Source organism: Jaculus jaculus, chromosome 9, assembly GCF_020740685.1.
Source record: "Jaculus jaculus isolate mJacJac1 chromosome 9, mJacJac1.mat.Y.cur, whole genome shotgun sequence".
NCBI classification, from domain to species: Eukaryota; Metazoa; Chordata; class Mammalia; order Rodentia; family Dipodidae; genus Jaculus; species Jaculus jaculus.
Genome location: NC_059110.1, coordinates 97,325,158 through 97,447,053, shown reverse-complemented (window position 1 = coordinate 97,447,053; position 121,896 = coordinate 97,325,158). Strand labels below are relative to the sequence as shown.

At 42.9% G+C, this 121,896-nt stretch overlaps 3 protein-coding genes across 5 annotated transcripts; 1 reads left to right on the top strand and 2 right to left on the bottom strand.

Annotated features, from left to right (window-relative positions):
* Positions 1 to 16,523: 16,523 nt before the first annotated feature.
* Tubd1 (tubulin delta 1) lies at positions 16,524 to 37,766 on the bottom strand. Of its 3 annotated transcripts, none has more exons than XM_045158956.1 (9): positions 37,706 to 37,766; positions 36,416 to 36,635; positions 32,753 to 32,900; positions 29,992 to 30,208; positions 27,352 to 27,583; positions 24,799 to 24,963; positions 20,141 to 20,281; positions 18,234 to 18,417; positions 16,524 to 16,711 (listed from the first exon to the last, which is right to left on the bottom strand). In XM_045158956.1, the coding sequence occupies exons 2-9, from the start codon at positions 36,585 to 36,587 to the stop codon at positions 16,609 to 16,611; spliced, it is 1,362 nt and encodes a 453-aa protein (XP_045014891.1). In that variant the 5' UTR covers positions 36,588 to 36,635; positions 37,706 to 37,766; the 3' UTR covers positions 16,524 to 16,608. The 3 variants fall into 3 exon arrangements, with proteins under 3 accessions (XP_045014891.1, XP_045014892.1, XP_045014893.1); XM_045158957.1 differs by having other exon boundaries at positions 37,667 to 37,732; XM_045158958.1 differs by lacking the exon at positions 37,706 to 37,766 and adding an exon at positions 37,671 to 37,696.
* A 406-nt stretch (positions 37,767 to 38,172) lies between these two features.
* On the top strand, positions 38,173 to 83,945 carry Rps6kb1 (ribosomal protein S6 kinase B1). The gene is made up of 15 exons (XM_045158025.1): positions 38,173 to 38,364; positions 50,149 to 50,198; positions 54,969 to 55,089; positions 56,667 to 56,735; positions 62,926 to 63,073; positions 65,273 to 65,330; positions 66,715 to 66,815; positions 71,751 to 71,841; positions 71,998 to 72,088; positions 72,581 to 72,688; positions 73,360 to 73,422; positions 73,597 to 73,674; positions 77,419 to 77,526; positions 80,389 to 80,501; positions 83,048 to 83,945. Exons 1-15 carry the CDS (start codon positions 38,224 to 38,226, stop codon positions 83,283 to 83,285), a joined length of 1,578 nt encoding a protein of 525 aa, XP_045013960.1. The 5' UTR covers positions 38,173 to 38,223; the 3' UTR covers positions 83,286 to 83,945.
* A 3,806-nt stretch (positions 83,946 to 87,751) lies between these two features.
* Positions 87,752 to 107,334, bottom strand: Rnft1 (ring finger protein, transmembrane 1). Its single transcript, XM_045158027.1, has 9 exons — positions 107,225 to 107,334; positions 104,344 to 104,793; positions 104,070 to 104,146; positions 101,102 to 101,202; positions 96,682 to 96,835; positions 94,214 to 94,372; positions 92,917 to 92,982; positions 89,596 to 89,697; positions 87,752 to 88,709 (listed from the first exon to the last, which is right to left on the bottom strand). The coding sequence occupies exons 2-9, from the start codon at positions 104,747 to 104,749 to the stop codon at positions 88,575 to 88,577; spliced, it is 1,200 nt and encodes a 399-aa protein (XP_045013962.1). The 5' UTR covers positions 104,750 to 104,793; positions 107,225 to 107,334; the 3' UTR covers positions 87,752 to 88,574.
* Positions 107,335 to 121,896: the final 14,562 nt, after the last annotated feature.

Genomic DNA, 121,896 nt, shown 5'->3' with positions numbered 1-121,896 from the left:
AAAGTCCAAGTTAATAACCATACTTAGTGGCACATGCCTATAATCCCAGCACTAGTGAATTTGAGGCAGGAGAGACTTGAGTGAGAGGCCGACCTGGGCTACAAAAGTAAAACTGTCTCAAAACGCAGAAATTACTGAATTAGTGATTTGATTAATAACCCCAAAGTTTATTTTTTTTTGTTTGCTCTTTTGAGGTAGGGTCTGACTCTAGCCCAGACTGACCTAGAACTCCCTCTGTAGTCCCAAAGTGGCCTCAAACTCATGGCAGTTTAATCACTGGATTAAAGGCATCACGCCCAGGCTCTCAACACCTAAGCAAATTAAGCCCACAGTAATTCTGCTCAAGACTGTACAAAGCACTGATGCACAGAATTTATTAAACTTATTTTCATGATAAAGAATGTTAGGTGCCAGGCATGCTAGCACACACCTTTAATCCCAGCATTCAGAGGCAGAGGGAGGAGGATCGCTGCAAATTTGAGGCTACCCTGAGACTACGTACTGAATTTCAGGTCAGCCTGGGCTAGAGCAAAACCCTGTCTCAGAGAAACCAATAATAATAATAAAGCTGGCCATGGTGGTGCACACCTTTAATCCCAGCACTTGGGAGACAGGTAGGAGGATGACTGTGAATTCAAGGCTACCCTAAGACTACATAGTGAATTCCAGGTCAGCCTGAGCTAGAGACCCTACCTTAAAAAAATAAAAGGAAAGAAAGAAAGAAATATTAGAGAGAGAAAATGGATGTTAGGGCCTCCAGCCATTTAAAATGAACTCTGGACACATTCTTCACCATGTGCATCTGACTTTATGTGGATACTGAGAATTTGAACTCAGTCCTTAGGCTTTTCAGACAAATGTCTTAACCATTGAGCCATCTCTCCAGCCTTTAATAGCAATATTTTTTACTTCTTTAGTTTCTTTTTGAGGTAGGGTCTCACTCTAGCCCAGGCTGACCGGGAATTTACCATGTAGTCTCAGGGTGGCCTCGAATTCATGGTGATCCTCCTACCTCTGTCTCCCAAGTGCTAGAATTAAAGGCCTTCACCGCTACACCCAACTTAATAGCACTTTTTTCTTTTTCATTTTTTCAAGATAGGGTCAGTGGCCTCGAACTCAAGGCAGTCTTCTGCCTCCCAAGTGCTGGGATTAAAGGCATGTGCCACCAGAACCGGTTCCAGTAGCAGTTTCTAAAAGCTACATTCTATCTCAACAGTGATCAAATTTCTCTGCCATTCACACAATATGACCAATGAGATGCTACACCACACCATTACAGATGACGATTGCTATTCCTTTATTCTCTAACCAGAAAAAAGCACACATTGTACTTTTTTAATTTAATTTTTTTTATTGACAACTTTCATAATTGTAGACAATAACTCATGTTAATTCCCTCCCCCCACTTTCCCCTTTGAAACTCCAATCTCTATCATATCCCCTCTCCCTCTCAATCAATCTCTTTTATTTTGATGTCATCATCTTTTCCTCTTATTATTTTTTATTGACAACTTCCATAATTGTAAACAATATCCCATAGTAATTCCCTTCCTCCCCCCACTTTCTCCTTTGAAACTCCATCATATCCCCTCTGCCTCTCAGTCAGTCTCTCTTTTATTTTAATGTCATGATCTTTTCCTCCTATTATGATGGTCTTGAATAGGTAGTATCAGGCACTGTGAAGTCATGGATATTTGGGCCATTTTATGTCTGGAGGAGCGTGTTGTAAGAAGTCCTACCCTTCCTTTGGCTCTTATATTCTTTCTGCCACCTCTTCCACAATGGACCCTGAGCTTTGGAAGATGTGATAGAGATATTGCAGTGCTGAGCACTCCTCTGTCACCACTTCTCAGCACCTTGGTGCCTTCTGAGTCATCCCAAGGTCACTGCCAATTGAAAAGAGAAGGTTCTCTAACCAAAAGTGAAAGTAGCATTAATATTTGGGTATGAACATTAAGAGAAGTACTTACTGGTCATTTTGTTGAGCATAATATATACATTTAGCCAGACAGCAGCAAATGTTACACCCCTAGGGCTCATGACTAACCCTGTTGTAGGTTTTCAGTATCAGAGATGTATTCCCTCCCATGGAGCAGACCTCCAGTCCAATTAGAAAGTACTTGGTTTCCCCCATAACAGACATGCTGCTATTGCACCAGTTGGCTCATTTGGCTGGCTGGCCAAATATAGGGCTTGCAGTGTCCACTGTTGAGTATCTCCACTGGTGATTTCTCTCCCATTGAACTACATGCAGCGTGGCTTTTTTCAGCTTTCTGTCAGCTGGTCTACATGGAGGAGGTTGTCAGCTCAGTTCCAGCAGGATTTCTCAGTGGCCTTGCAGCCCAAGTATGTGGAGTCCTCAGCAATAGGGTCTTACCATCTATTCCTGGTGGGAAACCAGTGGCCTCGGCAATGGCCTGAAATGTTTGGGGGGCATCAGGGACCTCCCTGGCCAACATTGTACTTTAAACTCTCCAAGCAACTGAAGAGCCATTTGTTTTTTGGCTTTTTGAGGTAGGGTCTCACTTTAGCCCAGGCTGACCTGGAATTCACTCTGTAGTCTCAGGGTGGCCTTGAACTCAGGGCAATCCTCCTACCTCAGCCTCCCGAGTGCTGGGATTAAAGGCTTGCGCCACCACACCTGACCTGTTTCTGTGTTTTTAATTTGAGAGAAAGGGTCCAGGGCCTCTTGCCACTGCCAACTCCAGACACATAGGCTCCCTTGTGCATCTGGCTTACGTGGGTTCTGGGCAATCCAACTTAGGTCCTTTGGCTTTACAGACAAGCGCCTTAACCACTAGGCCATCTCTCCAGCCCCAAAGAGTCATTTGTGCCTGCTTTACTGGGACTTGGGTTCTTGTCTCTCTAGAGCAGGGCCAAGAAAGAGTTCACCTGAGGTAATGTGTTTGCCTTGGAGATGAGACACTGGCCAGCAGCAAATAACATGCATGTATTTGCATATTTAGCTAAATACTCATACAGGATGTTATAGAAACCTGTTACACCGTGGCTTACTCAGTTCTCATAGCTAGTGCTGGCTAGGCAGGTGCCAAGTCTTTGTACTCTTTGACCCAAAGAGTTGAGAGTACTAAATGAAAAGGTAGGGAAATTATATTTGATGCCCTCTTGCCCTCCACCCAAACATCCTGGACTAATGAGATCTGAGATTCTGATTCTGTAGTCAGGAGACTGCCCCAAGTTGTGGCCCAAAGAGTGAGTCAGTTGCAAGTGCCTGGCTGGCAGACTATGGGAACACAAATGATACGCAGCTTTTGAGGGCTTGGCAAATGTGTGGCTTTTGAAACATTGGAAATCCGCTCCTCTTGAGTTGAGCTGTTGTCACATGTACACGTTGCTCAGCTCCTGGTTTCTTTGTGCCTGACGTACAGAACCCGGGAGTGTGGAGGGAGGATCTCAGTTGCTCCGGGAAGGAAGAGGATTTTACAGCACAGTGTTTGCCTGGAAATCCCCTGCCCGGTATTGAGTCCAGGTGTTCATCCATTCAACCTGCTTGTTAAACATTTCCACTTGACTGAAAGGACACACAGGAGGTATTTGGACACACTCCAGCACTATTTCTACAACTTTATCTTTACTTGTGTTGGAAAATACGTGGCAGGATTTATTTTAAATTTTATTTATTTATTAGCGAGAGAAAAAGAGGCAGAGATATAGAGAGAGTGGGTGCGCCAGGACCTCCAGCCACTGCAAACAAACTCCAGATGCATGTGCCACCTTGTGCATCTGTCTTCCATGTATACTGGGAAGTCAAACCTGGGTCCTTAGGCTTCCCAGGCAAGTACCTTAACCGCTAAGCCATCTTTCTAGCCCCAGAACTCTTACAGCTTTGACTTACTGTGAGTATCAGGGACATGAAGTTTTATCCCCTCGAACTACCTATGGAAGCTAACAAGCACAGCTTCCCTTTTGGTTCCGCACCTCTGGTGGCCAGCATCTTGTTCATTCAAGGAAGCCTCTGGAGCCATTCTTCCCTGACCTCATCCTAAATGTGGGATGTCCCCTTGTTGCCACCTGTCTCCCAATGGAGACAGAGCATAGACATTTTCTTCCTTCAAGCCACTTTAGGCTGACCCAGCAGGACAGCATTGTTTAACTGTGTTCCAGGCTATTTTGGATGAGGGTGTTGGGGATTTGAGAAAGGGAACAGTCCTACCTTTCCCCAGAAGTGGGGAACTATAGGACCATTGATGCCTTCTTGGGGTACTCAACATGCCCTGTTGGGAAAAAAGAATGGCTCAGGTTTGCTCCTCTTGGCAATAGTGCTGAAGCCAGGCTCACCATGTCCCCACGGAACCCATGTTTTGCTCAACTCCACCACCCTTCATTAGTTTAAAAAGTCACAGGTCAAGAAGTAGAAGGCCTTTCTGAGCTGGAGACAAGCTCTGGGCCTCCTGTGGGCCAAGCAAGTGCTCCAGGCCTGAGCTCCACCCTGGCCCTGCCTTTCAGTGCTCCTTTGTGAAGGCTGCTAAGCCTCCCAGCATTCAGGCACCCCTGCCTCACCTCACCCTGTTTGCCACCATCTTGAGGCTCTTCAGACAGCCTTTGTTCCATTCTACCCATTGCACCAACCTCTTCCCGCTCCCATGTTGCCCATGGCATTTTCTTTTTACATCAGCACACTTTACACTACCAATTGTGATTAGCTCACAAGCACCTCTGATCTGCCCTGTACCAGGAAGCACAGTGAACTGCTGTAACTTCGATAATGATTGCTTGCTTTGTACCAGGCACAGTTGTCAGTGCTGTTCCATGTGTATGGTCCTTAATCATCTAATCCTTATTGCAACCCAGGGAGGACATTAAGAATGGGAGGTTCAGCAATTAGTCTTGGGGTGGGGAGGGCAGGGACAAGGAAATAGGCTGGTCTAGGCCTTAGCATTGTAGCTATTAATCAATCTGCTATGTAGAAATCAGTGCAAAAGTTCAAGTTTCAGCACATTTGTTTCATCTTGTATTACAGAGTAGCTAACGGAGAAAGCAGAAACTCAAGGCCACATACTCAAAAGTTGGGCAGCCTTTGTGCTTTCCTATATCAAGGGGAGGGAAATCCAATTCCCTGCCTCGCTGTCCTATGTGAGCAGTTCCCATAAGGGTGCATTGCATGCCCAGAGCATGGTATTTACAAGGCTGATGGCATTTGCTAGGTGAATACTACACTGGTCCTCATTAAGAGATGGGGTTCAGAGGTAGGCAGGAGATGCCCACTAAGGAGAAGCCAGGATTGTGGGCACGGTTGGAGGAAGAAACGTGAGGACAACCTGCTAAGACAGCAATGACAGCAACAGGACTAGAAAAGGAGGAGGAAGTTTGAGGCTGTGCTCCCTGCTTTAAACACAAACCAGAGGAAAGATACCAGCAGAGCAGATACCTGTAGTGGGGTCTGTCTCATCAGGTTTCTAACTCCTAGTACTCAAAAAAAAAAAAAAAAGTCAGGCGTGGTAGCACTCACTTTCAATCCCAGTACTCGGGAGGCAGAGGTAGGATCACCATGAATTTGAGGCCACCCTGAGCCTACATAGTGAATTCCAAGTCAGGTGGGGCTAGAGTGAGACCCTACCTAAAAAAAAAAAAAAAAAAAACCTTCCATAAGACACGACACACCGCACTGGCTTCCAAAACTAACTTCTGTCAGCAAACCATGCGGTACTTAAGAGAAGATTCTAGAGTAATACATCCTCCTGTCCTTTCCCATGAACAATCATGTAAGCCTCAACTTGTATAGCATTACTGCAGAGATGGCACTGTGACTAAACCTTGGAGTCACAGGAAACTTTAAAAATTCCTGTCCCCAGTTGTATCCTGCTGGCTTAGCCAGCGCCTCCCTCCCCCCCCCACCCCCACCCCATGGACTGGGAGGATAGTAATTCCTGGATAGATGGCCTGTCTATATAAGGAGAAAAGTTGGGCACTGTGAGTTCCTGCGTTTCTCCTCGAGTCGGCCATTGGACCCGTGCTAGTCTCGACAGCGTGGCCACCTAGAGCCCAAATGGCAAAAGTGTTTCCAGCCGCCTGTGCAGCATCAAAAGGCAGAGCATGCGCTCCAGGCGCCTTTCCACGTGGCCGCTTTGCTGCTGGGCTTGTTTACATGTTTCAGTAAGTGACTTACTGCTTGTTGAAGTTGGCTGTGTAGGCACTCCCAATAAATGACATACGACCACAATTACACCACTCTGCAAGAGTGCCAGAGTTCAACGGGAGAGGTTTGACTTGTGCAATACTGTGGTGAGGAGAGGTGAAAAACGTGAGGATTCTGGTCATGGGTGGTTACCAAGTTTTCTCTTTATTCTTTTAAAGTTTGTTCTTAGCAATTTATTTGAGAAAGAAGCACAGAATATGGGCTTGCCAGGACCTCCTGCCACTGAAAACTCCAGATAACATGTGCCATTTGTGCATCTGGCTTTTCATGTGTACTGGGGAGTCAAACTGGAGATGGTAGACTTTGCAAGCAAGCACCTTAAACTGCTGAGTAGTCTCCACAACCATCTACCAAGAGTCAAGGTGGAATACTTGCCTAGAATGCATGAAACCCTGGGTTCCATGCCAGGTACCACATAAACCAGGCACAGTAGTACACACCTGTAAACCTAACGCTCGGGGAGGCGGAGGTAGAAGGATGAGTTCAAGGCTAGGCAGCTAATTGGGCCTAGTTGGTGAGCTCCAGGCCAATGTGAAACCATGCCTCAAAGGAAGTAGACAGTATTCCTGAGAATGACACCCAAGGTCCTCTCTCCTGTGCACACGCACATGTGCACATACGCATGTACACACACACAAAAGAAACCTATATGATAACTGGACACGGGGATACTCACCTGTAATACAAACATTGGAAGCTACAGACAGGAGGGTCAGCTGTTCAAGGTCATTCTCAGATACTTAGAAAGTTTAAGGCAACCTGGACTACATAAGAGTATGTCTCAAAAAAGGGGGTCTTCCAGCCAAGATGGCGACCACCTAACTGTGACGTACATCCCCGGGAAAGAAAGGCAGATGCAGATCCTAAGGAGAGAACCACCCCATCTTACCTCAAAAGGGCCCCAGCTGAAACTAAGAACAACTGGAGAACCGGGTACCAGCCCAAGGGTGAAAGAGATTGACACAGAGAACAATCAACTTCTACCATATCAGATATCCAGAGGCCCCCAACACCTCATCACTAAAGCAGACCCAAAATGAACCCAACATGGCTCGGAAATTTTGTGGAAGAGGGGGTGGAAAGAATGTCAGAGCCACTCTTTGGGTCATGATACGCAGAGACACTTTACCCATAACTGTGGGCTAACTCCACAATGCATGACCCATATACCTCAACAAGGAGGAGCCAGGAGGAGGGGGTAGGACCTGGATGAGCCTAACAATGGTACCAACTTGACTATATTCACTGAGTACAAAACTAATTAATAAAAAATTAATTTTAAAAAGAGGGGGCTGGAGAGATAGCAGTTACGCACTTACCTGTGAAGCCTAAGGACCCTGGTTCGAGGCTCAATTCCCCAGGACCCACCTAAGCCAGATGCACAAGGTGGCGCATGCATCTGGAGTTCATTTGCAGTGGCTGGAAACCCTGGCACGCCTATTCTCTCTCTGCCTCTTTCTCTGTCACTCTCAAATAAATTTTTAAAAACTTGGAGTATAAAGAAATCCCTAGTAAATATCACACAAACACACAAACAAAGCCTAGGAGAAATCTAAAAGAAAAAGCCTAGAAGTCTAAAAGAAAAGGCTTGGTGTCACACACCTTTGGTCCCAGCAATAAGGAGGCTGAGGTAGGTGGTGGATTGCCATGAGTTCAAGGCCAGCCAGGGGCCACAGAGTGAATTCCAGGTCAGCCTGGGCCACAGCGAAACCCTACCTCAAAAGAGATAAAATACGTCTATAAATTAGGAAAACTTGTGAAAGAAACTTGTACTTCTTTCTGCAGAGACCGGGTGTGAACCACCACACCCAGCAGCTTTAGACATTTGTGTTCATCTGTTCAAGTGGAGTTAGAAGCCTGGCATATGCTTGGCAACAAAGAATATGCCAAGTGGTGAACTTCTTGTGGACTGGCCAGCAGGCTGAGCTCAGTGCCTTTCCCTGCAGGTGCTCAGTGGATGTTTGTTGAAGTCACCTCACATCCTGCCTCTCACATACTGATCTCATGAGGAAGCCTAAACAAAGGCCTTTCTTTTGTTTCTCTTTTTTAAAAAAAGGGAAACTCGCCGGGCGTGGTGGCTCACGCCTTTAATCCCAGCACTCAGGAGGCAGAGGTAGGAGGATCACCGTGAGTTCAAGGCCACCCTGAGACTACAGAGTTAATTCCAGGACAGCCTGGACCAGAGTAAGACCCTACCTCGAAAAACCAAAAAAAAAGAAAAAACAATGTGGGACCCCCAAAACACTAGGCCATTGCCAAGGCCCTTGGTTTCCCACCAGGAATCGATGGTAAGACCCTATCGCTGAAGACTCCATATATTTGGGCTGTAAGGCCACTGAGAAATCCTGCTGGAACTGAGCTGAAAACCTCCTCCATGTAGACCAGCTGACAGAAAGCTGGAAGAAGCCATTCTACATGTAGTTCAATGGGAGAAAGAGATACCACCAGTGAAGATACTCAACAGTGGACATTGCAAGCCTTATAATTGGCCAGCCAATGGGTGCAATAGTGGCATGTCTGTCATGGGAGGGAATACATCCCTGATACTGAAAACTTAAAACAGGAGTAGTCATGAGCCCTAGGGTGTAACATCTGCTGATATCTGGATTAGTGTATATACTATGCTTATCAAACTGCCCAGTTAGCACTTCTCTTAATATTTATATCCTTATATTAATACTCTCACTTTGGGTACAGAATCATCTCTTTTCAGATGGCAGTGACCTTGGGATGACTCAGAAGGTATCATAGTGCTGGAAAGAAGTGACTGGAGTACTGAGTAACATCTCGATCACACCTTCCAAGGCTCAGGGTCTAATGCAGGAGAAGTGGTGGAAAGGATGTAAGAGCCAAAGGAAGGGTAGGACTCCTTATGACATGCTCCTCCAGACATAAAATGGCCTGGATATCCATGACCTCACAGTGCCTGACACTACCTACACAAGACCATCATAGGAGGAGGAAAAGATCATGACATCAAAACAAAAGAGAGACTGATTGAGAGGGGGAGGGGATATGATGGAGAATAGAATTTCAAAGGGGAAAGTGGGGGAGAGGGAGGGTATTACCATGGGATATTTTTTATAATAATGGAAAATGTTAATAAAAATTGAGAGAAAAAAAACGTGGGAGGACCCACACCCGGAATGTGTCCTCTGTCCTCCCCATATACTGTGGCATGCACATACCCGTACACACAAACACACGCACAAATTATGATCTAATTATTTTTCAAGTAGACTTGGGTTAACAAAAAGCAGCCAGTGGGTGTGCCTTTCAGCAGCCAAACAGACCACTTTTTGCATTCCTTAGTAATAAGATATAGTCCAATAGTTGACATCATAGCAACCGTTGATAAGAAAAACAGCAAAAAGGTAATCATTTCCATATGGAAAAGGAAGAAAGCACTCAAGCTGAGAACTGTCATTTTTCCATGTGAAGAGTCACTAGTAGGAGATTTGGCAGAAAGGGCAAATGTTCCTAATCTTTCCCTGTCTTTCACTTGTTGATACATTGCTTGGGATGTATTTTTATTGAAATATACCATTCCCCATCTCCCCCAGGCTTATTTGCCAATATTGATCTGGGTGAAACCAACATGTGTGTGTTGTTTTCATCTAATACTACAGTCCTACCTCGGTGATGACTTCTCCATTTAGTGGCATCACTGGGCGAGTGAAAAGCGCACTGCAGAGCACGTGCCTGTCTTCCACGGGCCTCAACACCTCAAAGTCATGTGAAAGCAACAGTTGAATCAAGGTAGCTTCTGTTCTCACATTCTATAAGCCCAAAGCAAAATCTGGTCTAATTTTCTCACATCCAGAAAGTTAAGAGAAGCAAACAGAGCTGGAGAGATGGCTTAGCAATTAAGGTGGTTGCCTGTGAAGCCAAAGGACCCAGGTTCAGTTTCCCAGAATCTACATAAGACAGAGATGCACAAGGTGGCACCTGTGTCTGAAGTTTGTTCGCAGTGGCTGGAGGCCCTGGCATATCCATTCTGTCTCTCTCTCTCTCTCTCTCCCTCCTATCTACCTGCCTTTTCCCCTCTTCCTTTCTCTTTCAAATAAAAATAAATTAAAAAAAATTTTAAACTGGGCATGGTGGCACATGCCTTTAATCCCAGGCAGAGGTAGGAGGATCGCTGAAAGCACAAGGCCAGCCTCAAGACTACATAGTGAATTCCAGGTCAGCCTGGGCTAGAACCAGACCCTACCTTGAAAAACAAAAAACAACAACAAAAATAAATAAATAAAGAGAAGCAAACAAATTACCTTTTTTAAAAAAATATTTCTATTTATTTATTTGAGAGCTACAGAGAGAGAAAGAGGCAGATATAGAGAGAGAATGGGCGCGCCAGAGCCTCCAGCCACTGCAAACAAACTCCAGATGCATGTGCCCCCTTGTGCATCTAGCTAACATGGGTCCTGGGGAATTGAGCCTCGAACCGGGGTCCTTAGGCTTCACAGGCAAGTGCTTAACCACTAAGCCATCTCTCCAGCCCCAAATTACCTTTTTTTTTTTTTTTTTGGTTTTTCGAGGTAGGGTCTCACTCTAGCCCAGGCTGACCTGGAATTCACTATGGAGTCTCAGGGTGGCCTTGAACTCACAGCGATCCTCCTACCTTTGCCTCCCAAGTGCTGGGATTAAAGGCGTGCGCCACCACGCCCGGCTATCCAAATTACCTTTTTTTGTTGTTGTCTTTTGATTTTGAGGAAAGGTCTCACTCTAGCCTTTATTTATTTATTTATTTTGAGGTAGGGTCTCTAACCCAGGCTGATCTGGAATTCACCATGTAGTGTCAAGGTGGCCTCCAACTCAAGGCAATCCTCCTACCTCTGCCTCCTGAGTCCTGGGATTAAAGGCATGTGCCACCACATTCAGCAAAAAATAATTTTTAAAAAAGAAATATGGGAGTTGGAGGCCACCCTGAGACTATATAGTAAATTCCAGGTCAGCCTGAGCTAGAGTAAGACCCTACCTTGTAAAACCAAAAATATAAATAATGTTTTTGCCGGGCACAGTGGTGTGCATGTCTTTAATCCCAGCACTCACTCGACGCAAAGGTAGAGTATTGCTGAAAGTTCAAGGCCACCCTGAGACTACCTACATAGTGAAGTCCAGATCAGTCTGGGCTAGAGTGAGACCCTACCTCGGAACCCCCCCCACCAAATATATATGTATGTGTGTGTGTGTGTGTATACACACACACACACACACATACACATGCACATACACATACATATACATATACATGAGTGTGCCAGGGCCTCCAGCCTCTGTAAATGAACTCCAGACGCATGCACCCATTGTGCATCTGGCTTTACATGAGCATTGGAGAATTGAACCTGGGTTGTTTAGGCTATGTAGACAAATGCCTTCACCACTAAGCCCTTAACTTTTTTGTTATTTTTTTCGAGGTAGGGTTTTACTCTAGTCCAGGCTGACCTGGAATTCACTATGTAGTCTCAGGGTGACCTCAAACTCATGGTGATCCTCTGCCTTCCAAGTGCTGAGATCAAAGGCATAGGCCACCATGCCCAGCAACTTTTTTTTTTCAGATAGGGTTTCACTATGTTGCCCAGGCTAGTCTTGAACTCCTAACTCAGGGGATCCTCCTGCTTCTCGCTTTGTTTACACATTTACTTATTTTAAATATTTTATTTATTTGCAAGCAGAGATAGTGAGAGACAATAAGAATAGGCACACCAGGGCCTCTAGCCACTGCAAACAAACTCCAGATGCATGTGCCACTTTGTGCAGCTGGCTTTACATGGGTACTGGGGAATCAAACTTGGGTCCTTAGGCTTTGCAGGCAAGCACCTAACCTTTGAGCCATCTTTCCAGTCCTATATATTTATTTGTTGAGACTGGGTCTCAAACATATTATGAAGCTGGGGATAATCTTTAACTCCTCATCCTCTTCCTTACACTACTCAGGTGTTATGATTACATGCATGTGCCATGTCACCAGGCCTGGCATATGACACTTATTTTAATAATTTTAAAAATTATTTTTATTTATTTATTTGAGAAACAGGCAGATAGAGAGGCACGAGAGAGAGAACGAGCACCAGGGCCTCTACCTGCTGCAAATGAACTCCGGGCACCTTGTTAAACACAAGGCCCTGAGGAATTGAACCCGGGTTATTTGGCTTTGTAGGCAAGTACCTTAACTGCTAAGCCATCTCTAGCTCTGACACTTACTTTATTTTTTATCTTTTTTTTCCCCCCAAGGTAGGGTCCCATTCTAGCTCAGGCTGACCTGGAATTCATTATTTACTCTCAGGGTGGCCTCAAACTCATGGTGATCCTACTACCTCTGCCTCCCAGGTGCTGGGTTTAAAGGTGTGCGCCACCATGCCTGGCTGACACTTATTTTAATTAGCTACTGAGGGTAGATTATCTTGCTTTTATAGACTACTCAGAATAAATACATTTGACAACATCTCCCTCTTGTGGTCAAAGCATTCACTTCCAAAGTGAATATATTTGAAGTACAAAACCTTTTTTTTTTTTTTTTGGTTTTTCAAGGTAGAGTCTCACTCTAGCCCAGGCTGTCCTGGAATTCACTATGTAGTCTCAGGGTGGCCTTGAACTCAGGGCGATCCTCCTACCTCTGCTGCCTCAGTGCTGGGAGTAAAGGCATGCACCACCACGCCCAACTCCAAAATTATAGTTCTTAGAGCCAGGCACGGTGGCTCATGCATGCAATGTCAGCACTTGAGAAACTGAAGCAAGAGGTTCACTATAAATTTCAGGCCAGACTGGATTACAGAGTGAGACTCCACCAAAAAAAAAGAAACTATTTTTAATTTTTTTTTTAATTTTATTTATTTGAGAGCGACAGACACAGAGAGAAAGACAGATAGAGAGAGAGAGAGAGAATGGGCGCACCAGGGCTTCCAGCCACTGCAAACGAACTCCAGACGCATGCGCCCCCTTGTACATCTGGCTAACGTGGGACCTGGGGAACCGAGCCTCGAACCAGGGTCCTTAGGCTTCACAGGCAAGCGCTTAACCACTAAGTCATCTCTCCAGCCCCTATTTTTAATTTTTAAACGTTTATTTGAGAAAGAGAGAGAATGGGCACGCCAGGGCCTTCACCTACTGCAAACAAACTCCAGACACATGTACCACCTTGTGTATCTGGCTTACATGGGTCCTGGAGAAATGAACCTGAGTCATTTTGCTTTGCAGGCAAGTGCCTTAACTGTTAAGCCATCTCTCTCCAGCCCAATTTTTTTTAAAATTTTTATTTATTTATTTATTTGAGGCAGAAGGGGGGGGGAGAACGGGTGCACCAGGGCCTCCAGCCACTGCAAACAAACTCCAGATGCATGCGCCACCATGTACATCAGGCTTATGTGGGACCTGGAGAATCGAACCAGGGTCCTTAGGCTTCGCAGGCATGTGCCTTAACTGCTAAGCCATCTCTCCAGCCCCCAAGTGTTGTTTTATTTTTAATAAGCTGGGACCAGAGAAATGGCTCAGTGGTTAAAGGCGCTTGCTTGCAAAACCTGATAGTCTGGGTTCAATTCCCAGGTAAAGCACAAAGTGGCACATGTATCTGGAGTTCATTTGCAGTAGCAGGAGGCCCTTGGGCCCACCCATACTCACTCACTCTCTCTTTCTATTTCTCAAATAAATATGAAGATGTGAAAACAAAAACTGAATTTAAAATTTTTTATTTGTTATTTATGGGAGAGAGTGAGAGAGACAGAGGCAGAGAGAGAGAGAGAGAGAGAAAAAGAGAATGGGCAAACTCCAGACACCTTGTGCTGCATCTGGTTTTAAGTGGGTATTAGGGAATCAAACCTGGGTCCTGAGATTTTACAGGCAAGAGCCTTAACTGCTAAACCATCTCTGCAGTCCCAATTAAATAAACATTTTTATTATACATCATGCTTTTGGGTTTTTTTTTTATTTTGTTTTGTTTTTTGAGGTAGGGTCTCACTCTAGCCCAGGCTGACCTGGAATTCACTATGGAGTCTCAGGGTGGCCTCGAACTCATGGTGATCCTCCCACCTCTGCCTCCTGAGTGCTGGGATTAAAGGTGTGTACCACCATGTCCAGCTTGTTTTGTTTTTTTGAAGTAGGGTCTCATTCTAGCTAAGGCTGACCTGGTATTCACTATGTAGTCTCAGGGTGGAGTCAAACTCATAGCAATCCTACCTCTGCTTCCCGAGTCTGCCTCCAGAGTGCTGGAATTAAAGGCATGTGCCACCATGCCTGGCTTGTTTGGTTTTTTCTTTTTAATTTTTATTTTAGTTTATTTTTGTTTATTTGAGAGCGACAGAGAAAGAGGCAGAGAGAGAGAGAGAGAGAGAGAGAGAGAGAGAGAGAGAGAGAGAGAGAGAGGGAGAGAATGGGCATGTCAGGGCCTCCAGCCACTGCAAACGAACTCCAGACACGTGCACCCCTTTGTGCATCTGGCTAACGTGGGTCCTGGGGAATTGAGCCTGGAATCGGAATTCTTAGGCTTCACAGGCAAGCGCTTAACCACTAAGCCATCTCTCCAGCCCTTGTTTTGTTTTTAAACTAAATCTCTAAACACACCAAATGTCCCATTCCAAAATAATGCCCAACATTCTGCATACAAAATGTCTTGATTGTATTTCTCCTTCACTACAGACACAGAGGTCGTGGCCTGCTTCCCACTCCTCTCTGGGGCTGCCTCCATGCCCCCTTTCCACCTCTAGGAGGAAAACTGCATAGCGAAGACATCAGCCCACACAGAGTTTACAGTCAGTCTTTCTTTTAATTTTTTGCAAGAAGAGAGAGAATGAGAGCACGCCAGGGCCTCTAAATACAATTGAACTTCAGGTGCATGTGGATCTGGGGAACCAAACCCAGGTCTTTAGACACTGCAGGCAAGCACCTCAACCTCTGGGTTAGGTGCTCCAGCAACCCCCCCACACCCAGCTTCTGTAGGAAGTGCTCTTAATCATTGAGCCATCTCTTGAACCAAGTTTTCTTCATATCTGTTGGCATAGTATATAGAACTGAATTGGCATTCCACTTTATTAACAGGTTGAACTTTAGAGAAAGTATTTTTATTTATTTAAATATTGTTATTTATTAACAAGAAAGAGAGAGCACCAGGGCTGTGAATGAATTCTAGAAGCATGCACCCCTCTGCGCATCTGATTTTATGTGGGTCCTGGGGAACCAGACCCAGGATGGGAGGCTTTGAAAGCAAGTGCTTTTAACTTGGTCTTTTTCCCTGAGGTAGGATTTTGCTCTAGTCCTGGAACTCACTATGTAGTCTCAGGGTAGCCTTGAACTCAAGTCAATCCTCCTACCTCTGCTTCCACGTGCTGGGATTAAAGGCATGCACCACCACGCCCAGATCCCTAGTCTTATTTTTTTCCTGAGACAGGGTTTCATGTAGCCCAGGTTGGATTTCAATTCTCTGTATATGATCTTCTGGTCCTCTTGCCTGTACATCCTGAGAGCTTGGATTCCAGGTATGGGCCACTGTGTTTGTCTTTGTCTTTTTTTATTTTTAAAAAGTATTTATTTATTTGAGAGAGAGAGGCAGATAGAGAGACAGAATGGGAGCACCAGGGCCTCTAACCACTGCAAACTATAGACACATGTGCCACCTTGTGCATCTGGCTTACATGAGTACTGGGGAATCAAATCTGGGTCCTCAGGCTTCGCAGGCAAGCACCTTAACTGCTAAGCCATCTGGCCAGCCCTGTCTTGGTTTTGAGGCAGAGTCTCATCATGTAGTCCAGGCTTGCCTTGCAGTTGTAATCCTCCTGCCTCAGCCTCCCAAATGCTGGGACTATAGACATTCACCACCAAAGCTGGCTCAATATATATATGTGTGTGTGTGTATGTATGTGTTTATGTGTGTGTGTGTGTGTGTGTGTGTGTGTGTGTGTGTGTGTATATATTTTTTTTATTTTATTTTATTTTTTTTTTTCGAGGTAGGGTCTCACTCTTAAGAGCCCAAGCTGACCTGGAATTCACTATGGAGTCTCAGGGTGGCCTTGAACTCACACCAGGACCTGGGGTGGTGGCACACGCCTTTAATCCCAGCACTCGGGAGGCAGAGGTAGGAGGATTGCTGTGAGTTTGAGGCCACCCTGAGACTACATAGTGAATTCCAGGTCAGCCTGGGCTAGAGTGAAACCCTACCTTGAAAACCAAAAAAAAAAGAAAGAAAGAAAGAGGGCTAGAAAAATGGCTTAGGGGTTAAGGCACATGCATGCAAAGCCTGAGGATCCAGGTTCGATTCTCCAGATCCCATGTAAGCCAGAGGCACATGGTGGCGCATGTGTTTGGAGTTCTTTTGCAGTGGCTAGTGGCCCTGGCATGCCCATTCTCTCTCCCTCCCTCCCCCTCTTTCTGTCTCTAATAAATAAATAAATAAAAATAAATCTTAAAAAGAAAGAAAATATTTTAGTCCAAAAATGTAAGTTACTTTCCCCCTTTGTTCAGGATCAGAGGCTACTGTAACTGGCAACAACTTGCTCTAACAATGTGAAACTGTCCAAAAAGTCTTCTTCCTCAATGCCAAACTTCGTGTACTGATGAATGTAGGCTCTAGAGAAAAAAAAAAACACAGAATATGGAAAATTAAAAACTTCATGCAATAAATAGAGCTTCTGCTCAGGAACATTCAGCGATCAGACTGTCGGAAGTCTTCTGTTTAGTTATTCACTCTAAGGACAGTGGGGTGTTACTTTAGTGTTGGGCTCCTTGTGTCCCAGAGAGTGGCAGTAAGAGGCACCCAGGAAAAAAGCAAGATTGGACTGGGTTGTCCCCTGGGACATGCTCAGTATCCCACAGGCGATAGATAACTGGGTTCACCATAAACTCTGATGGCTGCCTGGGAAGTTTCATCTAAGGCTTGAGATTAGAAAAATATCCACCCGATGCTAGGGAGGTAGTGAAGCCACATGCTTCTCCGACGTTTAGTTTGTGGTGACGCTAGGGTGGTCCTCTGGGCCCCTCCCCTGCCCAGAAAGTTCTAATGCAGGAGAATAAATCCAGCCCCAAAGAACAGTATCAAAGACACACGTGAATTAAGTTGACATAATAAGAGCTTCTTCCTCTTTCCCCCCACCCAACCCCCCCCCACCACCATTTTCCAAAGTAGGGTGGCTGACCTGGAATTCACTGTGTAGTCTCAAGGTGGCCTAGAACTCTGGGCAATTCTCCTCTCTAACTCCCAAGTGCTGGGGTGAAAGGCGTGTACCACCATGTCTGGTGGCTGCTTCCTCTTTCTCTGGGGCCAAGTCTCAGTCTAGACTGGGCTAACCTGGAATTCACTGTGTAGCCCTGGCTGCTTCCTCTTAAGGAGGAGAACAGAAAGAACCAGAGGAGGACTTAAGTTCTAGGAGAGGATGAGTCCACGTCATGAGTACCCTGTGCGGGATGAGGAGGCCCAGAAATCCTAACTTGCTCAGTCATTTGAAGAACTTTGTTCACTGACTTTGACAGTAAATATACTGTCTACTGGAAGAGAGGCTGAGAAGCCTGTGAAAATGTTCCTCCGTGTGAGCAACACTTCCAGCTCCAAAGACCTCCTTTTTGAAAACTATCTTATTGTCCCTACCTTATCACAATTTTCTACTTTAATATCATTTGGCTTAGAAACTACTCATTTAGAACTGGGCGTGGTGGCGCACGCCTTTAATCCCAGCACTTGGGAAGCAGAGGTAGGAGGATCACTGTGAGTTCCAAGGCCACCCTGAGACTACAGAGTGAATTCCAGGTCAGTCTGGGCTAGAGGGAGACCCTCCCTGGAAAAACCAAAAACACAAACTACACATCTAGTAAGCAATATCTAAATAGTAATAATATTGTAGGCCAACTATTGAGCATCTACTAGACAAGCAACATACTGGGGATTTTACACGTGTCTCTCATTGATTGACTCCTTGCCTCACAGGTTCGCAGGTAAGGCTCACTCTATAGATGGAAACCTGAACCCTTACAGCCACCTGCCCAAGGTCTCCTACCTACAAAGCGGCAGCCGCGCTTCCGCCGCAGCCCACCTCGCACTCTCCCGCGCGATTACCTGGCTAAGGTTAGGAAGGTTTGTAGACTTATTTTGACTTACTTTGAAGCAAACATATTCCATGCTTTGCCCACAATCATGTCAAGTGGCTTTACCAAGAACTGGCTATTGCTAACCAATGCTGCAGACTTCTCATATTTGTTAAAGGCTCGCTGGGTTTTCCACATGCTGAAAGCATGAGCCGGCTCCATCCAGGAAGTGTAGAGAGCAGGATCTTTAAACCCTTCTACAATAAAAACAATGCAAATATGATCAATGTACTTCATATACACATATGAAATGTCATGGTGGAACCCATTATTTTGTACAAGTAATATATGCTAAGGACAGGTATGGTGGTAAACTACCATAATTCCAGTACTCGAGAGGTAGAGGCAGGAAGATCAGGAGTTTAAGGCCAGCTGTGGCTATATAGTGAGGTTTATAAAAATATTTTATTTTTATCTATTTATTTGAGAGGAGGAAAGAGGCAGAGTGAGAGAGGGGGCGGGGAATGGGAGCACCAGGGCCTCCAGCCACTGCAAACAAACGCCAGACGCATGTGCCACCATGTGCATCTGGCTTATGTGTGTCCTGGGGAATTGAACCAAGGTCCTGTGGCTTTGCAGGGAAGTGCATTGACCACTAAGCCATCTATCCAGCCCTACAGAGTGAGTTTGAGGTCAGCCTGCACTCAAGCAAAATGGCGCATGCATATGGAGTGCCTTGACTATGGCAGGAGGCCCTGGTGTGCCCATGCACTCTCTTTCTCTCCCAGAGTGAATGAATAAACCGATGGCAACTGGGGAAGTGGAGCTTTGCTCGAGGAGGTATGTTGCTGAGGACAGGTTTTGGGGTGTTGTAGCCCAGCTCCCCTTGTCACAGCTAACCCATTCTTGCTGCTTCCTGCCAGCTTTGTTGCAAGACTTGATGTCCAGCCTGTGCTCGGCCATGCTTTTCCCTTCGAGACTGTAGGCCTTTCCTTCTGCCAGCTGCTGCTGCTTAGGTGTTTTGTCCAGGAACGAGAGAAGATAACTGCAACAATCAGCCTCCCGGATGCTGGGATCACAGGCCCACACCACTCTGCCCATAATATCATAGTTATTACTCATCTTTTTCTAAGAATACAAGAATTTCTCTCTCTCTCTCTCTTTTTTTTTTTCATTTATCGAGGTAGGGTCTCACTCTAGTGCAGGCTGACCTGGAATTCACAATGTAGTTTCAGGGTGCCTTCAAACTCACAGCGATCCTCCTACCTCTGCCTCCCAAGTGCTGGGATTAAAGGCGTATGCCAACACACCTTACTAGAATCTTTTTTTTTTTTTTTTTTTTTTTTTGGTTTTTCAAGGTAGGGTCTTACTCTGGCCTGGGCTGACCTGGAATTCACTATGTAGTCTCAGGGTGGCCTCAACTCTTGGTGGTCCTCCTACTTCTGCCTCCTAAGTATTAGGATTAAAGGCATGCACCACCATGCCCACAAGAAACATTTTTCAAAAAAAATTTTTGCTTATTTGTATTCATTTATTTGAGAGCATCAGAGAGAGAGAAAGGTGCAGAGAGAGACAGACAGAGAGAGAGAGAGAGAATGGGTGTACCAGGTCTTCCAGCCACTGCAAATGAACTCCAGGCGCGTGCGCCCCCTTGTGCATCCAGCTAACGTGGATCCTGGGGAATTGAGCCTCGAACGGGGGTCCTTAGGCTTCACAGGTAAGCGCTTAACTGCTAAGCCATCTCTCCAGCCCACAAGAAACATTTTTTTTTTTTGAGGTAGGGTCTCACTCTGGTCCAGGGTGACCTGGAATTAACTCTGTCATCTCAGGGTGGCCTTGAACTCATGGCAATCCTCCTACCTCTGCCTCCCGAGTGCTGGGATTAAAGGCGTGCGCCACCATGCCCAGCTTCAAGCATGATTTTAAGCCCTTATATGATCCACAGTACATACTTTAGTTGCCACCTTGACTTCTGCTTACCCGAATCTGCACTTTGCACATCTTTCCCACGAAGGACGAGCAGGTTAGCGATAGAAGTGTTAAAGTGAAGCTCCTTGTTGGCAGATATGCTGCCCAGGGGTGGAAGTCCTGACCGAGGGGGCCGCACCTTCCAGTCCATGCCTGCCGCAGGAAGAACAAGAGGTTTTATGAATGGCGAAAACCTGGCTCAGGCTGGCTGTGGAGTACTGAGGCTAAAGGCATGAGACAGCTTTGGTCTCATGTAACTCAGGCTGGTTGTGAACTGATCTTTCTGACTCCACCTCTCAACTGGGCACAGTACAGGTGGGAACCATTTCTCACCTCTTTTTTTTCAAAGGTTTCCTTAAAGCTTTTTGTTTTTGTTTTTGTGAGGTGGGGTCTCACTCTAGCCTACGCTGACCTGGAATTCACTACATAGTGTCAGTGTGGCCTCAAACTCAAGGCAACCCTCCTACCTCTGCCTCTGGAATGCTGGGATTAAAGGCATGTGGTACCATAGCCAGCCTCTATTTTTATTTTTATTTTTGTTTTTTCAAGATAGGATCTCATTCTAGTCCAGGCTGACCTGGAATTCACTACATAGTCTCAGGGTGGCCTTGAACTCACAGCAATCCTCCTACCTCTGCCTCTCCAGTGCTGGGATTAAAGGCATGCACCACCACACCCGATTTAGCTTTTCTTTTTAAAAATATTTAATTCCTTTATTTGAGAGAGACATAGAGAATGGGCATATTAGGGCCTTTAGACATTGCAAACCAACTCCAGAAGCATGTGGCACTGTGTGCATCTGGCTTACATGGGTACTGGGGAATCGAACCATGGGTCCTTAGGCTTTGCAGGCAAGCGCCTTAATTGCTAAGCCATCTCTCATATATATGAGAAAAACTTTTTAAATAATGGTTGGGGGCCATATGGAAAACACTGGGTACCCCCTGTCGTGCTCATTCTCATGCACACATGTGTGGAGGTGAACACCGGGTACCCCCTGTGGTGCTTATCCCAATGTTTCTTTGATATAGAAATTCTCCCTCAACCCAGACTGCCATTTTCCATCAGCCAGCCCCAGTGATTCTTCCAGTCTCTGCCCCCCTCATGACTGGGGTTACAAACATGCATGGCTACACACAGATTTTTACATGGGTGCTGGAGAATCACACTTGGGTGGTCTTTGGCCCTGTCAGGCCCTCATGCTTAAACAGAAAGGCTCTCACAGCTTAGTCATCTCCCCTAGCCCAAGGCACTGTAAGTCCTGCTTTGTTCTCTCTGAGATCACTCATGTATGTCCCTGTTGCTAGGATATGTGGGAACACATACAATGCTAATGGTGATAGAAATAGTGCCAATCTTTACACAGAGCAGTCTGATAACATATGAAGTCATAAAACTAGATCCTTCAACCAAGTTTGTGCCATAAATGTTTACCCTTATGCATATTCATATATTAAAAAATGGAGGACTGGAGAGATGGCATAAAAATTAAGACACTTGGCTATAATGCTTAAGAACCCAGGTTCGATTCCCCAGTACCCATGTGATGCCAGATGCACAAGGTGGTACATGAGTCTGGAGTTCATTTGCAGTGGCTCAAGGTCCTGGTGCATCCATTCTTTCTCTATCTGCCTCTTTCTCTCTCCCTCACTCTTAAAATAAATATAAAATATTAAAAAAAATTAAAATTCTGGGTGGGATGGCACATGCTTATTAAGCCTAGTATGTAGAAGGCTGAGGTAGGAGAACTGTTTGAATTTGAGGCCAGCCTGAGATGGCATAGTGAATTCCAGTTCAGCCTCGGCTAGAGTGAGACCCTACCTGGAAAAACAAAACAAAAGGGCCTGGAGAGATGGCTTAGTGGTTAAGGTACGTGACTATGAAGCCTAAGGTCTCAATTTTGATTCTCCAGGTTCCATGTAAGCCAGATGCACATGGTGGAGCATGCATATGGAGTTCCTTTGTAGTGGCTGGAGGCCCTGGCGTGTGCCCATTTTTTTTTTTTCTCTCTCTCTTTTTGCCTATTTCTGTATCTCTCTCAAATAAATAAATAAATAAAATATTTTAAAAATAGTTGATACCCTAAAGCCCCACATGAAAAATGGCTAGGCAAACTGGCTTACTGAGCTAAGAGATCACGATTAAGACAGCTCACACTGTCCTAAGGAACATTGTGTTCCATGAGATATTAAACAAGTATTGCTAGAAAAACAAGTACCAGGGCCAAAAAAAACCTGGAAAGTGCCACTTTAAGGTGTGAACTTTCCACTGCTGCTAAACCTAACCTCTGCACTATCATCCAAAATCCTTAAATCAACCAGGTGTGGTGGTGCACGCCTTTAATCCCAGCACTTGGGAGGCAGAGGAAGGAGGATCACCATGAGTTCCAGGCCATCCTAAGACTACACAGTGAATTGTAGGTCAGCCTGGAATAAAGCGAAACTCTACCTGAAAAAAAAAACAAACAAAAAAAAACAGTGAAGACAAACTGGGTGTGCTGGTATACACCTTTAATCCCAGCAGTCAGGAGGGAGAGGTAATAGAATCCCTGTGAGTTCAAGGCCAGCCTGAGACTACATAGTCTCATACCAGGGGGAGGGGGAGTTAAGACAGTATCAGTAAAAATTTTGGTTACTGGCTGAGCAACCAGTAAAGTTGAAACTTCCATGCTCTCATTTTGGAGGTCCTAGAAGCAAGCCAGGCTTCCCAACCCCCCGCCCCACGTTTATTTATTTGAGAACGACAGGGAGAGAAAGAGGCAGTTAGATAAGAGAGTGGGCATGCCAGGGCCTCCAGCCACTGCAAATGAACCTCTAGATGTGTGCGCCCCCTTGTGCATGTGGCTTATGTGGGTCCTGGAGAATCAAGCATCGAACCTGGGTCCTTAGGCTTCACAGGCAAGCACTTAACCACTAAGCCATCTCTGCAGCCCAAGCCATGCATTTCTAAAAGCAGAAGAGGGCTGGAGAGATGTCTCAGCAGTTAGAGAAGGGGTAACAATAGCATAGGGGACTGAAGTTCTACCTGTTATAAATTTATACCAGGCAAGGAAGTACTTCACTGTGTGTGTGTGTGTGTGTGGTGTACAGTGCATGAGATATGTGGTATATGCACATGTGTGCAGAGGCCAGAGGACAACACAGGGTATCCTTTCCTTACTGCTCATCTGTGTACTTCCTTGAGATGGAGTCTTGAGCCATATGCTGGCACCCATGTCTGTCCCCAAGCCCCAACAATTCTCAAGTCTTTGACTCTCCCACTCCATGGATCGGGGTTACAGATATGAGTGACCATGTCCAGCTTTTTTTTTTTTTTCACAGTAGGCTCTCACTCTAGCTCAGGCTGACCTGGAATTCACTATGATGTCTCAGGGTGGCCTCAAACTCATGGTGATCCTCCTACCTCTGCCTCCCAAGTGCCAGAATTAAAGGTGTGCGCCACCACTCCTGGCCATGTCCAGCTTTTTACATGGCTTCTGGGGAGACACAATGGGCAGTCTCTGGTCTAAGAAACTCTCTTGCTTAAGGAGCAAGTGAGCCATCTCCCCAGCTCTTATTTTTAAATGCTCATTTATTTGCACACATGTGTGTGTGTGTGTGCGTGCACGCGCACGCACCAGAGTCCTTGCCATTGCCAACAATGACAGGTGTTTATGCCACTTTATGTGTCTAGCTGTACATGAAGGTTGGGGAATTGTATCTGAGCCATCACCCAGCCTTTACTTTAATTTTTTTTTTTAAGTGAGAGAGACATTGACAGTGAGATAGTAAGAGCAAGAGAGAGAGAGAATTGGTGTACCAGGGCCTCTAACCACTACAACTGAACTCTAGATGTATGTATCACCTTGTGTGTCTGGCTTACATGGGATCTGGGGAGTCAAACATGGATCCTTAGGCTTCACAGGCAAGTGCCTTAACTGCTAAGCCATCTCTCCAGTCCCTGTTTTGTTGTTTTGAGGTGGGGCTTCACTCAAGTCCAGGCTGACCTGGATCTCACTCTGTAGTCCAGGCTGGCCTCAAATTCACAACAATCAGGCTTGCCTGTGAAGCCTAAGGACCCTTGTTCAAGGCTCGATTCCCCAGGACCCACGTTAGCCAGATGCATAAGAGGGTACACGCGTTTGGAATTTGTTTGCAGTGGCTGGAGGCCCTGGCATGCCCATTCTCTCTCTCTCTCTATCTGCCTCTTTCTCTGTCACTTTCAAATAAATAAAAATAAACAACAACAAACAAAAATTCACAACATTCTTCCTAACTCTGCCTCCCAAGTGCTGAGATTAAAGGCATGTACCACCATGCCTGGCTCTTAAATGAATTTTCTTTTTCTTTTTCTTTTTCTTTTTGTTTATTTTTATTTATTTATTTGACAGTGACATGTTTAATCCCAGCTCTTGAGAGGCACAGGGAGGAGGATGGCAGTGAGTTCAAGGCCACCCTGAGACTATATAGTGAATTCCAAGTCAGCCTGGGCTACAGTAACATCCTACCTGGAAAAAACAAAAAACAAACAAACAAAAAGGCCCTCTCGAGTGTCCCAGGGAGCTTCTGCAGGCTGCTCTTGGCCAGAAAAAAGAGCTTCATTTCAACTGGTCCAGGTCAATTCACAGTCAGAGCTTCAGGGCAGGCATTTCTCCCTGTCTGTGGCTTGCCTATTTTTAAAATTCCTGTTACCTTCTTCCATTTTGGCATTAGAAATAAGCATCTGTCTCAAATGCTTGAGGAGGCCCGCCCAAGTAAACGTGCTGTATGCCAGTGAATTCTCAGACATCTGAGGAATGTTACGAACACCCAGCATTTTGAATTCAGGATGAGGGACTAAATGCTCCATTAAGTCTCCTGTAAAGAAAAAGAAAAAAGGATGTGAACTAAAGTTACTACCTACTAGTGCCAATGGCTTAGACACAGTCACAATTTGATGGATGTCTAGGTCACTTGCATTTTCTCCTCAGCCAGAATGGCCTAAACATTAGCATCATAAATCTTCAGGGTCTGGGAAGATGGTGGGTAAAGATGTGTGCTTGTAAAGCCTACCAGCCTGGGTTCAGTTCTCTAACACCTAATAAAGCTGGATGCAAAGTAGTGCATTCATGTGTTCCCACACACATGAATAAACCAAATCATAATAAATTTTCAGAGACATAGACTGCATCTTTGCTTTATTTAGTCAGGAGTAGAAAAACAGCTGGATGTGGCGGCAAATGTCTTTAATCCTAGCACTAGGGAGGCAGAGGTAGGAGGATTGCCGTGAGTTCAAGGTCACCCTGAGACTATGTAGTGAATTCCAGGTCAGCCTGAGCTAGTGAGACCCTACCTCAAAAAACAAACAAACAAACAAACAACTAGAAAAATAAACTTTGCCAAAAGGAAATAATAGTTCAGAGATGAAGCTGGGTGAGGTGGTGCACACCTTTAATCCCAGTACTTGGGGGGCAGAAGTAGGAGGATGGCAGACAGATCAAGGCCCCTCTGCAACTATATAGTGAATTCCAGGTCAGTCTGAGCTATACAGTAAGACCCTACCTCAAAAAATGAAAAAAAAAAAAAAAGGCTGGAGAGATGGCTTAGCAGTTAAGTGCTTGCCGATGAAGCCTAAGGACCCCGGTTCGAGGCTCAATTCCTCAGGACCCACATTAGCCAGGTGCACAAGGGGTGCACGCATCTAGAGTTCCTTTGCAGTGGCTAGAAGCCTTGGCGTGCTCTCTCTCTCTCTCTGTGCCTTTTTCTCTGTCTGTTGCTCTCAAATAAATAAATAAAAGTAAACAAAAATAAATTAAAAAAAAAACAAAAAAAGGAAAAGAAAAAGGAAAAAGTTCAGAGCTGAGTCATTGGAAATATGAAGGAATGTTTAGCTAAACCCAGAAAAACAAAGAAAGCATGGCTGCACACACCTTTAACCCCAGTAAGTACTTGGGAGGCAGAGGTTGTAGGACTGCCATGAGTTTGAGGCCACCCTGAGACTACATAGTGAATTCCAGGTCAGCCTGGGCTAGAGTGAGACTCTACCTTGAAAAACAAAAACAAACAAACAATCATAAAAAGCAAGAAAGAAAGAAGGAAAGGAAGGGAAAAATGAAGAAAATTCTGGTAGCTGAGCATGGTGGTACACACCACCTGTAATCCTAGCACTCAAGAGACTGAGGTAGGAGGATTGCTACAAGTTGGAGGCCCCCTTGTCTCAAAGGCAGAGAGAAAGAGAGAGAGAGAGAGAGAGAGAGAGAGAGAGAGAGAGAGAAAGGAAGGAAGGAAGGAAAAAAGAAAGAAAGAAAAAAAAAGCAAGCAGGTAAGCAGGCTAGGGAAATGGATCAGTGGTTAAAAGCACTTGCTTGTAAAACCTGTTGGCCCTCGTTCAATTCCCCTCTACCCAAATAAAGCCAGACGCAAACGGTGGCACATGCGGGCTGCAGAGATGGCTCAGCGGTTAAGGCGCTTGCCTGAAAAGCCAAAGGACCCAGGTCCGACTCTCCAGGACTCATGTTAGCCAGATGCACAAGGGGGTACAAGCATCTGTAGTTTGTTTACAGTGGCTGGAGGCCCTGGCACACCCATTCCCTCTCTCTCTCTTGCTACCTGCCTAGTTCTGTATTTCTCTCTCTCTCTCTCAAATAAATAAATAAAAATAAAAGGTTTTTTTGTTTGTTTGTTTGTTTTTGTTTTTTCGAGGTAGAGTCTCACTCTGGCCCAGACTGACCTGGAATTCACTATGTAGTCTCAGGGTAGCCTTGAACTCACAGCGATCCTCCTACCTCTGCCTCCCGAGTGCTGAGATTAAAGGCGTGCACCACCACACCCGGTTTAAAAATAAAAGTATTTTTAAAAAAAAGTGGCACATGCACTGGGCATCGTGGCACACACCTTTAATCCCAGCACTCAGGAGGCAGAGGTAAAAAAGGATTACTGTGAGTTCCAGGCCAGCCTAAGACTACACAGTGAATTCCAAATTAGCCTGGGCTAGAGTGAGACCCTACCTAAAAAAAAAAAAAAAAAAGTGACTAAGAGAAAGGAAGAAAGAGACCCCCAAAATAATGCAGTAGTCAGCAGACAGTATCTACTATTACTTGAGAAACTTCTCAAGACTTTGTAAGGATTCATAGATGAAGGCAGTAGGTTTGAAGGAAGGATTCTGAGTACACACTGAATGTATCTTTAGGCAGAGAGAAAGACGGTAAAGAAAACTTTGAGAATGTCAGAAGAGTTTTCTACCAAGAACACACAAGGGACAAATACCTAGTGGATTTCTTCTGTAGCGAAAAGAGCCTTCCCCAGCGTAAGTAGGCTGGAAGACACTTCCCAGCTGATGGGCCAGCACCTGGTTCATGTCGCTAAAGGAGATGTGCTTGATATTCATCAATTTTGCACAGATCTTATGGACAGCATCGTTCTCGTGGACAAGGAGGGCATCTGAAGACCGGTACAAGTGAGAAAGAGTCAAAATGGAGTTGTAGTTCTGAACGATAACCTGGAGAGGAAAAGGCCAGAAATAAGAAAGGCAGAAGAACAGGAAAGTGGGGGGGAGGGCAGGTATTACCATGAGATATTTTTTATAATCGTGGAAAATGTTAATAAAAGTTGAAAAAAAAATAATTAAAAAAAAGAAAGACAGAAGATATGAGTGGTCAGTGGGCTGGGAAGACGGCTCGCTGATTAAAGGCACTTGCTTACAAAGCCTGCCATCACAGGTTCGAGTCCCAGCATCCATGTAGAGCTGGACACAAGGTAGTGCATGTGTCTAGAGTTTGTTTGCAGTGGCAAGAAACTCTGGCATGCTTCCTTCCACATTAACTAGCTAATTGAATTTTTAAAAATGTTGAGTATGGTGAAGCATGCCTTTAATCCCAGCATTTGGGATTTAATTAATTATGTAGTCTCAGGGTGGCCTTGAACTCATGGTGATCCTTCTACCTCTGCCTCCCAAGTGCTGGAATTAAAGGTGTGCATCACCATGCCTGGCTCAATAATTTTTTGAGGTAGGGCCTAGCCCAGGCTGACTGGGAATTCACTGGGTAGTCTCAGTGATCCTACCTCTGCCTCCCAAGTGCTGGGATTAAAGGTGTGGACCACCATGCCTGGCTTCAATAATTTGTTTTAAATTAAAAATAGGAGTGGGGGCTGGAGAGATGGCTTAGCGGTTAAGCGCTTGCCTGTGAAGCCTAAGGACCCTGGTTCGAGGCTCGGTTCCCCAGGTCCCACGTTAGCCAGATGCACAAGGGGGCGCACGCGTCTGGAGTTCGTTTGCAGAGGCTGGAAGCCCTGGCGCACCCATTCTCTCTCTCTCTCTCTCTCTCTCTCTCTCTCTCTCTCTCTCTCTCTCTCTCCCTCTGTCTTTCTCTCTGTGTCTGTCACTCTTAAATAAATAAATAAAAAATTTAAAAAAAAATAGGAGTGGTGCCGGGTGTGGTGGTGCACACCTTTAATCCCAGCACTTGGGAGGCAGAGGTAGGAGGATTGCCATGAGTTCAAGGCCACCCTGAGATGACAGAGTTAATTCCAGGTCAGCCTGGACCAGAGTGAGACCCTACTTCGAAAAAAAACCAAAAAAAAAAAAAAAAAATAGGAGTGGAGAGCTAGGTGTGGTGCCATATGCCTTTTATTCCAGCACTTGGGAGGCAGAGGTAGAAGAATCATTGTGAGTTACAGGCTAGCCTGAGACTACATAGTGAATTCCAGGTCAGCCTGGGCTAGAGAGACCCTACCTTGAAAACCCAAACCAAAACAAAAATGGGCCAGGTGTGGTTGTATATACCTCGAATCCCAGCACTCAGGAGGCAAAAGGAGGAAGATTGTCTAAACTGCAGGCCACCCTGAGATTACATAGTGAATTACCTGTCAGCATGGGTTAGAATGAGACCCTCTCTTGGAAAAAAGAAAAAATAAGCACGGTATGGTGGCACATACCTTTAATCCTAGCACTCGGGAGGATCGCCCTGAGTTCGAGGCCATCCTTAGACTACATAGTGAATTCCAGGTCAGCCTGGGCTAGAGTGAGACCCTACCTCGAAAAAAACCAAACAACAAAAAAGAAAAAAAAAAGTAGGACACTGAGCCAGGAGTGGTGGCTGATGCCTTTAATTCAAGTTCTGGGGAGGCTGAAGTAGGAGGATTGCCACGAGTTTAAGGTCATATAAGGCTACAGAGTGAGTTCCTGGTCAGCCTGAATTAGAGTGAGACCCTTTCTCAAAATAAACAAGGGTTGAGAGATGGCTTAATGGAGAAGGTATTTGCCTGCGAGCCCAGGACCCAGATTTGATTCTCCAGGTCCCATGTAAGGCAGATGTATATGGTGGTGCATGTGTCTGGAGTTCATTTGCTTTGGCTAGAGGCCTTGAGGTGCCCATTATCACTCACTTTCCATCTCTCTCCCCCTCTCTCTGTCTCTAATAAGTAAATAAAATAAAATTGTCTTTAAAAAATAATCACAGCATTTGGGAGGCAGAGGTAGGAGAATCACCATGAGTTCAAGGCCACCCTGAGACTACATAGTGAATTCCAGGTCAGCCTGAGCCAGAGTGAGACACTACCTTGAAAAACCAAAACCAAAACAACAACAACAAAAAAAAACCATGAATTCTGTATGTATCATACTATCAAATCAGTCGTGAAGCTATAACAAAACTTACAAAGAAGCCAAGCGTGGAGGCGCATACCTTTAATCCCAGCACTTGGGAGGCAGAAGTAGTAGGATCACTGTGAATTTAAGGTTACCCTGAGACTACATAGTGAATTCCAGGTCAGCATGAGTTAGAGCAAGACCCTACCTCGAAAAACCAAAACTAATAATAACTTACAAAGAAGAGATACATCTTTTATTCATGTTCATTTCAATAGCAAGAATATAGTCCATGAAAATTTCAATTACTATATTCTTACCTCACCAGTTCCATAAGGCCATATAACCTGATTCATTCTCAAAGAGTTGGAGTATTGATCTTGTAAATTCTGTGTAATGAAGGCCCCGAGCCCAGATCCTGTGCCACCAGCCATGCTCATTATGATGAAGAAACCTCTCAAAGAGTCACATCTCTCCACTTCCTTCCGGGTGAGGTTCATTATAGATGCTTCATGCCTTGGTCCATGCACAGAGTAACTATGCCATGGGAAAAGAAAGAAATAGAAGCACCTTTCAGTTTAACCAGAAAGAGACAACATAGAGGAAGATGGTTTCGGAGAGGGCAATTTTCAAAACTGAGTGAACTGAGGTTCAGGAAAGGTATGGGGTCTTAATGGGCAAAATTTAAAATACACAAGTTAAATATATTTAACAGGTGAATATGAATGCTATAAGATCTAGAAAGTTCTTTGTTAAAAAACTGTTTATGCCAGGTGTGGTGGTGTATGGCTTTTATCCCAGCATTCGGGAGGCAGAGGTAGGAGGATCACTGCCAGTTCAAGGCCAGTCTAAATTTAATTCCAGGTTAGCCCGGGTTAGAGACTCTAACTCAGAAAAAAAATAAGTAGGGCTGGAGAGATGGCTCAGCAGTTAAGATGCTTGCCTGCAAAATCTACCTACCTGAGTTTGATTCCCCAGTACCCACATTAAGCCAGATGCGCATCTGGAGCTCATTCACAGTGGCTGGAGGCCCTGGGCTGCCCATTCTCTCTCTCTCTTCTCTGCTTGCAATTTTTTTTTTTCTTTTTTGTGTTCTGTTTTTCAAGGTAGGGGTTCACTCTAGCTCAGGCTGACTTGGAATTCATTATGTAGCCTTAGGGTGACCTTGAACTCACAGTTAACCTACTACCTCTGCCTCCTAAATGCTGGGATTAAAGGCATGCGACACCACACCTGACTTTTTGTTTGTTTGTTTGTTTTTAGATTTATTTTTTACTTAATTATTTTAGACAGAGAGAGGGAGAAAGAGAGAGAGAGAGGGGAAGAGGGAGAATGGGTGCACTAGTGCCTCTAGCTACTGTAAATGAACTCCAGATACATATACCACCATATGCATCTGGTTTACATGGGACCTGGAGAATTGAACCTGGGTCCTTAGGCTTCGCAGGCATGCGCCTTAACTGCTAAGCCTTTTTTTGAGATAGGGTCTTGATCTAGCCCAGGCAGACCTGGAATTTCTCTCAATGATCCTACCTCTGCCTCCCAAGTGCTGGGATTAAAGGTGAGAGCCACCATGCCCAGCTTCAATATCTTTTTTTAATTAAAAATAGGGGTGGAGAGATACCTTAGCAGTTAAGGTACTTGCCTGTGAAGCCTAAGGACACATGTTTGATTCTCCAGATCCCACTTAAGCCAGACACACCAGGTGACACAAGTGTAAGGTCACACATGCGCATTAGGTGGCGCACACTTCTGCTGTTAGATAGCCGTGGCAAGAGGCCCTAGTGTGCCAATTCTCTCTCTTTGCTCTTGATCACTCTCTCACTCTTTCCCTATTTAAAAATAAAAAAGTAGGGCTGGAGAGATGGCTTAGCGGTTAAGCGCTTGCCTGTGAAGCCTAAGGACCCCGGTTCGAGGCTCGGTTCCCCAGGTCCCACGTTAGCCGATGCACAAGGGGGTGCATGCGTCTGGAGTTCGTTTGCAGTGGCTGGAAGCCCTGGCTCGCCCATTCTCTCTCTTTCCCTCTATGTGTCTTTCTCTCTGTGTCTGTCGCTCTCAAATAAATAAATAAAAAATGAACCAAAAAAAAAAAAAACTTAAAAAAAAAAATAAATAAAAAAATAAAAAAGTAGAGCTGGTTGTGGTAGTGCACGCCTTTAATCCCAGCATTGGGGAAACAGAGGTAGGAGGATTGCTATGAGTCCGAGGCTACCCTGAGACTACATTGTGAATTCCAGATCAGCCTGAGCTAGGGCCTCTGGCCACTGCAAAAAAACTCCAGACGCATGTGCTACCATGTGCATCTGGCTTACATGGAACCTCACAGGCATGCGCCTTAACCTCTAGGCCATTATTCCAGCCCTAAAACAATGTGTTTTTAAGTATTTTTAGTAGATAAATTAAAAACATTGCAAGCTGGGCATACATTGAACACCTTTAATCCCACCATGAGTTCAAGGCCATCCTGAGACTACATAGTGAATTCCAGGTCAACCTGGACCCATAGCAAAAGCCTACCTCAAAAAACAATACCAAAAAAAAGGTTCATTTCTACAATTTGTATTTTTTTCTTTCTTTCTTTTCTTTTTTTTTTTTTTTTTGATGTGGGGGACTGGCTCAAGGTAGGGTCTTACTCTATCCCAGGCTAACCTCAAACTCACTCTGTTGTCCCAGGGTGGCCTGGAATCTGGAATTCACAGTGATCCTCCTACCTGTGCCTCCTAAATGCTGGGATTGAAGATGTATATGTCCTGCTCCAACTCTAAATTTTAAAACAACTATTACGTTTTTAACAATATTTTTACTTAATTATGAGAGAGAGGCTATATGCACATTACGGCCTCTTCCCATTGCAAAGGAGCTCCAGACACATGTACCACTTTGTGCATCTGGCTGTATGTGGTACTGGGGCATTGAATGCAGGCCAGCAAGCTTTGCAAACAAGCACCTTTAACCACTGAGCCATCTCCTCAGCTCCTAAGACAATTTCAAGACTATGCATTTGGTAGATCGACTATGTAGTTGTAACTACACTATTACTTGACCATATATATACATATATCTGTAAGGAATTATTCTTACCCATAAGCCCAGTTGTTACCAGAACCTTGTTTTTGACAGAAGCATGAATGCTGACCATATTTCCATCGACCAGATTGAGCAGCCTTTGATAGCGTTTGATTGATAACTTTGGGTTCCATATCGACAAGAACAGCCCTGGCAACTAGAACTAAGTGGGGGGGGGGGAGAAAAAAATTTCCATGTCACATGTAGATTACACAGAGTAATTACAAACTTCTAGGTCACTGAGCTATATCCCTAGTCCTAGGTTCACGAAAAAGTCAAGGGTTGGGGAGAGAATGATTTCTCATGTTATTTTGAAATGCTACAGTAGCAGATAAACGCACATGGTCATAACATGCAGGATTCTTTTTTTTTTTTTTTTTTAAATGCGAATGAGTGTGAGAGAGGATTAGCATGCCAGGGCTTCCAGCCACTACAAACTCTAGACATGTGTGCCTCGTGGGCTCAAAACCACTATGTATCTAGGGTTGGCTTTAAATCTGAACCTTCAGCCTCTTCATCCCAAATTCTGGGATTATAAGTATAGATGACTATACCAGGTTAATCAATAGAAGAGAGGCTAGGCTAAAGGTGGCTTTGGTATAAAAAAAATGTAGTAAATTCCTAGTGACTGAAGTTTCAGAAAGAACTATCCACATATGTATGAAAGAAAAGGAGAGCCCACGATTCTAGTGGATAAGAAAAGCTCACATACTAGGAGCTAGGGAGATAACTCCGTCAGTAAAGTGAACACAAACATGAGGGAGGACCAGATCCCCAGAAACCAAGTAAATGCTAGATGCAGTGGCATGAACCTACAATCCCAGTGATGGGGATCTTGAAATAGGTGGATCCCTGGAGCTTATAACCAAATTGGTGATTTCTAGGTTAATAAGAGACCATCTCAAAAAAGGTCTCCTGTGCTGGAGAGATGGCTTAGCGGTTAAGCGCTTGCCTGTGAAGCCTAAGGACCCCGGTTCAAGGCTCGGTTCCCCAGGTCCCACGTTAGCCAGATGCACAAGGGGGCGCACGTGTCTGGAGTTCGTTTGCAGTGGCTGGAAGCCCTGGCGCGCCCATTCTATCTCTCTCCCTCTATCTGTCTTTCTCCCTGTGTCTGTCGCTCTCAAATAAATAAATAAAAAAATGAACAAAAAAATTTTTTTTTTTTTTTTTAAAAAAGGTCTCCTGCCACTGCAAATGAATTCCAGATGCATGCGCCACTTTGTGCATCTGGCTTTATGTGGGTACAGGTGAATCAAACCCAGGCCTTCAGGCTTTGTAAGGAAGTGTCTTTAACCACTAGCCATCTCTCCATACCTGCCATCCACCTTTTTTGAGACATGGTGAGATTGTGTCTCAAGAAATTACAAAAGCTGGCATGGTGGCACATGCCTGTAATCCCAGCACTTGGGAGGCAGAAACCCTAACTCAAAAAGGAAAAAAAAAAATTACAAAAAAGAAAATGCTGGAGAGATGGCTTAGCAGTTAAGGCGCTTACCTGAGAAGTCTAAGGACCCAGATTTGACTCATCAGAATCCAAGTAAGCCAGATGTACTGGTGTACTGGAGTTTGTTTACAGTGGCTAGAGGCCCTGGTGTACACATTCTCTCCCTTTCTCTCTTTCATAAATAAATAAAAATAAGGCTGGAAAGATGGCTTAGCAGTTAAGGTGCTTGCCTATGAAACCTAAGGATCCATGTTCAATTGCCCAGTGCCCACATAAGCCAGATGCACATGGTGGCACATGTGTCTGGAGTTTGTTTGCAGTGGCTACAGGCCCTGGCATGTCCACTGTCATTCTCTCTCATAAATAAATAAATAAAATAAATAGGGGGCTGCAGGGATGGCTTAGCAGTTAAGGTGTTTGCCTGCAAAGCCAAAGGACACAGGTTCGATTCCCCAGGACCCACATTAGCCAGATGCACAAGGGGGCACGCATCTGGAGTTCGTTTGCAGTGGCTGGAGACCTGGCATGCCCATTCTCTGCCTCTCTCTCTGTCCATTGCTTTCAAATAAGTAAATAAAAACAGATAGGGCTGGAGATATGGCTTAGTACTTAAGCACTTGCCTGTGAAGCCTAAGGACCCTGGTTCAAGGCTCGATTCCCCAGGACCCATGTTAGCCAGATGCACAAGGGCGTCTGGAGTTCGTTTGCAGTGGCTGGAAGCCCTGGCACGCCCATTCTCTCTCTCTCTCTGTGTCACTCTCAAATAAATAAATAAAAATGAACAAAAACAGACAAAATTTTTTTTAAATAGGTGGGGTAATGTAGCTCAGTGGTAAAGCACTTGCTTACATGTGTGATATCCTAGGTTCTATCCCCAGCACAATAAAAAATAAAGCCAAGCAGACATAAATCAAAGCACCTCTCTCTTTCTTTTTAAAATATTTTATTTATCTATTTGTTTTTCTTATTATCTTTGGTGTTTTTCAAGGTAAGGTTTTATTCTAGCCCAGGCTGACCTGGAACTCTTTGAGTCAGGGTCTCTTGCCACAGCAAATGAACTGCCAGACTGCAAATGAATGTCAGATTAGCTGGACCACAAGCTTTGGATTCTCCTCCCGTTATTGTTGGTGCATTGGGATCACAGATACCTTGGCCAGTTTACATCTTGCTTTACATGGGTTCTGGGAAACTGAACCCAAGGTAGGGTCTCACTCTCTAGCCCACTATGTGGTCTCAGGGTGGCCTCGACCTCATAGCGATCCACTTGCCTCTGCTTCCCAAGTGCTGAGATTAAAGGAGTGAGCCACCACATACAGCTCCTTTTTTTAAAAAATGTATTTTATTTATTTATTTATTTGAGAGAAAGAGAGAGAGAGAGAGAGAATGGGCATGCCAGGGCCTCCAGCCACTGCAAATGCATTCCAGATGTATGCACCCCCTTGGGCATCTGGCTTGCGTGAGTCCTGGAGAATCAAACCAGGATCCTTTGGCTTTGCAGGAAAACAGCTTAACCACTAGCCATCTCTCCAGCTCCCCCCCCACCCTTTTTGTAATGAGAGTGAGAGAAAGAGAGAGAGAATTGGTGCACCAGGGCCTCCAACCATTGCAATCAAACACCAGATGTGAGAGCCTCCTTGTGTTCATGTGCAACCTTGTGTGCTTCATCACTGTGCATCTGGCTTACTTGGGACCTGGACAGTTGAACATGGATCCTTAGGCTTCACAGGTAAGGGCTTAACCGCTAAGCCATCTCTCCAGCCTCTCCCCCACCCATTCGATAGTTTTAAGTTGGTAAGATCTAAGCATGTTCATGTGCAGAGATGAAGATTTCCCAGAGGAGTCAAAGCTTATTAACATATAAAAAGGGCCAAGGGGAGCCGTGTGTGGTGGTGCACGCCTTTAATCCCAGCACTTGGGAGGCAGAGGTAGGAGGATCATCACCATGAGTTGGAGGCCACCCTGAGACTACATAGTGAGTTCCAGGTCAGCCTGGGCTAGAGAAAAATACTACCTCGAAAAACTAAAAAACAAAAGAAGGGCCAAGGGTAGGGGGAATGCTCTGTGGCTGTGTGGTGGTGCGCTTGCATAGCATGCTGAGTTCGGTGTGGGGGCAGGGAGTAAGAGCAAAGGCCTACCCTAGTGAAACAGAAGTGTGGGGCTTGATAACTGTGGAGGATCAGAGTTGAAGAGGTTTGTCACAGAGACTAAAGGAGAGGACGGTCAACCATGCATACCTCCACTTTCCTCCTCCCTGAAGAATCTTTCTTGGCACGATGCTTGATATGCCTCATTCTCTCTCTTAGAGCAGAGTCCCTGGGAGCTGTGTGAGTCCGTGAATAAAGTATCAAACACTTCAAAACCGATCTGGTTGCCACACTGGCCAAGCTGCACGGTTACTATTGACATGCTGAACAACAAACTAGTCCTGTTCCCTCAAAAAGCCAGGGGAGTAACCTGTAACAGAAAAAACAAACAAACAAAAACCACACCTGAGAACCACTACATTACTAATAAAAACAAATAATATGTTATCTGTGTTAATTATGCATTAATAAGAAGTAATTTAAAAATTTTTATTTATCTATTTGCAAGTGGGGGGAGGGTACTCCAGAAGCATGCACCACTTTGTGCATCTAGCTTTATGTTGGTGCTGGGGAATTGAACAGAGAATATGGGCGCGCCAGGGCCTCCAGCCTCTGCAAACGAACTCCAGACACGTGCACTACCTTGTGCATCTGGCTAATGTGGGTCCTAGGGATTCAAACTTGGGTCCTTTGGCTTTGCAGACAAACACCTTAACTGCTAAGCCATACTCCAGCCCAGTTTTTCATCATCACCATCATTATTATTGTTATTATTTTTGGTTTTTCGAGGTAGGGTCTCACTCTAGCCCAGGCTGACCTGGAACTCACTATGGAGTCTCAGGGCTCAGGGTGGCTTAGAACGCTTGGTGATCCTACGTCTGCCACCACACCCAGCTCTTATCATTATTTTTGACAACAAAAGAGACTTCTCTTGTTGGATGTGGCGGTGCACACCTTTAATTCCAAAATTTGGGAGGCAGAGGTAGGATCACCAAGAGTTCGAGGCCAACCTGAGACTCCATAGTGAATTCCAGGCCAGCCTGGGCTAAAGATCTTACCTCGGGAAAAAAAAAAAAAAAGACTTCTTTTGTTTTTTGAGGTAGGGTGTCGTTCTAACCCAGGTTGACCTGGAATTTACTGTGCAGTCTCAGGGTAGCCTCGAACTCATGGCGATTTTCCTATCTCTGCCACCCAAGTGCTAGGATTAAAGACCTCACATCAAGTCTATGTAGCGCGGGATATGAACAGAGGCCCCAGGGCCAGACTTTCTACTTAAAAATTCCAAGCCTGCAGTGTAAGTAATATTGTCCTCATTTTACAGGTAAACTGGATGCCGGGAAGGTTTTGTAAGTTCCCAAGCCACTGAATTAGTAAATAGCAAAGCCCAGACATTCTCTTTACCCACGGGTCCTAGGATGCCCCGGTGAACCCCACACTCACTGACAGGTCTCGGGCCGCGCGGTTTCTGTCCGGTTCAAACTTTAGAGGACCAACCCTCTCACTACGCGCATGCTCACTTTCAATACTTAAAAAAAAAAAAAGCTTCCAAGAACGAATACGCATGTTCCGTAAACTGGGACCTTTGGCGTGTTTCTCCCTACCACCTTCTCTCCTATTCAGCAAGGTTAATTACGCATGTTCACTTTCAATTTACCAACTTCAGATATCGTACGCATGCTCCCTGTGCACGGAGCGCTTTAGCTGACAATGCGCATGCTCTAGTTTCCAGCCCACGCCGGCTTCGGCTGGCTTTCTGCGCATGTTTCTGCCCGTAGCTGGGCTCCTGGAGATGGTACTACGCATGTCCAGTGCCCACAGTTTGGCTTCACGGGAACGCCGTACGCATGCGCCGACGCTGAAACTTGAGAAGCCAGTCCAGGGCCTAGGCGCAGACGCACTGAGCCTAAGCGGCCGGTGATGGCGGCAGTGGCGGCGGTGGCTGCGGCGGGTCCGGGCCCATGAGGCGACGACGGAGGCGGGACGGCTTTTACCCAGCGCCTGACTTCCGAGACAGGGAAGCTGAGGACATGGCAGGAGTGTTTGACATCGACCTGGACCAGCCAGAGGACGCAGGCTCTGAGGATGAGCTGGAGGAGGGGGTGAGGCCCGGGGAGGGGGAAGGGGCCCGAGGTGACAGGGCCGGGGGCGGCGGCGCGGGCCCAGGAAGCGGCGCTGTGTCCTGGGGCGTGGAGAGCCGGGGCGGCGCGGGCGAGACGCGCGCACGTAGTGTTGCCCAGGCGCCGCCAGGGCCGAGCCGGGGAGGCAGCGGGCGGGGTGGACCTGGCCCGAGGTGAGGCCTCTGCGGGGCTCGCAGGTGCAGCTCTCGCCCGGAGCCTTAGACCAGCGCAGCGCCGAGCCATCTGTGGATGCAGAGACCCGGAGACAAGTCCCGAGGTCGGCTTCTGGAGCTGTTGGTCTTCAGTGTTGGCGGTGTTGTGCTTGTGCATTCGGGGGGTGGGGGAGTGGGGAGAGCCAGTCTTGCTCGGTGTCGTCCCCCCCCCCCCCCGCTCGCTTCCCGTTAAGTGCAAGCGAAGCGCCGGAGGGTTCCCTTTGGAGTGTGTTAAGATTCCCAGTATTCAATCTTCAGACTTTTCCCACAACCATCTCTCCTGTCGGCCTGTCGCTTCTCTCCTAGGAAGCGCTCAGCTGTTAGAAGTGACAGCTGAAAACTTCTGTCGGGAGTAGTACTGCCGCTGCTGTTTCAGCCAACCAGGAGTTTTATTTCGGGAGCAAGGGGGCTCTGCCGCATCTACCCAGGGTTTGTTTGTTTTGCCTTTTATTTTTAACCCTCTTCCGTGTGACTTTTTAAAGAGAAACATTCATAATGACACACGGCATTTGTAAGTTAATTCCCTTCCAATTAAAGATGTCTATATATTTTTTCAGAATAATTTATGTAATTTTAGGGTGGTGGAAAGAAAAGAGTGTTGACAGCTGTGATTTTGCTTGCCAGAAATAAATTGCTTGAACAGAGACTTGTGAATAGTGGCGTGAGGGCTTTCCTTGCTGAAATTTAGGGTGCTAAGTTTAGAATTTTTGTTCCTAATGCACAATCTTAGTTTTAAAAATTCCACTGCCTTAGTAGTTTACTCTTAATAGAACATCATTTTTTTTTTCCTAAGGTATATTTATTGAAGAAACACAAATTGTATTGAAGTTTAAAAGTGTCAAGCTAAAGCGTTTATTCACGACAAATGAAAACCTCATGGTCCTAAACTCCATATGAATACATGGGTTTGTGACTGCTACCAGCTGTTTGCTGCAACTGCATAGGGGCTTCCTTTTCTTCTTAGGACACCCTAGTTTTCCTCCTATGGCAAGTAAATTGTGCCCCACTGCTGACAAAAAGATGAAATGTGGGCTGGAGAGATGGCGTAGCAGTTAAGGCATTTGCCTGCAAAGCCAAGGGACCCAGGTTCGATTCCCCAGGACCCATGTAAGGCAGCTACACAAGGTGGCGAAGGCATCTGGAGTTTGTTTGCAGTGGCTGGAGACCCCAGTGTGCCTATTCTCTTTCCCTCTCAAATAAATAAATAAAAATAAAACTTTTTAAAAAGTTGAAATGTTATATATAAAGAACTTCGAACATTTGATGGAATTAAGTGGTTTAAAAGTAGTTCTGTTCTTGTCATAACTAGTTGACTCAATCCAAACCATACAATTTAGAAGGTGCACATTGAGAAAGAAATGTGTTCTTTTTTTTTTTTTTTTGTGGCTTTTGAGTTCACAGTGATTCTACTACCTCTTCCTACCTCTGCTTTCCAAGTGCTGGAATTAAAGGTGCGTGCTACCATGCCTGGCCTAAACTCACATAAAAAAAAATTTTAATTTTATTTATTAGAGAGATAGGGAGAGAGGGAATGGGCATGCTGAGGTTTTCAGCCACTGCAAACTCCGGGCACATGCGCCACCTTGTGCATCAGGCCTGTGTGGGTACTGGGGTATTGAATCTGCTAAGTCATCTCTCCAGCCCCTAAATGCACTTTTTTTTTTTTTTTTTTTTTGGTAGGGTCTCACTCTAGCCCAGGTTGAACTGGAATTCACTATGTAGTCCCAGGCTGGCCTCAAACTCACAGTGATCCATCCACCTCTGCCTCTTCAGTGCTGGGATTAAAGGCGTGCACCACCGTGCCCAGCTTAAATTCACTTTTTATTGAAAGAGAGAGAGAGGGAGAATGGGCATGCCAGGCCTCCAGCCACTGCAAACAAACTCCAGATGCATGCATCACCTTGTACATCTGGCTTACGTGGGTCCTGGGGAATCTAACCAAGGTCCTTTGGCTTTGCAGGCAAGTACCTTAACTGCTAAGCCATCTTGCCAGCCCTAAACTCACATTTTGAAAAATTTATTTAATTACTCATTTATTTGAGAGAGAGAAAGAGGCAGATAGAGAGAGAGTGGGCACACCTTGGCTGCCAGCCACTGCAAAAAGAACTTCACCTTTGGGCATCTGGCTTATGTGGGTACTGGGAAATGGGTCTTTAGGTTTCTCAGGCAAGTGCCTTAACTGCTAAGCCATTTCTCCAGCCCTAAGCTCACTTAAAAAATTATTTATTTATTTGTTTCGATTTGAGACAGAGAGAATGGTTGTGTCAGAGCCTCATGTGCCAACTTGTGCATCTGGCTAATGCAGGCACCTTAACTGTTAAGCCATCTCTCCAGCCCCTAAACTCATTTTTTCCTCTTTTTTTTTTTTTTTGGGTTTACCAAAGTAGTGTCTCATTCTAGCTCATGCTGACCTGGAATTCACCATGTAATCTCAGCGTGGCCTCGAACTTTCAACAATCCTCCTACCTCGGTCTCCTGAGTGCTTAAACTTACATTTTTATGTGGCACTCTAGTTTGCCTTTTCATCAAACACTACAAACACTAAATACAATTTAAAAATCTATACAGGAGTACTTTGATGATATATGCCATCCTCTGGTCAGTTATATTGGTGCCGGAGGGCAGGGGAGGAAACAGAATAGGAGAGTTGCTTTATAACTTCATTTGTGGAACTGATAGAATTTCCTCCTTTGGGTTGGAGAGATGGCTTACCAGTTAAGGCACTTGCCTGCAAAGCCAAAGGACCCAGGTTCAATTCCCCAGTACCTATGTAAGCCAGCTGCACAGGGTAGCACAAGCATCTGGAGTTTGTTTGCAACAGCTGAAGGCCCTGCATGCCCATTCTGTCTGTCTGTTTCTCTCTCTCTTCCTTTTTCTATCTCTCTCTCTCTCTCAATAAATAAATAATATTTGTTTTTCGAGGTAGGGTTTCACTCTAGTCCAGGCTGACCTGGAGTTCACTATAATCTCAGGGTGGCCTTGAACTCACAGCGATCCTCCTACCTCTGCCTCCTGAGTGTTGGGATTAAAGGCATGCGCCACCATGCCCAGCTTAAAGTAAATACTTTTCTTAAAAAATGAAGTCATTTGCTGGGCATGGTAGTGCACACCTTTAATCCCAGCACTCGGGGGTGGGGGGCAGAGGTAGGAGGATTGCCATGAGTTTCAGGCCACCCTGAGACTACATAGCAAATTCCAGGTACCTGGTAGAGCAAGACCCTATCTTGGGCGGGGGGGGAGTCATTAATTAAAAAAAAAAGTTTAGGGCTGGAAAGATGGCTTAGCAGTTAAGCACTTGCCTGTGAAGCCTAAGGACCCCTGTTCTAGGCTCGATTCCCCAGGACCCATGTTAGCCAGATGCACAAGGGGTCACATGCATCTGGAATTCGTTTGCCGTGGCTGGAGGCCCTGGCACGCCCATTCTCTCTCTCTCTCTTTCTCTGCCTCCCTTTCTCTCTCTGTCACTCTCAAATAAATTGAAACAACAACAACAAATATATATATAAAAGTTTAGATCCCTTTGGACATACACAGTATGTGACCTCTAGAAGAAATTGATATTTTTTTCTTTGAAGTAAAATGAGGGTTACATGTAATAAAGAATATAAATTAAGTATTCTTAAATTATGCTATTGTTGGAGATATGGCTTAGCGGCTAAGGTATTTGTTTGCAAACCCAGGTTCGATTACCTAGTACCCACATAAGCCAGATGTACAAGGTGGTACATGTGCCTGGAGTTTGTTTGCAGTGGCTGGAGGCCCTGGCACACTCCTTCTCTCTCTATCTGCCTCTTTCTCTCTCTAGTAAATAAATGTGAAAAATTAAAAAAAAAAAAAGTATGCTGGGCTGTATTCCTTTATTCCTAGCACTCAGGAGGCTGAGGTAGGAGGACCACCTGGGCTTGGAGTAAGACTACCTTAAAAAAAAAAGCTGGGATATTGAACAGTTCACTAATTCATAGGCAATAGCTTGCCAGTATTATTTTCATGCTTTCCCCACAGATATGCCTAGACTTAATAATAAATACAATTTTGAAAAAAGTGCTGGGCTGGAGAGATGGCTGAGTGGTCAAAAGTACTTGCTTGCAAAGCTTTCCAGACTAGGTTCAATTCCCCAGTACTCAAGTAAAACCAGACAATCCAGAAGCATAGGCACGTGCTTCTGGAGTGTATTGGCACTGTCAAGAGGCTGTGATGCTTCCATACACATGCTCTCTCTGTCTCACTATCAAATAAAAATATTTAAAAGAAAATAGAAATGCTGCCAAGCATGGTGGCTCATGCCTTTAATCCCAGCACTCAAGAGGCAGGGGTAGGAGGATTGAGACTACAGATAAATTCCAGGTCTGCCTGGGACTAGAGTGAGACCCTAACTACCTCAAACCCACCTCAAAAAAAAAAGTATATTTTTTCTAATTTAATTTAATTTTTTTTTTCAGGGTGGGGTCTCACTCTGGCCAAGGCTGACCAGGAATTCACTATGTAGTCTTACGCTGGTCTTGAACTCATGGCAGTCCTCCTCCTACTGCCTCCTGAGAGCTGGGATTAAAGGCATGCACCACCATGCCCGGCTTTTATTTACTTGAGAGGCAGATAGAATGTGCATGCCTTGGTCTCTAGCCACTGCAAATGAACTCCTGACATGCACGTGCCACCTTGTGCATTTGGTTTATGTACTGGGGAATTGAACCTGGGTTCTTAGGCTTCACAGGCAAGCGCCTTAACCGATAAGCCATCTCTCCAGCTCACATGGTTTATTTTTGTTATTTTTTGTTTGCTATTTTATTTATTTACTTGTGCATGTATGGGTGTGTGTGCCATGGTGCACACGTAGAGCACAACTTAGAGGCAGGGTTTCTTGGTACTGTAAATGAACTGCCAGGGTGCAAAACAAATATCACACTAGCTGGTTTGCCAGCTTCAGATTCAGGCACAAGTTGGGGTCACACATGTGCATCATTGTGCATCTAGCTTTCTGTGGGTGCTGAGCAATTGAACCTAGGCTGATAGACTTTACTTTAACTGCTTTAACTTTAACTGCTAAGCCAGCACCCCAAACCCTCCCACTTTTTTGAGAGAGAGAGAGAGAGATTGGCTGCACCAGGGCCTCCAGTTGCTGCAAACGAACTTTGTGCTACCTTGTACATCTGGCTTACCTGGGTCCTGGGGAGTTGAACCTGGGTCTCCTGGGTCTTTTGGCTTTGCTGGCAATTGCCTTAACTGCTAAGCTATCTCTCCAGCCCTAAAGATATTTTATTTATTTGAGAGAGAGGAGAAAGAGAATGAGAATGGGCATACCAAGCCTCTTGCTACTGCCAATGAACTCCCGACATCCACCACCTTGGGCATTTGGCTTTACATGGGTACTGGGGAGTTGAACTCAGGTCCTAGGTTTTCATGGGCAAGCGCCTTAACTGCTGAGCCATTTCTCCCCCTTTTTTCTAGCCCAGACTGACCTGAAACTCAACTGTGTAATTCAGGCTGGCCTGGCCTTGAACTCATGGTGATTCTCCTCTCCCTCTCCCAAGTGCTAGGATTAAAGGTGTGAGCCACCATATCCAGCTCTGTCCCTCTGTCCTTCTCTCCTTCCCTTTGTTTCTTTCTGTCTTTCTTTCTGTTTGTTTGTTTTTTGAGGTAGGGTCTCACTCTGGTCCATGCTGTCCTGGAATTCTATATAGTCTCATGGTGACCTCAAACTCACAGCAGTCCTCTTACCTCTGCCTCCCGAGTGCTGGGATTAAAGGCGTGCGCCACCATGCCTGGCTTGTCTATCTTTTTTTGAGACTGGGTCTTTCATTGGCTTGGAATTCAATTAGGTTCAATTATCTGGCCAGCAAGCCCCAGGGATCTACCTGTTTCTACTTCTTTAGTCCTGGGATTACAAGCTTGCCCTACCATGTGGGTTCTGGGCATCAAATTCGGGTTCTCATGTTGGTGCAAGGCAAGCAATGACAACTTTACTGACTGAGTGGTCTTCCCACTCTATCCCTCCCCCCCCACCTCACCTTCTTTTTTCTTTCCAGTGCTGGGGATTGAGCCCAGGACCTTGCTTATATTAGACAAGTTTTCTATCACCAGCAATACCCCAAGCCCTGAATCATTGTGGTTTTAATTTTTTTAGGTATTTAAAAGTTGTTTTTTTGTTGTTGTTTTTTTTTTTTAGTTAAAAAAATATATTTATTTGAGAGAGAGGCAGAGAGAATGGGCTCACCAGGGCCTCCAGCCACTGCAAACAAACTCCAGATGCATGCGCGCCCCTTTGTGCATCTGGCTTACGTGGGTACTGGGGAATTGAACCTGGGTACTTTGGCTTTGCAGGCAAATGCCTTAACCGCTAAGCCATCTCTCCAGCCCTTCTTTCTTTCTCTCTCTTCCTTTCCTTCTCTCTTTCTTTCTTTCTTTCTTTCTTTTTTAAAGCTTTTTGAGATAAGGCCTCACTCTAGCTCAGGCTGACCTGGAATTCACTGTCATCTCAGGGTGGCCTCGAACTCATAGTGATCCTTCTACCTCTGTCTCTCAAGTGCTTGGATTAAAGGCGTGTGTCACCATGCCCAGTTTAAAAGTTTTTTTTTTTTTTAAGTTTTTTTTTTTTGTTCATTTTTATTTATTTATTTATTTGAGAGCAACAGACACAGAGAGAAAGACAGATAGAGGGAGAGAGAGAGAATGGGTGCGCCAGGGCTTCCAGCCTCTGCAAACGAACTCCAGACACGTACACCCCCTTGTGCATCTGGCTAACGTGGGACCTGGGGAACCAAGCCTCGAACCGGGGTCCTTAGACTTCACAGGCAAGCGCTTAACCGCTAAGCCATCTCTCCAGCCCAGTTTTTTTTTTTTTTTTTTTTAATACTTATTTGTGAGGGGAGAAAGAGAAAGTAAGTATGGGCACTCCAGGGCCTATTGCCTCTGCAAATGAACTCTAGACACATACACCACTGTGTACATCTGCCTTTACGTGGGTACTGAAGCATTGAACCTGGGCCTGAAGGCTTTGGAGCAAGCACTTTTAAGGCTGAGCCATCTTCCCAGCCTAAAAATATTTATTTATTATGGGTGTGCTAGGGACTCTTGCTATTGCAGATGAACTCTTGACCCATGTGCTACTTTATGCATCTGGCTTTATGTGGTTACTGGGGAATCAAACCTAGGCCAGCAGGCTTTGCAAGCTAGCACTTTTTGCCCCTGAGACACACACACACACACACAGAGAGAGAGAGAGAAATGGGTGTGCCAGGGCCTCTAGCCACTGCAAATGAACTCCAGACCCATGCACCACCATATGCATCTGGCTTACATGAGACTGGGGAACCAATTCTGGGTCCTTAGACTTTGAAGGTAAGCACCTTAACCTGCTAAGCCATTTCTTCAGCCCCAGCCCTTTTTTTCTTTTTGAGGTAGGGCTTCACTCTAGTCCAGGCTGACCTGGAATTCACAATGTAGTCTCAGGCTGGCTTCGAACTAACGCTATCCTTCTACTTCTGCCTCCCAAATGCTGGGATTAAAGGCATGTGCCACCACACCTGGCTACTGAAATTTTTTTTTTTGGTTTTTCAAGGTAGGGTTTCACACTAGCCCAGGCTGACCTGGAAATCACTATGTAATCTCAGGGATGGCCTTGAACTCACGGTGATCCTCCTACCTTTGCCTCCCGAGTGCTGGGATTAATAAAGGTGTGCATCACCACTCCAGCATCCTGCAAATTCATATACATTTTAAAATACATTTATTTATTTGACAGAGAAAGAGAGAGAGAGACTGAGAGAATGGGCACGATCCCTTTTGCATCTGGCTAACGTGGGTCCTGGGGAATCGAACCTGGGTCCTTTGGCTTTGCTGGGAAATGCTTTAACTGCTAAGCCATCCCTCCAGCCCTCATATGTTTTAAATTTAAAGTTGCAACTAGTTATTGAGATGAGCTAGTTTGAAACAGTATGCCCCTCCCCCATCCCCCAGGGTTTTGCTCTAGCTCAGGCTGACCTGGAATTCACTATGTGGTCTCAGGCTGGTCTCAAACTCACAGTGATCTTCCTACCTCTGCCTCCCAGTGCCGGGATTAAAGGTGTGCACTACCATGCCCCACTGAAAACAGTGTATCTTACATGATGCTTTGGGTGAGCAAGATTCTGTTTTACCATAGTAGCACACTGAAAAAACATTGAATGAGTCATAAAACCTAAAACAGCAGGGAAAATTTGTGAATAAAGAATTTCTTGCTGAAGAAATGTTGTCAGTATGCACTGCATAATGTTATCCAGCTAATTTCTTGTGACACTGCTAAAGTAAGTCAGTAGTGAGCAGCAGAAAAGAAATGTGCCTCAGCTGCTTCTGCTCCAGAAAGTAACGGTAGGAAGTTCTGAGCATAGAATGACAGGAGTTGGTAACAAGCTAGCCAGCTCTGAGACATACCTTGAGGGCATATCTTGAGAGGTGGCTTCAAAGTTGTGGTTCAGAGTTAACTACTCTGTGGTCTTTAATTTAGAATTAAGTTAAACTAACATTAAAGAAAAAATAATTATGTAGCACCAATTATCACATCTGAGAGAAGTTAGTTCTTTTAAATAAACATTTTATTTATTTATTTGAGAGAGAGGGAGGGAGGGGGAGAGAAAGAATGGACATGCCAGGGCCTTCAGCTACTGCAGATGAACTCCAGATGCATGCACCACCTTCGTATCTGGCTTACATGCATCCTGGAGAGTCGAGCCAGGATCCCTTGGCTTTGCAGACAAACGCCTTAACTGCTAAGCCATCTTTCCAACCTGAGAAGTTAGTTCTTTATCTTTTTTTTTTGCAAGGTAGGGTCTCAGTCTAGCCTTCGCTGACCTGGAATTCACTATTTAGTTTCAGGGTGACCTTGAACTCACAGAAATCCTCTTGTCTCTGCCTCCCGAGTGCTGGGTGCTGGGATTAAAGGTGTGCGCCACCACGTCTGGCCTATTACCCTTTTTTTAAAAAAAAGTTTTTTGGTTCTTTTTTTTCCTTTATTTATTTGAGAGCGACAGAGAAAGAGGCAGATAGATAGAGAGAGAGAGAGAGAGAGAAAATAGGTGCGCCAGGGCCTCCAGCCACTGCAGACGAACTCCAGATGCACGCGTCCCCTTGTGCATCTGTCTAACGTGGATCCTGGGGAATCCAGCCTCGAACCGGGATCCTTAGGCTTTACAGGCAAACGCTTAACTGCTAAGCCATCTCTCCAGCCCATATTACCCGTTTTTAACATTTGATTTTAGCTAAAAGACTGGGAAGCGATACCTTTTTAAATTTATTTATTTATTTATTTATTTATTTGAGAGAAGGAGGCAGATAGAGAAAAAGAATGGGTATGCCAGGGCTTCTGTAAATGAACTCCATATGCATGTGCCACCTTGTGCATCTAGCTTATGTGGGTCCTGGAAAATCAAACCTGGGTCTTTAGGCTTCACAGGCAAGTGCCTTAACTGCTGAGTTAAATCTCCATCCTGTGATACGTTTGTTTTTGGTTTTACGAGATAGGGTTTCACTCTAGCTCAGGCTGACCTGGAATTCACCATGGAGTCTCAGGGTGGCGTCAAACTCATGGCAATCTTCCTGCCCCTGCCTCCTGAGTGCTGGGACTAAAGCTGTGCACTAGCACACCTGTCTACTATTATTATTTATTCATTTATTTATTTATTTTTCTTTCAAGGTAGGGTCTCACTCTAGTCCAGGCTGACTTGGAACTCACTATGTAGTCTCAGGGTAGCCTTGATCCACCTACCTCTGCCTCCCAAGTGCTGGGATTAAAGGCGTGAACCACCACGCCCAGTCTGTCTATTATTTTTATTTGAGAGAGAAAGAGAACACACACATACACACATACAAATGGATGCACCAGAGCTTCCAGCCATTGTAAACAGACTTTAGATGCATGCACCCCCTTGTGCATCTTGCTTATGTGGGTCCTGGGGAATTGAACCTGGGTCCTTTGCCTTTGTACACAAGTGCCTTAATCGCCAAGCTATCCTTCCATCCTCCTAATTATTCTTTATATATTATCCTGTGGGTTTTCTTTTTCTGAGGGGGAGGTGCTGTGCTGGGGATCAATCCAGGGCCTTCACACATGCTAGGCAAGTGCTCTACCACTGAGTTATAGCCCTATATTCTCTTTTTCTTTCCAAGACAGGGTCACAGCAACTTGCCTAGGCTGACTGGAGATTCACTCTGCAGTCCAGGCAGGCCTTGAATTTGTGGTCTTCCTATGTCAGTATCCCAAGTCACTGGGATTACAGTCCTTTATCACCAGCCTTCACTTCTCTCTCCCCTTTTTTTTTTTTTGGTTATTCGAAGGTAGGGTCTCACTCTAGCCCAGGCTCGCCTGGAATTCGCTATGTAGTCTCAGGGTGGCCTTGAACTCACTGCGATCCTCCTACCTCTGCCTCCCGAGTGCTGGGATTAAAGGTGTGTGCCACCACGCCCGGCTTCCCTTTTTTTAAATGTATATTTTGAAAAAGGGTAGAAATCAGGCTTTTGCATGTGGATATCCAGTTGTCCCAGCACCATTTATTGAAAGACTGTTTTTTTCCTAGTATATCTTTTTCAAAATCAGAGTCTGTAGGGCTGGGGATGTAGGTGTGTGGTAGACTGCTTGTCTAGCATGCACAAGCCTTGCTGGGTTCAATGCCTAGCATCAAAAGCAAAATTAAACAACTTCATTTATTTTTCTGGAGGTAGGGTCTCATTCTAGCCCAGGCTCTGTAGTACCAGGCTGGCCCCGAATTCATGGTGATCGTCCTACCTCTGTCTCCCAAATGCTGGAATTAAAGGCATGTACCACCAAGCCCGGACTAAAACAATTTAAAAAAAAATCATTTTATTTATTTATTGATACAGAGAGAGAGAATGGGCACACCAGGGCCTCTAGCTGCTGCAAACAAACTCCAGATGCATGTGTCACGATGTGCATCTGGCTAACGTGGGACCTGGAGAATTGAACCTAGGTCCTTAGGCTTCACAGGCAAGTGCCTTAATCGCTAAGCCATCTCTCCAGCCCTAAAACAATTTTTTAATGAGAGAAAGAGAGAGTGTCTGGTTTACATGGGACCTGAAGAGTTGAACATGAGTCCTTAGGCTTCATAGGCAAGTGACTTAACTGCTAAGCCATCTGTCCAGTCTGTGTGTAGTTTTTTTCTTTAAAATATTTATTTATTTGAGAGGAGAGAAAGAAACATGTAGGGAGAGAATGGACACAGTAGGGCTTCCAGCCACTGGAAACAAAATTCAGACATGTGTTCCACCTTTTGCATCAGGCTTTACATGAGTACTAGAGTTAAACCTGTGTCCTTTGGCTTTGCTGGCAAGTGCCTCAACCACTAAGCCATTTCTCCAGCCCACAGTGTGTAGCTTTTTCTCTGCTCTTTCCCTTTTAGTCCTTTTCATTTTTTTTTTTTTTCTCAAGGCAGGTTTTCCTATGTATTGAAGAAGAGAAAATTTTTGAGCTGGTTTTTATTTCATTTATTCTTATCTCATTTTGTGGGGTAAATCATTAAACTTTTACATTTATGAGATTATTTATTTCTAAACTTAACATATTTTTCAGGGTCAGTTAAATGAAAGCATGGACCATGGGGGAGTTGGACCATATGAACTGTAAGTGTTTATGAAAAGATTTTCATTGTGTTGTGTTTCTTTCAAGTAGCTCATACCAGTTCATAGCTATCAAGTGAGTCCAATAACCTGTTCTTAAATATCTACTCAAATATAAAAATTAGTTTTTTTTTTTTTGAGGTAGGGTCTCATCCTAACACAGTCTGAGCTAGAACTCACTCTGTAGTCCCAGGCTGGCCTCGAACTTATAGCAATCCTCTTACCTCTGCCTCCAAGTGCTAGAATTAAAGGTGTGCACCATCACTCCTGGCTAAATTATGTTTATTGAGTTGACCAATGTGACATCTAGAGGTGTTTTTTTGAGGTAAGGTCTTACTCTAGCTCAGGCTGACCTGAAATTCACTATGTATTCTTAGAGTGGCCTTGAGCTGGTAGGGATCCTCTTACCTCTGCCTCCCAAGTGCTGAGATTAAAGGCATGTGCTACCACACCCAGCATTATTTTTTATTGATTGATTGATCTTTTGAGGTAGGGTCTCTCTGTAGCCTAGTCTGACCCAGAATTCATTATGTAGTCTCAGGGTGGCCTCAAACTCACAGTGATCCTCCTACCTCTGCCTCTTGAGTGCTGGGATTAAAGGTGTGCATGACTATGCCTGGCTTTTTATTTATTTATTTTTTTAAATATTTAAGAGAGAGAATGGACCTATCAGGGCCTCTAGCCACTGCAAATGAGTTCCAGATACATGTGCTGCCTTGTGCATCTGGCTTACATGGGTACTGGGGAATTGAACCTGGATCCTTAGGCTTTACAGGCAAGCTCCTTAACTGCTAGCCCATTTTGCCAGCCAAAATCTTTTTCTTTCTTTCTTTCTAGGTAGGGTCTCACTCTAGTCCAGGCTGACCTAGAATTCACTATGTAGTCTCAGGGTGGCCTTGAACTCATGGTGATCCTCCTACCTCTCCCTCCAAAGTGCTGGGATTAAAGGCGTGTGCCTCCATGCCCTGCTCTTCTTTTTATTTATTTTTACAAAATTTTTTAAAATTTCTATTTACTTGAGTGTGACAGAGAGGGAAAGAGGCAGATATATAGACAGAATGGGCACATCAGGGCCTTTAGCCACTGCAAACAAACTCCAGACTGCTTGTACCACCTTGTGCATCTGGCTTACGTGGATACTGGGGAAATGAGCCTCAAATTGTGGTCGTTAGGCTTCATAGGCAAGTGCTCAACTGCTAAGCCATCTCTCCAGCCCCAAATCACTTCTTTTAAAAAATTAATTTATTTGAGAGAAAGAGGCAGAGAGAGGGATGGAAGCGAGAGAGAAAATGGGTATGCCAGGGCCTCTAGTTCCTACAAACTCCAGACAAATGTGTCACCTTGTACACCTGGCTTTTGTGGGTACCTGAGATTTGAACCTCTGTCCATTGGCTTTGCTGGTTAGTGACTTAACTGCTATATCATCTCTCCAGCCCTGTTTTTTTTTTTTTTTTTAAATTTATGTATTTGCAAGCTCAGAGAGAGAATGAGTGGGTACACCAGGGTCTTCAACTGCTGCATATGAACTCTAAATGCATGTTACATTTTGTGCACCTGGATTTATATGGGTATTGTGGAAATGAATCTGGGTCATTAGGTCTTCCAGGCAAGTACCTTAACTACTAAGTCATCTATCCAGCCCCCAAACATTTAGAGTTTAAAAAAAATTTTTTTTTAATTTAAATTTTTATTTATTTATTTCTTGGTAGGGTCTCACACTAACCCAGGCTGACCTGGAATTCACTATGTAGTCTCAGGGTGGCCTTGAACTGTGACCCTCCTACTTCTGCCTCCCAAGTGCTGAGATTAAAGGTGTGTGTCACCACTCCTTGTTTAAGAGTCTTTTAAAAAAAAAAAAAATTTTTTTTAAATTTATTTGGGCACACAAGAGAATGAGCATGCCAGGGCCTTTAGCTGCTTCAAATAAACTGTAGATTCATGAGCCACCTTGTACATCTGACTTACTTGAGTCCTAGGGAATTGAACCTTGGTCCTCAGGCTTCACAGGCAAGCACCTTAACTGCTAAGCGAGCTCTCAAGCCCAGCAATTTTTTTTGTTGTTTTTCAAGGTAGGGTCTTGCTTTGGCCCAGGCTGACCTGGAACTCACTCTGTAGTCTCAGGATGGCCTTGAACTCATAGTGATCCTCCTACCTCTGCCTCCCAAGTGCTGGGATTAAAGGTATGTGTCACCATAACCAGCACAATTTTTAATTTTTTCTTTTTTGAGGTAAGGTCTCACTCTAGCCCAGGCTTATCTGGAATTATTATAGTCTGAGACTGGCCTTGAACTCACAGTGATCCTCTTACATTGGCCGCCTGAGGTAGGAGACGTGTGCTATCATGCCAGCCTAGAACCCTGTATTTCTAACCATACTAAAAAATTTGTGGGCTGGTTAAGGTGCTTGCCTGCATAGCCTAAGGATCCAGGTTTGATTCTCCGGGTCCCACATAGGACAGATGCACAAGGTGGCACATGTGTCTGGAATTTGTTTGCAGTAGCTAGAGGCCCTGGTGTGCCCATTTAATAAAAGAAAGAAAGAAAGATTTGTATCAGTGCCCCCAAAATCCTTTATTACATTATTAGTCATTGTCATACATCATTATAAAGAGTGTGAAGCAACCTTATGTTAACCAAGTTCTGAGCATGAAGATTTGTTTGCTCTGTGCTCAGCCATGAAGTAAAGAGCCTTGGTATAGAGGGAGCCATCTCCTTAGCTCAACCACCCTTTTTTTTTTAGTTTAAAAGAAATTTTTGGGGAGCTGGGCATGGTGGTGCACACCTTTAATCCTAACACTTGTGAGGCAGAGGTAGGAGGATTGTTGTGAGTTTGAGGCCACCCTGAGACTCCATAGTGAATTCCAGGTCAGCCTGGGCCAGAGTGAGATCCTACCAAAAAAAAAGAAAGAAAGAAATTTTGGGGCCCGGGAGCTCAGAGGTTTCAGGCACTGCTTAAGTGATGTATGTGTCTGGAGTTTGTTTGCAGCAATGGCAAGAGGCCCTGGTATGCTCATTCTTTCTCTGTCTTTCTTTCAAATAAATAAATAAGTAAAGTTAAAAAAAAAGAGAGAGAGAGAGAAAGAAAGAAAAAAATTGGTCTTTTAAAAAAAAATTTATTTTTATGTATTTATTTGACAGAGAAAGAGGGGGGGGGAGAGAGAGAATGAGCCTGCCAGGGCCTCCAGCCACTGCAGACATACTCCAGACTCGTGTGCCCCCTTGTGCATCTGGCTAACATGGGTCCTAGGGAATTGAACCTGGGTCCTTTGGCTTTGCAGGCAAATGCCTTAACTGCTAAGCCATCCCTCCAGCCCTGGTCTTTTTTGTTGTTCTTGTTCTGTTTTGTTTTTGTTTTTGTTTTTGTTTTTTGAGTTAGGGTTTCTAGCCTAGGTTTACCTGGAACTCACTCTGTAGTACCAGGCTGGTCTTGAACTCACAGCAATTCTACTTCTGCCTCCAAGTGCTAGGCAAAATTTATTTTGTTTTTTTTTTGTTTTTTTAAGATAAAGTTTCACTCTAGTCCAGGCTGACCTGGAATTCACTATGTAGTCTCAGGGTGGCCTTGAACTCATGGCAATCCTCCTACCTCTGCCTCCCAAGTACTGGAATTAAAGGTGTGCGCCAACACACAACAGCAGAATTTTTTTAATATTTATTTATTAGAGAGAGGGGGAGGGAGAGAATGGGCACACCAGGGCCTTTAGCCACTGCAAACAGACTCCAGATGCATGTATCACTATGTGCATTTGGCTAACGTGGAACTCCTTAACCGCTAAGCCATCTCTCCAGCCCAGAATTTTTAAAAAATTATTTATTCAAGAGAGAGAGAGTGAGTTTGTGTGCCAGGGCTTTAAGCCACTGCAAACAATCTCCAGACTCATGCACCCCCTTGTGCATCTGGTTTACGTGGGTCTTGGGGAAATCAAACCTGGGTCCTTTGGCTTTGAAGTCAACACCTTAACCACTAAGCAAACTCTCCAGTCCAGAATTTTTTTTATATTAAGTACATTTATTAATTCATTTAACAATACCACATGTGGTCTTTGATGATGAACTTCGTTTTGGTGCACAGCTCATTTCTCATTTTGGCATCAAAACGATGAAATATACACGGCACATTAATAATCAGTTTTAACAATTAGCAAAGCCAAAATGTTCTAGAATTATTCCAGTCATTTATAATCAATACTAAAGAGGATTCCTAGCGAACAGGAGAGAAGAGTTATCACAGAAAAATTTTTTTAATTAAAAATTGTGTGTGTTGCTGTGTGTCGTGGCGCATGCCTTTAATCCCAGCTCTCGGGAGGCAGAGGTAGGAGGATTGCCGTGACTTCGAGGCCACCCTGAGACTCCATAATGAATTCCAGGCTAGCCTGGGCTAGAGTGAGACCCTACCTTGAAAAGCCAAAAAAAAAAAAAAAAAAAAAGTTTTTTGTGTATATGTGTTTCAATGTGGTTTGTGAGCAGATTTGTGTGTGTGTGCATGTGTGCTGAAATTGCAGAAAATGATAATCCCTAATTTTATGGGTATTTTAAGTGTGCTAACTTGGAAACTAAGGAGATTGTTTCCTTTATCATCTTAATGGCTTTGTTCCATTTTCTATAGCCTCGTGGTCTTGATGCTTATGAGAAGGAATAAATAACAATACATTCTGTAAGCAAGCAGATGAACAATTATCAGTTCACCCTAATCTTGACCTGTCCTTTCTAACAGTGTGCTGGAAATAGTTTCACTGTTTGCAAATTGACTTGTGGTTTTTGTCTTTCTTTCCAGTGGCTTGGAACATTGTGAGAAATTTGAAATCTCAGAAACTAGTGTGAACAGAGGGCCAGAAAAAATCAGACCAGAATGTTTTGAGCTACTTCGGGTACTTGGTAAAGGGGGCTATGGAAAGGTAGGAAGTATATTTGAAACAGCTCTTTTCTGTCTTGTGTAGATTGATTTTCGTGCACTGGCCCTAGCATAGAGCATGTCTGTGACTTGGTATGATTTGAGGGGTATCAAAAGGTTGGTTTCCCTTCCTTTTCCTACCACCACATGCATAAAAACATCTCAGAGCCAAGTGTGGTGATGTACGCCTTTAATCCCAGCACTTGAGAGGCAGAGGTAGAAAGATCACTGTGAATTTGAGGCCCTTGAGACTACATAGTGAATTCTAGGTCAGCTTAGGCTAGAGTGAGATCCTGCCACAAGAAAAATAAAACAAAACAAAAATCTCAGTGATTCAGTATTTGTTGAATAAATAAATAGATAACTACCAAAGGGATCTGTTACTAGAGTATTGATTCTTTCCATTGGTTAAATGGTTCCTTGTGTACTACTCTCTTTAAACACAAGCCACTCCTTACTTTCAGGTCATTCATATTAAACTGTCTGTTGCTGAGACCTTATTCTGAATTAATTTCTCCAATTTACCACATTTAAGAAATATGCAGGAAAGCTAGAAGAATATAAGAAAGGAGTCTCTAGTTTCACTTTTACCCAGAGTGCTCTAAAGCCTCCCTTATGTGTTCTGCCCAAGAAAGCTTATATCCTAGCCATTCTTTCCAAAGACAATTTAGATAACAATTTGTTTGGGATTGAGAATTATGCATGCTGTTAGATAGTGTTAAGTTGTGCACAGTGTGTCATTTGTAGTTATTCTTAAAGGTAAGTACACACAATAGTATATTCTAATCATCCTGAATTTGTAACGCATACACTTTGAATCTTGCATATTTCATTTTTGGTTTTTGATTTTTTTGAGGCAGGGTCTCACTGTAGTCTAGGGTGGTCTAGAACTCACTCTGTAGCCCAGGCTGCCCTCAAATTTATGGTGTTCCTTCCACCTTAATCTCCCATGTGCTGGGATCAGTGGTGTGTGTTACTACTCCCAGTTTGAATCTTACATAATTTAGCTATTAAAATGTTTCAGAACTAGCTATCTTAATGTAATGAGTAAATTCATGTCCTGCTAATTATTATTGGTTTTATTTATATGGAGCAATAACTGTGGCATCTATGGAAGAAGTCTGTGAACAACTTACAATTTAATTTGTTAACTTTGGGATCCCTGATAGTAAGTGGTTTTAGGTTATGTATAAAGTGCTTCTTAGATGGCTATTTCCCAACACTGCCACCAGACCAAACAGTACAGCTCACTTTTTAGATTTCTTTCACCAGTAAATCTTGAAACATGGTCTTCCTTTTTTTTTTTTTTCCCCAAGGTAGGGTCTCATGCTAGCTTGGGCTGACCTGGAATTCACTATGTACTCTCAGGGTGGCCTTGAATTCTCCCAAGTGCTGGGATGAAAGTGCGCCACCATACCTGGCAAAATGTGGTGTCTTTTAATGGGTCATTTTGGGCAAAGTCCTTTACTGTGCTAGTTTTTACAATACAAAGTATATATAATGTGTTTCTTGTAAGTGGGAATTAAGGGAGGATGACATGGTTTGACTTTTAATAACATACAAACACACCTCTTTATCCAGGTTTTTCAAGTACGAAAAGTAACAGGAGCAAATACTGGGAAGATATTTGCCATGAAGGTGCTTAAAAAGGTGATTGCTTTCCTCCTCTCCACTCAATGAATTCTTGTCATCATATAACATTCTGTCATAAAATTCTCTGGGGAGTATGTCTTTAGGAGCTGTTGCTGTAACTCAGAAGTCGAGTGCATGTTTAGCATGCAAAAGGCCCTGGGTTTAACTGTAGCACCAAAACCAGGAAGAAAGCCTTTAATCCCAGCTCTGGTGGGCTGAGGTAGGAGGATTGCTATAAATTCAAGACCACCCTGAGACTACTACATAATGAATTCCAGGCCAGCTTGGGCTAGAATGAGACCCTACCTTGGAAAAAAAACAAAAATAAAGCAGAACAAAGACAAACAAACAAAAAACCTACCTCAAAAAAAAAAAAAAAAAACCCAGGAAGTAAAAAAGTTTAGACATAACAATTATCCTCATAGAATGTATTATAGTTTGTTAATTTTTACTGTTTTATTTTTGGTGAGGATAAAAAGGAGAACTCTTACAGTTGTTGGCTTCTAGCTGTGTATGATCTCTCTATGTTTTTAAATTTTTGTTTTGTGCATACACCAGTGTCTCTTGCTGTTGCAAATGAATACCAATCCAGCTTCATGTGAGTGGCCTGGGAATTGAACCCAGCCCAGAAAGCTTTGCAAGCAAGCACCTTTAACTACTGAGCCTTTTCCATATATATTTTTTTTTTTTGAGGGAAAGAAAGAGGCACAGAGACACAGAGAGAGAGAGAATGGGCGCACCAGGGCCTCCAGCTACTGCAAACCAACTCTGATGCATGCGCCCCTATGCATCTGGCTTATATGCATCTGGCTTATATGGGTATTGGGGAATTGAACCTGGGTCCTTAGGTTTTGCAGGCAAATGCCTTAACTGCTAAGCCATCTCTCCAGCCCTCTTTTGTTTTCTCACACCTTCCAACCACATTGTAAAATGCCTTTTCATGTCATGTTATTGGTTACTTTCTCATTGCTAGGACAGAATGCCCAATGAGAAGCAGCTTATGGAAGAAAAGGATTTATTTCAGTTTACAGTTCTGAGGGGAAGCCCATCATGGTGGGGAGATGCATGGCAGGAGCAGACAGTCAGCATCACATCAGCGGGGAGGAAGTAGAGAATATGCCTGCTCAGCAATCCCCCCCATTTTTTTAGGTCTCACGTTAGCCCAAGTTGGCTTTAAATACACAGTAATAATCCTGCTTCAGCCTCCTAAATGCTGGAATTATAGGCACAAACCACCATGTACAGCTTACCTGGAATTCACTATGTACTCTTAGAGTAGCCTTGAACTCATGGTGATCTTCCTACCTCTGCCTCCCAAGTGCTGGGATTAAAGGTGCATACCACCACACCAGGCTTTAAAATTTTATTTATTTATTTGAGAGACAGAAAGAGGCAGAGAGAGAGAGAATGGGCATGCCAGGGCCTCTAAGCCACTGCAGATGAACTCCAGCTGCATGTACCACATTGTATATCTGGCTTACACTGGTCCTGGGGAGTCTAACGTGGTCTGTTGGCTTTGCAGGCAGGAGCTTTAACCACAAAGCCATCTCTCCAGCCCAGCTTTCTTCATCTTTACACACACACACACACACACACAAATTTTTTTTTCAAGTTAGGGTTTCGCTCTAGTCCAGGCTTACTTGGAATTCACTGTGTAGTCTCAGGGTGGCCTTTAGCTCACAGTAATCCTCCCACCTCTGCCTCCCAAATGCTGGGATTAAAGGTATGTACCACCATGCCTGGCCTCTTTATAAAAAAATTCTTTATTGTTTTATTTATTTACTTATTAGAGACAGGGTGAGAGAGAGGGCCACTACATACAAATTCCAGATGCATGTGCCACAATGTGCATCTGGCTAACGTGAGACCTGGTCCTTAAGCTTTGCAGGCAAGCCCCTTAACCATTAAGCCATCTCTCCAGCCCTGTTTTTGTTTTTTTTTTTCTTTTCCCTTGGTTTTTCAAGGTAGGGTCTCACTCTGGCCCAGGCTGACCTGGAATTAACTATGTAGTCTCAGGGTGGCCTCAAACTCATGGCAGTCTTCCTACCTCTGCTTCCTAAGTGCTGGAATTAAAGGCATGTACCACCACACCTGGCTTTGTTTTTTTTTTTTTTTTTTTTTTGAGGTAGGTTCTTATGGTAGCCCAGGCTGACCTCAAACAGTAAGCCTCCTACCTCTGCTTCCCTAGTGCTGGAATTAAAGGCATGCACCACCACACCCTTTTTCTGATACTGGGTCTCATATAGCCCAGGCTGGCCTCTGTTCTGTAGCAAAGGCTGGTCTTGAACTCCCAAACTTCCTGTCTGTATCCTCACCTGAGTGCTGGGATTATAGTTGTATACCACCACAGCTTCTTTAGGAAGCTTCTATTCTATCTGGGCTGTTAGCTATCAAGGCATACCTGTCATCATTATACTTCTTTTACTTATCACAGTCATTGAAACTTTTCTCCTTCAGTTTGCATCCTGCTTTCTGCATGCCATGTGTCTTTAGTTTGTTCCCTGCTTCTTGTTTTGGTGACCACTTGATTTGGGAAAGAGCGTATGAAGATACTTTTTTCAAATATATATTTAATTTAATTTATTTATTTGAGAGACAGGAAGAGGCAGAGAGAAAGAAAGAGAGAATGGGCATGCCAAGGCCTCCAGCCACTGCAAATGAAATCCAGATGCATGCACCCCATTGTGCATCTGGTTTACATGGGCCTTGGAGAGGTGAACCAGGATCCTTTGGCATTGCAGGCAAACGTCTTAACCACTAAGCCATCTCTTCAGCCCAGTTTTTTCTAAATTATGGTTTTGAAGCCAGATGTTGTGGCTTACACCTGTATAAACCAGGCATTTGGAAGGCTGAGATAAAAATCACCATGAATTCAAGGCCAGATTGGGATACTTAATTAGTTCATGTCAGTCTGGATTAAAGAAAGACTCTGTTTTAATGCACTAAGTAAAATAAAATAGAGGACTGGTTAGATGGCCCTTGCTTACAAAGCCTAATGGCCTCAGCTAAATTTCCCAGTACCCATGTAAAGCCATACAAGAGTGGCGCATGCATCTGGAGTTCAATTGCACCAGTAGGAGGCTCTGGTGTGCTCCCTCTTTTGCAAATAAATAAAAATAATTTTAAAAATAAAATAGAAAATTACATTTTTATTTTATTTTGTGACTGTAGCCATGATGGCTATTTTGCTTCATCACTTCCAATTGCTGGCATTACTTGTGAGTATGTGCCCCCATGGTCAGCCTTTTCCTTCTCATATAGCTAGACTTAGTTGATGTAGCTGGTAGCCAAACAGAAATATTAAGCAGGTTGTTGAGTACAGAAGTATAGAGCTTAGCTAAGGAATTTGGGCAGGAGATGTCTGTTTGGGAGGCACTAATATTTCTTTTATACAAATGCTAAAGAGCTCCAGGAGATGAACTCCTAGCCTCTGACTCCCTAATTTATTTATTGTGTGTGTATGTACATGTGAGGCCAAGTTTGTGTGTGTGAATATGGGTACACACATGCCACAACACATGTGTGGAGTGAGGTCAAAGGACAGCTTTCAACTTTGCTGCTAGTTTTCACTTTGTCTGAGCAAGTACCTCCCTAGATCTCACCCTCCTATTCTTTGCTATGCTCACCATGAGCTTCTAGGAAATTCTCCTGCCCACTGGGCCATCAGTGTACTGGGATTACAGAAGTAAACCATGACTTCTTGCTCTTAGGGACATTTTTTTCTTTTTTATTGGGGGGAGGTTGGTTTTTCAAGGTAAGGTTTCACTGTAGTCCAGGGTGACTCATGTCGATCTTACTTCTGCCCCCCAAGTGCTGGGATTAAAGGTGTGTACCCCCACACCCTGCATTTTCTTTCTTTCTTTTTTAATATTTTTTTTTTAATATTTTTTGTTTTATTTTTATTCATTTGAAAGTGACAGACAGAGAAAGAGGCAGATAGAGGGAGAGAGAGAGAATGGGCGCGCCAGGGCTTCCAGCCTCTGCAAACGAACTCCAGACGCGTGCGCCCCCTTGTGCATCTGGCTAACGTGGGATTTATATATTTATTTGACAGAGAGAAAGACACACAGAAAGAGAGAGAATGGGCGCACCTGGGCCTCTAGCCACTGCTAACGAACTCAAGATACATGCACCATCTTGTGCATCTGGCTTTATGTGGGTATTAGGGAATTAAACCTGGGTTCTTAGGCTTTTCAGCTAGTGCCTTAACTACTAAGCCATCTCTCCAGCCCAACTTTTTTTTTTTTTTTTTTTTTTTTTGGTTTTTCACGGTAGGATCTCACTCTAGCCCAGGCTGACCTGGAATTCACTATGTAGTCTCAGGGTGGCCTTGAACTCACAGTGATCCTCCTACCTCTGCCTCCCAAGTGCTGGGATTAAAGGCATGTGCCACCACGCCCGACCCAACTTTTTTTTTTAAAAAAATGTTTATTAATTTCAAATGACTTGTTTTCTTCCGATAGTTTAAAAAAAGAATTTTTGGGTTTTTTTTTAAGGCAGGGTCTACTGTAGCCCAGGCTGACCTACAGCTCATTGTGTAGCCCCAGGCTGGACTCAAACCTCGTACCTCTACCTTATACCTCAGCCTTCAGAGTGCTGGGACTAGAGGTATGTGTCACCACACCCAGCTAAAAAGAAAAGAATTTGTCTGTTAACCATCCTCCTTCTTTCCTTTCTTCAGTCCTTTTATCTATCTATCTAGTCTATTTATTTTGTTTTGGCTTGGTTTTTGGTTTTTCCAGGTAAGATCTTGCTCTACAGAGCCCAAGCTGACCTGGAATTCACTATGTAGTCTCAGGATGGCCTCCTACTCACAGTAATCTCTCTGCCTCACAAGTGCTGGGATTAACCACACCTGGCTTTATTTTTTTTTAAATTTTTGTTTATTTTTTATTTATTTGAAAGTGACAGAGAAAGAGGTAGAGAGAGAGAGAGGGAGAAAACAGACGCGCCAAGGCCTCCAGCACTGCAAACAAACTCCATACGCGTGCACCCCCTTGTGCATCTGGCTAACATGGGTCCTGGGGAATCAAGCTTCAAACCGGGGTTCTTAGGCTTCACAGGCAAGCGCTTAACTGCTAAGCCATCTCTCCAGCCCTATTTTGTTTTTTTTTGAGGTAGGGTCTCACTCTAGTCCAGGCTGACCTGGAACTCTGTACTCTCTGGGAGGCCTTGAACTCACAGCCATCTTCCTCCCTCAGCCTCCTAAGTGCTAGAATTAAAGCACTCTCTCTCCATTTTCTTAGTTATAGGTCACATATCTTTGTTTCCTCTACTTGTCCTCAAACTAATCTAATTTCTTCCTTTAAATCCCATAGATCCACTAGTACTGCTTTTCATCAAATTAAGTATTACTCATACTCATCCCAGCAGTTCTTTGCCTCTAAGATGCTTTCCATTTCCTGGCCTCTCTCTACTTTGCTAGTTTTCTCTGTAACCACTTGTTGCGATCGATCGATCTATCTATCTATCTATCTATCTATCTATCTATCTATCTATCTATCTATCTATCGTTTGTTTTTTGAGGTAGGGTCTCACACTAGCCCAGGCTGACCTGGAATTCACTGTGTAGTCTCAGGCTGGCCTTGAACTCACAGCGATCCTCCTACCTCAGCCTCCCGAGTTCTGGGATTAAAGGCGTGCGCCACCATGCCTGGCCACTTGTTGCTATATTGAACTGCTTGTATAGGCACCCCAGACACATCCATCAGGCTTATTTTCCACTGGAATGCCTTTTTTGCCTTTCTCATTTCATGTTAATAACTAACTTCTCAAGGTGTAGCTTTAGTATCAGCATTTCCAGGAAGGTGGCTTTGCCATGGAGAATGCAGTTCCCTGCATGCGCATAGTGCTCTATTGACTTTATCTTTTTTCTAAAACTCTGGGTTCTAAGGTCAGGGCACTCCTTCTGTTCTTTTGACACAAAACCTGAAACCTACCAGACACTCAGTTGTTACATAATATATGCATAATCTTGATCTGTTTATAGATTCCTAGAAATATACATAGATTTTTATTTATATGTTAACTGCAAAAATCCCAAATGGTTTAGATGTGTGTAAGTAGTGAATTATCTTCCATTACCCCGTTCCAGTTTCTAGTGAGAATTAGTGCATACTGGTCAGAAAAGCACAAAGTAGGTTTTTGTAGTTGCTCTAGACTAAACATGTTCACTATTTTGTTCTTATCGTCATCTCTTTTCCTTTAGGCAATGATAGTAAGAAATGCTAAAGACACAGCTCATACGAAAGCAGAGCGGAATATTTTGGAGGAAGTAAAGCATCCCTTCATTGTGGACTTAATTTATGCCTTTCAGACCGGTGGAAAACTCTACCTCATCCTTGAGTATCTCAGCGGTCAGTATAGACTTTGTGTGATGATTTACATTTGCTTTAGAACCTGGGTGATAACATTATTTTCCAGTTGAAAATGCTTTTTCCCATTTCGATTTTCTTAAACTTGATGAGTACATTGAAGTAAGGATGTGAACAAATATGCAAGAAACTTTTTGAAAATTTTTTCCTATCTTGAAGATTCTGCCTAAATCCCTTTGTAATTATTGTTCAATAAAATAAGATGAAGTGGGATACTGTATGTAATTCAGATAATCCATTAAAATATTTCTTTCTAGTATTAGGTGTGGTGGCACATGCCTTTAATCCCAGTACTTGGGAGGCAGAGGTAGGAGGATAGCAGGATAGCTGTGAGTTTTGAGCTACTTAGAGTGTTATAAGGCAGTGGTGGTGGCTCACGCCTTTAATCACTGTGGAAGGCAGGCACATTCCCTCAAGGCTAGTTAGTCTATTTAGTGAAATCCTGACTCAACAAAAAGTGTTGTAAGACATTATTTCCCTTTACTTTAAAATTTCAGTGTTTAATTTCTAAAATCGAGGCTGACCTGGAATTTACTATGGAGTCTCAGGGTGGCCTTGAACTCATGGTGATCCTCCTGTCTCTGCCTCCTGAGTGCTGGGATTAAAGGCGCGCACCATCATTCCAGGCTTTCAGTTATCAGCTTTAACAGGATTTTTCTTTTAAAGACTTATTATTTTATTTTACTAATTTATTAGAGAAAGAGAGAGAATGGGCATGCTAGGGCCTCCAGCCACTGCAAACGAATTTCAGATGCATGTGCCACCTTGAGCATCTGGCTTACGTGGGACCTGGAGAATTGAACCTGGATCCTTAGGCTTCGTGGGCAAGTGCCTTAACTGCTAAACTATCTCTCCAGCCCTTTAACAAGATTTTTGAAATGATGATGTGTCCTTCCGAGTGTTTCAGAGCAGGAGGTGCATAATATTTATATCTTTGTCTCACTACTGGTGACATTCACTTTATTCACATGTCTAAGGGGGAGTCTGCTGGTTTCCCCTTTTGTAATTACAAGGTATCTTTTGAGGGGAGATTTTCTGAGATAATTAAGGTATTTCATTTCTCATGAAGCTTTCATCTTCAACAATTTTGGCATTCATCAATTCTTGCCTAGAGCAGATACTGTGATATAACCCAAATGATTTTTCTTTTTTTATTTCGATGTAGGGTCTCACTCTAGGCCAGGCTTACCTGGAATTCATTTTGGAGTCTTAGGGTAGCCTCAAACTCATGGTGATTGTCCTACCTCTGCTTCCCTAGTGCTTGGTATTAAAGGCATGTGCCACCATGCCCGGCCCAAAAGATTTCTCTTATGCCTCCTTCATTTATTATTTGGCATTCTGTTGCAGTAAGGAGCCTTCTTTGCCTTTTTTTTTTTTTTTTCCCAGGTAGGCTTTTACTCTAGCCCAGCCTGACCTGGAATTCACTATGTAGTCCTAGTGTGGCCTCCAACTCACAGTGATCCTTCTACCTCTGCCTCCTGAGTGCTGGGATTAAAGTCATACGCTACCACACCACACCTGGCAAGAATCTTTTCTTTTCTTTTTGAGGTAGGGTTTTGCTCTGGCCCAGGCTGACCTGGAATTCCCTGTGTAGTCTCAGGGTGGCCTCGAACTCACAGTGATAAAATTAATTTTTTTTAACTTCAGGTCTGAAATATATGTATATTTTAAAATTTGTAGTAGTAAACATCTAGAATTCCAATCCAGTTCTAGTTTTTAAACTTGGATGTTTCATAGAAGAATAAGAATGCTGCTTTTTATTTTTAAGTAAAAGATATCTTCTATTACTGTTATAAGGCAAGTTTAAACTCATTAAAAGTGGGTTTGAGCTAGGTATTGTGACACACTGTAATTCCAGCACTCAGGAGGCAGGGGTAGGAGGATTGCAAAGAGTTTGAGGCCACCATGAGTCTACATAGTGAATTCCAGGTCAGCCTGGGCTAGAGGAGACCATACCTCGAAAAAACCAAAAACATAAAAATAAATAAAAGGGAGTTGGAAATAGTCTGATATGCTGGTGCCTGTCTTTAATCCCAGCCCTTGGGAAGCTGGTAGGAAGACTGCGCCAGCCTGAGACTACATAGTGAGTTCTGGGCTAGAGGGAGGCCCTACTTTGAAACCTCCCCCCTAAGTATTTGGAAATACAAGATAATTTCTGATGTCTTTTCCCTTTCTTTATAGGAGGAGAACTATTTATGCAGTTAGAAAGAGAGGGAATATTTATGGAAGACACAGCTTGGTAAGTGAAATTTTTGAAGTTCCATAGATTCCAGTAATAATTCATGTAATTAAAAGTAGAACTGCATTCCCACAGTGGGCAATAGCCACATGATTCAGTAAATTGATCTGGAGCCAGGCAGTCTGTCACTTTAGATCATCAAGGGGGAAAAGTAACTTTGGGGCTGGGCAGCTTTGGAGGTCACATCATTCCTTTGCCCCCAGGCCTTGGGTGGATCCCTGTCTACAGCAGAATTTCCTTGAATTGGTAAGCTGCCTGCCTTGGTTGTGGGTGAGTGTGGTTTTCCAGAGAAAAAGTACCAGAAACCATCTCCTCTTTTTTTTTAGACTTTCCAGTTCCGAAGGTGCAGTCTTAGGGAAGAGATAAGCCTGAACGTAGAGCTATGGATTGATTATATAGCCGGGTTGGGAATCTATCCTTCTATTTGTAAGATGGCATCTGCTCCAAATTAAAAATATAGACATCCTTTTGTGAAGTGAAAGTATTGGGTAACAATAAATCAGCCTTTCATACACATTAATTGAATAGAAAACAACACTTAAATGTTTTTTTTTCTATCTTAATTACCAAACTGCATTCCATTGTTTAATTTCAGGCCTTTTCTAACACAGAAGCTGCATTTAAGAACCTTAGGGATGAAGTGCCCTTTTTTGGAGGAGGCTCTCTGAGCCGTGTTGGAGGCTGTGGTCCTGCTGGCCGTGAAACTGCCTCAGTCCTCTAGGACACACCCTCTCCATCCTGGAGTAGTCTGCAGGATTGCAACATTGCTATGCAGCCAGTATTGCAGTGCTTTGTGCTTTTCGAATCCAGACAGGGTTGATTCAGCCCTTTATTCTTTTGAGGTAGATAAATTTGAGTGTCACACAGTTTATAGTTGTGGGCTGGCTGGCAAGAGGGGGGGGTAGATACCGTGGGCATTGCTGTCTGAATGATACAGCTGTATTAAATAAGGGATGAATGGGCTTCTAGGGTCAGGTTATAAGGACCAAACCTCGATATCAGAGAGTAACAAAGTTCCATTTCCTATGGGATTTGGGGGTGGGTGGGAGGAATCTGCTTTGATCTAAATGACTGAGGTCCTAATTCCTACACAACATAGAATGGGATCCGTGACAGCTTAGCGTATACTGGTATCTCTGCAATTTTAACAATGTGTTCTAATGACAAAATATAACATAGTATACTTTCACTAAAATGATTGAAGCATAAATGTCCCCATGCCTTTTGGCAGCATCCTATACCATCTCTTTTCACTATACATTCCTCTACCCCACTAATTTGGTCTTTGGTGCATGTCAGTTTCTTTCGAGGAATTTTGCTCCATACATAAACTGCTTGGGGTAGATAACTTTTTAAAGTGTTATTAAATTACTTTTGTTTCCAGCTTTTACTTGGCTGAAATCTCCATGGCTTTGGGGCATTTACATCAAAAGGGGATCATCTACAGAGACTTGAAGCCGGAGAACATCATGCTTAATCACCAAGGTGGAGATCTATCCTAGACAATTCTGTATGAAATAGTCACCTTAAAACCCACCCATAGATCAGGGTCCTTCTCAAGGCCCCAGATTCATCTCTCTGTTATCTATTTCTTCCAGCAGAATATATGGCATTATGCTTTTTTGATGTTTAAGTATTTAGGTACTTAAGTTTGATGAGATTAAACAGAATTGAAGATACTTAGCTACTTATAATTTTAAAAAAAATTCTTGGAGCTGAGCATGGTGGTGCATACCTTTAATCCAGCACTTGGGAGGCAGAGGTAGGAGGATTGCTATGAGTTCAAGGCCATCCTGAGACTACAGACTGAATTCCAGGTCAGCCTGAGCTAGAGTGAGACCCTACCTTGAAAAGCAAAACAAAACAAGCAAAAAAATTCTTGACATGTTGTGACCCAAAAGCAAATTCAAACACTATTTTTTTATTTTTCATTTTTTATTTTTCTGAGGCAAGCTCAACAGACTGGCCTTTTCTTTTTTTTAATTTATTTGAGAGAGAGAGAATGGGCATGTCAGGGCCTCTAGCCACTGCAAACAAACTCCGCATGCACCACCATGTGCATATGACTTACATGGGATCTGGAGAATCGAACCTAGATCTTTAGGCTTTGCAGGTATGCGCCTTAGCTGCCAAGCCATATCTACAGCCCCCCCCCCCCTTTATGAGCGTGGGAGAGCAAGATTGAGGGAGACAATTGACATGCCATGACCACCACAATTGAACTCCAGACACAGACACATGTGCCACCTTGTGTGCATGTGCAACCTTGCACACACGTCACCTTGTGCATTTGGTTTATGTGGGATCTGGGGAGTTGAACACAGTTCCTTAAGCTTCACAGACAAGCACTCTGATCACTAAGCTATTTCTCTAGCCCTCCATTGAGGGTTTTTATTTATTTATTTGAGAGAGAGAAAGAAGCAGATAGAGAGAATGGGCATGTCAGGGCCTCCAGTCACTGCAAACGAACTCCAGACGCATGTGCCCTGTTGTGCATCTAGCTTATGTGGGACCTGGAGAATTGAACCACTAAGCCATCTTCTCCAGCCCTCCATTGAGTTTGGTTTTTTGAGGTAACGTCTTGTCCTAGACCAGGCTGACCTGGAATTCACTATCTTTTCTCAGGATGGCCTCAAACTTAGGACAGTTCTCCCACCTCTGCCTCCTGAGTGCTGGGATTAAAGGCATGCACCACCATACCTGGCTCCATTGAGTTTTAGTAATGAAAATACATAAATAGTAATATTAGGATTATATTTTCTGAGACAGGGTCTTGCTTTGTAGCCCAGGCTGGTCTTTAACTTACAGTCTTATCATAGCTTTCCAGGTTGCTGGGTGTGTACCACTAAGGTCCAGTTAAAAGGCAAACTTAGGATAAATTCTAAAACAAGGAAAAGATTGAAACCAAAGCAAAGTGTTTGATAACGTCTCAGAAATAGTAGGCATGGGTTAATCAGAGAGACAGACTAACAGTCTAGTAAAGTGAGCTCGACTCAGCTACATGCAGCCAGCTCAGTTCATGCTGCTGTAACCGAGGCTGGGTAGACTAGCAGCAGGCCATGTAGAAAGCCACTAGCATCTGCTGATCCAGGTATGGACAAGTTAGCTTTGGACAGGAAATGGTGGCACCCGTGTAAATGTTCCACATAGCCTGTGTATGTGTGCGTGTGTTGTAGAAGGAGAAATGATAGAGTTAACAAAGTACATTGTAGGAACCAAGTCCTCTTCCACTCCTAAACCTGAATTTCTTTATTTAAAATCATTTATTTCTTTACTCTTTTATGTGTGTGTGTGTGTGTGTGTGTGTGTGTGTGTGTATGTATACATACACACACACACACACATATACATATTTATTTACTTACTTTGTTTGTGTGTGTGTGTGCACAGCGTTCAAGTGCCCACTCGTGCAGAACAGTTTATGATTGCAGTGGCATGCATGCCCTAGCCTCTGGCTTTTGTGAGATCTGGGGATCTGAACTCAGGAACCTTTTTTTTTTTTTTTTTGGTTTTTCAACCTAGGTCTCACTCAAGCCCAGGCTGACCTGGAATTCACTATGTACTCTCAGGGTGGTCTTGAACTCATGGTGATCCTCTTACTTCTGCCTCTCGAGTGCTAGGATTAAAGGCATGTACCACCATGCCCGGTATAAACTCAGGAACTTGAGAGTACCACAGCAGGTACTATACCAACTGATCCATCTCTAGCACCTTCCCCCACCTTTTTTTTTTTTCTTCGAAATAGGGTCTTGCTGTAGCCCAGGCTGACTTGGAATTCACTATGTAGTCTCAGAGTAGCCTTGAACTCAAAGTAATCCTTCTACTTTTGCCTCCCAAGTGCTGGGATTAAAAGCATGTGGCACCACAACCAACTTTTTTTTTTAAATATTTTTTTTGTTCATTTATTTATTTATTTATTTATTTGAGAGCAACAGACACAGGGAGAAAGACAGATAGAGGGAGAGAGAGAGAGAATGGGCGCGCCAGGGCTTCCAACCACTGCAAACGAACTCCAGATGCGTGCGCCCCCAATGCATCTGGCTAACATGGGACCTGGGGAACCGAGCCTTGAACTGGGGTCCTTAGGCTTCACAGGCAAGCGCTTAACCGCTAAGCCATCTCTCCAGCCCCCAACTTTTTTTTTTTTAATCTTAATTTTTTATTTACTTAGAGAGAGAGGGGCAGGCACAGAGAGCCAGTATGGCCACACCAGGGACACCTGCTGCCGCAAATGAACTTTATACACATGCAATACTTTGTGCATCTGGCTTTACGTAGGTAGTGGGGAATTGAACCTGGGCCATTAGACTTTGCAAGCAAGTGCCTCTAACCATCATGCAGTCTCTTCAGCCCTCAAATCTGAATTCTGATTTTGAATTCTTTGTTGTTTTTATTCCTTTAAAGTTAGTTTTTTTCTTTGTTTTATTTTCTGTGCTTGTGAGTGAACTCAGAGCCTTGTATTTGCCATCACTGAGTTTTATTCTTAGCTCTTTTCATTCTAAATTCTAAGGCAAAGGATAGAATAGGGTAATGATAGAATAATCATTTGCCTCTTAATGATGAATGTATTATGTGACTATGGTCAGATGTAGTAGCATATTTCAGTAATTTCAGAACTGGGGAGTCTGAAGCAGGAGAATCAAGTTCAGAGGCAGCTTTATGCTACAAAAGTGAGTTACAAGTCAGGCTGGGTTTTTACCCAGATCTTGTCTTAAAATAGAATATAGGAAAAGATAACAGACCTCTTATTTCTTCTGTATCAATATATTTACACTTGAATGAATAGACCATTGACTTTTTTCTGAGAAGAACCTGGAAGATCTGGCCTTTAGTATTTTTGAACATTTAATTAAATGGCTGTTCTAAAAAAACTAAATTTAGCCAGGCATGGTGGTACATGCCTTTAATCCTAGGAGGCAAAGGTAGGAGGATCACCATGAGTTTGAGGTCACCCTGAGATTACACAGTGAATTCCAGGCTAGAGTGACATCCTACCTTGAAAAAAAAATTGTATAAATAAATTTAAGCTGAAATATTCTGTGTAAGTTGGAACTCTACCTTCTGGAGAAGAGATTACTATGCCAATTTCAGTTTATTTTCTTGTCTAGTTGCCTTTGGCAGCAACAATTTAATTTCTTTCCCTAACTGGTAGCATTTGACATAGTAAGCTAATTTATTATAGTGATGTTCTGTGTCTATTTTAAGAACTGTTAGTCATAGTTCACGGTGAAAAGGCTATATAAAGCCAAGCCTGGTGACTTACACCTATAATCCCTGCACTCAGGAGGCTGGCATAGGAGGATTGCTGTCAGTTCCAGGTTAGCCTGGGCTAAAGTGAGACCCTGCCTCAAAACAGTAATAACAAATGCTGTATAGTTAAAGTCTCCCAAAACTCTTTAAAAAATATTTTATTGTTTATTTATTTGACAGAGAGAGAGAGAGAGAGAGAATGGGAGTGCCAGGGCCTCCAGCCACTACAAAATGAACTCCAGATGCTTGTTCACCCTTGTGCATCTGGCTAACGTGGGTCCTGGGGAATCGAACCTGGGTCCTTTGGCTTTGCAAGCAAATGCCTTAACTGCTAAGCCATCCCTCCAACCCCCAAAACGGTTAGCTACAAAATGTTTTTTAGGTTTTAGTAGTTCAACCAGACTTCTGAAGAAGTATTCTTAGGATAGAAGAGGTTTTGCATGTAGGTAAAGTCAGAGCCTTACAAACCCTTTCATTTCCTCTGGATTGATAATATCACTTGCAAAAGGTGACTGTGACATAACTTTAAAAAGAGTTACTACTGTTAGGTGTGGTGGCACATGCCTTTAATTCCAGCATTTGGGAGGGAGAGGTAGGTGGATCGTTTGAAGCCACCTTGAGACTATATTGTGAATTCCAGGTCAGCCTGAGCTAGAATGAGACCCTTCCTCAAAAAACCAAAAAGAGGAAAAAAAAGAAGGAAATGGTCTGGGCGTGGTGGCACATACCTTTAAACCCAGCAGGTTTAGGGAGGCAGAGGTAGGAGGATCACCATGATACATAGTCAATTCCAGGTCAGCTGGGCTGGAGAAAGACCCTAACTGGAGAAACCAATAAATAAAAATAAATAAATGAATAGTTACTACCTAGTTATGAATCGTACCTAGTGAGTTCTTGACAACTTCAAGAAAAGTTTGGCTGGGCGTGGTGGTGCACGCCTTTAATCCTGGCACTTGGGAGGCAGAGGTAGGAGGATTGCCGTGAGTTCGAGGCCACCCTGAGACTCCATAGTGAATTCCAGGTCAGCCCGGGATAGAGTGAGACCCTACCTTGAAAAACAAAAAAAAAAGAAAAGTTTGACAGGAAGTGTTAAATGTAATGAAAGATTATTGTATTCTGGTGATGTCCAAGCACTGCATACTTAAAATCTCTTGACATCTTTCATTGTAGGTCATGTGAAACTAACAGACTTTGGACTATGCAAAGAATCTATTCATGATGGAACAGTCACACATACATTTTGTGGAACAATAGAATACATGTGAGCTGCATGTTAAAAGAAATATAACTGGTTTGGGGGTAATATCTAACTTTTACCTGTTTTAAGTAGTATTGTCTTAGTTTTCTACAGTATCATTGGCTTTTTGTATTAATAATTTAATTCAGATGCTAATGTGCGTAAATCTTCTCATTATAGGGCCCCTGAAATTTTGATGAGAAGTGGCCACAACCGTGCTGTGGACTGGTGGAGTTTGGGAGCGTTAATGTATGACATGCTGACTGGAGCAGTAGGTGCACGTTAACAGCTGCATGTATTCTGGTCTGTGCTGAATGGTTATTAAACCATTCTAGTAAGACACTTTTGCTGTAGTTTTTCCAAATGTTGCCAATGGAGTTATTTTCAAAGCCCAGTGGTTTACTATCTGCCATTGCCCACTAATGGTGCCTTATGAGATTCCATTCTTTTAAAACATTTTTATTTAAATTGCCCTATATCATGGCAATCCAGTAAAAGAGATGCTTCTATTTTACAAAGGGAGCAATAGTATCATAAAGTCACATGCTTCATTGATCATGTACCAAGTTAATGGAAACTCAGGCTTCCTTTAAGGACGTTGCTATGTCCTTCACCAACTGGTGATAAATTACAGGTCATTAGTAGTTATAAATTCCATAGCATACATTTCTGATCTCCATGCGTAATTGATCAGCATAGCAAATGGATAATAATGTTACTTAAAGTTTTTTATATGCTGATTTTTAATTTTCTTTTCTTTTAGCCTCCATTCACTGGGGAGAATAGAAAGAAAACAATTGACAAAATCCTCAAATGTAAACTTAATTTGCCTCCCTACCTCACACAAGAAGCCAGAGATCTTCTCAAAAAGGTAAGGTTCTAGCTGGTCATGGTGGTGCATGCCATTAATCCCAGCACAGTAGCAAGGTAGGAGGATTGCCTTGAGTTCAAGGCCACCCTGAGACTACAAAGTGAATTTCAAGTCAGCCTGGGCTAGAGTGAGACCCTACCTTGACAAAAAAAAAAAAGAAAAAAAAGAAAGAAAGAAACCTAGGGTTCTTAAATGAAAAACGCATCAAGTAGGATTTAGCTACATTGAATTTAGTATATATTTGGAATAAAGAATAAGTCATAAATGTTGAACAGAAAAAGCCTACAGTTTTTTTAATATTTTATTTTTACTTATGTGTGTGTGAGAGAGAGAAAAACACAGAATGGGTGTGCCACGTCCTCTAGCTACTGCAAACAAGCTCCAGACACATGCTCCACCTTGTGCATCTGGCTTACATGGGTGCTAGGGAACTGAACCTGGGCCCTTAGGTTTCGCAGCAAAATGCCTTAACTGCTTTGCCACCACTCCAGCCCAAGCCCACAGTTTTTAATGAAAAATACAAATGTAAGGATTTCCTTTTTTCTCCTCAATTTTGCTAGTAACTAATAAGCTGTATTTTCTTGAAGCCAAACATTGAAAGCAAATTCGGAAGGGGAAAAAAATCAGTTTAAGTAAGGATTTTCAACAGTGCTTTTTTTCCCTCTCTAAAGCTGCTGAAAAGGAATGCTGCTTCTCGTCTTGGAGCCGGTCCTGGGGATGCTGGAGAAGTTCAAGTAGGGATTGAGATCTTCGGTGATTGGGGCAAAGATCATGCTAATTTTACTTACTTTTGAGAGCTCAATATGGTTGTTTATATATTTAGCTGATTTTATGATTTATGACTTCAAAAAAGGTAGTCATTTCAATATTCTACTTCCCTTGATGTTTTCTTTCTTTCTTTTTAATAGGCTCATCCATTTTTCAGACACATTAACTGGGAAGAACTTCTGGCTCGGAAGGTGGAGCCCCCCTTTAAACCTCTATTGGTATGTACATATGCAAACATCTAATTTGAGGAGTTTTTTTCTTTCTTTCTTTCTTTCTTTTCTTTTCTTTTCTTTTTTTTTTTTTTTTTTGGTGGCAGTACTGGGTATTGAAGTTTGGCTTGTTATATACTAGGCAAGCACTCTACCATTAAACAATGTCTCCAACCTGGTGATTTTTTAGAGTAAGAAAAACCTGAGAAATAAGGAATAGTGGTGCAGTCTAATATGACATCCTGTTCTTTAATGACATCTGTATTGACTTTTTCCAAGTAAGGCCACATCCTGAGGAACTGGGGGTTAAAATGTCAGCATATGATTATGAGGGTGGGGGAACACAGTTCAGTCCATTAAAATGTTAACAGTTAATTAATTTAGTGCTTTACTTAGTTCTCTTCTTTCTCCCACCTCAGAATCTGAGAAAATGTACTTTCTTTTTCCATTTCTTGGGATGGAGGTGAAGGAGGAGGAAGGAGGATAATGATGATGATTATTATTTGGTCACGGAGCACAAGATGACCTGCTTTAAAATCTCAACATGTACAATTGTAAGGAGGATAATTAACTCATATGCCTATTGCCCAGCTTGAAAACTGACCAGGTCATCTTGTTTAAACATAAACATAACCACTATGCCATCATCACACCTAAAATGTTGACCATTTTCCCAGTTGTTTGTTTGTTAACTCCTTTTTCCCCCCATTTGTTCCAGTAAGGATTCAGTTTATATAGAGCTTAGTTGCTATGCTTATTATTTATAGATATCTCCTCTCATATCCTCTCCTGGGGATTTATTAAGGAAACTGGTCATTTGTCATGTAGAATTCCTCACATTTTAATTTTGCTGATTTTACCCCCATGGTGTCATTTATTGTGTTCATGTTGCCTGTTTCCAAAAACTGTAGTTAAGGTGCTTGATCAGATTCACTTTGAAGTCTTGATATTGTATGCTTTGGTAAGAAAGCCTAATGTGTAGTTTTATTCCTCTAGTTAAGTTAGTAATCACTGATGAATACCTATAAGTCAGTAGTTAATGAGGGCCCAATGTCTGGAAACATTTTGCTCGTCATGTCTTGCAAGAGGGGCTGCTACTAATATCTACAACATAGAGACTAGCACATGACAGCTCCCTAGAATAAAGACATTATACTGTCCACCATGTCAGTAGTACTGAGGTTGAGACACTTTTTTTTTTTTGTGGTTTTTTGAGGTAGGGTCTCACTCTAGTCCAGGCTGACCTGGGATTCACTATGGAGTCTCAGGGTGGCCTTGAACTCACAGCGATCCTCCTACCTCTGCCTCCCGAGTGTTGGGATTAAAGGCATGCGCCACAATGCCCAACTGAGAAACTGATATATTCTTTTGTTGTATTCTCATTAAGGGTTTACAGAATGGCCTTTTATCCATCTCACTCTAGCCTAGGCTGACCTGCAACTCACTCTGTAGTCCAGGCTGGCTTCAAACTCAACAATGATCACCTACTTCACCCTCCTGAGCACTGGGATTAAAAGCAAGCCCCAACATGCCCAAATTCTGTTCTTGATTAGCTAGGATTCTATAAGATAAACTCATAATTGTTTGGTTACCTAAGGGAACAGTTCATAGCAGAAAGACAGGAGAGAGAAAGAGGCAGTAGTGGATATGTGTATGAGTGTGCCCAGGGCCTCTTGCCACTGCAGATGAACTCCAGATGCATGTGCCCCCTTGTGCATCTGGTTCTACATGGGTTCTGGGGAATTTAACCCAGGCCATCAGGCTTTTTGAGCAAGCACCTTAAATTGCTGAATCATCTCTCCAGCCCTTTTATTTATTTATTTATTTTTCATTTATTTTTATTTATTTGAGAGTGACAGAGAGAGAAAGAGGCAGTTAAAGAAAGAGAGAAAATAGGAGCACCAGGACCTCTAGCCACTGCAAACAAACTTCAGATGAATACGCCACCTTGTGAATCTGACTTATGTGGGTCCTAGAGAATTGAGCTTTGAACTGGGGTCCTTAGGCTTCACAGGCAAGTGCTTAACCACTAAGCCATCTTTTCAGCCCTATTTTTTTGAGGCAGGGATGCACGTAGCACAGGCTGTCCTTAAACTTACTGTGTAGCCAGTGGTGACCTTAAAATTCTGATCCTCCTGCCTCAACCTCCTAAATACTGAGATTACAAATGTGAGTGCCACTATGCCCAAGTTAAGGTGTTTTGTTTTGTTTTTGAGGTAGGGTCTCACTGCAGTCCCAGCTGACTTAGTGCTCACTCTGCAGTCCCAAACTGGCCTGAAACTCATAGCAATCCTCCTACCTCTGCCTCCCAAATGCTGGGATTAAAGCTGTGTGCCAGCACACCAGGCTTATTTTTTAATTGATATGTATTTACTATATTTGGCTTAAGGGTCTGGCTAGTATCACTGGAAAAGAGAATAGGAATTAAAGAAATATGGTGGTTAGAACCTAGTTCATACTATACTTTCACAAGAAAATATATTCAGACTAAACTGTTAATTTTGCTCCTTGAGAACTCTAAAGGAGTGAGATAAACTGAAAATAAAACTTCATTCAGTGCCTGTCTTTTTGGTGCTGGTATTCACATCTAGCTCCTCCTACTCACTAAGCAAGTGCTTCATAGAGCTATATTTCTGACCCCTAACTGGATTGTCTTAGAAGATTTATAAATGTGATTTGTTTTCTTTTAACGTTATTTTATTTTATTTATTTATTTGAGAGAGTGAGAGAGGAAAAGTGGCAGAGAGAGATTGAGGGAGAGAGAATGGGCATGCTAGGGACTCCAGCCACAGTAAACAAACTCCAGATGCATGCGTCACCTTGTACATCTGGCTTACAAGGGTCCTGGGGAACTGAACCAAGGTCCTTTGGCTTTGCAAGCAAGCACCTTCCTTGTTAAGCCATCTCTCCAGCCCCAGTGTGATTTGTTTTAACTCCTTCGATAGTTTTCCAAATTTACTGGCAAACATTCAGTAGTCATCTGAGCAAATTAAACAAAGATTTTTTAGTCAGTGAAATAGCATATTAAGCTGTTTGAGAGGAAAATTAATATTCAGATTTTTGTTTGTTTGTTTTGTTTTTCAAGGTAGCCCAGGCTGACCTGGAATTCACTGTGTCATCTCAGGGTGGCCTCAAACTCATGGCGATCCTCCTACCTCTGCCTCCCAAGCGCTTGGATTAAAGGCATGAGCCAGCATGCCCAGCAGTATACAGATTTTTTAAATATTTTATTTTTATTTATTTATTTGAGAGAAAGGGGCAGAGAGAGAATGGGTGCACGAGGGCCTCTAGTCACTGCAAATGAACTCCAGACACATGTGCCACCTTGTGCGTCTGGCTTATGTGGAGACTTGAACTTTGGCTTTGCAGGCAAGTAAGTGCCTTAACCGCTAAGCCATCTCTCCAGTCCGATACTTACATTTTTTTTTTATTAGGAATGACAATAGTATATCAAACCTATGTTTCATTTATAAAAAAGATGTAGGCTTCGGCTGAGTGTAGAGTATTTGCCTAGTAAGTGCAAGTCCCTGGGTTTGATCTCTAGCACCACCAAAAAAAAAAAAAAAAAAAAAAAGAAAGATATAAATTGACTGCTGATATTCTTTCCACTTCCATTTTTTTCTTGTCTGTGCCTACTAAGAATATCCTGATAATTTTGTTAGTCAGCCCTTATCAAGAGCTCTAGAGTTTGCAACATTTTTGATGAGTAGTATATAGACCTCATCATTTTCTAATTATTTTGTTCATATCAAGCAATCTGAAGAGGATGTGAGTCAGTTTGATTCAAAGTTTACACGTCAGACACCTGTTGACAGCCCAGATGACTCAACTCTCAGTGAAAGTGCCAACCAGGTCTTTCTGGTAAGTGAAAGTAATTTTGGGAAGTTCAAATGTGAAGATGATCCCTGAAATTCAAAAAAAAATTTTTTTTCACTTTAATTTGTTTTGAAAGCCAGATAGGAATTCTGCCTTTTTTATGTTTGTGTGTATGTGTGTGCTATAGCCCAGGCTGGTCTGGAATTCACTTTGTAGTCTCAGAGTGGTCTCCTCATGACAATCCTCCTACCTTTACTGGGATTTAATGCATGTGCCACCATGCCTAGCTTATTAAAAAAAAATTATTTTTTGGTATTTTTATTTATTTGAGAGCAACAGACAGAGAGAGAGAATGGGCGTGCCAGGGCCTCCAGCCACTGCAAATGAACTTCAGACGCATGCGCCCCCTTGTGCATCTGGCTAATGCGGGTTCTGGGGAATCGAGCCTTGAACCAGGGTCCTTAGACTTCACAGGCAAGCACTTAACTGCTAAGCCATCTCTCCAGCCCCCTAGCTTATTTTTTTTTTAAGATTTATTTTTAGTTATTTGAGACAGCGAGAGGGAGAGAGAGAGATAGCATGAGAATGGGTGTTCCAGGGCTTCTAGCCACTGCAAACTACCTCCAGATGCAGGTACCACCATGTGCATCTGGATTACATGTGACCTGGAGAATTGAACCTGGATCCTTGGGCTTCTCAGGCAAGTGCCTTAACTGCTACATCATCTCTCCAGCCCTGTTTTTGTATTTTCAAGATAGGGCCTCACTCCATCCAAGGCTAACCTGGAACTCACTCTTTAGTCTTAGGTTGCCCTCCAACTCAGTGACCCTCCTACCTCTGCCTCTTGCGTGCTGGAATTAAAGGCATGTACCACCATGCTGAATAGAATTTTTTGTGCATGTTATGTATGCGCCTGTGGTAAATGTATGTACACTGTACTTGGTATATACTGTGACTAGAGATGAGCTTCAGGTGCCCTTCTCAGTCACTCACCTGGAGCTGCCGTTTTTGGTTAGAAAGTCTTCAGTCTTCTCTGCCTCTGCCCCCATAACCTCTAATATGGACTGTGTTGTGTGTGACCATGTCCACATGCCCAGCCTTTTATGTGGGTTCTGGCAAAATTGAATTCAAGCAGTTTCAGGCATTCCCTGGCCCTCATGTTTAAGCAGCAAGTGCTTTTTTTTTTTTAAAAAAAAAGAAACAAGCAAATCATTTTATTTATTTGCAATCAGAGAGATAGAAGAGAGACATATAGAGAATAGGCCCATCACAGGGCCTTCAGCCGCTGTAAATGAATTCCAGATGCATGCACCATTTGTGCACCTGGATTTACATGGGTGCTGGGGAATCAAACCTAGGTTGTTAGACTCTGCAGGCAAGTACCTTAATTGCTGCCGCATCTCCAGCCCCACTTTTTTGTTTGTTTGTTTTTTGGTTTTCGAGATAGGGTCTCACTCTAGCCCAGGCTGACTTGGACTTCACTCTTTAGTCTTAGGTTGGCCTCGAACTCACAGCAATCCTCCAACTTCTGCCTCCCAACTACTGGGATTAACAGTGTGTACCACCACACCCAGCTTTTTTCTTTTTTAAAATACATTATTTACTTGAGAGACAAGGAGACAGAGTATAGGTACACCAGGGCCTCCTGCCACTGTAGACAAACTCCAGATACATGTGCCTGTTAGTGCACCTGGATTTACATGGGTATTGGGGAATCCAACACAGGCCATCTTCCCTGCTCAATTTTTTTTTTTCTTTTTTTGAGGTAGGGTCTCACTCTAGTCCAGGCTGACCTGAAATTCACTTTATAGTGTGAGACTGGCCTTAAACTCACAGAGATCCTTCTGCCCTCCTGAGTGCTGAAATCAAAGGTGCTCACCCAGTCCCATGTCAGTTCTTTTTTTCTGTTTTTGTTTTTCAAGGTAGGGTCTGTCTTACTCTAGCCCAGGCTGACCTGTAATTCACTCTGTGTCAGGCTGGCCTTGAACTTGTGGCAGTCCTCCTTCCTCAGCCTCCCGAGTGCGGAGATTAAAGGTGTATGCCACCAAGCCTGGTACAAATAACATTCTTCATTCTGTTTATTTTGATTTATAAACTCCCCTGCCCCCCCCCAAAAAAATTGATTTTCAGACTGGGGAGATTACTCAGTGGTTAAAGACGCTTGGACACTTGCTTGCAAAGTCTGGTTGCTTGGGTTCAATTCACCAATACCCACATAAAGCCAGTCCAATGCACACGGTGGTGATGTGTCTGCAGTTCATTTGCAAAAGTCCCTGGAATGCCCATTCTTCCCCACCTTCAAGTAAATAAAAAAATATATATTTTTTGAAAAATACTTCCGGAGGTGGGGAAACAGCAGTTAAAGATACTTGCTTGCAAAGTCTAGTAGCCCAAGTTCAATTCCCCAGTACCTACCTATTACAAAACCAGATGCACAAAAGGGTACATGAATCTGGAGTTTGTTTGCAGTAGCAAGAGGCCTGGCCCTGGTTCACCCATACTTTCTCTACCCCTGTCCCTCCCTGCTTGCAAAAAAAAAAAAAAAAAAAAAAAAGGTCCGTGTGTATGCATGCACTCAGTTATGCCAGTGTCTCTATTTTTTATTTATTTTATTTTTTTAGTAGGCATGTGTTAGCCACTTTAATAAAATGTGATCAAACTCTTAATTTTTTTTTTTTTTTTAATGCAAGACTTGGTGTTGCCAGGGCCTCTGGGCACTGTAAAGGAATTCCAGGTACATGCACCACCTTGTGCATCTGGCTTTATATGGGTACTGTGGAATCAAACCTTGGCTGTTAAGCTTTGTAGGCAAGCACCTTAGCCATTGAGCCACCTCTTCAGTCCCGTTGGCATAGTTTCTTGATGTGTGACAAAATGCCATTACAGTGCACTGTTGTTGTCTTTCAGGGTTTTACATATGTGGCTCCATCTGTACTTGAAAGTGTAAAAGAAAAGTTTTCCTTTGAACCAAAAATCCGATCACCTCGAAGATTTATTGGTAGCCCAAGGACACCTGTCAGGTATTTCAGAATTTGTTGGGTTTTGTTTTTATTATTATTTATTTGAGAGAAAGAGACAATGGGGGGAAGAGAGAAAATGAATGCATGCCAAGGCCTCTAACCACTGCAGATGAACTCCAGACAGCAAGTACCACCTTGTGCATCTGGGTTCTTAGGCTTCACGGGCGTGCACCTTAACTGCTAAGCCATCCATTAAGCCCTTATTTTATTTTCCGAGGTAGAGTCTCACTTTAGCCCAGGCAAGAATTCACTGTGTAGTCTCAGGCTGGCCATGAACTCATGGTGATCCACCTACCTTGGCCTCCCAAGTGCATGCCACCACACCTGGCTTGATTTGTTTTTGTTTTTGTTTTTTCGAGGTAGGGTCTCACTTTGGCCCAGGCTGACCTGGAATTCACTATGTAGTCTCAGGGTGGCCTCAAACTCATGGCCATCCTCCTACCTCTGCCTCCCCGAGTGCTGGGATTAAAGATGTGCGCCACCACACCTGGCTTGATTTTATTTTTTAATCGTATTATTTGCAAGCAGAGAGGTAGGGAGGAGACAGGGAAAATGAGCATGACAGGGCCTTCAGCATTGTAAATGAACTCCAATCACATGTGCCACCTTGTGCATCTGACTTAACATGGGTACTGGGGAGTTGAACTTGAGTCATTAGGCTTTGCAGGCAAGCACCTTAACTGCTGAAGCATCTCCAGACCGACATTTTTTTTTCCAGGTAGGGTCTCACTCTAGCCCAGGCTGATCCTCTTTACCTCTGCCTTTCAAGTGCTGAGTATGCACCACCACACCTGCCCTTTTTGTTTTGTTTTTTGCGGTAGGGTCAGCTCAGGTTGACCTGGCATTCACTATGTAGTCTCAGGTGGCCTTGAATTCACAGCAATCCTCATACCTCTGCATCCCAAGTGCTGGGATCAAAGGCATGCGCCACCATGCCCAGCCTGATTTTTTTTTTTTTAAATAAAAGATTTTGAGAGAGAAAGAGAGAGAGAGAATGGGCACATCAGGGCCTTTAAACACTGCAAACGGTTTGTGCATCTAGCTTTACGTGGGTACTGAGAATTGAATCTGTGTCCTTTGGATTTGCCAGTAAGCCATCTCTCCAGCCTTGTATCTAGGAACTAGTCTACTTAAGAGGTAAAGAAGTTTTGTAGTCTCATAGTTTAGGTGGCTTGCCCTTCCTTCTGATAGCAAGCTACCCTGCTGGCAGATGTCTTCTTTTGTATTTGCAACATTGTGTACTAGTGCCTGTCCTGCTTGTTACATGTGTACATGTATGATACATGTGATGCAAAAATTGTTCCTATGTAGTTATCAAAATTCACCCACAAAATATGCAACTACAAGTTGTTCCAACTGCATGGTAGTACAAATAGAAAAATAAGGCTTCTGTTCATAGTGGTGAGAAAATGGCCTCCCTGTGAAGTTACATCTAGAAATAAAAAGCCAGTTATGCGAAAATAGGAGGTACAATGTTCCAGGCCAGGGCCCTTAGGGAGGATATCTTTGGTCTTTTCGTGGACATGAAAGGAAAGTTAGTGTTCCTAGAATATGGTGAACGAGGAGGAAGGCAGAGGTTTAGAGATTTTTCTTTAAATTCTTTTTAAAATTTTTTTTTGAGGTAGGGTCTCACTCTAGCCCAGGCTGACCTGGAAATCACTTTGTAGCCTTGAACTCTGTGATCCTCCTACCTTTGCTTCCCGAGTGCTGGGATTAAAGGTGTGTGCCACCACACCTGGCTTTTCTTTTTAGTTTTTTTTTTGAGGTAGGGTCACATTCTAAACCCAGGGTGACTTGTATCACAGCCTGTAGTCTCAGACTAACCTTGAACTCATAGAAATACTCCTACCTCTGCCTCCCAAGTGCTGGGATTAAAGACATATGCCACCATGCCCAGCTAGAGTTTTTCTTTAAATATTTTATTTATTTATTAAGAAGCGCTTTTTTTTTTTTTTTACTTATTTGAGAGAAAGAGGGAATGGGTGTGCCAGGGCCTCTAGCCATTGCAAACTAACTCCAGATGAATGTACCACCTTGCACATCTGGTTTACATAGGTCCTGGGGAATTGAACCAGGGTCCTTAGGCTTCATAGGCTAGCACCTTAACCACTGAGTCATCTCTCCAGCCCACAAGAGATTTTTTTTTTTTTTCCCCTAGAGGTAGGGTCTTAACTCTAGCTTAGGCTGACCTGGAATTCACTGTGTATGCTCAGGATGGCCTCAAACTCATGGCGATCCTCCTACCTCTACTTCCCAAGTGCCCGGCTCAAGAGAAGTATTTTTAAGTGTAGTGGAAAGCTGTTTTAAATGAGAAAGTAAAATGATTTTTGAAAGTATGTCATTAAGGGTTTTAGGGGTCGAGTGTAGAGGTAAAATACCAATTAGTATACATTAGCAATTAGGCTAGGAGTGAGATGGATGAACCTTTGCTTTTGTTCCAAACCACATGAGAAAAAGTCAAATGACTCCCTCCCTTTAAGCCAAAGGGAGATATTTCTTGTTGAGATGATCCTGGAGATGAATGAAAGCTCTTCCTTGTCTTAAAGCCCGGTCAAATTCTCTCCTGGGGACTTCTGGGGAAGAGGTGCTTCAGCCAGCACAGTAAATCCTCAGGCACCCATGGAATACCCAATGGAAACAAGTGGAATAGAGCAGATGGATGTGACAATGAGCGGGGAAGCATCAGCACCACTTCCAATCCGACAGCCGAACTCCGGGCCATACAAAAAACAAGCTTTTCCCATGATCTCCAAACGGCCAGAGCACCTGCGCATGAATCTATGACAAAACAAGGCTTTTAATGAATTTGAAGCAAAAAAGACAGACTTAAGGGATGTGTTTGCATCCTGAAAGGTAAAATAGAATCAAAATGAGTCTCAAACAGTCAGTGTCATTACCTTGAACACTTTGGATGGAGGAAAAATAAACATGGATTTAAAATAAAAAAAATCAATGGTGCAAAAAAAAAAAAAAAACAACCCCACAAAAACTTAAGCAAAGTAGTATTGTGGAACCTGTAGGCACATCAAGTAACTGGTTTCTAGCGACATCTTCTCAACCTTATCAAAGATTTTCATGTCGATGGCTGCAAACTGACAGTATTAAGGACAGGATGTTGCTTCTGAATCACTGTTGAATTCTGAAAAAGGGTTTATCCTTTATTAGGCAAAGGATGAAACTGCCTAGAAGACTTGCAACTAAGATTAGCAAGCAAGCTCAGACTTTCCAGCAACATGGAATCAAAGACAAAAGAAACTTAACAATTGTTTTATGTGCAAACAACCTGAATTTTTTTTATATAAATATATATTTTTCAAATAGATTTTTGATTCAGCTCATTATGGAAAACATCCCAAACTTTAAAATGCGAAATTATTGGTTGGTGTGAAGAGAGCCAGCTTCTGTTTCTTCTCTTGAAATAAAATGCAAATGAATCATTGTTAACCACAGCTGTGGCTCCTTTGAGGGCTTCTTGGGGTGGACCTGGCTTTTTGTTTTTTTAAGTAACCCAGCTTCAATACTTACCTGTAGTACTATGGGTGGGGGGAATACTATTTAATCATTTCTACTTACAGTACTGCTATGTACTAAGCTTAACTGGAAGTAGCATAAGTTTTATGTCCTACATTTATTTCATCCTTGTCCTGGGCCTGCATGCACTGGAAAATAATCGCCACATGTTCTTACGCCAGTATTTTGTTCAAGATGCCAAATGTGTTCAGGCCTGTGGCTGAGGAAGGACAGAAGAGTCAGGATCAAGAGCATAGTGAGGGCTGCAAAGTGGGGGAAATAAAGAAATTCAGAGGAAGAGGATGTTGCTGTGGTGCACTCTTAGTCTTTACAGCAAATTGGTAAAGTTTTAATTTTCACTATCTTTACATTCTTTTCCTCCTATACTGGGCTACATTTTTTTATTGTAAAAACATTTGATGGCCTTTTGATGAATGTCTTCCATAGTGAATAAGAAAATTTAGTGGCTTAATTTAGGAAACTTGTAAACAGGACAGAACATTGTTTTTTAAATTGTAAAAATCTACATAAGTGATTTACAGGTAAAGAGAACAAAAATAAAGGTAACTTAACCTTTCTTACATACTCCCTTGCCTTAAAGAGAGCATTTCCATGACTAGCTGGTGAAAGGGTGTAGTATCTGCAGAGCTTTGTACAGACGTACTTCAGTGCATACTGGCGTGTGGTGACGACCACGCAGCTGCAGCTGAGTCCTCCTGCCTCGTTCCTAGTGTCTTCAGTCTGAGCAGTTCATCTGGAATAGTTTGCGACCCCTGGATTTATTTTTAATAGATGCTGCTTGCTGTGTTCTCCAAATCTTTTTGAGCCATAGGATCCAAGCCATAAAATTGGAGTAAAACTTTTGCTTATTTAAATTGCAACTCAAGTGAGATGGGATGACATCAGATGACAGTAAGCCAAAACAAAACCATGACAAAAGATTGGAAATACATCTTTTCAACTGTGGCTATGAAAGGAAAGAACTGGTAGAAGTTTATTTTCTTGTAAACAATTCCCTCTAGATCCCCTTTCTCTTACTGCAGCAGCCTTCTGAGCACTTTGTAACTGTAGCTGGTAAATTGAAGCTGTAATCACGTATCAGGGCAGAATTATACTTACTACATCCTCCTTCTCTGACAGTTTGTGATATCTGAAAACAACCCAAAAAGCTATGGTGATATGTACAGGAATTACTGTGAACTGTAAATGACTTGTGCTATTCTGATATGTTTCCAAATGTGTTTACTAACTGTAGCATTGACTGCCTGACCAAATTCCAGTCAAACTTTTACACCAAAATATCCTTCCTCAGTCCTATCTGCTAGTAATATGCACTGTGATTGACTGGCTATAACCACCCCATAAACTGTTTTCATAATTAGTCCTGCCAGCAATACTGGCAAACACTGCAACTTTTTTGCATAAAAAGCATTAATTGCACACCTACCATTTATACAAATAATATAGTTTTTCTATCCCAACTAAGTAAAATTAATTTCCCATGCTGTGGCAAGTTTATTGACAAATTGTTTCATAAATGGATATTCCTACTATGACTGTGAAAACATGTCAAGTGTCACACGTAAGTGTCACAGACAGAAAGCACACACCTATGCAATATGGCTTATCCTATATTTATTTGTAAAAATCCAAGCATAGTTTAAAATATGTCAATATTACTAGTTTGAGTTTCTGAGAGGGTTCTTTATGCTTATACCAGGTAAGTGTATAAAAAAAATAAGTGCTTTTTCTTTCATTACTTATTTTCTTTAAAATCAGCTATTATAGGATTTTTTTTATATATGCTGTTTTAAAATCACTGAAGTTGACTAATTTGTTTTATAAAGTTTGTAGCATTACAGAGTAACTAAACTCGTACTTATAAACCAGCTGTGATTAGCAATGTTTTAATTATTGAACTTGAATCAGTTTTAGGAAAGTTATTTCTTTTCCCCTTTTATGGTCTTATCTTCAAGGGTTTTTCCTTACTGTTTTTGAGATAGAAGATAATCTAAGATGGAGAAGGAGGATGCGTGTGAGACCCCATAAATTCAACATTTTTTTAGGCAATGATTATAAATGATACATCTTAAAATCTAAGATAACTAAGACTTCAATAGCTTTAATATTCTGAGCCTTGGATTTTATATTTAAAATAGGACCTGATATTTTGAATATTCAATTAGTTATGTTCCTAGCTTACAAGGGCTAGATCTAAGACTATTCCCATGAGAAATGTTGAATTTATGATGAATAGAGTTAGAAACTTTGAAAATGGTTAATATCACAAATGAAAATGTCAGTACCCAAACATCCTACCTTTTTTTTTTTTTTTTTTGTAGTAGACACTAGCAAGTTGGACAAAATGACCATATGTTAGTATCTGTCCCACATGACCTGTGGTCTGTTGCTGAGTAATACAGTACTACACGACAGCACAAGCATTCCCTCCCTGGATTCCCTGGAGTCATACCTAAAGGATGGCCCCTGGTTGTGCTTGCTCTTTACGTTGCTCCTACTCCCAAGTTGTTTTGCATTTATCAAAGTAAAGAAACTCTTCAGCTGCCTTATTAGGAGTGCCATGAGGGTAACATCTTTTCTGCTTGTCATCTTGTATTTATTTAGTTTACTGTATTACAGTCATTTGATTTCAGATTGAATGAATGTAAATAGAAATTAAATGCACATTTGAATTACCAGAAAATAGAAATGATTTTTTTTATTACTGAGAGGAAGAAATAACTTAGGTGATTAGGTATAGAGATTTTTTTCATTAATATGTCATATGTTCATGTTCTACTTAATAAACTTCATATGAAAAATGACAAAATCTTCTGCTGTGAAATTAGAGCCAACTAAATAGATAACAAATTTTAGTATTGATTTCATGTTGGATGTTACTTTTCTTGTTTTTTCGACATAGGGTCTCATTCTAGCCCAGGCTGACCTGGATGGAATTCACTGTGTAGTCTCATCCAGGAAGGTGACTTGAAGCCAAGTAAAGCTATTTGTGGTGATTCTCAAAATAGGAGAGTTAACTATATTGTTACCAATTGAATAGAAACAGTTGTCTTTCTAATTTAGCAGTATTTACAAGGGGAAAAGGTTGCAAGCTTCTTGCATTTCCTTTGTCACTTTGGGTAGTTAAATGCAGACATGTGATTCAGCAACATCCAGCTGGCTTGACTGCAAATGTGGTTGCTGCCTCTTCCTCACAATTTTTCTTTCCCCTTCCCTCTTTCTTTTCCTTGTTACTGATGATACAGAACTGGGAAGAAGTGGTATTTATTCTAAACTTGGCAGTAGCAGCCTTTTATACTTTATGCTTTTTATTTTATTTTATTTTTTTAAGATACAGGCGTTTATCTGTGTGAGAATGGACACTCCAGGGCCTCCAGCCACTGCAAAGGAACTCCAGACGCATGCACCACCTTGTGCATCTGGCTTACGTGGGTTCTAGAAAATCAAACCGAGGTCCTTTAGTTGCAGGCAAACGCCTTAACTGCTAAGCCATTCTGCACACTAAGCAAACCTTCCACCACTGAACTACATCCCAGCCCTTGAGAGTAAGCTTTTATATCACATAAAAAGGTGATTCACGCATAAGATTCTAAAGCTTCTGAGCTAAATCCACAGACCCCATGTAAATTATTTTAAGAGTTATTTCAAGATGCCCTATGGTAGTATACAAAAAGCAAGACTGTACATATTAAAAGTAATGGCAGGAAACAGTCTACAAATAAGTTTAAATTATTTATTCTCATTGATTATTAATCATATAGCAAATACAGTATTAAAATATATCATCCTCAGTAAATCTTTACTTATAAAATGTGATTGTTACAAGTAAAATAAAGCTTTTAGAATTTTCATTTAAAAATACAAATTTTGTAAATAACCATTTTTAGGATGAGAAAATTATTTCAGATACTGTCTTAAAATGCTATTAAAAAATCTTTATTCTGAAAAGTGTCAAGAAAAAAATACCTGACTCCTCTAGAACTACCACCACTTCTAGTTTCTTTTCTCTTCTGTATTTCTCAATCTCTTTCTTTCTCAGGCAAGGTCTCTGCCCAGGGTGAACATTGCCATCCTCCTACCTCAACCTCCTGAGTGCTGAAATTACAGGTTGAGCCATCACGCCTGGCCTAGTTCTAGTTTCTAACTTCTGTTTTGTACCATCAGCAAGAAAACAAGACACACAACTTAACACTGCAATTACCTGTCAAATAATTAGATAGAATAAAAGTTGTATATTCATTAAATTGAACATATACTTTTTTTTCTCAGGTAGGGTCTCACTCTAGCCCAGGTTGACCTGGAATTCACTATGTAGTTACTTAGGCTGGCCTTGAACTCATAGCAATCCCCCTACCTCTGCCTCCCAAGTGCTGGAATTAAATGTGTGTGCCACCATGTCCAGCAAATGTAATCTATAAGTCTTTCAATATTATAAAACCATTTGAATCAAAAGTTTTCTTCTAGTCCTGGAGACCAATATTGATACCCTTTTTCAATACCAAATAAAATTTAGTGTTTTGTGGTCTTAAAAATTTGTAGAAGTTAATATATTTGAAGGTGTGATGAAGTCGCTCCATCTTTCCATTTATTTATACGATCTGAAATCACAGTTCTGCACAGTGGACATGTTTTCTCTCTGTTAAACCATAGGGCGATGCACTCATCACAAAATATATGCTGCAAGGGAATTAAAAACTGGATTTAATACTTCATAAACATTCATATTATAGAAGATCACATGTTTTGAAAAGTTTCAGATCAGCCTGGGCTAGAGCAAGATCCTACCTTGGAGAAAAAAATGTGCTTTGGAGACCACTAGTCCTTAATTTATGATAAAAATGAAAGTATAACACATTTAAGAGACTGATTTAAGTGGTATATGTAATAGCTGATCCTGCTGTCTCATTTAGACATTGTTAACAAACATTGTTAAAATCTAAACTAATTCTAGGTAATAACTTTTTGAGTAAGTTCAATGACTGGCTGACTAGTAACTGCAATAAAGTATGTAACAGAAGCCTTGAGAGTGAGACTGTACCTTGAAAACAAAACAAAAAGAAATTGGGGGGGAGCCTTACATATTCCAATAACATGTTGGTACTTTTCTATAAGACTAGTATCCAGTCATGAAAATTAACTAATTTCTCATTGCTTTCATATCCAAGCTACTTGCTCCATTATTCCTTCGCCCATTTTTTTTTCTTCCCCCCTTTGGCCTGGCTTTGGTCTCCTAGATTTGCCCCTGCTTTTGTTGTTGTTTTTGTTTTTTGAGATAGAGTCTCCATTTAGCCCAGGCTGACTTGGAATTTACTATGTTGTTTCAGGGTGTCCTTGAACTAAAGGTAATCCTCTACCTCATTTTTTCCCTTTATATGGTGGTCTACACAAAATCCCAACATAAGGGACATGATTTAGCCAGTCTGTCATACCCCTCCATCATCATGAATAAATTACTATTATATACTTAGAATGCTATCTTCCACTAAACATTATAAGTAATTTTTATTTTGGCATAAAACAATTGTGACTTTCACAAGTCACAGAAAATTAAAAATACAATTACCTGACAAATTAGAAGAATTGGCTTCTGAAATTCAGCTTGACATATTGGACAAATGTCATCCACAGCTGAACACTGTCTCTTGCTGGCAGCCACTCCATAACTCTATGAAAACAAATTCTGTTCAGCCACAAATTGCTTTCTTTCTTTTGTCTCAAATACATAGATGATGCTGTATTTCTCAAATCTTCCTGGAACCAGGCATTTCAAAACTTTCCCATAGGATACAAACATTTCACAGCTGACAGTATCAAGGTGAAATCATTAAGTAATACATAATAGGATCGTGGAAGAGTGTTAAAACCCACTGGATCATCTTTGAGAGAGAAAGTAAGAAAAAGTAATGGGCACACCAGGGCCTTCAGCCACTGCAAACGAACTCCAGATACATGTGCCATTCATCTGGCTTTACGTGGGTATTGGGGAATTGAACCTGACTGAGACCATCAGGCTTTGCAAGCAAGTGCCTTCAGCCACTGAACCATCTCTCCAGTCCCTCCCCACTGGACTTTATTTCGAATATTTATTTATTTATTTGAGTAGAGAGAAAAGATGTGCCAGGACCTTGGGCTGCTGCAAATGAGTTCCAGACACGTGCACACCTTTGTGCATCTAGCCTATGTGGGTCCTAGAGCAATCGAGCCTGGGTCCTTTGACTTTGCAAGCAAGTGCCTTAACCACTAAGCCATCTCTCCAGTCCCCCACTGGATTTTTAAATGGCAGTGCTTCTAAGATTTGTACATATGTTATTTAGGATTGTACTGACTCCACTATTACCTATGACAGTGGTTCATAAAGTCAATCCTGAGCTTGACTCAGTAAAGGACATTCACAAGGAAAGTTTGCTTTTAAAATACACATCTACAGAGCTGGGCTTAGTGGCGCATGCCTTTAATCCCAGCACTCAGGAGGCAGAGGTAGGAGTATCACCATGTGTTCAAGGCCACCCTGAGTCTACATGGTGAATTCCAAGTCAGCCTGGACTAGAGCGAGACCCTACCTTGAGGAAAAAAACAAAAACAACAAAAAACCCTACTTGTTCATGGAGACATGCTCAAAATACAAATAAACTGGCAAGGCATGATGGTGCAATCCTTTAATCCCAGTACTCAGGGGTGGCAGAGGTAGGGAGACTGCTGTGAGTTTGAGGCCAGCCTGAGACTACATAGTGAATTCCAGGTCAGCTTGGGCTAGACCAAGACCCTATCTCAAAAAAATAAAAAATAAAAAAAGGAATAGGGAGTGAATAAAAAATATAGAAAATCGGGCTGGAGAGATGGCTTAGTGGTTGAGTGCTTGCCTGTGAAGCCTAAGGACCCCAGTTCGAGGCTCAGTTCCCCAGGTCCCACGTTAGCCAGATGCACAGGGGGGGCGCATGCGTCTGGAGTTCGTTTGCAGAGGCTGGAAGCCCTGGCGCGCCCATTCTCTCTCTCTCTCTCTCCCTCTATCTGTCTTTCTCTCTGTGTCTGTCTCTCTCAAATAAATAAATTAAAAATATATATATAGAAAATCAAAAAAGGAAAAGGAACAAAAGTTCATGATAAATTTTTTTAAAAAATATTTACAGCTGGAGAGATGGCTTAGTGGTTTAGGCATTTGCCTGCAAAGCCAAAAGGATCCCAGTGTGATTCTCCAGGACCCATGTAAGCCAGATGCACAAGGCTGGATGCCCTGGTGCACCCATTCTCTCCCTTTCTCTCTCTCAAATAAATATATTTTAAAACTATTTATTTGCAAGGTCAGAAATAATGGGCCCACCAGGGCCTCTACCCCCTGTAAGTGAACTCCACATACATGTATCACCTTGCACATCTGGATTTACATGGACATTGAGGGACTGAATTTGGGTAGTTAGGCTTTGTAGGCAAGTGCCTGAATTGCTAAGCCATCTCTCCAGTCCAAGATTTTTTTATTTTATTTATTTATTTATTTTTTTGAGGGTAGGGTCTTGCCCAGGCTGAGCTGGAGTTCACTATGTAGTCTCAGGGTAGCCTTGAACTCATTTCAATCCTCCTACCTCTGCTTCCCAAGTGCTGAGATTAAAGGCATGTGCTACCACGCCTGGCTCTTTTTGTAAAAATATATTTGTAGGGTCACAGAGAGTATGGTCACTACAGGCAGGGCTTTTTGCTACTACAAACTCACTCCAGATGCACATGCCACTTTATGCATCTGGATTTATTTATATATATATATATATATTTTTAATTTATTTATTTACTTATTTGAGAACGACCGACACAGAGAGAAAGACAGATAGAGGGAGAGAGAGAGAATGGGCGCACCAGGGCTTCCAGCCTCTGCAAACGAACTCCAGACGCGAGCGCCCCCTTGTGCATCTGGTTAATGTGGGACCTGGGGAACTGAGCCTTGAACCGGGGTCTTTAGGCTTCACAGGCAAGCGCTTAACCGCTAAGCCATCTCTCCAGCCCCTGGCTTTATATTTTTTATTTCTTTGAGAAGAAGCAGACAGAATGGGCATGCAAGGGCCTTTAGCTCTAGCCACTGCAAACGAACTCCAATGCATGTGCCACCTTGTGCATCTGGCTTACGTAGGTACTGGGGATTCAAACCGGGGTCCTTAGGCTTCACAGGCAAATGCCTTAACCGCTAAGCCATCTTTCTAGTCCATGCATCTGGCTTTACATGGGTACTTGAGAACTGAATCTGGGCATTCAGGCTTTGCAAACAGCACTTTTAACTGAGCCTCGAACCGGGGTCCTTAGGCTTCACAGGCAAGCGCTTAACCACTAAACCATCTCTCCAGCCCTATGACAAGATTTTTATAAAAATGTGTTTATAGGATGTGGTGGCACACACCTTGAATTCCAGCACTTGGGAGGCTGAAGTAGGAGGATGTGCTATAAATTTGAGGCCAGCCTGAGATTACATAGTGTATACCAGGTCAGTCTGGGCTACAGCAAGACCCATCTCACAAACCAAAAATTAAAGCCAGACTTAGTGGCATGTACCTTTAATCCCAGCACTGGGGAGACAGAGGTAGGTGGATGGCTGTGAGTTCCAGGCCACCCTGAGATTACATAGTGAATTCCATGTCAGCCTGGGCTAGAGAGAGAGACCCTACCTCAAAAAATAAAACAAAAGTGTTTACAAATTTGATTGCTTTTATGATACCTTATACATGCTAGCATGAAAATTTCTCAAACATTACAGCCCCAAGTACTAATGTACTGGAAGATCTCAAAACAGAAGAAAAAGATCATCTCATAAAATCAGACTTATAAAAAACTGCAAGACTTAAAAAATATTTAGAATGAAGCAAAGTAGAAGTGTTTTCCTTGACTGATAAAAACAAGTACTTACTGGTCGGGTAAAAAATAGTTGCAAAACATGTCGGAAAGTTCTCAAATGTCCAAAAAAGTCCAATAGCTGAGAGACGAAAGAAGTAAATAAGATGATTTATTAATTCAAAAACTATTGTTAAAACTAAAGGTACAATCTCGACATCAGATTTTCACTTAATATGTTTGTTGCATATCACATCTAATCATTTAATTATAAATACATTTCAAGTCTAGTAATTATATATTTAAGCCAACTCTTAACCAGAGGAAGTGTATTTAAACACCTATAGCTACAATTTTATAAAAACAAACCTATGTCAAAGACAAGAACAGCCAGGCATGACAGTGCACACCTTTAATTCCAGCACTTAGGAGGTGGAGATAAAAGGATCACCATGAGTTCAAAGCCACTGAGACTACAGTGAATTGCAGGTCAGCCTGGGCTAGAGCAAGACCTTACTTTGAAAAACAAACAAACAAACAAAAGACAACAGCAACTTTATCTAATTTAAATATACTTAAGCATTTAGATTTTCATAAAGAGATCAAGGGATCAGGAATAAAGGGAGCAGACAAAAATACTAGTCTGAGAATTACGTGTATAACATGTTTATTTACTTCTCCCCCTTATGTAATCTATGCTATGTGGAGGTCTACTCTCCTGATCTCAATAAAATCTAACCATAGCCTGGCATGGTGGCAGATACTTGTAATCTCAGCTACTTAGGAGGCTAAGGCAGGAGGATCATGAATTCAAGACTAGTCTAAGCAACAACAGCTAGAGCCCATCTGAAAAAAACAAAACAATAAAAAACCTGAGAACCAATAACTATTTCCTTTCTGTCCTTCCTTCGTGTCTTCCCTCCCTTCCCCTCCCTCTCTCTCTCCCTCTCTCTCTCTCTCTCTCTCTCCCCTTTTGGTTTTTCAAAGTAGGGTCTTACTCTGGCCCAGGATGACCTGGAATTCACTATGGAGTCTCAGGGTGGCCTCGAACTCATGGCGATCCTCCTACCTCTGCCTCCCAAGTGCTGGGATTAAAGGTGTGTGCTACCACTCCCAGCCCTCTCTTTTTTGAGGCAGAGTCTTGCTAAGTAGTTCATGCTGGCCTCAAGTTCATGATATTCCTGTCTCAGCCTTAGTAGCTGGACTACAGATGTGTACCACCACACTCAACTCTCCATTTCCAAATAAATGAACTTTCCATTACTTTAAACTAGTGATACAAAGAAAACTTTTAAGACAGTTAAGTATTAGTAGTAAAAATCAGTAAACATTATATAAATCATTATGCTGCTCCTAAGAGTTATGTTACTTACTTTTAGTATGAGGTAGAATAAAGCCAATAATATCCCAAGACTCCATCTAGTTACATGACCAAACTCTCCATAGCTTATAAGGTATCGAAACCAAACTGGTATAGGAACAAAACTTCTGTAATACTGACATAATTCTTCTAAAAGCATGTACCAGTAACCCTAAGAAAGAAAAAAAAAATCAAATAAAGCTACCTAAGCTCCTTAGCACAGATACTTAATATTGGACTGTGAACATAATGAGTGCATGACGTACTAACCAAAATAACTGAAATTATACTTCATAATGATCATGACTAACAAATTCAACCACATACTATCATCATTGCTTAGTTTGCTTTAAAAATATTTAAAACAATGGCATAGTGAAATGTTTTATCTTCACTATCAGTAAACTTGTCTTTTTGCTGATAATAAGAATTCACAGCTGGGCACACCTTTAACCCTAGCACTTGGGAGGCAGAGGTGGGAGGATCTTGGTGAATTCAAGGCCAATTTGAGATTGCACAGTGAATTCTAGGTCAGCCTGGACTAGAGTGAGACTCTACCTTGGAAAACCAGAAAAAAAGTTCACAAGTACTAGGATTGCTGAGAGGCCAACCTTGAGTAGAGCAAAATCCTACCTGGAGAGAAAAGGGAAAAAACACTAAAAATTCATAAGCTCCTGTTATCTTATCATAGAAGGATGATTATTCCAAATTCCCAACCTCAAGAAAAGAAAAATCTGAGCTGGGCGTGGTGGCGCACGCCTTTAATCCCAGTACTCGGGAGGCAGAGGTAGGAGGATCGCTGTGAGTTCGAGGCCACCCTGAGACTCCATAGTAAATTCCAGGTCAGCCTGAGCTAAAGCGAGACCCTACCTCGAAAAAACAAACAAACAAAAAAATATAAAAAAAGAAAAGAAAAATCTGGGTGTGGTGGCTCATGTCTTTAATATAAGCATTCAGAAGGCAGAGGTAGGAGGATCACTGTGAATCCAAGGCCACCCTGGAGCTACAAACTGAATTCCAGGTCAGCCTGGGCTACAGCAAGACCCTACCTCACGAAAAAAAAAAAAAAAAAATTATAAGCCAGGTATGGTGAGTCACATCTGTAATCTCAGTATTTGGAAGACTGAGGCAGGAATGCCATGAATTTGTAAGAGCAAGAATGAGAATGGGGGCTGGAGAGATGGCTTAGCGGTTAAGCACTTCCTGTGAAGCCTAAGGACCTCGGGGTTCAAGACTTCATTCCCCAGGACCCATGTTAGCCAGATGCACAAGGGGTGCAGGCGTCTGGAGTTCATTTGCAGCAGCTGGAGACCTTGGCGCGCCCATTCTCTCTCTCTCTCTCCCTCTCTGCCTCTTTCTTTGTCGCTCTCAAATAAATAAATAAAAATGATTAATAAAATAAAAAAAAAAGAATGAGAATGGGTGCATTAGGGCATTTAGCCATTGCAAACAAACTTCATACGCATGAGCCACCTTGTGCATCTGTCTTTACATGGGTCCTGGGGAATAAAACCTGGGTCCTTTGGCTTTGCTGGCAAATGCCTTAAACATTAACTCATCTCTCTAGACCCAAGTTAATATTTCAGTTCAAGTCCTTTAATAAATAGTTGCCAGGCAAATATAATAGTAGTTAATATGGGTCTAGTAAGATGGCTTAGTAGCTCAAGTGCTTGCCACACAAGAATGAATATCAGCTCAGATACCCTGCAATCATATAAAAGACACAGCAGGGCTTGCTGGCTAACTGGTTGAGCCAAATTGATCAGCTCTACGTTCAGCAAGAGACCCTATCTCAATAAAACAAACTGGATGGTCTGGAAAGAGAGAGCTCAGCAGATAGGAGTGCTTGCTGCTCAAGCATAAGAACCTAAATTCAATCTCTAGCATCCTTGTAAAAACCAGGTGTGGCTATGCATGCCTGTCACCCTTGTGATGAGAGAGGCAGAGATGATGATTGCTGGGGATCACTAGTCAGCCAGTTGAACTAAAAACTCCAGGTTCAGGCTGGATGTGGTGACGCACGCCTTTAATCCCAGCACTAAGGAGGCAGAGGTAGGAGGATCACCATGAGTTAATTCCAGGTCAGCCTGGACCAGAGTGACACCCTACCTCGAAAAACCAAAACCAAACAACCCTCCAGGTTCAGTGAGACTTCATCTCAAGGAAATAAAGCACAAGAGCCATAGAAAAGGACATTCAACATTGTCCTCTGGTCTGACACGCAAGAGCACCTAACATTGACATCTGTGTGCCTTCATACACAAAACTAAGATGGATAAAAACTGAATGAAACAACATACATCGGCCTCTGGCCTCCATTAGCATGCATGCCCACACATAGGAAAACATCTATACATATATCATACACAAGAAAAAAATTAGGCATTTAGCGATAAAAATTATGAGATACATTTAAATGAAGACTAAACAGCATTAATGTGGCTTGCTAATATTCTAATAAAGCTCAAATTAGTTTCTTACCTTTGATTTAAAAGGCATGATGAAAGAAGGCACCAATAAAATAAGGCATTTTAAACCCATGAAGAGGAATTTCAGAATGAAATCTGTAATTCCAATAATCCAAAGTACTTCCCAGAAGCTCAAAGGACCCAATGTGGGATTTAAGAAAATTAAGCTACCAAAAGAAAAGCATAAAATTTGTAAGAGCAGTATACTAAGGTATATTATTAAGTGTTCTTAAATTTGCTATATTATATTGATACATAAAATACGAATTTGGCAAGGTAATCTCAGTTCAAATCAAAGTAAGATCATTTTGGTTAAAGGGACTTGTTAGTTTCTTAATTGTGTGTGTACACACGCACATGTGCCACCTACATACCACTTTGCATCCAGCTTTACATGGGTGCTGGGAAATTGAACCCAAACTGACAGGCATCACAAGCCAGTGCTATAGGGACTTTTATTTATATAGTTTTAAAAAACATCTTTATTTGAGGAAAGGAGTAAAAGAGGGAGAAGAAGAGGAAGAGAGAAAATGGGTGCACCAGGGCCCCTTGACACTGTACAGACACTCAGATACATACTTTTTTTTTTTTTTTTTTTGAGGTAGGGTCTCAATCTAGTCCAAGCTGACCTTGAACTCACAGTGATCCTACCTCTGCCTCTGGGATTGTGTGCCACTCTGCATCTGGCTTTACATTGGTACTGGGGAATTGAACTGGACCCAGCAGGCTTGCAAGTAAGTGCCTTTAACCACTAAGCCATCTACCCAGCACTAAAAGGACTTTTAGAATGTCCAATCCTCTTAGAACATAGAAGTCTTCCTGGCTTATCATGGGTCATGGTTGATTCTTTAACCTCCACCCCAATTCATGGTTTGGTTCTGGAATCAAACTCAGGACCTCATAGAGGCAAGCACTACCACTGAGCTATGCCCTGAGCTTGCTCTTCTTAGACTTTTAACTCTATCCCTACAGCAGTTCTAGTATGTAGTTTCCTTTATTGTTTCTCTTGTAATTGTGATTGTGTCAGAACTGGGTTCTTAGGTGTTACACCTTTTGGCACTACAACACAACTGCCATCACCTACAAAGTTCATGTTCAAGAACCACATGATCAAGCTTGCAGAAAACAACTCTCAGGGCTGGAGAGAGGGCTCAGTGGCTACGTGAGGTGAGGCCTAACAACACAAGCTTGATTCCCCAGTCCCCATGTAAAGCTGGATGCACAGTGGCACATACATCTGGAGTTCCTTTACAGTGGCTGGAGGCAACCGGGCCCACCCATTCTCTCTCTCTCTGCTTGCAAATACATTTTTTTTGTTTGTTTGTTTTTTTGGTTTTTTGAGGTAGGGTCTCACTCTGGCTCAGGCTGACCTGGAATTCACTATGTAGTCTCGGGGTGGCCTCGAACTCTCGGCGATCCTCCTACCTCTGCCTCCCAAGTGCTGGGATTAAAGGCGTGCGCCACCATGCCCGGCGCAAATACATTTTGTTTTGTTTTTGGAGGTAGGGTCTCACTCTAGCCCAGGCCAACCTGGAATTTACTCTGTAGTCTCAGGGTGGCCTTGAACTCACAGTGGTCCTCCTACCTTAGCCTCCAGAGCACTAGGATTAAAGGCATGTGCTACCAGGCCTGGCCACATTTTTTTTTTTTTTGAGGTAGGGTCTCTGTCACTGTATTTGAACTTTGCCTCCCAAGTGCTGGGATTAAAGGCATGTATCACCACACCCACCTTGCAATCACTTTTCTTTTTTTGTTGTTGTTGTTTATTTTTATTTATTTATTTGAGAGCGATAGATAGGGAGAGATAGAGGGGGGGGAGAGAGAGAGAGAGAATGGGCACGCCAGGGACTCCAGCCACTGCAAACGAACTCCAGACGTGTGCTCCCCCTTGTGTATCTGGCTAACGTGGGTCCTGGGGAATTGAGCCTCGAAACGGGGGTCCTTAGGCTTCACAGGCAAGCGCTTAACCGCTAAGCCATCTCTCCAGCCCGGAATCACTTTTCTTAATCTATTTTCTCTCTTAACATGTTTAAAACAAATCTTTTTTTAAAAAAATAAGTTTATTTGTTTATTTGAGAAAGGAAGAGAATGGACGCACCAGAGCTTCTAGCTGCTGCAGATGAACTCCAGATGCATGTGCCACCTTGTGCACCTGGCTTATGTGGGTCCTAGAGAGTTGAACCAGCATCCTTTTGCTTTGCAGGCAAATGCCTTAACCACTAACCCATCTCTCTAGCCCCCGAATTTTCTTCTTAAAACCAGTTTCTCCTTCCTTAGTCCCCAAAGTGTACCACAAGGACCAGTTACTCAGACTAAAATTCCAGATATCATTCTTGCTCCATACTCACTCCATCCTTTAAAAAAAATTTTTTTTTTAAGAGAAACAGAATTGGCACACCAGGGCCTCAGCAAGTGAACTTGAACTCCAGATGCTTGCACCACCTAGTGGGCATGTGCAAGCTTGCTCTCGGTTCACCTTTGTGCATTTGGCCATCTCTCCAGCCCTCCCTTCTATCCTATATCCCAGATTTGTCCATATGGTAAACTCCACTGAAATCAAGACTTGTTACCCTAGTAAAGCTGAAAACTAATATGAAAACTCATCACCTAATGTCCTTTAATGACTTACTTTCAGAGATAAACAAATGGTCTACAGTAACCATCTCATGATATTTATAGATGATTAAAACTCTGTGTGAGGGATGGGCATGTAGCTCACTTGGTAGAGTACTTCCTAGCACACATGAAGCCCTGGGTTCAATCACCATCACTACATAAAACTGGTGTTAAGCTGGGTATGGTGGTGCATACCTTTAATCTCAGCACTTGGGAGACAGAGGTAGAGCTGCTGTGAGTTCCAAGGGCAGCCTGGGCTACAATGAGACTAACTTGAAAAAAAAAATGTTGACTGAAATACCTAGGAAGTGGAGGCAGGGGGATCACAAGGCCATCCTTGGCTCTTTAGTGAGATGAAGGCCAGCCTGGGCTACATGAGCCTGTCTTCAAACAAACAAACAAACAAAAAACCTGTGTTAGTGGCACCTGCCTATATATCAGTAATGCCAACATTCAAGATACTGAGACAGGAGGATTGAGAGTTCAAGACCAGTCTGGGTTAGAGTGAGAACTTGTCTGGGGGGTGGGGGGAACAAACTTAATTGAGGTTAGGGAGATAGCTCAGTTGTTTAAAATGCTTGCTTATCCCTCATAATAGGAGAAAAAGATGGTATCAAAATAAAAGACTAACGGAAACAGAGAGGCAATTATGGTTTGTTGTCTGTAAGTATGGAAGTTGTCAATAAAAAATAAGTGCTTGCTTGAAAAGCCTACAGGCCTAGATTCAACTCAGCCACCCAGAGAAAAGCATTTGTTTGCAGTGACAAAAGATCCTGCTGTGTTTGTGTGCACATGCACACAGAGGTGTGAATAATTTCAAATATTATCAAACAAAAGCTCAGTTATTAGTTTTTTGTTTGTTTGCTTGCTTTTTCAAGATAGGGTCTCATTCTAGCCCAGACTGACCTGAATTCTATAGTTCCAGGTTGGCCTGGAACTCAGGGTGATCCTCCTACCTCTCCCTCCCAAATGCTGAGATTGAAGGCATGTGCTACCACACCCAGCTGAATTATTAGCTTTTGAGTGTATGCCTTTTCCTAGCTCTTAAGTCCATTTCCATTCTTTTTTTTTTTCCCTAGGTAGGGTCTCTCTAGCTCAGGCTGACCTGGAATTCAGTATGTAGTCTCTGCCTCCCAAGTGATGGGATTAAAGGTGTGCACCACCATGCCCAGCCTATTTCCATTCTTGGGAATGTCTTTCTCTTTCTTAATAAACCTTCTTCATTTCTATTACCTTTAAACAAAAACAAAAAACAGTTGGGGAACCAGGAATGGTGGCACATGCCTCTAATCCCAGCACTCTAGAGGCAGAGGTAGGAAGATCACTGTGCGTTCAAGGTCAGCCTGGATTAGAGAGAAACCCTGGTTCAAAAAAAAAAAAACAACAAAAACAACAATAAAGAAAAACACAGTTGGGCTGGAGAGATGGCTTAGGTGTCAGGCGCTTGCCTGTGAAGCCAAAGGACCTTGGTTCAATTCCCCAGGACCCACATAAGCCAGATTCACAAGGTGGCTCATGTATCTGGAGTTCCATTGCAGTGGCTGGAAGCCCTGGTGTACCCATTCTCTCTCTTTGCCTCTTTCCCTCTCTCAAATTAATAAATAAAAAGAGAAACACAGTTGTCAAAACGTATTTACTGAGCCCATGCTATGTACCAAGGCATTGGGAATGTAAAACTGTTAAGACATTTAAAGCTGTTAATCATAAAAGGAGACAAATGAAAATTGAGCTATTATACAGCAAACATGTTCAAATTAGATGCAAAGTACTATGGAATAAGTGGAAATACAAAAAAGTGTACTGAAATTTCTCATTACCTGTAGTAAAGTGATTGAGAATGAAAAGTGTAATATAAAAGAACGGAAGATCCTGCTAAGAATACTAGTAGCCAGGCACACTGAATCTTTGAGGACCTTTCCTGAAAAATAAAAACAATTTTTTAATTACTTTGAGTTATGCCAGAATTTCAAATATTAAACTTCCAATGACTGGTTGATCGATTTTTTTTTTTTTTTTTTTTTGAGTTAGGGTCTCACTCTAGCCCAGGGTGACCTGGAACTCTATAGTCCTAGACTGGCCTCAAATTCACAGCAATTCTCCTACACAGAGCTGGGATTAAAAGCATGCACCACCATGCCTGGCTCTCAATGACTAACTTATTAACTTATAGTGTTTTTGTAAGATTAATATTGATAGAATATCTCTTAATTTTCATCATCACAGCCACTATTTTATCTTTAATGAACAAAACTGAACTCTTTTTATTTGGTTTTTCGAGGTAGGGTCTCATCTAGCTCAGGCTGATCTGGAATTCACTATGTAGTCTCAGGGTGGCCTTAAACTCACGGTGATACTCCTACCTCTGCCTCCTGAGTGCCTCTGAGCTCTCATTTTTAAGCAAAATTTAAAAATACAAGTTTCTTTACTATGTGCAAATCATGACCCATTTCAAAGAAGGTAAATTTTCCACAAGCTGACGTAGTTTTCACTTTTTTGTGCATCCTCCATAAAACCAAATTTCAGAAATAAATGCAAGTATATCAAGTTCATAAATATTTTTTTCTTCTTTTGAGGTAGGGTTTCACTCTAGCCCAGGTTGACCTGGAATTCACTAGGGTGGCCTCGAACTCACAGCGATCCTCAGCCTCCAGAGTGCTGGGACTAACGGCACACACCACCATGCCCCACACACCACCATGCCCAGCTCAATATTAGATATTTTTAATATCTTAAATTCAAGTTTGAGCCAAGCATGGTGGTGCACACCTATAATCCCAGCACTTGAGAAGCAGAGGTAGGAGGATCATCATGAGTTCAAGGCCACCTGAGACTAGTGAATTCCTGGTCACCCTGGACTAGAATGAAACCCTACTTCCAAACACAAAACAACAGCAACAACGACAAAAGCATACTAACAATACTACAACACTGTTCAAAATTATGGATGGACTGTGAGTAAGAGGTATACCTAAAATGTGCATCTTATGTTTAAGTTTGGGTCTTAACTCTAAGATTATCTATTTATGTGCAGATATGTCCAACCCCTCCTCAACCATAAAGGATACTCAACCTTACTATTTTTTTTTTTTTTCTTTTTAAAACAGAGCCTCACTCTAGCTCTAACTGCCCTGGTACTATCTTGCTGTGTAGCCCAGCTGGCTTTGAATTTGAGGCAATCTTCCTTCCTCAACCTCCCGAGTACTGGGATTACAGGTATGTGCCAACATGCCCAGCATCACCCTGTACTAGCTGTTTTTTGTTTTGTTTTTTGAGGTAGGGTCTCACTCTAGCCCAGGCTGACCTGGAATTCACTATGTAGTCTTAGGGTGGCTTTGAACTTATGGCAATCCTCCTACCTCTGCCTCCCGAGTGCTAGGACAAGCCTGCACTAGTTTTAAACGATGACCTGAACTTTTCTTTTAAATATTTTTAAAAATTTTACTTATTTGAGAAAGAGGCAGAGAGAGAGAGAATGAATATGGGTGTAACAATGCCTCCAGCTGCTGTAAATAAAGCCAGAAGCATGCACCACCTAGTGCATCTGGCTTATGTGGGTCGTGGGGATTCAAACCTGGGTCCTTTGGCTTTGCAGGCAAGTTCCTTAACCACTAAGCCATCTCTCCAGTTCAACCTGAATTTTTAAAAGAGCCAATACTGGAATGGAGGAATGGCTTAACAGTTAAGGCACTAGCCTGCAAAACTAAAGGACCCAGGTTCGATTTCCCATGACCCACATAAGCCAGATGCACAAGGTGGCACACGCTTCTGGAGTTTGTTTGCAGCAGTTGAAAGCCTTGGCCTGCCCATTCTCTCCCTTTCTCTTTCAAATATACGTAAAAAAATAGATATGAAAAGAACCGGGCTGGAGAGATGGCTTAGTGGTTAAGCGCTTGCCTGTGAAGCCTAAGGACCCCAGTTCAAGGCTCGGTTCCCCAGGTCCCACGTTAGCCAGATGCACAAGGGGGCGCACGCGTCTGGAGTTCGTTTACAGTGGCTGGAAGCCCTGGCGCGCCCATTCTATCTCTCTCCCTCTATCTGTCTTTCTCCCTGTGTCTGTTGCTCTCAAATAAATAAATAAATAATGAACAAAAAAATGAACAAAAAATTAAAAAAAAAAAAGAAAAAGAAAAGATCCAATTCTATAAATGTACAGGTCAGAATAGACATTATACACAGATGTGTAAAGTGACCTTAAGATGAAATTTTATAAACTCTTCCTATAATTAAACTTATGTTAGCAGAAAAACTTTAATTTCCTTTAAGTGAAAGACACCTAAATAGTTGAATACAATTTTTTCAGTGTTCTGTTTTATTTAGTTATCTTAAATCTCACAGTACATCAACTCAAGGTGTGTTTTTTTTTTGTTGTTGTTGCTTGTTTGTTTTTTCAAGGTAGGATCTCACTCTAGCTGAGGCTGTCCTGGAATTATTCACTAATAATTATTCATTGTGTAGTCTCAGGGTAGCTTGAACTCAAGGCACTCCTCCTACCTCTGCCTCCCAAGTGCTGGGATTAAATGTGTGTACCACCACACCTGGCTCTTGGTCTGACCCTTTTAATCCTTTTGTTTTCTTTATTAGGAACCAAAACACATACCAAAAAAATAAGGCAAGGTAATTCAGCATTACAACACATAACTTATAAATCATTTAGAAATCAACACTAAGTATTTCATGGTTAGTACAACATATCCTTTTGCTTTCTACTCCTTTCAAAAGCAATTCCTATTTCAAAATTATCTCTGTAATTAGGAAGTTAATAACTTAGTTGGTTGTTATACTTACTCTTAGAAAAACCTGATTTACAATGCTTTTGTTTGCATACATAAAAGTTGTTAGCAGCCCAATTCCAAGAGAAATTCCTGTTAGAAAATAAGTTCCAGTTAATTGAAAGAAAAAAAGAACCAAACAGGACTGTATAAGCTAATAATATGAATTAAAACAATTTTAAAAGCTAACAGAAAATACATAACTTAAATGCATAGGTTAAAGTAGATTACCAATAACAAAAGGAAATTAAGTTAGCAATTAAGTGAAGGAAGGTTTTATTATGCCCTACCTGTTATATGCTGCATAACAAGTTTGATACCCAGAATCAAAATGTAAGGAAGACTTTTCTGCAGCCACTTGAAGAGATGCCGAAATTCCGAGAATGAGCCACTTGCATGTTCCCCATTCTCCGGGGTCGGATCATCAGGTGGCCTTTCTTCACCATGGGAGTGACTCCGGAACCGACTCTGTGCACACCCATGGGTACAGCTATGGGCACCTGACCTTTTATTTCTAGAGCCTGGACTTCCAGGGTATTCTTTAGGCATGGAGTTCATCTGAATATGAACATCTCCAGAGTAAAGACACGAACTATCTCCAGCCAGTCTTGATGGGAGAGGACACTGGGAGGCAGAGGCATCTTCACCACTTGCACATCCTGGAGAACTGTGCAGCTGGTTACAACTGGCTTGCATGGCCCTTCAGTACTTTTTCTCAGATTTCTTGGCTTCAGATTCTCCTAAAAAAGTAAAATTCAGGGGTGAAGAGATAGCTCAGCAATTAATACACTTGCCTGCAAAGCCGAATGACATGGTTCAATTCCCCAGGACCCATGTAAACCCAGATGTACAAAGTGGTGCATGCATCTGAATTTTGTTTGCAGAGGCTGGAGGCCCTCGTGTGTCCATTCTGTCTGTCTGCATCTCTTCTCTCTCTCTGCTTACAAATACATAAATAAAATATTTTTTAAAAATTCAACAGTTAAACATATTGCCCACTAGGTGTCCTTTATTCGCTGATGGGAGTGGCTGATAGGCACCGATTAGTTCTCAGCTTCACATTCCTTCTCCTTTATTACAAACTCTGCTGCCCTAGTCAAAGTACCTTTAAAAATATTTTTATTTATTTGCAAACAGAGCCAGAGAGAGAATGGACTCACCAGGGCCTCTAGCTGCTGTAAAAGAGCTCCAGATGCATGCACCACTTTATGCATCTGATCTTATGTGGGTACTGGGAAATCCAACCCAGGCGTCAGGCTTTGCAAGCAAGTGCCTTAACTGCAGAACGATCTCTCCAGCCCTATTCAAAATATCTTTTATGGAACATTTGCTATTAAACTTTAGATGCCTCCATTTAATGTTCAAAAACAATGGCACAATAATCAGAAAAAAACTAGGTCCCAGTAGATCTTCCTTTTTTTTTTTTTTTTAATAAATTTGGCCAGGCCTGGTGGCACATGCCTTTATTATTATTTTTATTTATTTGAGAGCGACAGAGAGAGAGAAAGAGGCAGAGAGCAAGAGAGAGAATGGGCACACCAGGGCTTCCAGCCGCTGCAAACGAACTCCAGACGCGTGCGCCCCCTTGTGCATCTGGCTAACGTGGGTCCTGGGGACTCGAGCCTCGAACCAGGGTCCTTAGGCTTCACAGGCAAGCGCTTAACTGCTAAGCCAACTCTCCAGCCCAGATCTTCCTTTTTTTTGTTTTGTTTTGAAGGTAGGGTCTCACTCTAGCTCAGGCTGACCTAGAATTCACTAGGTAGTCTCAGACTAGCCTCGAATTCACGGCAATCCTCCTACCTCTGCCTCCCGAGTGCTGGGATTAATTATTGCTATTACTATTAATACTAGTACACACACTTAATATTAGGTAAATGGGCTCTGCACTCAACTAGATGTAGATTCCCTATCAAAGAGCTTCAGGAAAAAAAATTCAGGTTTATGAGTTTGTTTTTTTTTGGGGGGGGGGGGTTGAGGTAGCGTTTCATTCATTCTAGTCCAGGCTGACCTGGAATTCACTATGTAGTCTATGTGTGGCCTCAAACTCATGGTGATCCTCCTACCTCTGCTGGGATTAAAGGCATAATCTACCATGCCCGGCAGGTTTTTGTTAAAAAAAAAAAAAAAACACGAAACAGGACTCCAAGGCTGGTCTTGAACTTCTGATCCACCTGCCTCCCTGGGGAGTGGTGGACTTGTAAGTCCTGTAGGAACATGGTATCACCAGGCCCAGTTTTATGAACCCAGGACATCATGCATGCTAGAGAAGCACTCTACCGCCCTACTCAGTCCCTCTCCCCCAGGTAGAATCCCACGCTAGCCCAGGCTGACCTGGAACTCACACTGTAGTGCCAGCCAGGCCTGGAACTCACAGCGATCTAGCTACCTCTACCTCTCAAGTGGTGAAATTAAAGGCGCCACCCTGGTTTCAAGGTTTTTTTTTGTTTGTTTTGTTTTTGAATCAGCAATTTTTATTTAAAGAACTATTACTGGATAAGATACGCTGCAAGGAACTAGCAGGCTACTTGATCTAGATTGACCCGATTTAGTATCTTTTGATGCTTAGAAGAAAAAAATCCCAATGACTTAAGTATCATCATAGATAACGAATAATAAGCTCTTCAGTGACCTACAAATTTCATTTTATGCTAAAACAGCTTCCTCAAAGTAATAATAATAATTAATGGTGTTACCATGCATAATATTACTTCCCTTCCGGAAGAAAAATGCTACCCAAATACATTTAGGGAGGCTTAGGGGGTGTCACCATGTAATTGTACAGGTGGCACTTCAGTGGGGAATGGAATCGCCGCCGCGGGGGCGGGGGCGGGGGCGTCCGCGAGGCCGCGGCAGGAAGGCGCCCGCCCGCCGCCCGGGCCCTGTCTCCCCGCGGCCGCGCTCTCCCAGAAGCCGGCCCGGGCCCGGGGCTCTGCTTCCGGCTCTGCACCCCGCAGTCACGGCGCGGCCGCCCGGGGCTCTCTACGCCCTCGGGTCTCTGCGAGCCGCGGCGACGGCGGACAGGACGGGGCCGTCGCTGTCAGGGACGCGGAGCCCGCCCGCCCTCAGCCCTGAGCCGGAGGAGGGAAGGAGCGTCAACAGCTCTTCCCCACTGCCCCCAGCCACGTCCGAGCCCGCGGCACCTCGGCCATTCTCCCCAGGCCCCAGGCTGACCTCTCATGACCGGGAACCCGAGGCCTCGGCGGCCACAGCGCGAACAGCCGCACACGCCGCCCGGAGCCGCTCACGCCGAGCCATCCGCCTCGAACGCCAGCGGCCGCTCGGCCGCTCGGGCAGCGCGCTCCTCACGCGCGCGCACGCACCCGCCCGCGTCCTCGCGCGCGTGCCCGCCGCGCCCCGCCCCGCTTCCTGCCCGGCCGGCGCGTCGACGCCCGCAGCGCGCGGAGCCCCCTTCCTGGGGAAAACCTCCGTCTCGCGTCTGGGAGTTCCTGCACGTGCTGGGGTCAGAGGTGCGGGGGGCCCAGGCGGCGGGGTCGGGGCCGCGGCCGAGGCCTGGGCCTTGGGCTTCCGGGAGAGTCGCCCGCGACCCACGTGGGGCTGGCCGGGCCCCGAGCCCGTCACCCGGGCCGGGCTGGCTTACCCCGCGGAAGTTGGGAGGTGCGAGCTGGAGCCTGTCGGAGCCTGAGATCCCAAGTGCTGGAGAGTTTGCGGAGGGCTGGGAGAGTGGAAAAATCTGGTGACTTGGGGTGCGGGAGACTCTGCTGTCCGCGCAGGGAGAAAATGTTAACATAAGACATTTTCAAAAACTATGTCATGAATCTATTATTATTATTATTATTTTGGTTTTTCAAGGTAGGGTCTCACTGTAGCTCAGGCTAACCTGGAATTCACTATGTAGTCTCAGGGTGGCCTCGAACTCACAGCGATCCTCCTACCTCTGTCTCCCGAGTGCTGGGATTAAAGGTGAGCACCACCATGCCCATCTATTTTTTTTTTAACTTTATTTTATTTATTTGAGAGAGGGAGGCAGAGAAAGGGAGAGGCAGAGGGAGAAAATGGGCGCGCCAGGGTTTCCAGCCACTGCATTGAACTCCAGATGCATGTGCCCCTTGTGCATCTGTTTTACGTGGGTCTTGGGGAGTCGAACCCGATCCTTTGGCTTTGCAGGCAAACGCCTTAACCGCTAAGCCATCTCTCCAGCCCTCATCTATTTTTTTAATATCTTTTATTTATTTACTTTTTCTTTCGAGGTAGGGTCTCACTCTAGCCCATGCTGACCTGGAATTCACTATGTAGTCTCAGGGTGGCCTCCAACTCACGATCATCTTCCTACCTGTGCATCCCCAATGCTGGGATTAAAGGCGTGTGCCACCACGCCTGGCGCAGGTAGTAAGCTTTTGCAAGCAAGCAGCTTTAACTATTGAGCCATCATCCCAGCCCTGTTGTGTGATCTTTGACATAGCTTTTCCATGAAATGGCCCCTTAATTTCTTTTCACATTAGCACAACTTAATCGACTTTGAGACTGTTCTTGAATCAGATGAGTTGTACTAAGCAGTCACTCCCCTGAAGTTGAACAGCATTTGTATGTGTGCACGCGTGCGTGTGCACTATTTCAGAGGCTATGGAAACCTAAGGAGTTGGGGCCAAGTTGGTGGAAGTAGGTCACTAGGGGTAGGCCTTGGGTGGCCATACATCCCAAACCATTTTATTCTATTCAAAAAATATTTGCAGGACTGGAGAGATGGCTTAGCGGTTAAGCGCTTGCCTGTGAAGCCTAAGGACCCCGTTCGAGGCTCGGTTCCCCAGGTCCCACTTAGCCAGATGCACAAGGAGGCGCACGCGTCTGGAGTTCGTCTGCAGAGGCTGGAAGCCCTGGCGCGCCCATTCTCTCTCTCTCTCCCTCTATGTCTTTCTCTCTGTGTCTGTCACTCTCAAATAAATAAATAAATAATTTTTAAAAAAATATTTGCAAAGTCGGGTATGGTGGCGCACGCCTTTAATCCCAGCACTCAGAAGGCAGAGGTAGGAGTATTGCCATGAGTTTGAGATCATCCTGAGACTATATAGTGAATTCCAGGTCAGCCCCGACTAGAGCAAGACCCTACCTCAAAAAAAAAAAAAAAAAAAAAAAATCATTGCACGCAGAGAGAGAGAGATACACACAGAGAGGAGAGAATGGGTATGCCAGAGCCTATAGCTGCTACAAATGAACTCCAGACACATGTGCCACTTTGAGCATCTGGTTTTACATGAGTACTGGGGAACTATGTCATCTCTCTAGCCCCAAACCGGTTTTAAATCTTCTCACTGTCGATTAGGGCATTGTGTTTTTTGGGGTTTTTTTTGTTTTGTTTTTTTTGACAGGTTCTCATAGACCAGGCTGTCCTTGAACTCTTTGTGTAAGTGATGAAGACTGGCCTTGAAGTCCTGCTCCTCTTCCTGCCTGAACCCTCCTTAGTGTTGGTATTACAGGCATGTGTTTCCTCTCTTTTTTGAAGTTAAAATCTCTTCTGAACCTCCTAGGCTTATTGACTAATTAGATTTCTGGATCAGCAAGTCAGGGGCCAGGTTTAATTTTCCACTCATTCCAATTACATAAATGTGTTTTTGGTTTGGTTTATCAGGATAAAGTCTTCTTGCTCTAGCCCAAGCTGGCCTGGCATTTACTCTGTAGTCTGAGACTGACCTCAAACTCACAGTGATCCTCCTTTCCTTTGCCTCCTGAAAACTGAGATTAAAGGTGTGTACCACCACACCTGACTACACAAATGTCTTTATTTTAAACTTACATGAGAATGGTGTTTCATACTTGAAACCCCAGCACTAGGAAGGCTGAGGCAGGAGCTCTAAGGTTACATGAGTTCTAAGCCAAGTTGGTCTACAATATGAGACTCTCAACAAAAACATGAATACTGTGCAATTTTAGAAAATGGAAGAAAAAAAATCAAATTTCACATAATCCAGCCATAGCCACGATGTAGTAACAGGTTTTTTTTTTTTTTTTTTTTTTTTCTTTGAGGTTGGGTCTATGGTCCAGGCTGACCTGGAATTAACTATGTAGTCTCAGGTGGCCTCGGACTCAGGGCAATCCTCCTACCTCTGACTCCTGAGTGCTGGGATTAAAGGGGTGCACCACCATGCCCGGCTCTCAGTATGTTTTTGTACATTGATTTTTTTTCCAAAATATTTGGTACTTTTGTAAATTTAGTATATTTAATGTTTCAGTTCTCATTTTAACATACAACACACAGAAGGTATGTCAGTACCTACTGGAAGTTTATTAGTACATTTCACTCAAATAATTAGAAGGTAACATTTGAAAAAGAGCACTGAGTTGAGAGAAATTTTCTCTCCACTGGCACCTATAATATTGAAAATAAGTATTTTAATTGATTAATTTTAAAAAAGCACTTGCTGAAGGAAAGGTAAGGAGATGGCTAATAAAAATATAAGAGTATGAATAAGTCATATAAAAACCTAGTTTTGGGGACAGTGGTTCACCCAGAAGCCACAGATTGTCATTAGAAATTTTTGCCAGGGATAGGATACTTTTCAGTGAATTGTTGGCCAAGGAGGTCCCTGATGCACCTCCCCCCCAAAAAATAAACATTATAGGCCATTGCCAAGGCTCTTGGTTTCCTACCAGGAATAGATGGTAAAACCCTATTGTTGAAGACCCCACATGCTTGGGCTGCAAAGTCACTGAGAAATCCTGCTGAAGCTGAACTGAAAACCTCTGTGTAGACCAGCTGACAGAAAACTGGAAAAAAAAAAAAAAAAAAACTACACTGGGGCTGGAGAGATAGTTTAGTGGTTAAGCGCTTGCCTGTGAAGCCTAGTGATCCCAGTTCAAGGCTTGATCCCCCAGGATCCATGTAAGCCAGATGCACAAGGTAGCAGATGCATCTGGAGTTCGTTTGCAGTGCTGGAGACCCTGACGCGCCCATTCTCTCTGTCTCTGCTTTTTTCTGTCTCTGTCACTCTCAAATAAACAAAAGTAAACAAACAAAAAACACTACACTGCATGCAGCTTCATGGGGGAGAGAGAAGTCACCAGTGGAGTTAAACACCAGTAGACACTGCAAACCTTAAATTTGGCTGGCCAGGCCAAATGAAACAATGGGTGCAATAGTGGCACATCTGTTATGGGAGAAACCAACCACTCTCTAATTTCACTGGGGGTCTGCTCACTGAGAGGGAATACGTGCCTGACACAGAAAACCTATGACAGGGAGGTCATGAGCCCTAGGGGTGTATTGTCTGCTAGTGTCTGGCTAAATGTAAATATGCTCACCAAACTGCCCAGTAAGCACTTCTCTTAATGTTCATACCCCTATGTTAATGCTCCTCCCACTTTTGGTTAGAGAAGCTTCTCTTTTCAGATGGTGGTGACCTTGGGATGACTCAGAAGGCATTGTAGTGGTAAAAAGAAGTGACAGAGGAGTTCTCAGCACTGAAACATATCTATCACACCTTCCAAGGCTCAGGGTTTATTGTGGAATAGGTAGCAGAAAGAATTTAAGAGCCAAAGGAAGGGTAGAACTCCTTACAATGCACTTCCAGATACAAAATGGCCTGGATATCCATGACCTCACAGTGCCTGATACTACCTACACAAGACCATCATAATAGGAGGAAAAGATAATATAAAAATAAAAGAGAGACTGAGAGGGGATATGATGTACAGTGGAGTTGCAAAGGGGAAAGTGGGGGGGGGATTACCATGGTTTATTGCCTATAATTGTAGAAGTTGCCAATAAAAAAATAAACAAATTGTTTTTAAAAAGCATTTGAAAGCTAGGAGTGGTGGTACATTCCTTTAGTCCCAGCACTGGAAGGCCAAGGTAGGATGATTTCTGTGAGTTCAAGGCCAGCCTGGGACTAACAGTGAGTGTCAGGTCAGCCTGGCTACAGTGAAACTCTACCTTGAATAAAATTAAATTAAATTAAATGCATTTGCTGGCTGGGTGTGGTGGCGCACACCTTTAATCCCAGCACTCAGGAAGCAGAGGTAGGAGGATAGCCATGAATTTAAGGCCAGCCTGAAACTACAGAGTAAATCCCAGGTTGGACTGGGCTAGAGTGAGACCCTACCTCAAAAATAACAAAGCATTTGCTAAGTAGGTACTATCAAGAATTGTCCTAGGGGCTGGAGAGATGGCTTAGTGGTTAAGGCTCTTGCCTGCAAAGGCTAAGGACCCAGGTTCAATTCCCCAGTACCCACATAAGCCAGATGTACAAGGTGGTATGTGTGTCTGGAGTTCATTTGCAATGACTAGAGGCCGTGGTGTACCCATTCTGTACCTATCTGCCTCTCTCTTGCTCTCCCTTTGAAATAAATCATTAATTAATTAAAAAATATATATGTTGGTTTCTTTGATGTAAAGTCTCACTGTAGCCCAGGTTGACCTGGAATTCACTATGTAGTCTCAGGGTAGCCTCAAAATCATGGTGATCCTCCTACCTCTGTCTCCCGAGTGCTGGGATTAAAGGTGTGCGTCACCACGCCTAGCTCTTTAAAATATTTTTAAACAAATAATTGTCCTAGATATTGGGAAGATAATTAAAAAAAAAAAAAAAAAGGCGTAGTCCCTATCCCACTGTGAAGTAAATGGTTAGGCGTGCAAACAAATAATTATAGCATGCTGAAGTGAACACATAATTGAAGGTTGAGTTGCTATGGAAGTAAGAGGGAAGAACCTTTAGCTTTGTCAGGCAAGAGACCATTAATTTGTGGCATTTAAGATAAAGGCTGAAGAATTCCTTGAAATCTGCAAATAGAAACATTCAGTGGATAGTTGTGTACTGAAATACCATGGACCTTGAAGGAAAGTATTTTCACTTGAGAGGCAGAGGTAGGAGGATTGATTGTGTGAGTTCAAGGCCACCCTGAGACTACATAGTGAATTCCAGGTCAGCCTGGGCTAGAGTGAAACCCTACCTAAAAAGACACAACAACAAAAAAACATGGTTTCTCTTTGTAGACATTGTTTATGAATAGAGAGTTTCTTTCTGATGAATATGCATTTTATTTATTTATTTATTTTTCCAGGCTGACCTGAAACTAGCCCTGTAGTCCAAGGCTGGCCTTGGACTCACAGTAGTCTTCTTACCTCTGCTCCCCGAGCAGTGCATATGTACCACCACGCCCAGCTTCCTCTTATTTATTATGAGACAGAGAGAGAGAATTGGCATGTCAGGTCCTCCAGCCACTGAAGTCAAACTCCAGACATGTGCGCCACCTTGTGCGCATGTATGACCTTGTATGCTTGTGTCACTTTATGCATCTGTCTCACATGGGACCTGAAGAGTTGAACATGGGTCCTTGGGCTTCATAGGCAAGTGCCTTAGCTACTAAGCCATCTCTCCAGCCCCACCGTTTTTTATTATTATTATTATTTTTTTATTGTCTTGTTTTAGTTATTTTTTCAGCTTCTAATCCTCCTGTCTTGGCCTCTGCAGTGCTGGGGTTACAGGTGTGTACCACTCCAGTTGGTTGTCCTATACTAAACTCAAATGACCAGTTCTGTGCTGAGCTGGGGGAATGCCAGGAATAGGCATCCTAATGATACTCCTAATTTCAGAAGGAATACAGCCCTTTATCACTGAGTATGCCCACTACAGGCTTTTTTTTTTTTCCTTCTGGTAGGTGTCCTCTAGCAGGTTAAGTAAATTCACATTTCTTCTTGCATACTGATGCCGAGGTTTGGGCAGTTGTACCCCAGTGGCCTATATGTTAAAGGCTTGGTTGCCAGCCATCTAGGAGAGGTGGAAGTTTTAAGAGGTGGGGCCTACTGGGAGGACTTTGTCACTGGGCCATGCCCTGGAGGATGATACTGAGGCCCCAGCCCTTCCTTTCCTTTTTTTAATTTTTCTTTTAATATTTATTTATTTATTTTGGTTTTTCAAGGTAGGGTCTCACTCTAGCTCAGGCTGACCTGGAATTCACTATGTAGTCTCAGGATGTCCTCGAACTCACGGCGATCCTCCTACCTCTGCCTCCCGAGTGCTGGGATTAAAGGCATGTGCCACCACACCAAGCAGAGAGAGATAGAACAGAGACAGAGAAAATGGGTGCACCCCTCCAGCCACTGCAAATGGACTCCAGATGCATTACCATGTTTTTTGTTGTTGTTTGTTTTTTCAGGTAGGGTCTCGCTCTAGCTCAGGCTGACCTGGAATTCACTATGTAGTCTCAGGGTGGCCTCGAACTCATGGTGATCCTCCTACCTCTGTCTCCCAAGTGCTGGTATTAAAGATGTGTGCCGGCCCTGGTGTGCCCATTCTCTCTCTCTCTCTCTCCCTTTCTCTGTCAAATAAACAAATAAAAATAAAAAGAATTTTTAAAAGGGCTGGAGGGATGGCTTAGTGGTTAATGTGTTTGCCTACAAAGCCAAAGTACCCAGGTTCGATTCCCCAGGACCCACATTAGCTAAATGCACAAGGGGGCGCATGCATCTGTAGTTCGTTTGCAGTGGCTGGAGGCCCTGGCACGCCCATTCTTTCTCTCTTCCCCTTTCTCTGTCAAATAAATAAACAAATTAAAAATAAGATGTGCACCACCATGCCCAGCTGTATGTACCACTATGTGTATATGGCTTTATAGGAGTACTTGGGGAATTGAACCTGGGTCGTGCTGAGCCATCTCTCCAGCCCCTCAGTCTTTTTCTTTGCTTCCCAGCTGTCATAAAGTGAACAGGCCTCCTCTGCCAATCACGTGTGACATGACACACCATGCAACCATGAACCCAAAGCAGTAGGCCCCTATGTTTCAGCAACTATGGGCTCAACCCTCTGAAACTATGAGCTACAATAAACCATCTACCATACTAAGATTACTAGCTCTGGCACTTTTTCACACTGACAGCTGACTAATGCAACTGAATGTTGTTTTTTTCTTTTCCTTTGAGACTTACTGTGTAGGCCAGGCTGGCCTTAAACATGAAATCCTGCTGCCTTACCTTACCTTTCTGGATGTGGTGATTACAGACATGTGCCATTATGCCCAGCCACCTGAGAATTTTTTTTTTTATTTTATTTTTTACCATGTTGTACTTCTTTTCTTTTCTTTTTTTTTTAATTTAATTTATTAGTTTTCTTTTCAGTAAATACAGGCAGTTTGGTACCATTATTTAGGCTCATCTGTGATCTAACCCTTCCCATTAGACCCTCCTTGTTAATGAAAATGGGTCGTGCATTGTGGCGTTAGCCCCCAGTTATTGGTATGATAAATGTCTCTGCAAATCATGACCCAACATGTGACTCTGACATTCTTTCTGCCCCCTCTTCCACAAAATTTCCCTGAACCATGTTGGGTTCATTTTTGGTCTGCTTCAGTGCTGAGGTGTTGGGGGCTTTTTTTTTTTTTTTGAGGCAGGGGCTCACTCTAACCTAGGCTGACCTAGAACTCACTCAGTAGGCCAGGCTGACCTTGAACTTTTGAACTCATGGCAGTCCTCTTACTTCAGTCTTCCAAGTGCTGGGATTAAAGGCATGTGTAGGCTGCAGAGATACAGAGAGAGAGAGAATGGGCCTCCAGCCACTGGAAACAAACTCCACAGACACTTGTACCACCTTGTACATCTGGCTTACATGGGCCCTGGGGAATCGAAGCTGGGTCTTTGGCTTCATAGGCGAGTGCCTTAACCACTAAGCCATCACTCCAGCTCCTGAGTTTTTTTTTCTACATAGTGTCTTTACCTGGTTTTGGTGTCAGAATGATGCTGGTCTGAATTAGAAAATGTTTCATTTCTTTCTGTTTTCAGGAGAGACTATACAGAATTAGTGTTATTTTCTACTCAATTGGTAGAACTCTGCAGTGAAACTATCTGGTCTAGAATTCTTTAGGGAAAGATTTTAAATTGTAGGGGACTAGGGAGATGGATCAGTGGTTAAAGGTACTTGCTTGCAAAACCTGTCAGTTGGGTTTAATTCCCCAGTACCCAAGTGCCTTAAATGCTAATCCATCTCTCCAGCCCAGATTCAGTTTCTTTAATGGCTATAGGATTATTCAAGATGTCTGAATTTCTTCATGAGTGAGTGTTGGTAGTTATGTCTTTGCAGGAACTGCTAATAAATACACTCTTCCTAGCATTTTCATATTGTGTGGGCTCTGTAGTGATGCATGTACTTTCATTGCTAGTATTGGTAATTTGTATTCTTGTTTTTTCTTGGTCAGTATGGATTAACGTTTATCAATTTTTTTTCCCAAGTTCTTTATATGTGTGTTTTTCTTTCTCTTTAGCATGGAGGATTCTTTCAAGTATTTTCTGTAGAGCTGGTTTTGTCTTCAAATATTCCTTTAGACTGCTTTGGTTGTAGAATGTCCTTATATCTCCATCTATTATGAATGGTTGACAGTTGTTATCTTTCAGAACTTGGAATACATTACTCCAAACCCTTCTGGCTTTTTTTTTTTTTTTTTTGGTTTTTCGAGGTAGGGTCTCACTCTAGCCCAGGTTGACCTGGAATTCACTATGGTGTCTTAGGGTGGCCTTGAACTCACGGTGATCCTCCTACCACTGCCTCCCAAGTGCTGGGATTAAAGGCATGCGCCAGCACCCCCAGCTTTTTTTTTTTTTTTTTTTTTTTGAGGTAGGGTCTCACTGTAGTCCAGGCTGATCTGGATTTAACTATGTAGTCTCAGGGTGACCTCGAACTCATGGCAATCCTCATACCTCTGCCTCCCAAGTGCTGGGATTAAAGGCATGCACCATAATGCTCAGCAAGGAACCTTCTGGCTTTTAGTTTGTGTTGAGTAATCTGATGTGATCCTGATGGGCTTGCCTTTGTAGGTAACTTGATTTTTCTCTCTAACTGCTTTCAATATTTTTTCTTTGGTTTGTGTGTCTGGTAGTTTAATTATAATATGGTTCTTTCCAGGTTTTGTCTGTTTGGTGTTCTAAGGGATTCCTGTATCTGCATTGGCACCTCTTTCCCAATTTGGGGGAAGTTATCTTCTATGATTTTGTTGAAAATGCCTATTATACCTTTGAAGTGAAATTCTTCTCCTTCTACTACACCCTGAATTCTTATGTTTGATCTTTTCATAGTGTCCCGAATAGCTTGACATTCCCATTCATACTCTCCTGTTAGTTTGTCTTTCTCTTTGTTGGACTGTATTAGATCTGCCACCTGGTCTTCTAGTTTAGATATTCTGTCCTCTCCTTCATCCATTCTACTGATGAGATTTTCTACAGAGTTTTTTTTTTTATTATTATTTCATTAACTGTGTTCTTCATTGCTAGTAATTCTGAGTGTTTTTTTTTAATTATTTCTATTTCCTTATTTATGCCTTGTATTGACCTCTTTCTTTCATTAAGTTGGTTTCTTGCATCTTCTTTGATTCCTTTGATTTCCTCTTTGACTTCTTTAAGCATATTTATAATCATTCTTTTGAAATCTTTCTTAGGCATTTCCTCTAACTCGTTCTCACTGATGCATTAATGCTTTTTTTTTTTTTTTTTTTTTTGAGGTAGAGTCTCACTCTGGCCCAGGCTGACCTGGAATTCACTATGCAGTCTCAGGGTGGCCTTGAACTCATGGTGATTCTCCTACTCTACCTCCCGAGTACTGGGATTAAAGGCATGTACTACCACGCCCGCCTTAGTTTTCTCTTTTTAAATTGTCATAGAATACTTGTAACATAAAATTTATCATCTCATATAACATATATATATATATATATGCAATACATACAATATATATATGTATATGTGTATATCTATATCTATATATGTATACACACATTGTTGTTCAATGAATCTCCAGAACTTTAGAAAAACTGAAACTGTTTATTAAATAACCTCCTGCAACCCTTGGCAAACACTATTCTACTTCCTGTTTGTAGGACTGGAAAAGCTAAGTCCTGCTGATGAGTGGAATCTTCATGGCTGTCTTACTCACTTAGTGTAGGTTGCTCAAGCTCCTCCATGGATTAGTGTGCATCAGACTTGACTTCCTTTTGAACACTGAGTGTTATCGCATTGTTAGCATAGGGCACAGTGTGTTTATCCATTGCTCTGTCAATGGATATTTAGATTTATTTCACCTATTGGAAATGACACTTATGCTATGAACACAAGTATAAAGAGTATCTTTCAGGAACCTGATTTCAGGGCTAAGGAGGTGGCTCAGCAGTTAAAGAATGCTTGCATGCAAAGCTTGCCAGTCTGGGTTCAATTCTCTAGTACTCATGTAAGCCAGATACACAAAGTGGAGCTTGTTTGCAGTGACAAGAGGCCTGGGCATGCCCATACTGTCATCTCAAATATAATTTTTTTTTTTAAAGAACTTAATTTTGGGCTAGAGAGATGGCTTAGTGGTTAAGGCATTTTCCTGCAAAGCCAAAGGATCCTATTTCAATTCTCCAGGACCCATGTAAGCCAGATGCACAAGGGGATGCATGTATAGGGAGTTCATTTACAGTGGCTGGAGACCCTGATGCATCCATTCTCTCTCTCTCCCTCTCTCAGATAACTAACTAACTAAATAAAGTATATTTTAAAAGAACTTAATTTTAATTCATACACACACACACACACACACATCCATTAGTAGAATTTCTGTATCATGTAGTAATTCTGCTTTTAATTTTTAATTTTTTTTTTCATTTTAAGTGTTTATTTATTTATTTTATGAGAGAGAGAATTGGCACGCCAGGGCCTCCAGGCACTGAAATCAAACTCCAGACACATGCAACCCTTTGTGCGCATGTGCAACCTTGCACTTGCATCCCCTTGTGCATCTGGCTTACATGGGATCTGGAGAGTCAAACATGGGTCCTTAGACTTTGCAGGCAAGTACCTTAATTGCTCAGTCATCTCTCCATCCCTTTAAAATATATTTTTAATTATTTATTTGCAAGCAGAGAGAGAGAGAGAGACAGACAGACAGACAGACAGACAGACAGACAGACAAAGAGAATGGCATGCCAGAGCCTTTAGTCACTGCAAATGAGCTCCAATACATGTGTCACTTTGTGCATCTGGCTTTACATGGGTACTAGGGCATCAAACTTGGATCGTTGGGCTTTGCAGGAAGTGCCTTAACTGCTAAGCCATCTCTCCACCCTTGCTTTTATTTTTTTTTTAATTTTTATTTATTTATTTATTTTTGATTTTTTGAGGTAGGGTCTCACTCTAGCTCAGGGTGATCTGGAATTCACTATGTAGTCTCAGGGTAGCCTCAAACTCACAATATTCCTCCAACCTTTGCCTCCCAAGTGCTGGGATTAAAGACGTGCGCCACCACACCCAGCTTGCTTTTACATTTTTTATCTTTCTGTTCGTGTTTGTGAGTGTGGGCACGTGTGTGCCTGCGGCGTCAGAGGATAACCGCGGGTGTTGGGTCTCACCTTCCATCTATGTCGCCATTGCTTCTGTAGGGCGTCCTGGTCGCGAGTCTTCAGTCTGCGTCTCCCATCACCCCTTAGGAGTCCTCGGATTACAGCTTGTCACTACCGTGTCTGGCTTTCCATGGCTTCTATGGATCCAAACTCAGCCTGTCACACTTGTGCAACGGGCAATTTTACCCACTGGGCCATCCTAGCCCATTGGTTTGATTTTCTGAGACATAGTCTCACCATGTCATCCAGGCTATACTGGTTGTTTTGATCCTCCAGCTTCCCTTTCCGAGTGTTGGGACTGTAGTCATGAATCACCACACTAGTTTAGTCATACCCTTTCTTCTAGAACTTTACAATAAGCTTTAGATACGTGTACCCTGTATGCAAAGAAAACACTTCGCATTTCATGTTTGTACCAAACAAAAAATAAGGAGGACAGTATTGGGTATTTGATGTTCTCAGAGCTCTTTGTAGAATAATTGGTTAAAACATTGGGCTGTAGAGATGGCTTAGCAGTTAAAGACATTGCATGCAAAGCCTGCCTTCCCAGGCTCAATTCCCCATTACTTGTGGAAAGCCAAACTCACAAAGTGGCGCATGCATCTGGAATTTGTCTGTAGTGGTAAGAGGTCCTGGCTTGCTCTCTCTCCCTCAAATAAATAGATAAACATTTTTAAAAATTAATAAAAACATAGACATGCCAAATATTTTAAAATTCAGCCTGGACAAATATTTTAACCTTGCCTTACCTTCATTTCCACATATTAGTGGGGTTGTGATGAATTTTTATTTATTCTGAAATTGTGGGGAATTTACACATTAATCTGCATGTATGTGTGTGTGTGTGTGTGCGTGTGTGTATGTGTGCGGTACACACTCATGTAAAGCAATTAGGACAGTCTAAGGACATGGTAAGCAGTATATATGTTGATTATTAATCTTTACAAATAAAATGTAATACCATTCATCAAATGCTTATTAGTTCCAGTCTTTTCTTCATGAAAGAATATTAAAGGGGCTAGAAAGATGCTCAGTGATTAAGGTACTTGCCTGCAAAACCTAATGAGCAGGTTTCTATATCCCAGTGCCTACATAAAGCTAGATGCACAAAGTGGCACATGGGTCTGGAGTTCATTCTCAGTGACTAGAGGCCCTGATGTGCCTATTCTCTCTCTCTCTCTGCTTGCAAATAGATAAAATTAAATAGAATAAATGGTGTTTCCAAAGAATATTAAAATGTGTTTAAAATGTTTACATGCTAGTTCAATAAATCTATTATTCCTTTTTGTAAATGGTTTTCTATTTTACAGTTTTACTTGCATGTGTGTGTGTGTGTGTGTGTGTGTGTATGCACACACACATGTGCACACTCAGGTCTCTTGCCACTGCAAACGAATGCTTGTCCAGCTTTTTTATAAAATTAATTTATTTGAGAGAGAGAAAGGAGAGAGAGAGAGAGAGAGAGAGAGAGAGAATAGGCATGCCAGGACATCCAGCCACTGCAAACGAACTCCAGATATGTGCACCACCTGGTATATCTGGCTTATGTGGGTCCTGGAGAATCGAACCGGGATCCTTTGGCTTTGCAGGCAAACGCCTTAACTGCTAAGCCATCTCTCTAACCCAAGATTATGTCTTTATTTATTTCCTTATTTCTTTCTTTATTTTTGAGAGAGAGAAAGAGGGGAACAGGAAGAGAGAGAGTGTGTGAGAAAGAGAAAGAGAGAGAATTGTCCAGCTTTATGTTGGTGGCTGGGGAACTGAACCTCTGGGCTTTCAGGCTTTGCAAGTAATCATCTCAAACCACTGAGCCTTCTCCCAGCATCTAAATTGGTTTTTCTTGATCCTAAAATGAGATGTTTGCTCAAGAAAAGAATCTCCCAGTTCAGATCCAGGAAGACTAGGCCAATTTGAAAGCTCTTTAAAAATATTAACTATTCTTGCCGGGTGTGGTGGTGCACGCCTTTAATCCCAGTACTTGGGAGGCAGAGGTAGGAGGATTACCATGAGTTCAAGGCCACCCTGAGATTACATAGTGAATCCCAGATCAGCTTGAGCCAGAGGGAGACCCTACCTCGAGAAACAAAAACAAACAAACAAAATTTAACTATTCTTGGTTCAAGAGGTGGCTTAGTGGGAACAGCACTTGCTGTGCAAGCATGAGAACCTGAGGGCCACGCATAACGCTGGTGTGGTGGCATATGCTTGTAATCCCAATGCTGGGCAGTCTCATTTGCCAGTTAGTCTAGTGGAATCAGGAGCTCAAGGGTCAGTGAAAGACCCAGTCTGAAAAATAAGGTGGAGGGGCTGAAGAGATGGCTCAGCAGTTAAGGCACTTGCCTGCAAAGCCCAACAACCTGGGTTCAATTCCCCAGTACCTACGTAAAACCAGATGTATGAAGTGGTGCGTGCATGTGGAGTTTGTTTGCAGCAGTTGGAGGCCCTGGAGTGCCTATTCTCTGTCTCTCTTTATCTCTCTCTGCTTGCAAATAAGTTAAAAAAAAAAAAAAAGGTGGAGAGGGGACACTGGCTCAGTG

Bases quoted from the DNA above. Each gene is read 5' to 3' on its own strand.
- Tubd1 (XM_045158956.1), bottom strand. From the start codon at position 36,587: ATGTCAATAGTAACCGTGCAGCTTGGCCAGTGTGGCAACCAGATCGGT. The intron at 27,584-29,991 runs GTAAGAATATAG...TTTCCTCTCCAG, and splicing joins GGCCTTATGGAACTGGTGAG to GTTATCGTTCAGAACTACAA. The intron at 20,282-24,798 runs GTAACAGGAATT...TTCCTGCGGCAG, and splicing joins TAATGCCAAAATGGAAGAAG to GCATGGACTGGAAGGTGCGG.
- Rps6kb1 (XM_045158025.1), top strand. From the start codon at position 38,224: ATGAGGCGACGACGGAGGCGGGACGGCTTTTACCCAGCGCCTGACTTC. The intron at 66,816-71,750 runs GTGGAGATCTAT...CTTTCATTGTAG, and splicing joins CATCATGCTTAATCACCAAG to GTCATGTGAAACTAACAGAC. The intron at 73,423-73,596 runs GTAGGGATTGAG...TCTTTTTAATAG, and splicing joins GGGATGCTGGAGAAGTTCAA to GCTCATCCATTTTTCAGACA.
- Rnft1 (XM_045158027.1), bottom strand. From the start codon at position 104,749: ATGCAAGCCAGTTGTAACCAGCTGCACAGTTCTCCAGGATGTGCAAGT. The intron at 101,203-104,069 runs GTAAGTATAACA...TTTATTTTTCAG, and splicing joins TAAATCAGGTTTTTCTAAGA to GAAAGGTCCTCAAAGATTCA. The intron at 92,983-94,213 runs GTAAGTAACATA...TTCGTCTCTCAG, and splicing joins TATTCTACCTCATACTAAAA to CTATTGGACTTTTTTGGACA.